Source organism: Haemaphysalis longicornis, unplaced genomic scaffold, assembly GCF_048455015.1.
Source record: "Haemaphysalis longicornis isolate Haplotype H1 unplaced genomic scaffold, Haemaphysalis longicornis Haplotype H1 scaffold_1, whole genome shotgun sequence".
Classification (NCBI taxonomy): Eukaryota; Metazoa; Arthropoda; class Arachnida; order Ixodida; family Ixodidae; genus Haemaphysalis; species Haemaphysalis longicornis.
Window position 1 is genome coordinate 12,345,558 of NW_027526203.1, and position 121,896 is coordinate 12,467,453.

Sequence of the window (121,896 nt, forward strand, 5' to 3'; positions counted from 1 at the left end):
TCGAGTAGCATTCTATCCTTCAATTAGTCCGCATTTTAGGGGCGAAGCTCCTTAGGGCGTGGGTCTGTCCATCATCGACGTATGTATGTAGCCACCTCTAGTTTAGTTCTTGGATTTTTTACTAGATGGCGTGGCTACCTCTAGTTTAGTTCTTGGATTGTTTACTAGATGGCGGTACTTGTATATGCTGAAAAGATGCGCTTGGATTGTTTACTAGATGGCGTGGCTACCTCTAGTTTAGTTCTTGGATTGTTTACCAGATGGCGGGGAGCTTTGTAATAAAATCCGTTCGCTGTTGGCGCGCGCTCGGAGTCGCCCGATGGATAAGGCTGCAGATGTGCGAGCCCGCGAGGCAGAAGCGCTCCATGAAGCTGCGCGACGCCGCCGCCAAGATCCTGCCGTACGAGAGCGGGAGGCCGAAGCGTGTCGTCTGGCTGCGCGACGCCGCCGCCAAGATCCCAGCGTTCGAGAACGAGAGGCCCAAGTGTCACAGCAACGGCGCGAGGACCCTGCCGTACGCGAAGAGGATCTCCAAAACGTCGGAGAACGGGAAGCGGCGAGAAAGCGCGCGTATCGGCAGGCAGACCCCGATGCAGTGAGAGCTCGTGAGGCGTCTGCAAAACGCATCAGGCGAGGTCAGCCCCAAGGTGCCGACGCGCGGTTTAAGCGAGAATTTCTAGACGTTACGTTCGGACACAGATGTAGTGGGCGAACTTTCACTGAAGAGTCACGGTTTTACCGATGATTTCCCCTCAGGAGCTTCACCCACTCATCATCATTCACCCCGTGGATATGCTGTGAATTTTTTTAGGGAGACGTTCCAGGTGAAATTTCCGAGCTTCGTCCCTCTTCGTTCCTCGTTCCAGAGCGCTTTCGCCGCCATCGGTGTTTATACCGCCTAACCTGCTGCTTCTTGCAATTTGTCCAGGGTGTTTTGCTAGGCAGAGGCGATTTGTGAGGATAGGAGAAGGAACGCTTTCTAAAGCAGAGAAATTTCCTGTAGACGAAAAACTTTTCTTGCACTTTTCGGACCTTCTGTGAGGGCGTGATTTTGCTGCCTTTTCTTTGTGTTTTCCTCCCTGGTAGTCTTCGCGTCGTCACTTCCGCTGTGTACCGTGTATGCAGCGCGTCAATTTTCCCTTGTCGCCTCACTTTGTGCACTGCATGATGTCTCCTGGTACGTGCTTTCTTTTTGCATTCTCTTTCTGACTCGGTCAGTTTTGTAGAAGTCCACTCTCGAAGATTTCCTGTATCCTTTGATGCCTCCTCGCTGGAGTGCAGGATGATTTTGGACTTGAGCGAAAAGATGTCCGACCGCTTTTTGCATTAAAGTCGTAGCTCTTTTGAGGTGCCAGAAAGAGAGCAAAAGGATTTTTCCACTGAAGCCATTCTTTCTTCCGAGGCGGCAAATACAACAGCTTCGTTGCTAGCCAATATACGTGTGCTAGTTAAAGCTTCTCGAAAGATCTCATTCTGGTGTATCTCCATTGCTTCTTCTGGAGGGAACTCGAATCCAATGAGGGGATCGTCCACACATATAGAGCCTGGTGGCAGTCGCGCTGTCGGTGGGTCGCAGTTTTCCGGAGTCTGCCGAAGCATGATAGAGCCTGCTTGCTTGGATGTGCTCTTGCCTGTTGGTATTGAAAGAACGGTCGCCGGGCGTGGCGTCGAAGACCGGCATTTCTGCATCTTGAAACGTAGACTAGCTGTGAAGGTGACAACCTTGTCGCGGTACTGTCCGGCGTCTAACGTCTCACTCTCTAGCAAGTCGTCTGGTGTCTCCTCGAAAACCGCGTCATCCACGTTCTCAATCTGTGCATAAAATGCGCCGATTCGGTCGAGCAGTACACTTACTGCCGATGGTTTCGCCTCTCGATGTCCTTTTATATGGCCTTCCGCTTCCGCTAGAAGGCCATCCAGTTGCGCCCGTAGTCTGAGGCGTCGTCGAAGTAGCCGCTCCATTCGGTCGCACGCAGATGGGAACCCTCGCCAAGATCGCAGGCACCGCGTCGTTTCCTCTGCTTTCGCGGCTCCGTGCGTCGATGTGCTTGGCGTCGGCTAGAAGTCCCGGGTTTCGGCACCATGTGTTGGACCTCTGGGTCCTCCAGCTGCTGCGCGATGCTCAAGAAGGGGAGCGACACGTCGTGATACGATGAGGCTTTTATGGAAACTAGAAGAAGTGGAGCGAGCCGACGCAGCCACGAGAGCATGCGGCAGCTCGTGCAGAGCATGATGAAAATGATGATGATCGGCGTCGTCTGCTAGAAGTGGTGAAGACGAGGAAGTCACAACAACTGATAACAATGTATGCTACACGTTGGGGACGAATTATTGAACCCGTCGTACTGTCAAGAACAAGAAAAATAAAATATTTCTTCATAAAATGTATTCGTATGTTCCGAGAATTGCTGCAGAACTGCTATCACTGCATGCAATTTTGTTTTGTCTACATAACAACTAACACTTAAAGAAATATGTAAAAATATAAACAGATATCCTTAACAAACATGAAAGCAAAAGACACAGAAGTAAAGAACTACATTCATCTAAAACTAACAAAAGATTGCATGCAGTGGATATTATAAACGTGAAAAGCACGAAACAACTTGCGGGCGGACGTTTTAATGTCGCTTTGTCATTCAAGAATTTTTTTTCCATTTTTGCTGACATGCGACGGTTAGGGACAAATCTGAACGCCGCTGTCTTTTACGCCATTATAAGGCGTAGGAGCAGCTTGTTAACAGTCGCGTACAGCGGATAATTCCACCAAGATTATTCACAGAAAAAAGGAGTCAAAACGTACACTTGTGGAGAAAAAAGCGAGACGATTATATTTGGATGACGGCAACAAAAGTTTCACTGGTAACAAAGTGCACATTTATACAGAAAACCTAGCAACAAGATACTTAAATCGGAAAGCTGCAGTTAACGCACATATTTAAGCAACAGTGACTGTGCAGTGTACGTATTACATAAAACAAGGCCAACAAAGAATAAAGTTCAGCGAGCACATAAGGTTAACCCCACACATAGAAACGCAGTGAACCCAGGCAAAAATAAAACTATTGCCCTAGAAATTGTAATGTGCTTTTAGAACACTGGCGTCGTGATGTAACAGGACCATATGGGTAAAATGGGTAGAAGCAGAAATGCTTAAAATATTAAACAAAATGTGTATTTGAAAGGTGCTTTAGTGTGAACACAACTGCGTTGTGCCCGATGTAAAATAAGGCTCTACTTGACATTAATAGAATGACAAAAGACAGAAGTTTAAAAGACAAAAGTTTTACGTAAGTCGCAGACGGTACATTTAGTTGCACATAGCCCATAGAGCAACCGTTTGTTGAAAAACGCCGCGTAAACCAGGTTTTCCAGAGCAAGGTGGGCGATTCGTACTTGACGTGCTTGTTAAATTTTAATTTCCAATTTCGTGATAATCCTAGAATATGATGTGGGCGGTTGCAGTGAACGGAAGCAATCTCTGTGGTTTCTAAAACTAATGTGCAATGATTCGTTACCACAATTACACTCTTATGAAGCAGAACTAACATCGTTTCTTTTACTTGCAATGGTTTCTTACTGATTCTCTATTTAAAGGACAAAGCTTACTCGGCGGGGAATTTTAGCGAAGCGGTCAATGACTTCTGATACGCTGACATCAACGTCTCTGTGAGCGTACAGAAGCGCTAGGCCAACCATGCGTTCCTGGGACATCGTGGAGCTCGAAAATGTTCTCTCTGCGGTGGCAGTTGTCACTGGCAGGGTGACTAGAATCTGAAGCAGTTTGTGCACATTCGGATAGAACTGGCAGTCGCAGTGAGAGAGGGCAGTTATTCCTGTGCTGGGGCGGAGGTTTGCTGCTTTGTTCATCCACTTTGCCCACCAAAGTCGCAGTTCTCCCAAAGCAGCCCTTGCGTCCACGTCCTGTGGAAAACTAGCGACGAGGTTTTCCGCTGCTTTCTCGCGATTGTCTTGCAGTGGTGGTATTGCGGATGGCACAATTACACAAAAACACTCTAATGTTGTCCTGTGCTTTTCGAACCGTTGGTGCAACTGTGCTAACACGTAGTCCATGAATGGAATGAATACGGTTCTTCTAAAATATTGCTCTGGATTTTCTAATGCAACGCCACGATCCTGCTGGCGGACGCCGGCTCGTCGGCTGGTGATTTCGACATTCATTTTGTTTGCCACGGCCTGCACTTGTGCAAATATTTTCGAGAAGGAGGCAGTGGCACTGTCTCGGTCATTCTGAACAGTCTCCTGTACCAAGTGTAGGTCGTCCATCGCGGCGCTCATGTCGATGCTGCTCGACTGCAGCCTCTTTGACAGAGGCAGAGTCAATGCAAGCACATTCTTCGCCACATGCAGGCTCACGAGGAATGCTGGTGACAGAAGTGCCAACGCCAAACTATTCGCCTGAGCGGAACTTTCACCACTGCCATTGTCTTGAATTTCCTCTAGTGCTGCGATCACAGCTTCAAAAAGACTGACAAATGAAAGCACTGCATCATGCTTTTCCACCCAGCGCGTTTCGCATAATCCCAGAAGCCGCTGCCTTGTGGACTCTGGGCACATCAAACTTATCATTTTTCTCAGAACGTGCGAACGGTTAGCAGATTTCCGAAAAAAATTCGATGTTTCCTTTAGCGTCCCAAAGCAGTTTCGGATATCTGTAATGGAGCAGGCCGCACACAACACTAGGTTAAGGGAGTGGCTGGCGCAATGTGTGTACAATGCGGTCGGATATTTTTCGCGAACGACGGCTTGCACACCATTGGTTCTACCTGCCATAGAGCTTGCGCCGTCATACCCTTGGCCACGAAGGTGTTGCATGTTAATTCCTAGGTCAATGAGAAATTTGATAATTGTGTCGGCAAGGGCTCTGCCGCTTTGGTCCTGTATTGGCACAAAGCCTAAAAACACTTCTTCGATGTTGTCGGTATCCTTGTTCAGGTACCTTGCGCAAACGGTAAGCTGTTCAATTCCAGCAATGTCTGTAGTTTCATCGGCAAGTACTGCAAAGCAGCCTGAGGCATTTACTTTTGCAACCAATCTTTCTTTGATGACTTCGCCAGAAATTTCTATAATTTGGTTTTGTACCGCTGGGCTTAAATACGAGGCATTACTGGGGCAGCCCTCCAGGTGGTCCTTCAGAGCTGTATCACCACAATCGGCTCGCATTCGCGCTCTGAAGTTTCCTTCGTTTTCCGCGGAGACGGCGCTCAAGTCCAGAGGACCGCTGTCCCTATGGCCACGCAGAGCCAGACCCTGCCGTGCGCAAAAAAGAACTGTCTCAACAACAGGCTGCAATTTTCTTCTGTTTTCTCTTATTTGATTTTGTCTGCCCTGGTCCAGCTGATCAACCACACTAGGTGCGTTTCCTAAGAACGTTTGGATAAAGTTATCAGCCGCCAGTTGACAATCACGGTGATATTTGGTGCTTTCGTGCGCATCAAATATTTCGAGAGCGTGCTTTCATTTCTGGAAAGGCTTAGACACGAGGGCTCCAGTGCGTGCATGTTGGCCCTTGCCAACCTCCGGCCCGCAGACAAGAACGCACACTCGACAAAAAGCATCTTGTTGAAGGTCTGAGTAGCTCAACCATCGATATCTATCGAGCCATGCCGGCTGAAATCTTCGGTTTTGCTTCAAATCTTTCGTAGATTTGAATCTGTATCCTTGAGGTGGAATCCACGGAGATGTCAGAAGCTGATATCTGGTCTGGTCTTCCATTGTTGAGTAATTCGAGTGCAGCCCTATGTCAAATTTGCTTGTTAGGACCGTTTGCGCATCTGAAAGAGTTAAATATTTGATATCACTATACGTGGTTCGATACATGAGCGATCTGTTTCTAAATTGTGCACAATAACTGAACGAATAAGAAAATATGTGCGAATTCTCACCAGATGAGCATGTTGAGCCTGTCGGTACAGACGCATGCTTCTGAGTTTCCAGATGTGGCTTTGGCACCAGTCCTTCGTCTCTTTTGTCAGTAGAGATTTTTTGTCTTGAACCAGTACCTGCGCAAACCACAAGGGAAAAAAATAAACAGCAGCCCTCTCTTGTCGCTATACCCAATGACCCAATATTGCGCCATCTTTGTTTATAAGCTCCTACCGCCATGTATATAAGTAGCATAATGTTCGGTGTGTGAAACTGCACCTTTGGCCTGCGCGAGCAAGGTGTTTCCTGCAATGCTCAGCGTAACGCGCTGGTTCACCGGTTTGTGACTTAGAAGCTGTTTTCGGACTAAGAAGCGGAATCTATATGTGTTTAGGGGAAACAGCGTAAGATGTACCACCTAGGCTAAGGGTGCAGTGGCGACAAACTCAATACGAGTTGTAGAAAAACCAAATTTTTTAGACTGCGCCACGTCATAGCTCCGTCACCCCCGTGGTTATCCGGCCTGTTCAATCGTACGCGTGATCAAAACCAGACGTGAAAATTGCATGTCAGGGAAGGGGACATTTTTTTTAGCGTGAGTAGTGATTTTTTCGATTTTTTATGCAAACCATGGAAGGGAGCGCTCCTCTGTGTTCTTGAAAAGAGAGGAATTTTTTCTTTGAAGGGGGAAGAGGGTTGTCTCATCACGCGACTGAAGGACCTACTGAATAAAAAGACAGCGCAAGGCTTGATCCACAGTGCTTTTCGTCCTGCCGGCATCGTCGGCATTGTACGCCGGCGTGGCGAAAACATTTTAAGAAAGGCAGCGACAACATCGAAATAATGATTTCGAAACCGAACATGATTGAATTTCAAGCAGTTGCATGACTGAAAGAAAAAAAATTCCCCGCATTTCCCCGAGGGGAAGAATGTGAAAGTGCGAATGCACGAGTTGAATTTGCGCGGTTCGGTAATGTTCGCGAAAGAGAGATCACACACACACACACAACTACAAAGAAAGAAAGATGCATTTATTCACAGACACCTATTTGTGTTGTCGTTGTACTTGATTGCTAGAGCGGATCTCAGCTTTGAAATTTCGTGTCAGTACTCCTTTAAGCGGGTGCATTAGCCCTTCTCACGCCCGATTCCTGGCCAATCCCCCACGTGGGTATGTGCCATGTCAGCGGCCAGGCAGCGCGCGCCCATCTCCCCCCATTGCTAAGGAAGACGAGGAGCGCGCGCACCCGCAGCTGTTGCTATGCGGACTACGGCGGCGGACGATTCAGGCTCGCTTAAGAAGTGCATTCGCACTTAAAAATAGGACATATACAGAAAAGGTCTCAGTACTGAAAAGAATGCATGCAAACAAATGTCTCCACGAATGAAAGTCAGGAGAGCTGACTTTTATGAGAAAGAGTTGCTGTTACATGTTGGTTATGCTAACGCTTACTTTCGCAAATAATGCATCTTATTCCCCTCACTTGACTACTGGTTTATCAGTAATAATGTTGCTATTTTGCAAACGTAGCTGCCAATACCTGTCCGCCTACGAAAAGCCGATTCTAGGCTTCAAGATCATGCATTTTACGCACCATACATTGAACACAAGAAAACCCGTAAAAGAAATAGCATAGTTACCTTTGCTGGCTTCAGTGTCTTGGCACGGACGCTTGGACGTAGGAGGAAAAAATGTCGATATCCTCTTCTGTGACATATTGTAACGCCGAATTCCGTGCAGTCGCTTCGCGGCATTGAAGGGCAGACAGGTGAACTCCGAAGACATATTAAGTTAAATATTTACACTAAAGGTTCTTATCTTCCCTGATGATCTGACGACGACGATTGTAGGGGAGGTTTCTTTAAAAGTATATTTAAACGAAAGAAAAAATATTTGCAGACTGAAGTTGAAGTTGAGCAGAGTAAGAAGTAAAATAAGCGTATCAGACAGCTAACTTTGTGTGAAACCCTGAGGATCCGACCCCGAGACGTCGTGTCTCGTTGTTTTGATCGGTCACTTAGGCTCCGCCCACGACGCACGTGCCAATCAGCATCTCGTGGCGATCTGGTTGGTTGCATATTCGCAAATCCGTGCATAAACTGCGGCGGACAACGGCCCCGTAACCCCGAAACGTTGGTAACTCTTTCCCACCACTAGAAAAAAGGAAAAGACGAAAAACAATTAAGTAAAACACAACAAACGAAACCACGTGCAAACACTTGAGGGCACCTGTTAAGTTCGAGCACCTCTTTTCCTAAAATCGCGAGCTGCTCGTTTATTCTGTCATATGTTCTTTTTTTTTTCCCGCCGATTGGCATGCGGTGATGAATGGACAGCGCGGAGAGCAGACGGAAACGCATTACTTCGCGCCTCTGGGTTTGACGTGGGCGGCCACGGGGCGGGTTCAAAGAAGGGACGCGCGCTGCGCATCGTTTAGTTTGTTTGTAATGATGCCGCAGCGCCCGGTGTCGGCGCCTCGGTTTGAGGGAAGTGGTAGGCTTGGCCGCTGCTGTATCGGGCAGGTCGACGAACTGCGGCAAGTATTCGCGGGGAGGGCTATGACGAACTAACGAGGCCGTCTGGGTGGCCCTCGTTTTGTGCGATCCCGAGCACTTTGGACCAACCGCGGGTAGAAGGGTTGTTTTCGCCTGCAGGTGTCCCCGCGAGACGGTTGAATGGGCTTCTCCCGCCAGTCATTCTGGGGATCTAGGCTTGGAAACATTGGGTCGCGCAGGTCATTTAGTCGCGTGTCTCGTGCCGGCTACGTGTGGTCTTCTTTCCGGCCTGAAAACGCGACGTCGTCTGGCTGACAACGAGGGCGGCAATAACGGGACGGCGGGGCGCTTGGAACCAAAATGGGGGGTCCGTCGGGAAACAATTAGTCGCCTATCGGCGGCGGAAAAAGGGATAAGTGCCATGCGCGGTGTGTGGCGGCGTCCGCGGCCACAGAGTGGGGTGGGGGGGCGCTCGACAAAGCGACGTAGAATTGTCGGCTTGAATGTCTGTCGGCGACCCGAAGCGCGCGCGCCGTCTCAAAACTTTAATGACCACCAGGAGGGAAACGGGCCACCAAGGGAGAGCTGGTGCGCTTTCCGGACAGGACTCCTGGAGTTCTGGACAAAATCCTAGGATGGTTTCCGGCGCAGGTGGTTGCCTTGGTCGCCGTGCATGACAGCGTGTCAAAATTTCGGGGGGGGGGGGGGGGGGGGCAGAAGCCCCATAAGCCCCCCCCCCCCTCCCTACGCCCCTGGTGCCCGGAACTCTACGAGCGGACCGAGTGCTGTGTGTGCGCGAGTGCCCGCGGACCTGGCCCACATCATGTGGGGCTGCGACGAACAGTGCGCGCGCGACGGAGGCGACCGCCTCCCGCCGGACATTCGCGAGTTGATCGGCTCCCCGGAGCACGGCAACCAGCTTAGGGCCGTCCAGCGGCTCGAGGCAGCTCTGGCGCTGCAACGGCGAAAGGAAAGCCAGCGCCCCTCGCCTCCCGGCCCCCGCGGGGGTCGAGCGGACGGCGACGGCGCGGGCGATCCGAGTAACCCGCGCGGCCGGCCGGGCACGACGCAGGTAGTTAGACGAGGTGCGGCGAAGCCCTGCGTGGCCTGACCCGCACCTTTCTCGCAGGACGAATCAATAAAGGTCATTTCTCTCTCTCTCTGGCCGCTGGGTCGCTGTCAGTGAGGCTAGATGAGGCAAATGCAGCAAAATGAAGCCCATTACAAGCAAAAAGCTCTCGATACCACTACATCTTTTTGTAAAATTATGGAACACTCCAGAAAAGCGTAAATTTATTGTTTAAAATAGTTTCTAATCATGTTGTGTTGCCGATATGCATGTGCCGCCGCAGTTGACAGAAAGCGGCGATCTTAATGTGGTCTGGCTACACAGGGCGAAAATCGTCTGCACTTCATCGTCTGCTCCAGCTATGGTGCCTAGTATATTCCAGGCACTATACTCCAGCTACGCAGGAAGCTTTTGTCACTACCTCCGCTGAATGGTTACGGTCATTAGGTAGGCATCCGCGGCGGTGGGTGTTTGGGTGGCCGTGAAGTAGCCGAAAGCGGAATATGTACAGTCGCTCATTCCCAGCTGCACAGTCGCCGCCACTTCGTTGTGTGCACGTCGAGTGTGTGCACCGACGTGAACGGTGAACATCACGCCCAGCCACAGCCGGACTCGATTTTCCTCCAGTCACCCGCCGCGGTGGCTCAGTGGCTAAGGCGTTGCGCTGCTGAGCACGAGGTCGCGGGTTCGATTCCCGGCCGCGGCGGCCGCTTTTCTGATGGAGGCGAAAAGCAAAAACGCCCGTGTGTACGAGATTTCGGCGCACGATAAAGATCCCCAGGTGGTCAAAATTAATACGGAGCCCTCCACTGCGGCGCGCCTCATCGCCTGCGTTGCGTCGGCGCGTTACACCCCACAGTCAATCAATCAATATTTCCTCCAGTGCTCCCCGAGGGGAGCGCGGGAGGAGGATAGTCGAGACCCGGCCGTGCGCCCAGCAGACGACGCAGACAAGCGGAGCAGGCGGAAATGGGGGCGAGCGACGAGACCTCCTGATTGGCTAGTTTTGGTACGCTGTTTGTTTGCCGCTGCCGGTGCCGTCGACGCCGGGCGAACTTATCTGTCCTCGGCAGATCGGTGGCAGACGACGTTTTTTCCGCGCCACGCGTCGGGCGGACGCCGCCGTCGTTGTTCGTCGACTTTTCGTCGCATATTCGCTCCATGTATTCAGGCCTTAAAGGGACACTGAAGTGAATTTGTCAAGCTCCCGTTTTAAGTGCAATGCACTTTATAAGCGACCCCAAACCTTCCACCGCCGGTGGCGGCGGCGGCGGCGTCCGCAGTCCTCCTCTCCCTAGCAACGGCGTGGAGCGGAGAGGAGCGTCGGTAGCAACGGCGCGGTGACGTCACTTCACCACGTGACCGCGCTCGCTCCGCCTCCTCGCCGTGGCTGCGCGGGTGCGCGCCGCTCCCCGCACCGCTCCTCGCGCCGTGACGTCATGGTATGACGTCACAGCGCGCCTCCTCTCCCCAGCAGCTGCCGCGCGCCTCTCTCTCCACCGTGACGTCACACTCTCTCCTCTCCCCCTCGCTCGGCTGCAGCTGCCGTGAGCCGCTGTCCCTCTCCCCTTGCGCTCGCCTCCTCTCTCAGCCACCTGGCTCGGCGCGCTCGGTGCGGCGTACCTCCCTATATATGCAGCGATAAACTGCCAGACCTCCGTGGGTCGGCTCGCGCGCGCTCACGGGCGAATGCCAACGGATTTTAACTTTACTCCCCCTCATAGCATCACCCCGTGCATTCGCCCTTAACCATGTTCACCCTCGGGGAAATGCTTGGGAGTTTTTTGCTTGCACTGTGTAGACTGGCTCAAATTAACACACTATTCATCGTTTATCCGGTTGACAAATCGGTAATTATTTTACAAAGCGCGAAAGAAGAAAAACTACTATGCGCGGTTTGCGGCGGCCGCACCAACTAAAGGCTGTGACGTCAGGAGGGGGGGCACCATGATTGGACGATGCTCAAGGTTAGCAATGAAAAGTTTCGGTTTCGGTTTCGTAAAACAACATGCTTGACATCTGATGGCGTTGTTGGATGGGCATTCTCGATTTCTCAATTATCGCCGTACCGCGCTTCTGCCATGTTGTCGGCTGTCAAATGTCTAAGATAAACCTCCCAGGGCGGCTTGGAATCGTAGAAATCACTAGACGAGGCCTACGCAGTGGATGAACGCCCTCCGCGTCACCGCAGACTCTCAAATGCCATGCGCTTTTCCCGCATATTCGGAGCTTGCCTCACTCATGTCTGTTCGTAAAAAGCTAGTTCGCACCAGGCCAAGGGTGTGCTGATTCAGGCCTGGGCCCACTGCACGCAAGCAGTCGGTGCTTGTGGCAACAGCACGCCAACGAGAACTCGCTAGCGCGTCATTGTCAGTATGCGCGCGTTCTGCGATCTCGCTCGTGGAGCAGTGAACGTTACGGCCCAAAAATGGTGAACTCAGTTCAGAAAACATCGGCCGCATACGAAAAAATCAACTTACAAAAAAAATACATCTACCCTCGGGGATTCGAACTTGCGACTTTCAAAACAAATTCCAGCGCCTCAGACCGCTAGGCCACGAGCCTTTTTTTTTTTCTTTAATGCCGGTCTTCGACACAACACAGAAACACAAAACAAACTTATTCACATGAGCAACTCGAGCGACAAGCCACCAACCTATATGAAGGCTGATGTCTCTCTAAAATTCCCTAAGCATAGTCAAGGGTTCTATCCTTGACAGCCACTCAGGAGTGTATGCCTTGTGCTTCTGGACTTCTACGTACTGGGATATAGACTCGCGAAAACATTGCCGCGTAGGGCGGGCGTCCACATCACCGTGGAGCCAGGCCATGCGCGAGCGCCATATGCTATGCAAGGCCACCAACATAACGAGGTCCAAGGGCGCCCCCTCCTCGCTTTCGACCGATAGATAGCGTATGCCGTGGGGGCTCAGCGGGAAATCTTTATGAAGGGTCCTCTGGAGGACATCCCACAAAAATACCGCAGCCCAACAATGCAGAAAAACGTGCTCTATCGTTTCTGGTTGTTTACAAATTGAACACTGAGTTCCCCATGGCACAGATATCCCTCTATCCTGCATCCAGGTTCCAACAGACAAGGTGCCTGTGTGTAATTTGAAGAAAAAGGTTTTCACACCAGAGTGAGCCTCCATTCTTTTGACGCGCTTTAGCACATTTTGGCCTGGCCCAGCACGGTAATTATACCTATACATAGGGACGGGGAAAACAACATCGCAAATGTCCTTATACAGTTTTTTGCGTGTCACAGAGGACAGGTACTCTCCAGAAAAACGTGCGAATAGAAAACGGGCCGTCATAACTATTTCCTTCAAATACCCATACACGCCACCTGGCATGCACCATGTTGATACTATGCATATTCCGGCATAGCACGCGCCAGCCGTACTTGCATGACACTCTGCAAGAACGGGTCACGAACATCTCGCCAAAACAAAAACCGGTTTACCAGCTGTCGCACATAAAGGTGCGCCAGCCCCAAGCCACCATCTCGGACTCTCCGAAACAGGTTTGTTCTGCTGCACCTCTCCCATGTTGAGCCCCAAACGAACACCGCAAATACCCGGTGAAGCCTTTGGACGTTGATTCGCGAACAATGCAGTACCTGCATGATATACCAAATCTTCGCTACAAAGAATAAGTTACATGCCGTGCCCCTTGCAAAAACTGACAACCTTGCCCCCTTCCATTTCTCGGCCTTCTCTTTCAACGCCATTGTCTGGCTACGCCAGTATGGTTCACTATCCCTGTAATATTCCAGTTCAACGCCCAAGTACTTCACTGGAGTGGTGACCCAACTAATATTAGCGAAGGTTGGCGGTGTTGATGACCATTCCCCATGCCAAAATCCTAGGCACTTTGCCCAGTTCACAAAACTACCCGTCACCATGCCAAACTTTTTGACAGTGTCAACTACCAACTGAACACTTTCTTCGTTCATACAAAAAACGGCCACGTCGTCTGCGTAAGCCAAAAGTTTAACTTCCGACTCATGCAGTCGGAAGCCATTGATGGCACCATTTCTGATTATACTCATACACAGGGCTTCGATGTATATGAAAAACAATAGGGGGCTGAGGGGGCAGCCCTGGCGCACCGAACGCTGCACTTCAATTGTGGCTCCCAACTTTTTGTTCACGATCAGCCGCGTAGTGCAATTGCGGTACGCCAGGGCGACGCCCTCTTTAATTACAAACCCAACGTTCACATGGTCCAAAATACAAAACAATATCTCGTGTGACACACAATCAAACGCTTTTTCCAAGTCAATCTGCAGGACTGCCACTCCCGAGTGCAGGGCGTCGCAGCACTCAAGGACACACCTTGCTTTATGGATATTTGTAAAAATATTGCGACCCTTAATTCCGCACGTCTGATGTGGCCCTACTATTTGTTGGACAACACTTTGAAGCCTTTGTGCCAGAACTTTCATAAAGATTTTGTAGTCGACGTTTGTTAATGATATTGGCCGGTACGACTTGACAAATTTAAGTTTCCCCGCTTCATCTGTCTTAGGAATGAGGACTGTGTGGGACGTGGAATATGATGGGGGCAGTGTTTTAAGATCATACGCTCATTAAACATCTTCGTTAGCACAGGTACCATTTCATATTTAAATATCTTATAAAAAGCAGCGCTTAACCCATCCGGCCCCGGCGACTTTCCCGGGTTCAGGCTTTCAATAGCACATTTCACTTCGTCTTCCGAAATAGGTCGTTCAAGCCAGTCCTTCATTTCGTCTTCCAAACGAGGCAGCCCGTCTATGAAATCCCGCTTGAAGCTTTCTGCGTCCACCGCCTTAAGAGCGAACAGTGCTTGGTAATACTCATAAAAAGCATTATCGATTTCGCTTTTTTCACTCGTTACTTTACCCATGTAAGTTATCTCCTTGATCTGATTGCGTCGTGCATGTGCTTTTTCTATTCCGAGCGCACGCTTTGTGGGCGCCTCACCTACTGCCCATTGCTCTGCTCTCGCGCGTACTAGGGCACCGCGATAGCGTTCTTCGTCAATAAGTTCAAGCTTATGCTTTATCTGTGCTATGTCGTCCTTAAACACCCCGGGCATTCTGCCCTCTTCTAACGTTAATTTTTGTAGGATGTTTCTAAGCATTCTTTCCTTTTTGGTTTCTTCATATTTAATACAGCTACACCGTTGTATGGCTTTTATTTTTATCTCTTGCTTACTTAACTCCCACAGCGCCCCGATGTCACCATGTGTTCCATCTAGTTCGGCAGTTTTCTTTCTAACAAACGTCGTAAATGTTTCGTCCTCCAAAAGTTTAATTTCCATAGGTCCCATGTAAAGGGGGACTCTTCTTTCTTGCCCCCAATCGTGCACTTAACCAAACAATGATCGGAAAAGGAAACCGCATGCACATCATAGCTTTGGCATTTCTGTATTAAATCCAGTGAAACGTAAATCATATCCAGCCTCGCGTGGCTGAAACCTTGAAAGTGGGTGAATCGGACGTCTTTTTCCCCGTCTAGACATTGCCCGACATCAACGAGTCCATAATCCGCAACAATTTCGGATAACAAATTAGTACTAGCATTTCTATACGCGTTGTTACTTGCTTTATCCCGGCCAGAAAGTACGCAGTTGAAATCACCTGTTATAATGAGCATTCTGTCTGTATCGACGTGTTGCCTGAGAGTCCCAAAAATTTTTTCCCTCTCTATTACAGCATTTGGAGCGTATACACAGACAATTCGAAAGTTCACATTATCAAGGCTGCAATCACACACAACAAGCCTGCCCGAACGACACGACGTCACACCCTCCACAACCAGACCCGGCAGTTTCTTCAGCAACAATACACATCCCGCGGAGATCCCCACAGCATGACTTACGCATGACTCGACGTGAAACGACGCACCATGGCCTCGGTCTCCTCCTCCCCCTCGACTTTCGTCTCCTGAACAGCTACAACGTCAATGTCCTGCTCTGTTAACAGACGGTAAACCTGACTTTGCTTTCGACGTGTCGACAGCCCCCGGACATTTAATGTTGCTACGCTCAGGGACCCACTCATTACCGTTCACTTATGAAGGCTACGTACAGACCGGGCGCATGGTGCTTACCTGACACGTGAGGACTACGCTACGCGTTCTTAAACGGCGCCAAAGCATCTGGCGGAAGTTGCTGCACCGGCTGCGTCTATGGAGGCCCCCGACCGCGATGGACGTTCGTTCGAGGCTTGGATAACAGCCGTCGCCCCTGGTTCGTTTTCAGTGGCGGCTCCTCGCTGCTGGTTGTGGTTTCGTGGCCGCTCCCTTCACCCGACTTGTCAAGGCTGCGCTTGACTGTGCCTCCTGTACCACCTAGCGTATCCGCGGGCTGGTGCTCGGCGTCCCCCGTTGGCGGCTGCGACGCCGCTGCGGCCGGTTGCTCGGCGTCCCCCGTTGGTGGCTGAGACGCCGGTGCGGCTTCCTCCTGCGTCCTAGGCTCCGAGCTCTGAGAGAAGTCCGTTGTGCTTGTAGTCTCCTCCGCTGTCGACTGGTGTCCCGTGCCTTCCGCGGCCGCTTCCGCCTCGACCACGTCCATGAGGTGCTCGTCAAGTTCCTCGCGTTGCACAGGCCCCGTGACCGCCGCGTAAGTGCGAACGCACTGCGCTTCCGAGTGGCCGAAACGCCGGCACCGGGAGCAGCGTGGCACTTCGCAGTCTCTGCGGACGTGACCCGTTCCCTGGCAGCGAAGGCATTGCATCGGCCGGCCCGGTGCGACGAGGAGGGCCAGCTCCCCAGCCACCCGAATTTGATGGGGCAAATCTTCCAAAGTCACGCCAGATTTTAGCTTCAGCGTCACCACCCTCGTCGTAGACCCTTTGTCAAGGACACCTTGTACTCGCCATCTTTCTTTGGTGATCTCGATGACCTTGCCGAAGGTAGCGAGTGCTGCCCGGACGTCCTCGTCATCAACGCCGTGCAGCAACCATGTGTAGCGTAAGCCTCACTTGGTGGTCTTGCGGGTCGATGACGAGACACCGGCGTCCCTTCACCTCCTGCTCGCCGGCCGCTAGCATTTTCTTTGTGGCCTCGGCACTCTTGAAGGTCACCGCCCACACGTGGTTGATTTGGTACGCCCCCAGCGCAATCACGTCGGGGAGCACACCAACACGGGCGAGCATGTCTCGGAAGTCCTCTACACGAAACGGTCGAGCTTTCACGTCACCGTGAAGAAAAACCGTATTGGAAACAATACGTCCTGTAGGCAACTGAGGCAAAATAACTTGATACTCACTATCTCCCTTAGCATCTACCCTGTTTCCGCGGCCGGCCTGGGCCGCTGTCGCCGCTCCAACGGAGCTCATGATTCCGCGTCCGCACGCTACGGTGGCAAGAGGTGGAATGCTAGGCCACGAGCCGGCGCTGGCCAGTTTGGATATATAAGGTTTATAATGTATGACCAGTTTACACTTTTATTTATTTTAAGCATTTTAAGTACTTTATGTGACTATTTGTTGTATATCACTCCTGCAGTAAGTGTCCCCCAAACTTCCACAATATCTCACGTCTAGCAATCGCATTTCTTTGACGGAAAAGCGTTCGCAGATGTGCGGTCGTGCTGCTGACCGCTGTGCTTGTTTACCCAGCGCGAAAAGTGCTTCCTGCTCCCTAGTTTTGCCCTGTACGGTAAAAGTTTCAGGTGATTTCATTTTCTTAGTACCTATATTGACTTCGCTGACTCTTCTCCCACCTTCAATTGGCCTTAGATGTTCCTACTAGCGTAAAGTCAGCGAAGCGTCGCATGTGCACTTGTGCAGCGCTTGTGTGGAGCGACCCGGACTCTGAGTTTGACACAGTGTACAAACTAACAAAGTAAGGAAAGGCACATTCTTTCATTCACAAAGGTGTTGTGGCTTAGTTTCAATTGAGCGAGCGAATAGCGACGACCCGTCGGCGGCCGGCGGACGAAACGCTGGGCCGACTGACTCGATCGGTAGGTCGGCTGGTCGGCGAACCGTGCAGTAGCGCAGCCATTTTCCAGCTCATCTCCTGCTGACGTCACACGAAAACGCCACAGAAAATGGGCGAGCGTAAAGAGAGGAGGACAGCATTTTCGAATTGATTTTTCTACTAAATAAATTCGCGTAAACGCGGCCAGAGTGGTCGAAACAATGCCTACGGACTCCGAACTACAATTTGCGCTAGTAATCCCGCAATGTTTACAAATCACTTCAGTGTCCCTTTAATACGATGGGTTGCCTCCTCCTGCCCCTCGTAAATTCGGCACTCACCTCGCGCGCGGAAGCCGAGATGGCTTTTAGCCACGCACACTGCACACACCCCATGCGAGGTTGAGTCGTACGCCGCTTGAGAAAGATAATCCAGACCATGGGAAGCACTATCCACCCGCAGAAGCACAACGTCGCATTTCATCGCGAAACAAAGGCGTCCACAACACACACACCATCGCCTCCTATAATGCCAAACGCATCTCGCACTTCCAAACGGGAGTGAGTAGTATGCCTGCAGTGCCCATATGCGGCGAGGTGGGGCTCCAAGCTGAACCGGGGTCACGCAACCGTAACTGACCTCCAGAGCGGTTTGTGCCTTGTTGCCAGGGCAACCGATGTTTGATATTGTCAAAGAAATGGTGCTCGCTCCAGCGCTAGAAAGCTCAGAGCCGCTGCGGAAATGTTTTGCCAACGTTGCCGCTCTCCACCACGCGTCGCCCCAAGCTGAACTGACGTTTTGTGCACGGGTTCTGTATCGGTTTAAAATGTCTTTTAAATGCGAATGCATTTCTTAGTCGGGGGTTGTCGTGCGTTGGCCGGCGTGCGCCTAGCGACAGCTGTGGCGCGCCTAGCAACCGGAGCACGTCGTAGCTCGGGCGGGAGTAGCGGAGGGCAAGGGGAGAGGAGGAGCGCGCTCGGCATGTGAGGGCGCTCGCATCGCGGAGCTCGGGCGGAGTAGCGGAGAGTGAGTGGAGAGGAGGAGCGCGCTCGGGCGTGTGAGGGCGCTCGCATCGCGGAGCTCGGCAGAGAGAGCTCGCGCACGGGGCGGGCGTGTTGCGCGATGCCGGCTCCGACACGTGCCCCACTACCATTCACGGGAGTTGCATTGATCTGGTCTTTACGCGAAACTGTGCCGCGCGTATGCTTCTCAAAGACCCTTTGACCGTGCACTTCAGCGACCACAAGGCGGTGATTGTGGCCGTCAGGTACAACGATAACACAAACAGGTGCTGATGAATGAATAAATGGTTACGTTCACACTCTCGTCTCTCTTCATTAAGTACGCCATTAATAATAATTACTCGCAGCGCACTCATCGGTGCACCCAATGCATTCGCATTTCCGCACGATCCCCTTCGGGGAGGTGGGGGGGATTTTTTTTCACATGCCGCCGGCAGGAATTACCACCGCCACAAAATAAGACCCGGCACCAGCGGGGCCACATCTGATACGGCGCTTTTTGGATAAACAGTGCGCTGTGCATCTAAGGGAGCGAGCGCAGGATCCTCCCCGTGCGGCTGCGAGTTCACCGCCGATAAAAAGTCGCGTGCCGCCGATAGCAAAGTTCTGCAGCAACGTACACCGCGAAAGGGCAAGGCCAGGCCGCCGCACGCATGGGACCAGATTTTTCGTTCGCTTTTCCAGCCTTGAGCGGAGTGCGGGATTCATGGTGTCAACAAAGCTTGCCCGTAGCAAACGGCTGTGTGAGCAGCGCAATAGAGGAAGTACGTCACCGCGGAGGAGCGCAGCATCATGGGAGGGAAGGCTCGCTCGCCGTCAACAGCGGAGAGTAAGTTGAAAGGAGGAGGAAACGCGGCGCGACGATAATGCGCGGTTTTTGATTTACGATTTCTCAGCTAATACTCATCGCTTCAACAAAATTCGTGCGGGAGGAGATTGCTAATACATTGCTTTATTTGGTTACATGTACATCCACGCATCGGCGGAAGGTATTTCAGGACCCCATTAAGCGTAGACACTATCGTGTCTGTGCTGGCTGTAAGATTTTGGTTTTCATCACGATCATATCTGAGCACACTAGCCGTTTTCTGTTGTGACTGCTCACATGACTTCAACCGATTAACCGGTTCGATTAATCAGAAGGTTAATCGATCTATCGCCGATCCCTACTCTATACGTTTATTTAACTTGTTCATCGTTCTATTACTCCACATAGCCGCGGGCATGGACATGGCAGAGCGCAGAACGGTAGCTATGATTTTGCACGAGTGGTTCCCGTCGCATTCGCACTGTCAATAAAAAAAAGCCATTTGGAATAATTATATCGCTAACACACTACGCTATCCTTTCACTCCCCTCTCCTTCCCTTCTCACGCACTGGGTTGTATGCAGGTGAGCTCCCTGCCGAGCTCAAAAATATCAGTGCGCTTCCTTTCCTTTTCCTTTCGAAACCTCAAACCACACAAACAACAAGTGAATCCGCAACTACACGTTCAACTGCGCTCATTGGCGGATCGAGAGGGGGGCGGGGGGGGGGGGGGGTTCCGAATGTAAGTAATGACCCCTTCCTTAATTTTTGAAATATACCCCCAAGACGATGACCCCTCAGGTCGTAGAAAAAGTCTGGTTGACGATTTTTTTTATTTCTTGAATTTTTGCTTTTCCGAAATATCAGTGAATGAAAAAAGACTTCTCCTCCTCGTCATAATCATCATAATTATCATCACTGATGGGAGCTGACCCCCTCAGAAAAAACCTGGATCCGCCCCTGATTGCGCTTCGCGTTACAACTGGGCATTGGCAACCACTGCGTGTCGCCATCGCCAAAATTCCTGTCACTGGCACAAACACAATTTCGGCCTCGGCAAACGGTTGTTTTCATACACGCACGTTTTCGCTGTGCTACTTTCGGCCATACCACCGGCGTGCTTTTTCCACTGGTTATTTCAAAAGCACATCTTCCTTGAATGGGTACCAACGACCTACAACCCCTAGTTCCCGTGTGAGAAAAGCGCCGCGACAAGCCTAACTCAATGGGGAGGTTCCCGTTTGAACCCATTCCTATTTCACCCTTCCCGCTTGTTCCCTCCCATTTGAACCTGGCGCAAAACGACCCTCCCGTTTCGCCCTTTCCCGCTTGGCCCGTTCCCGTTTGAACCGATGCCCATTTCAACCTTCCCGTTTGTTCCTTCCCATTTCAACCCGGGGCGAAAGAACCTTCCCGTTTCGTATGTTACTATTTAGCCCGTTCCAAGAATAACGTACCCAGTTTATGAAACGTTATAAAAACATTTTCATATTTTTTTACATTTGATTACAATTCAAGTCGTACCAATTAACAAATCTTTTAATCTTTTAAATTAACGAAGCCTAACAAACAAATGAACAATTAACAAATAATCAAACAAATCTTTTAAATTAACAAACCAATTAACAAATTCACAACAAATTAACAAACACGTCGCTTATGAAAACGAAAACAGCGAAATACCTAAATGCACTTAATTAACTAAATGTATTTAGGTCGCGAGGGTCCCTGCGTCTGCCCTCGTTTGCACTTGTTTGGTCGACTAACTCTCGTCTCTAGCTTCTTTAGATCCCCCCCCAAAACACCAGGCACTTAAGTTTTATTACATTAAAATGGAGCCATCATGGCCGTGTCCCGAAAGAGTGTAAGGAGGAACTACTAACACACAGAATCAACCAAAGGTTTATACACAAACATATATTTTATTCACACTCTAGAGCTAACTCTAACTCATGCTTCAAGATATTCCTCAAAGGACGAGTAAATAGCTAATAAAAACCAATATTTGAATCCCCCCCCCCCAGAAAAGACAACAAATGTTAAAAGTGAACTAAATAAATCAAAACTATCTGATACTCCGTTACCGAAAATGATAAGATCAAAAAGCGCAGAAAAGCGCCGCGGAGCACAAATAAACGATCGCAAAAACACCCTCACTTTGAAAGAAATCGTATTTGGCGGACTAACACATTTAATCGTTATAATAGCGCAAGTGTACATCAATGTCGAAAAGAAACAGATGAAAACTATAAAAGATAAAAAGATGTATAAAAATAAAGTAACCCTATGTATCTGGATACATTTGCCACATCTGGCTATAAAAAACCGCAGTCATTAGAAGCGGCGAAAATTATAAACTTAGCTTTGCGTTTTATTGATGCTGTTTCTCCCCGTCACTCTAGTGTACTCAACTTGCATAATAGAGCAAACCTTCAGAAACGTAAGCAGCGCAGGGTCGTCTCTAGCCTAATTTTTTTTTACTACAGTAACTTAAAATTCTCGTGGGAATACTACCTCCAAGGGCCTTTCAGACGTTTAGCGAGAAGACATCATAGTAAGAATATTAGGCAGCCAATCAGCTGAATTACTATTCGAAAGTTCTTTGTTTCCTCGTGCAGTTTCTTACTGGAATAAGTTAACTGAACGAACAGTGAACTCGGTATTGTTAGAAGAATTTTCCCCACGTATTGGAAATGTGTGTTCTGGTTGAATCGTCGTGTTTTAAGATTGGAATACATTGCGAATGCATATCGTTGTTGGGAACCCCTTTGTGTACGGACCTCTTTGCGTCTATTACATATTTATGTCTTTTACTTATTTGTGTTGGGCGTTTTTAAACTACGCCAACCAATACTGATGTGTTTTTATCTTCACTCCTGCATGAGCCCGACCATGCCGTAAAGTATCGGTAAATAAATAAAAAAATCTGCCCATTACTCACGTAGGAAAGGCCTTAGTAGCCAATTCTCAGATTTCTGCACATCTTTTTGCCTTTTTTTAAAGTCTCTCCTACGGACATCTTTGATCTATAGATCTCTCGAACCTGAAGACAAAGTACGCTCCAAACAATGAGCATAAGAGCGGCTGATAAATAAATTTCAGCCGCACGTACGAACACCAACTACAGAAAAATCCAATGCGTGCATTACTCAAGATATTGGGTATCTTTCTAGTACACTTTCGCCGCTACAAATTTTGCGTCAAAAGGGCAGTATCGAAAATTTGGTGCATACAAGTTTTTAGTGCATGACCCGTTACTTGTAAGCACATTTTGGGGAACAGTTTCGAAGACGGTAACGCATATTTTCAGAAATTCAAATGGGTTGGAACGATGCGGGTTGTAACGGGAAGGGCGTTTTGGGAACGGGCTGAAACAGGAAGCGCCCAACCGGGAAGGTCGTTTCGGGAACGGGCGCACACGGGACGGGTCAAGCGGGAAGAGCGATTCGGGAATGGGTTCAAACGGGAAGGGGTCAAACGGGAATGGGTTCTTTCGGGCTACACCCACTCGATGTGAGCGTAACATGTGCGGGCGACAGCCACAAGGGTCAAGATATAAAACGAGCGATGCGGCAGCGACAAAAGGGACCCGGCGGATCGTTATTATCCTGTCGCTTGTCGCTGTCGACAACACTAGTAGATCCCCCCCCCCCCTAAGTTATGCTTTTCGCGTCACTCGGCACTTTCGCTCATGCGAGCCAACATGGCGCCCGAGTTAAGAAAGGCTTAACGGGAAAAAATCCTTCACCAGCTCGGATCTCCTTCACAGCATGGGCGCATATGCCGCGCTTAGAGTAATCCATGCAATTTTGGCACCATCTCGCTGTTTCTTTTTTTTTTTCTGAGCGATTACACTGCGTCGCCCAGCCTTCAATCCTGGTTGCGTGGGTGAAGGCCCGCGTCTCCTGGAATATCGCGTTTACGGATACGGGGGCGAACCCGAAGAACAAATCTTGCCGCACTTACCTGACTTGGCACGACGAAAGTCATACCGCAGAAGCTTGAGTACCGGAAGAATCACCGCACGGAGAAAACACTGCCCGAAATCCATCAAGAACTTATGTAAAGTCACGAACGCCGCGAGTGTCAGGCACGTCACGTTTCAGTTGAGGAGTTCGATGCGTAGAACCGAAGCGGGACGCCCGTCCATTCGATGTCCGACGTGACCCGCGGTTCTTGCGCCACTTGTGTCAATGTCCACCAGACTACGCATCTCAATCACGAGTAACAAACGCTGCGCCGATAAGCGACAAGGCGACGACCCCCGGCAGCAAAGATGGCGTGGCCGACTCTGGGCCTCGGGGTCCGAACGGCGAGCGCGCCGAAAGCCGCTGCTGCCAGCGCCACACGGCGGCCGACTTTCCAAACTCACGTAACGAAACTACATGTACAGCGGAGCGGCAAGGAGTACAGTTATCGTCTGCTCGTTCGGTACCGAGCTTGTGATCTTTACACGTAGTTTTTTTTTTTTTTTTTTTTTGAGATGCGACGCTGAGAGCATCTCTTGTCGGCGGCCCTGTCCTTCCTGCGTGCGTCCGTCGTCGTCGGCGTCCGCACTCTCCTCCGCTCACCCCCTCTCCTCTCCGATAGCGAACACTCTCTCGCGAGGGGCATTGGATTTATTCAATTGGCTTGGCTTGGCTTGGCTTGGATTGGATTTGGATTGGACTGGATTAAAGTGGATTGTGTTGGATTGTGTTGCGTCATAGCCGCGGCAGACGCACTGGCGCCGGCGCGTGTCCAGGTGAGAGCGAACACTCTCTCTCAACATCTGCGGGTGTGCGGCCCAGCGCGCTCTCACTCCGCCGGTGGGCAGCGCTGCGTGCAGGGTTGCGCATGTGCTGTACTCTCTCTCTCTCCGCGGTCTCCTCTCCTTCGGGCGCGCTGCGCATATAACCGGTGTGCCGCTCTCCGGAGCATCGGAAGCACTGGTCGGCGACTTTGGCTAGTTTCGGTTTCCGAAATTGTGGCGATCCTAGCGGCACGGTGCTGCGGCGTGGCCCTTCCCTTTCCCTCAGTGTTTCTTTCTTTCCACACCGTCAACGCTTCCGCGCCTCCTCACGCATGCGCAACAGCTCACCGGCGCCAATAATAGACAGATTTAGTTGGGCGTTCCGGGCGTTAGCGTATTGCTGGGCGTAAAGCGGAGCGTACGCTCGTCGCGACGCGCCCATGGATAGTTTTAGTATAGCGTTTTTCGTAGCGTGCGCTAACGCTTGTGGCGCCATCTGTTGAACCCAACGCGAAGTACCCAAATTTAACCTTGCGGCGCCACCTGTTGAACCCAATGCGAAGTACCCAAATTTAACTTTTTTACGTGGCTAACCAAGGCAAACTGTAGCTGGACCGCGTTTCTTTTTTTTTTTTTTTTTCAATGCGTTAACGCTGGTTTCGATTGTCAAAATCTTGCAAGTACGATAAAAAATACCCTCTTACCTTGATTCAGTATTAGGGAAAAATATGATACACCCGTCGCGATTGTTTTGCTCAACCGCGCGACGCCGAAGTTTTGAAGCAACACGCAGTGCTCGGGATACTCACTTTATTCAGCTCTGAAATATGGCAGGACCATGCGACAAATACAACTGAGCATGGCATGCGACGCTAATGCGACACGCAAAATGAAACAGCGGGTAGGCTGGCACGGCGGTTTAGTGATACACTTCACCCGGGTGTAGCAACTCAATAAGATGCACGATGCGTTCCTATTACTCACTTTCTCTTATTCGTGGAGTCCAACTACAAAACCTGACGTTTCACACGGTAGCGCAACGTCCTCGGCTCGCACCCGAGGGCGCGACGACGGCGCAGGCGAAAATTCTTGAATTCCCTAAATGGAGGCCGCCGATCTGCACCAACACTGCGCGCATTCCACCGCCGCGACACGCACACAAACACCGCCGCCCACTTCGGGAGCCATCCAGGTTGTCCTTGGTCGCTCATTTCTGGTCTGCATGCCTGTTGGAACTGAAACGTTGTCGCCTAACGAGAAAAACACGCGACGGTCCGCGTTTTCAGTCGGGGAACCTCCTGCCACGACCGGCTGCCGACATCGCCGAGGCAGCAGCCATTTTGGAAGCAAGGGGCCTCCCAGCAGGTCCGCAACGCCCCGCAAGCGCCCCGCAAGCGCCCTGGAGCATACGCTCCCAGCCGTTGCGTGCGTAGCACCGCATCGCCGGGGCGTTTACGTAGCGTACTGCGCATGCGCAGTCGCGAGCCGCCCCGCCGGGGCGTACGCTCATCCGGAGCGCGCGCCCAACTAAATCTGTCTATATATATTTTTTTCTTTCTCTCGGCGCGCACGGCGGGCCAGTTCGGTACGTGCGTGAGCGAGCCGGCGTGCGAAGGGTTGCGCGGGTTGCCTAAACGTTTCCATGGGCGGAAGGTTTCGCTGTATTATAAAATACATTCGAATGTATTCTAAATATGGGGCAGCGGAGGAAGGAGTGTTACCACTCCTGCGCAGCTCTGTGGTGCAGCAACACAGGGCGGTACAGTTCGACCAAGTTTCTCGCCTTCTCCAAAGATGACAGGTAAGCAAATTAGCTTTGTACAAGTTATAGTGAATTCCTTAAAAGCCGACTGATTGCACTCTTCTGTTTTCAAAATAATTCGCGCATGTAACGTGATGTTAATGAGACATGTCACTCGTCTTGGAGTGGGAACTAATGTGCAAATATATCCCAGCTGTGCAGGTACGCAAAGTTTTAGTAGAAGTAAACGCGTCTTTGGCACGCACACACTTGCTCCCAAGATCAATTTGTGGTGGCATTGCCGTTTTTTGATGATTGCCTTAGTAACTGCTGGAACGCCGATTCAGTATACTTATCAAGGTATTTTTTGTTGTTTCGTGCAGCAGGTATGGGTCTAGGTTTGGGCCCCAAGTCGAGGACGGTTTGCGACTTCATTGGACGTTTCCTCCGGTGACTCTCCTCAATCCATCCAATGTCATCACGACGCACCTGTTCACAAAGAAGGCAAGCTCAACTGTACGCGCTTCTTGCCTTTCATGGCGTACATACTACCACATCGATTGATGGCGTGGAGGTGCTGCGCCATAAGCATGTTTTCCTCCCCCGTCTTGCTCCAAAACGTATATTTGCGGCGAAACTACTGCCAAGATTTGCTTCAGAGCTCCGAAAAATCTCACGTGACTCCGCGGTGTTCAATGCAAGTGGATTTTCACATGAAGCAGTGGAAGGCCAAACCGAAATACATGCGTTGTCTGCAGCCGCCATTGCAAGCGTTTCGCTCATTAAAAAATAAATAAAACCAAGTAGCATTGCCGGCTTTGCTGTTCCATCTAAACTGCGCGCCAGTGCCTTGTCATCTTATCGCGAATGGGTTTCGTGTTCCATAGTTCTGAAGTTAGAATGGTCATGCCGTATCGGACAGGATGAGATAAGAGGCGCTGCCCAGACGCGAGTTAGAGGGTAGCTTGTAACAACCTGGCCGATATCTGCGGCTTAAAATACAGGAAAGCTTCTTTTTTTTTCTGGGTGTCTTCTCCCCCCCCCCCCCCCCGCCTTCCCTCCCACCCCCGGTAAGCAGACTGTTAATTCACCCGCCATTAAAAGAAAAGACGGGTGCGCTCGATTTGTGTTCTGTGTTCTACGACGTGCACATGGTTGGGCATTGTTTTTGTACGTAGATATAATCCAGCAAAGAGTGTCTACAGTGCGGTCATTGTGTTGCAACAGTTTTTTATGGCTGCATTTTGTTGGTGTGAACATGATTTTTCGGAAGTGTATGCAGGTTAATGGGCGGGTCAACGCTTTCTTTCAGAGTTTGCGTTAACTCGCCCGAAAGGCAGGGCTTGAAGCATACGTGTACGTGCTTTCTTTTAACATATAGATTCCCAAATATTGTGTCTCTGAACTGAAACGAATTTTTTTAAAGTCTAAAGAACATTCCTGTCTCGAGGTGAGCCCAAGAAATAAGTATACATTGAGTGGAACTTTCAAGTTCTTTTCTTCTCCCGCCGAGGTGTGCGCGAAAAAAAAATCTGTGTAGGGACTAGAACTTTCGAAGTTCTTCTTTCGTAATCAAGTTTTGTGTACCTAAATGTGTATTCATGGCTGTAACTTTTGCGCAACTTTAGACGGAGACCGATACAAAAAGGGACTCGATGACCTGTACCTGTCACCGTGTAAAGTTGCGCAAAAGTTACAGCCATGAATTCAGAATACCAACTAGCCCGCCTAACCGCGTTATTGTAAATGTGTATGTAGCACGTTTTTTCCCTATTGTACAATATTGTATGCCTAAATTTGCATATGTCATATTTTTGCTTAGTCCAATACTGTGTACATAAAATGTATGTGCAATATATGGGTGTAGTACATGTGTTTTCATGACTTCGTATCAAAGACGTCCTCATATTAATTTTGAATAAATGCATAGCAAAAATAATGTTTGTGTAACACTCCAATTATTATCGCCACAAAGACAACAATTCGACACCAGAAAACGTATTATTACCTACATGTTTTCTTCGTTCAATCATTAAACACGTTACTGCACACATAACAAACGACGGGTGGCGGCCATTTCGAGTCATCGGCGCCGCTCGTCCAACTTTCGCGCCTGGTGCCATTGCCGAGCGGCCCATGAGGCAGCGACTGGCGGCAGACGCGAAAGTTGGACGAGCGTTGGTTTCAGGGGCCGGCGCGCGGCGGCACGGCCTGGTTGCCGCGGGATAAATGACGTCAGCAGCGTCCGCGACGTCAGCAAACGCCCTTTCCCCCCTCGCCACTCGTTGCCATGGCGATTAATGCACCGTTTCTCAGAGGCCACGTACTACTAGGGGAGGATTTGGCGCTGCTCGCGCGAATTACATGGGACCACGGTGGTTGCGAGAGAGGCCGCCCCGTGTCGGAAGCGTCTGCAAATTCAGCCCCAAAGATCACTTGGACCTTCATGCCGCCTCAAGCAAAGGCACAAATCAGCCCTCCAATGCAGTGGTACAAGACAACTCGCTCAGCCCTCCAGACGAAGACATGGCACACGACGAAACTGAAATCATCATACCCATGATCCCAACAGCAAATAGCTTTGCAGAGCTCGCCGAAAGCAATGACTTAAGGCTTAGCTTTCCCACAGCCTCTGCCTACAAGAGAGGAAAGAAAGACCCTAGGTCGCCTAACCACCCGCCCAACGGGCGAGGCAGAATGACCAAGCCGATGCTAGTCTCATCACCGGAAGTCAACCCGCCGAACGAAGTCAGTGGCCTTAAAAGACGAGCGGCAAGTGACGACGGCATATTCACCATCCTGCTGAAACCAACAAATGGAGGCCAGTTCACAGAGAGCAACCGGATGCATATTGCCAAAAGCCTTGTCCTAGCATCAGGGAGAAAGGCCTTAGAAACCAGAGTCAACACGCGACTAAACATTGCCACAGTCACTACCCAGGATCAGGAAACTGCAGACACTCTTCTTGCAACGACAAAGCTATCGAACATTGAAGTGGCTGCCAAGACACCGCCAACCATAGGGAAATCACGGGGGGTGACAACTCGCTTTCCCCCCTCAGAACCGACAGACGAGATCATGAGCGGATTAGACTCAACAACTACAATTGTGAACGTGCCGAGGTTCAACAGAGGAAGGTGTGCACGACTCCATTTCGATGGCGAACGACCAACACACGTTCTACTTTGGGGACTGACTTTCAAGGTAGAGGACGAACATATTGACCCCCTCCAATGCTTCGGCTGTGGGCGCTTCGGCCACATCAGGGCGACCTGTACTTCCCGCTCAAGTTGTCCAACATGCTGGAGCATACACGCAAGAGGGTAAATCACGAGAACAGACCGCCCAAACTGCCCAAACTGTGCCCTGCTACATGACGCATTTGATCGCCGCTGCCCAGCTTTTCCGAAGGCCAAGCAGATAGCCGCACTCATCACCAACACGGGGTGCGGCCAAAAACAGGTGCTCGAAACAGTGAACTCTAAAGAGACCATCCACCCGCCGAGACAACAGCCAAGCATAACACGCGATGATAACATACAACAAAAGCCCCCAACCAAGAGGCGGAGTACCAGGAAAGACTGGGAAATCAAAGACTGGGAAAGGCGTACAGCAAAGTATGCCCCTCTTCTGCACGTCACCCCTTCATTCTTTTTCACGTTTCTGTGGAGCCCGGGAGGGTGTTGGCGTGGGATAATTGTATGGTCTCAGCTTGCGCGCACTGCATGCATGTTCTCTCCTGAAAGCGGTGTTCCAGACAGACTTTTTCTCCTCCGCGATTAGGCAGATTCGTTCGGCGGTATTTTTCGCTAACCTAGGAAACTGGGGAATACCCACTTGACAAAAAGGGCGCGCTGCCCCCAAAGCAGGTTTACATGAATGCGGCAGCAGCGTATCGCATTGGTTCGGCGAATCCGGTGCGGCTTTATTGTAAGCGCGAAGGCGCGACAGTCACCAGCCCTACCACGGGCAGACGGCGGTCGCGACAGTAACTAATACCCGATGGCCATCTTCGACCTCGGTCACAACTAAAGCCCCTGGAAGCATCCACGGCCGCTTTTTGCCTGGGCGGCGGCTGCCCAGAGCTGTGTATATTCAGGGGCCTGAGTCACAACAACGCCGACATGAGAGAATGGTGCAAGGGCAGAAGCGCCTTGGCTTTAGGAAGCTCACACTCAAAGTGCCATGCAACACACAAAAGAGGCCGCATTTGTAAGTCATTTTCTTCCCTTGACCCCTGATTTATCCTTGCGTGATCACTGTATCTTTTAATATTTAAATAATTGCTTCCTAATATTTACACGACGTCACAGTACCTTTATGTCTGCGAGCCAAAAAAATTATATCTCCTTTTATTTCTAATGCAATTTTTGCGTTTGAATTGGTTGTTGAAAGGAGCGCCAGCTATGAACTGGGTAGGTACCTTTGAAAGAGGGAAAACGTAAATTCTACTCACAAATGCTCAACTATCCTATGATGCACAAAGTTTACGAGGGTTACTCAAAGCGTATCCGGACAGCGTTACGTTCATTAAGAGTTGACAATATATTTGTGTTCGCTGCAGCTTCAGTAGTTTGCTTCATCTACATTCACACAACGCAATGTGAGGTAGCCGCTGTCGCATGGTGTGCCCGTTATCGGAACTTTTGTTGCCGCGTTTCATACCGACGCGCGCATTCACTGCTACACCCCATTTTAAAATCACCATAGCAGTGTGCGCAAGTGAAGGGCCTTCGTACTGCTGGCGAAAAAAACAACCTGCCTTTCTAGTAGAATTTTCCTTCAGGTCTTTCTGGCCTTTTCTTTTTTTTTTTTTTTGAAGTTTTTGTGGGCTCAAGAGTATTGTTCTTTCAATGCTCAATCGATTTGGCATGATGAACGAATGTCGTAATTCAAAAAAACGGGCTACAGACCACAGGCCCTCTCAAGAGCACCAGCACACCTCCGCCCCCCGCCCCACGTGCGAGTGCGCGCTGAAGTGATTTCGCCTGCATCCACTACTGGTATACGTCCTAAAATATCGCATGAAGTAAATTTCCAGCATTACTTAAAGGAGTACTGACACCAAATTTTGATACCTAAAAAATGATATAATTGGCTTCAGTAGTTTGTACAGATGCCTCACAGAAATGTTGGCAGCGACCCGAGGCCGGAATCGCATCTAAAATCGATTTTGATTGTCCACGCCGCGAGCTTCCACAAATCGGCAGCACTAGCGCAATCGCTTTCGGCGTGACGAAACATTGGCCTACGTTTCTGGCCGGTTCAGGGTGACGTCATATAGTCGTTTTCAGAACCGGAAACGATATCCTGCGCTGCTGTTGTCGGTGGTATTCGTTTGGGCAGGAGACGTGGGCGTAGCTGTGTGAGCAATGCTTGTAAACGTTGCGTGTTCGACGTCTTTGCTCTTCAGTTCGTTGCCGGCGCATGGTGTTCGGCACTGGTGCCGAAAACGGCGTGGTGCGCGATGTCGACGGGCACCGCGGCTACGCGGCGGTGCGCGTCGCCGAGCTCGCCCAAGTTGTGCTATGGCAAGCTCGCGGTATGCGAAGTACTGCTCGTGGAAGCCTACCCGAGCAAATCGACGACGACGCCAAGATGCATTATTTTCCACGCGACGACATGCAGCGCTAAACGTGGACTTCGTGGAGTTCGTGCACGCCGGCGGCCGCAAGAACTGTCGCCCAAGCCAGCGGGCTCGGGGTTGCACGGGTCACCTTGCGTGTTGGGAACTTAGTATCGTGGCGACTAGAGTCACTTTTAGTGACACTAGTGGCGACTATTTGATCGGTGGTATCTGTACAACTGCGAATGACCATCCCTTACACAACTTTTCACCACACTATCATCCCCTTTTTCGCATACGAAGCTTTATTTTGGCAATAATTTCCGTTTCTGCGATCGGTGACCAAGACATCTGCCGCGGCCTGTTTTGATTCTAGCGCGCAGGTGGCGCCATCTTTCGGCCGCTCGCCGCACCGTGGTGCCGACAGTGCTGGGTCGGAGCGCCGAACCCCCGCTTCCGGTCAGCGTAGGCTTACCATTGCGGCAAATATCTGAACGCCACTTTTAAATTCAGCGCTGATAACAACTCCTAGCACAATTTTCAACACACTAACATCTAGTTTCTCGCACGTAGAGCTTCTTTTTCGTGATCAGATTGATTAGAAGAGTGGCGACAAGCTGTTGCTATCACGGTCTGCGCCGGTTCGAGCCGCAGTGATAATAAAAAAGCCGCCCGCATCTTCCCACGGGGGGAACTCGAGTAAATGCGTCGCATCTACTCGAGTCAAGCAAAGCGTCACGTCAAGCGAAAGCCAAGCAAAGACGCCCTTGACTGAATTCCGAACGCGCGCTCCGCCGCTTATATACATTGAGGGGACAGCGTAAGCCGGTCCCAGTCGACGACGTTGGCGTACTTGTAAAGTGGCGTGGACTCTAGGTGTTTGAGCCAAGCGCGGATGTTGCTTCGCCGGAGAACGGCACACCGGTTATATGCGCCGCGCTAGAAGGAGAGGAAACCGCGGAAGAGAGGGTACAGCACATGCGCCGGCCCCATCGCGTCTGCCGCGGCTATGACGCAACGTGCCGCGGCTATGACGCAACACAATCCAACACAATCCACTTTAATCCATTCCAATCCAAATCCAATCCAGGCCAAGCCAATCCAAGCCAATCCAATCGAATCCAATCCAATGCCCCTCGCGAGAGAGTTCGCTATCGCCTCGACTCGACGCGCATGCGCAGTGAGCGTGCGGACTACGGACGCCAACGCGGGTGACATCGTGAGTTACTGAAATGCTCTGCATTTAAAACGGACGACGGCAAAGACATCGCCGGCCTAATCGCCTGGCCAAATAAGGTTGTTCTGTCTGTCGGGTGGCAGTGACTCATCCGAGTCTGAAGATTCAGACGACATGTCGACTGCGCGGGCGAGTCGCGGACCATGTGCAATCGTAGCAGACGATGCGGCGAACGCATGGAGGAAAGAAAAACGTCCCTGACGTCACGGGTGAGACCGTGACGTAAGGCTTCCCGCTTGCAGGCTGGCCTTCGAACGGCCATTTTCCCGCGCGGCGACCAAATTTGAAATTGGTTGCAATAAACGTGCTATAATTAATTCTGTGTTGGCGGCTGACGGCTTTCGGTTCGATTTTCGTAATTACTAGGCCAATAGGTATTCTTTACAGCATAAAAACTGAAATCGAGAAATTTCGTGTCAGTACTCCTTTAAGTAACCGAAATGACCGAGGAATTATCACTGTAAACAACTTTGCAATTTTTTGCCAATGTATTATGTCGTAGCCAGAAACCATGCTTCAATTTGAACATCACGGTCGCTGTACCACCTTAATTGTACCATTACTGTCCGTTTCATGCTAAAATACGGTAGTCTGTGGCATTTATGTACGCGGGGCCATGCCATTACGCATGTTTTCTTGGTGCTGCGGGCAACAAAATTTCGAGCATCGACCCAAGCCTGAAGGTCATGTGTAGCTTCCCACTGCACCCTGTTTCCTGGTGGACCAAGGAGCGTCCCAACATAACATATATTTCCATTTCCCGAGTCGCTAACGAAAACCGCAAAATTATTGTGCGTCCTCCAATGCTGTTTTATCGTTTACCTTTAAAACCACCAGTGTGTGCTCAGCTCAACAATGGCAGCGCACGTGTCCACTAAACAGTATGTCCTTTCATTAATGTTTGTAACCAGAATGGTAGGACCTCATTATAATTCTTTCCTGAGATCTCACGACAAAATTCCAAATGCAGCAAGGTTTTGCTCAACTTGCATGCCTAACCGCAAGAGTATGGTCAAACAACGCTGTCTTCGCGTTATTATTTGTTCTTGATAAATTTAAAGTTCGTTATTTCATTGAGTAGTGAACTTTGCAATGATTTGCTCTACCTCATCCAGGAGTGGTACTTACACCTAAAGGGGATTGCCGTCTCACAAAAGTTACTCAATAGTACACTACTTCAGGCAGACTGTAGGGCATTTACGCACGAAGCATTGAAAACTTGACAGAGATTAATGCAATTATTTCAGAACACCAAGGCCGAGCTTTTTACAGCAGAGTCGACATTTGGGCGTACCGAAACGTTAACCAGATTGGCGATGTTACAAAGCACCAGCTTCTCATATCTGCCTGACGTCCTTAGAAGCTATGAGGTGGACTGCGCCACAGAATCAAAACAGAAGCCGAAATTTCAACTGACATGGCTTGACAGTACCGATGGCTGAATTATTCCGCTTTGCGTGAGGGCTAATCGTATACCATGTTCGTGTAATTTTCGCCGTTAACAGCGCAGTTCTCGCGCGTGATGTCTGTGTAACGCTTCTTGTATGCATAATTCATAGCCTGTCATTTTTTTTCTTAAGATAAAACCTGCGCTACGTATAACGTAAGTGCATGGACCCGGTGTATTCTGCACAAACTTTGCTTCATTGGCCTTACACTGGAAGATTCTGTACGGGCGCAGAAGGCTTATAAGCAAAACAATTTCGGCATTTAAACATCAACTCAATAAAAAGATCTCATTTTTACGGCCTACGTAATTTTATTGCGGATGTCACAGACACCATACTGCACATGTTGAAATAAAGCAAGTAATCAAGTGAAACTGTGACCATTTAGTGCAATGCCTGCACAATTTGCCCGTGCGTGCAATGTACGTCCTGTATCACGGGCGCAGATTTGCACCACGGGGTCTGCGGATTTTCGCCCAGTTTACAACTTCACCTGGCACAAATACAATCACAATAAACACCAATCTCATAAGAGAACCTTAACTTGGCCTATTTAAAGACAAAATACAACCTAGTTCAATTTAATAGCACTAGTCTTCAGTAACTCGTACAGCTTTGTCAGCTCCATTCCAATCACAGACGTTTTTTCAACCGAAGCAATGCAACAAATGTCATAAATTTTCAAATTGTGCGCTGCAGTGAAGTAATGTGGGGAGGAGTGATGTACATAGGCCAGCACTAAAACGTAGTTATGAGTATGTTAACTGCACGTTAGAATTCAAATGATAAGATCAATGCATAGGCCCCTCTACAATCGCGCAATCATGTTCCTTGGCGGTGACTTAGGTCATTGGGCCAATCGTATATACAAAATCCTGTGATGGCATAGTGAAATCGCTGCCGGGAAGTGGGCGGGGATTCGCCACTGCTTCAAATGTTTAATTGACTGATTGATGGATTGTAGGATTTAACGCGCCGTAGTGGAGGGGCTCCTGATAAATTTTGACCACCTGAGGATCTTTAACGTGCGCCGAAATCTTGTACATACGGGCGTTTTTGATTTTCGCCTCCATCAGAAAAGCGGCCGCCGCGTCCGGGAATCGAACCCGCGTCTCAGAAGCAGAACGCCCAATGTTTAGTTTATTATGTCGATTATTCCTTTGATTAGTTTGAGATAGAACTGGTATCGTTGTTATTGGGACAAGACAGTCTTTTTAATGAACGAGTCTTTTTAATGAACCCAACATGTATTTGATCTGCATAGCCTTTAAGGGCGCTTGCAAACTGCCGCGCTTTTTTTTTCTTTCGGTGGGGGGGGGGGGGGAGGGGGGCGGTCGAGAACAACCTTAGCCCCCCCCGAGCAAAAATCCTGGCTACGCGCCTGCGTTTGGGGAGGAGAACATCGAACATCACAAGACCAACGAGAGCAGTAGGATTTCCCGAAACACCTTAACGGAACAGGCAGGTCCTTGGACTGGCTCACCTCCCCCTGCTCTCATGAGGCCTCCCTCAGGACAAAACGAGAAACACGGGGACACCCACAACAGAGGAAGAACCATAACAACCCCCGCAAACAGAACTGCTCTATAGGATCACTCGAGCCCCAGGAAAACCTCTCCGAGTGGACTCCACCCATCCAAACAACTAGAGGACACTACGAGTGTGACCTCTGCGGCCACACTAAAGGCTTTATTTAAAGTGATCCTCAACACCACCAGCGCTATGATGAAGTACATAGTGGACCTGCCCGAGGCTGAGGACACCGCGCATCTGCTGCACCGCTGCAGACAACACTTATGACCACAAGCATACAGGCAACAACGCAACATGCAGCAGAACCATAGCAAACAAATCCAACATGCACAACCAGCTGCGATACCCTCAAGTCTACAAAGGAATTGCAACGGGATGCGCCAACGTTTACCAGGCCTGAAAACACAGCTGCGACAAATGCCGTATGACATCTTGCTTATACAGGAGCCAAGAATGGAGGCATCTAAGCTACGGATTCCGGGGTACACAGCATACCAGAACAAACCTCAAGACAAGCTCCCTTGGGTGGCTATATTTGTGAGGAATGACGTAGACCACAGCTTCATCGACCTCTCCGGGCACTGCACAGACAATGCAGAATTTGTGGGTGTGCGTGTAGTGAAGGGAAACAACTTCCTGACGCTGGTGTCCTCCTACATACATCCCAGGGGCCACTGGCACCCACAGGTACTTGCCCAGATCTCAGCATCCGAACCCAGAGAAATTATATTTGGGGGCGACTTCAACGCCCACAATCAAACCTGGGAGGACAGCCGAACAACGAAGAGAGGACGGCAACTACAACACATCATCGACCAAGCAGGCCTCCAAAATTGTGGATCAGGTGAGCCAACATTCTTCCGCCCAGGAGTGGAAGGGAGTGTCATCGACCTTACCATCGCATCACCGACCCTCCGCATCAGGGCCACACCCCTACCAGATGGTTGGGGGAGCGACCACATGCCCATCATTATTGGACCGCCCCCCAAACCCCCAACCAAGAGGTGTAAGGTGATCGACTGGAACAAGTACCGCTACCTGTTGACCCAACACCAGGGAACGGAACTCACGTCTGAACACCTCGCTGCAGCTCTGGCATCAGCTACGAAGACAGTCAGTGTACCAGCACACCGACCAAACCCCGACATTCGGTGGTTGGAACTAAGAGCTAAGAGACAACAGGCGCAACGGAAGGTTCGACGGACACACACACAAGGAGACAATGTCAAGTTCCGCCAGCTAGATGGCCTCTTCAAGAGGTACACCCTAAAGCTGACGATACAACAGTGGACCCTGCGATGCGAGTCGTTTGACGCCCCACGTGGTGCGACGTGTGCCTGGCACATGGCCCGAACACTGGCAAACAAACCAGGGCCGCAAAGACCCCTATCGAGTCTGGCCATTGCCTTGGGCATCAGCACAGAGAGCGCAGTAAACATACTGGCAGACGTACTCCTTACCCCACCCTGCCCACCCCCAGTGGATGACCCACCGTACAGAGCATGGAATATGTGGACACCGACCGCAACAAGGACCATGACAAGAGGAAACGGTGACTTTGAGATGTGGGAGCTGGAGCATGCCCTACGAACCCTGCCACACAAAAAGACAGCTCCGGGACCCGATGGAGTTACTGCAGCAGCCCTACGAAACATTGATCCCAAACTACGACCAGCCCTGCTCGAGATGCTGAACAGGGCATGGCGAGACGCAGCGCTGCCGAGTAGCTGGCAGACCGCAAAGGTGGTCCCTCTTCTAAAGCCAGGCAAGCCAGCATCTGAACCAACATCGTACCACCCAATTGCTTTAACATCTTGCATCGGCAAACTGTCGGAAAGGATGGTGCATCGCGGGCTCTCACATCATCTCGAGACAACAGAGGCACTCCCAGACTGTTTTTATGGCTTTTGACGACACCGCTGTACGGCGGACGCCATTGCCGACATTGCCACAACCCTTGAAGAGGGCAAAAAGAAGAGCTGGACGACGGGTGTCGTGCTTTTGGACGTCGCACGTGCCGGCGCAGTGAGACACGACAAGATCCTTGTTGCACTGCGCCAGTGCGGAGTCACGGGACGGATGCTGCGCTACGTCGAGGCATTCCTGACAGGCCGAACTTCCAGCGTTTCCACGTCAGGAGAAACAAGCCACCTGAAGTGCCTCAATTGTGGAGTCCCACAAGGCAGCGTGCTGTCTCCCCTCCTGTTTAGCGTAGCACTTGCCGCCCTCCCACAGGCCATCCAGATATCTAACAACAAACGGCTCAAGACCCAGGTACAACTGGCAGTGTACGCTGACGACATCGCACTAGTGTGGTCAAGCGCCCGCCGAACTCAGCGCCTCACCGTTCAGACGAAACTACAAAAAGCTATGAACAACACCCGTCACTTCCTTGCTACACTTGGCCTAAAACTATCAGCAAGCAAATCGGTTGTATTGTGTGTAGCCCCCGTCAAACACACAAGTTCCAACTGGAACTACACTTGGGAGGCATACCGATCCCAGTGCGAATAAGAGCCACTTACCTGGGCATCACATTGGACGACAAAGCAACATGGAAACCCACTGTCAACAATGTCCTCAAGGCCATGGCGAAACACAGCAACCTTCTCCAGATGCTTGGGGGACAGAGTCATGGTACGTCACAAAGACTTCTGCTCCAGCTTTACAGGGGACTCGTACTGGCACGACCCCTATACGCCCTACCGCTCCTACATCCCGACCAGCGGTCATGGGTGCGCCTCGAACGGGCACAGCGGAGGGCTCTTCGTATCTGTCTCGGAGTGCCGCCGACAGCCTCATCACGGCACACGCTCAATGAGACAGGCGTGAACACGGTTCAAAATGCGGCAACTGAGCGAGCCCTCCGCTACCTCATCCGCATCGCGGAGACACCTGGGGCAATGAACCCGAAGAAGCTTTGGAGTCACGTGAAGGGCAGACAGAACTCACAACTGGGCAAACTGACTGGCCTTTCCCACCAAATTTCTGGAGAACCAGTGACATTACCATCCCCGCCACCACCAGACGAAAGACCGCTTCGAGTGGAAATGGAAGCAGGGCTACGTCGACCAAAATGAGAGCTCCCCACCGTGGCCGTACGTCAGCTTGCCGAAGGGCATCTAGGCGACAATTACAAAGGCTGGCACCGGGTATACACTGATGGCTCGGTAGACCCATTACTGCGGATGGCGGCAGCAGCAGCAGTGACAGGCGGCGAGGAAGAAAGTGTAGCAGAACGCCTTTCGTTCTATTCTTCCTCAACAACTGCTGAGCTGGCGGCACGCAGTCTGGGCCTGGGTCTGCTTGAACGGCGCGCAGCTGACCCAGAGAGGGTCGTCTTTCTATGTGACTCTAAAGCCGCACTGGGCCACCTGCGGAACCCGGATCGGGCACCCGGGCTCGCTAAGAACAAGCATATGCATAGTGGTAAGAGCAGGCCAGCTATGGCGGCAAGGCTGGGACCTCGCACACCAATGGTTGCCCGCACACTGCGGCATATTGGGGAATGAAACCACAGAACAAGGAGATGAAACGGCGGACAGAATAGCAGCAGTGGCCCTAGAAGGCGGAGGCAGCTGTAGTAGGGTGCCTCGATGCGCGCCCGCTCCGCCACCCTAAGCTGTAGCGTAGCGTGGTGCCATCTATTTTAGTATAACGAAAATGTATTGTAGTGTGGTGCCACCTATGTTCTGACACAGAAAATAAAGGAGAGCAGTCGCACTAGGGTCCGGCAGAGAGCGCAGTCCATCGTTCGAGGGTTCCAGGAAAAACTACCGTTCCCCCCCATGCGTTCCCCATTCGGGCACTCACGGGAAGGGTATAAAAAGGGCGCGGGGAGCCACAGCGGTCGGTCGTGAGCAGGAGCGAGAACCGAGACTCGGCTGGACCCTGTCCTTTCTTTGCTTCCGCCCACGCTTCGCGCCGCCAAAAGGCTGACGCCTGAGGCAGCTCCCCCGCTGTCCTCGTTAGCCCGGACGCTCGTCCTCTGCCGCACCTAGTCGCGTACTGCGTTCGAAGATTGAAGCATCTCAGTCTGCTTTTTCTATACGCGACACAGCCAAAACCCCACTGTCCTGTCCCTGGAAGATGCGCGCCTGCTGATCCGCCGTACAATCGCCCTAAAACATCCAGAACAGGAGATAGGGCCCCTCCCGGCCCAAGTCCCGGATGGCATATCCAGGCAAGCCGCCGCCGTCCTGCACCAGCTCAGAACTGGCAGCGCCCGGACACCAGCGGCCCGGGCCAGTGGCAGCAGGGCAAGAGCGGCAACTGCACAAGTTGTGTACGTGTTGGCAGACGCCGAGCACCTGCTGCTGCACTGTGCCGTCTACAAGGAAGAACGAAGTGCTCTACAGGCGATCTACCGCCGTTTGGGCGGCGACTCAGGAACGTTGGAGCCGCTACAGCGCCCAAGGCTGCCGCGACACTCCGCAGACAGGGCCCTGAGGCACTGGCCTCTTTCGTGGTTCAAACGGGCCTGTGCGACAACATATGAACGTTTGCCCGAAAACTGAACGACCGTGAACGACTGTGTACGGCGTGTACTGCCATCGCCTCCTTTGGCTCTCATCCTTTCTCCTTACCATCTTCCCCTCCCTCCCTCAACCCCCACCACAACGGTGACTTGCGGGCCGACAGCCGCGCACCCTATCGTTGTTTCTACATATATATATATCGAAAAATAAAGCAATTCTCTCTCTCCCTCCGGCGGCCTTTCGGTCGACGGTTGCTCTCGGGCGCTTGCGCTTGAAATCCCCTCAGCGTCGCACATCACATCAGTGTTCCCCATGAAACACAAGTTGTCTTGAAGACGTCTTGAAACAGCCTGAAACAGCTACAATCGTCTACCTCTACGTGAAGACATCTTGCAAACGTTTACCGCTAGCAGTTTCGAGAAGTTTATTTGTAAACGTGTAAAAGATGTCTTGCTGAGAACAACACAAGCATATGCTACACCAAGAGGTTTTAAAAACGTCGCTTGAGAGAGGTTTATCCGGAGACATGGTAAAGAAGTGTTACCCGAGCCTATTTGTTTGTTACGCGTCTTGACACTTTGAAAACCACTCATGATAAATTTACTGGAAATGCTTTCCTTGACATTTGTGCTTAAATACGTCTGAACACGCCCCATCTCAAACAAATTTAAGCACACACATGCTCTACACTTCTATAGTAAAAAAATCCCGACATCCATTCAGCAAGAAATCGCCTCCATTTTTTATCTCTACTATGCTTTTTTAAAAACATCCAAGCCAGATTCTTTTTGTGATCCATTTTACCCGCCGTGGATCTTCAAATCTGCCGATTCAATGAAATCACTGCGGCTATTTTTTAGGTTTAGGCCTCGATTGTTGTAAATATTGTGCTGCTAAAACCACATTACCTTTATTTGCACTATCTCTGGTCCTCCTCGCAATTCATGAATTGCACCGTATGCGGTACTGCGAGGGCTGGGCGTGGAGGCTGGGGCATTCAGGTGGCATGGCGAGGCGAATGGGAGTTATTTAAAGGAACGCATTTATTTGAACATTATACAACACGATTGACCACACCGGAGGCGGGCACAAATGAAGCACAAACAAGCAAGCATGTCCCAGACCTCGAATGGGCCTGGAGCTGCGTGGCGTGATGGCACTGAAGGTGACGCTAGTGATCCCCCAATGACTACAGCACATGTGGCTGGCTGCTCGCACCCCGCCCCACCAGTTTGGTTGACCACGTCTCGTGGACAGTAATATCCGCACATTGTCCACAACAGGCACAACACTCATACACGCGGGGGAAACACTGCCGCACGCTTCACTCGTGCACCAAGTCATCTAGGTGGCTAGACAGCCAATAAGCGCATTGTACCGTTTAAGCTGTGGCTGCACTGACTGCAGAGGTGAGTCTACACTGTCCTGCTTCCTTGCACTGGCAGTTTCATGCACACTGAAGCATGGTAAGGGCCTTAGCCTTGGCTTCGAGGTTCGTGAAAGGCGTGCCAGTTGTCCTTGGACAGGAGGTTGCCGACACCCTCTCAAACAGTCTCATGGAGCTGCATGTGGCACACAGTATGCCACAATTGCTACGCAGGAAGTCCTTGCTTGTCTTGTAGCCAAATGCTGAATGGTCGGTGCTGCTGCAAAACTTTCAGGCATGGGCTTTGTCCAGCTGAAGTACATCGATGCCACTCACGAAGTGGTCAGCCAGGTGCGGCACAAGTTGTCCTTAATCTCTTATGGTACCACAGATGGCTCGAGTTGGGCGTTGGCTGCTGCACAGCTCGCGCCTGGTTGGCGCTGTTGACGGGCTTGGAACCTGTAGGTGGCTGGCTCACGAGCGTTATTCACTTTTTCTGTCCATGGACAAAGTTTTCGGCATGCTGGGCTTGCTGTTGGCTGGGCTGAAAGTAGTTGGCAGGTGGTTCACCGACGGTATGACCTCTTTCTGGCTGTTGAAGGAATTCTGTATGTGCTTGACTTCCTTTGTGAGAACTGGCCTGACAGAACTTGGTTTCGCCACCCACCCGTGTCGAGCATACGGCATCCGGGAGGCTCAGAAGGAAGCGGAGGGGCCACAGACGCCGTACTGTTTGAATGGAAGCTCCTGGCCTTTACTCGTTTTGAATTCGCACAGAAGCTGTAGAGTTAGCGGCTGCTTGGCTGCGATGAGCAAGGCACGGATGATGGCTTTGATTGTAGCTCATTACATTGCCCTTTAAAGCCATGGTTCATTAGGGTCCCTGAGTTTTCAGGAACTGCTTGCCTTCACCATCGTACCGGTATGAGCGCCGACTGTAGGGCAACACGCTAGCAGGTAAACACGGAGCTTCATATCAATGATATGGTCAAGATCACCGCTGTGGCAAGCAAAAACAGCTCTGTGTTCGGCCAATGTACCTTTTATAACTGCGTGCTGGCTGGGAGTGGGCTGGCTGCGAAGCGGGACGATGGAATATTGGGATGATGGCGCGCGAACACCGCGTCGGATGCGACGGTGTCATGCGACAGGGGCACTTCGTGAGGGCAATGTTTGGGCTACTAACACTTGCCATGGCGGCTGCTCTGGCAAAACCAACGGATCATGTTGCAGGCAGTCTTTGGCACTGTGTCTGGCAAGGTTAAGTACCGTGGCTGGAGCGTCAAAGGCACCGCGGCGGACGAGGCAGAAGCCTTCGGTTCAACCGGGGGGGCTAGCTTCATGCTGCTGCCGAATGTCGGCTTCCAGTCGCCGAATTATCTCTTCTTTGAAAGTGGCAGTGTCCAGCTGTCGCCGTGCCAATTCTTTCCGTATGAGGTCGATGAATAGGCGCGACATTGTCACTGAGACGAGCCGCTCCCACAGAATGCCCGGCATGATATGCCGCCGAGCCGGATACACGCAGGCGGTCACACACAAAACACAATCTTGCTGGAGCGTCCGCCAGCAAGCAAGCGCGGACGCGCACAAGGAGGCAAGCGAGTGAACGGTGCAAAACGCTTGGGCGAGGAAGACAAAATGGCGCACTGGTCCAACGGCGAAGGCCGGCTTTGTTACAGCGTTGGCGTACTTGCGTGGCTGCGTGGTTGCACAGAGGCTCGGGCATCGACTGCGCAAGATGTGAAGGCTGGAGCATTGAAGAGGCATGGCGAGGCGAATCGGACTGCAATGTTTTGTGCAACTGTGGAGTTGAACCTGGTTGAACCACGCGCACTAACGAGCGCGTCCCAGACCTCGCTTGGGCTAGAGCTGCGCTGCGTCGGCGTAATAGCACTAAAGGTGGCGCTAGTGATTAGCTAGTAATTATGGCCTAGGCTGGCGTTCACATTGCACACATCAAGCAGCATCTTCCGGAGCTGAAAAAATGGACAGCTATGCATCCAACTGGGAACATTTGGGATAGCGAAAGTTATTTTCTACCAAAAAGGCTCGCTAGCGTTCAGCGAAGCAGACGACCCTATTACACCTTTCTGGAAAATAACTCGTTGCTTCCTTGCTCCACACGGTGCCGAAGATAGGCAGAGTTCCCGATAACGCATGGGCAAAGTACCGAAGACTTAAAGAAGCATTTTGACAGGCGCAACTCCAATTGATTCAATCCAAAATTGTAGAACCGAACCGCTGCAAATTTCAAAAAGCGCGCGCTGAGTGCTCACTCAAAAAAAAGATAAAAATCCGTTAAACATTGCAATAAAGGAGTAATTTGTTGCATTTAAAAAAACTTGGCTTATAAAACGTTTTTTGCTTTTTATTAAGCGAAAATATTTTACTTTTTAGTTTATGCATTTGTGGTAGTAGTTTTCAGCACCACCAGGGGTTCCTCTGTCGCTTCAATTCAAACACAACAACCGTTGGTCGCGTTTGTCGTTCCTAAGAGTTGCTCTTGCGTTTGTAAGGTTGTTTGCGCAAAAAAAAAAATGCTTTTGAGAGAGTAAATAGGTAAATGGTGTTTTAAATGCATCTCCAAAATACCTTGCTCAAGCCTTTGTATGCGTGAAGACTGCCACGGTTCCCCAAGCGTCCGGAAGCGACTCTGCACGAACAAAGGTGAGTAGCTACTAGCGTGATAAGTAGTAGCAGAGTTTCTTGCGGTCGTCGTTAATGAGCTATCACTGCACAGTACCGTAGTTTGGCGAATTCTGTGCGCAGCACACGCCGGTGCCCAGCACCACAATTTGTGAAGAAGTACACGCTTGGGCTTGCAAACTATTGGCATTACCTTTCTCGTTAAAGAAAACTGTTGAAATGGTACAAGCAGTACAACGAATGCACAGGCTATCAGCCGAGCTCGCGCTGAGCCTTTATGGACTAGTGATGCCCAAAACTTTCAAAAATTTTGGTGATGTCACAGCACAACGATGGAGTGCAATGTAAATACCCTATTAAGGCAAAATGGGGGGGAGCAACTGTACTTTTTTTTTTATAGTTGGCGCCTTTCATGCTGTAACCCCGTTTTTCTTGTTTTTCGCTCACATTCTCAGATTATATATGACGCACTGGCCGAGAAGAAATAATAGTAAAAGAAAGCGTCTGAGAGCACGTTGACCAGACAGAGTTGTAGTTTCTTCCAGGCTCCACTCATTGTCTTGTCACTGCTACCAAGATGACAAAAAAAAAAAAAAAAAAACAAGAAGTTTGTTGTAAGTCCGCATGTACGCAATGTTTCTTACAGATTCCGGAAAATAGCCAGTAGATAACACATGTGACTACAGAGACTGAATCAGAAATCGTTTGTAAGGTCCCTTTGATGTGATAAAATCCTACATAGGTCAGTGCGTTTAAGAGCACAGTTTAGCGTATGGACATTACAAATACTAGACAGTTGTTGCGCATTATGGTGCGTCCGCAAACTAAAACTCAACAATACAATAATCCTACTCATAACTCCAAAGAAAACAATGGAAATGACGGAAGAATTGTCGTTGTTCTGAACACAAATTGTTGGAGTTAATACACCATCTGTTTCCAAAAACCCGTATGAAATGCATGTCGTGCGATTTTGTAATCTGGACCAAAAATAAAGCTGGAGTGGGGCCAATTTAAGACAATTTGCATTGCCACTGACCGTTACCATATCTCCATGCTGCATTTATTGTTGATGTGATCAGTTGTCTTGAGATATTCATAATGGGCATATTTAGTAAATTTCTGTCTGAGCTAAAAATGAAGCTAATAGACTGCACATTTGCCTTACTGCTTGTTCCATTTTAGTTGTCTCCTGTCACATAAAACAGTATGACAGAAGGAGAATGGCATATTATCTAGCTGCAAACGTGTGTTTATGGAGAAAGTTTGCAATGGTATTGAACTCGTCTGTACCGAAGGCATTTTACTTGTTTAAACATTTCTGTGTGCCCAGGATGCTGCTTTTGGGGCTCCTCTTAGTTGTTTTCCTCCCCTTCCAGCAGCTCTCAGCCGTCCTGTGCCCCAGGTGGGTTCCAAGCAGAGAAACACCACCTGGAGGTGGCTGACAGCCCTGCCTGCTGGCCATGGAGAGTGGCCAGATTTAACAACAGGGAGGCGAGCTGCTGGCCGCACGGCGGAATCTTCGGCTGCTGGACCAGCTGCTGTTGCTGCCGGGCTGTGCCAGGGAGCGGGACAAAGTCCACAAGGTCCTGGGATGCCTCAGGAGTCATCCCCACGCCTCGCCTCCCAGCCCGGTTGATTTGGAACAACATTGAGGAACTGAGGGTTTGTTTGTTTGTTATCTTCTCTTGTGCATGTGCGTGTGCGTCTTTTTTAATACCCCTTTTTAAGCGTCACTGAAGTGATTTGTAAATATTGCAGGAATACTAGTGCGAATTGTAGTCTGGAGTCTGTAGGCCATATTTTCACCACTCGCGGCATTTACGTGAATTTATTCGGTAGAAATAATCAATTCAAAAATGCGGCCTTCCTCCGCATACTTCTTGCTGATTTCCTGACATTTTGTGTGACATCAAAACAAGATGGTTTGGCTGCACTACTGTGCAGCTCGCCGACCCTCCGACAGAGTCAGTCGGTCCAGCGTATAGTCTTCTGGCCGCCAGCGGGTCGTCTTAATTTGTTTGCTCAGTTGAAACTAAGCCATGACCCGTTTGTGCCTGGAAATATCTGCCTTTAGTTTGTTAGTTTGTAGACTGTATTCTGTTTTAACTCACTCCACACATGCGACGCTCCACTGACTGGTACGCTAGTGAAAAAAAATCAAAGGCCAATTCAAGGTGGGAGAAGCTTTATCAAAGTTAATAAATGTACAAAAAAGAAAACTGCACATAAAACAAGGACACAAGGGAAGACAAATAGGCACATAGGGTGCAGACTAGCAAGTGATTTTTTATTTTAGTGAAAAACACATCATGAAGGAAACTGCGGTAACCTAGGGCACACAACAAAGGTAAACAACCAAAACCACAGCCAAAAGACTGAGCGCAACACGGGGGGCAAAGAACCCTACACTAGGCATGTGCAATTGCTTCGCACATAAACAAACAAGGTGAGGGCCGGGGTAGTCCAAGGACACTAAAAATCACCCCCAAGAGTCCCGTTACGATACGCGATCTCGGTGCTTAGTAGGGACACTGACGGTGAACTGACGCAATCTTCGCCTTGATTTTCAGAATCGCGTACGCTTCAAAAATCTCCTTGCTGCACGCACTCCTGTAACGCTTTGTCACTTTGCATGCTTTGAGGCGTGGCGCACAGTCTTTACAGTTGGTGGCCAGGTTGCTGCTGGTAAAAGTGCGGAGGCTGTCGGCGTGTACCCTCAGTTCATTAATGCATCGGCCCATTTGGCCAATGTACGATCACCCACAAGACAAGGGTGTTTCGTAGACGACGCAGCTTGACAGTTGAAAAAGCAAGGCTAAAATGGGGGCTAGTTGATTATACATCTTCTTGAACCGCGCTGTTCTAAAACTTAGACAAGGGAAGAGCACAGAAGGACGGGGCAAAGCGCAAGTCCCATCCTTGTGTGCCCTTCCCTTGTCTAAGTTTTAAAACCGCGCGGTTCAAGAAGAGTTAACAAAGCGCTTCTCGTGTCTTTTCTGGCACCCCGCATGTCTATTTTCTTCAGAGTTTACACGCTTACACAACTTGTGTAGCTTGTTAGGTGCCGAAAAAACAACACGAGCCCCCACCTTTTCCTTAGCTTTCTTGATCCTGTACCCAACATTGTGGACGTAAGATAAAATGGCCATCTTGTCGCCCTTATCCCGTTCGCACCTCGTCTTCTTGGGGCGTGACTCGACAAGAAGCTTCTTGCTAACTGCCAAGATAAGGTCGCAAGGAAACCCTGCTTCCTTCAGTCGCTCCACCTGTGAACAGAAACTCGCCTCAGCTTGGTGTGTGCACGAGCGCTGCAGCGCATTCCCGAGAGCTGACGTGAAGTGAAGCAGTCCTTTTTGGATCGAGGGGAATAGATCCAACACACATGGTCACAGTTCACCTTGGGCTCCATATCCAAAAACTGCATCAATCCCCCGAACGGTGCTTCTATTGTTTACGAAAAGACATTGAGGGTGGAGCGAAAGAGTTCAAAACACTTCAACTTGATGTGTAGTGCCCTCTGGATTGAGCTGCTACAGCACTAGGAAGTCGTCAACGAAGCGGAAAATCTTAATGACGTTAGTGCAGAGCAAGGGAAGCAACTGATGAAGTTGTCGAAACGTGCGAGTAGGAGGTGACTGAATATTGGGGCAAGACATGACCCTATACGTACGCAGTCCTTAGTTACATAGGAACGACTACACACCCCTTGAATTGTCTCAGCTGGTTGGGCCACTGGCACCGTCGCAGAGTCACAACTGCCGGTTGTGCCGAATCTTTCATACGGAGGCCCGAAGGATTTGGCACAACCGGCGGTGTTGACTCTGCGACGGTGGCGATGGTGGCGTCTGCAACGGTGGCAGCGACCCAACCAGCTGAGCCAATTCAAGGGGTGTGCAGTCGTTCCTATGTTCCTAAGGACAGCGTACGTATAGGGTCGTGTCTTGCCCCAATATTCAGTGACCTCCTACTCGCACGTTTCGACAACTTCATCAGTTGCTTCCCTTGCTCTGCACTAACGTCATTAAGATTTTCCGCTTCGTTGACGACTTCCTAGTGCTGTAGCAGCTCAATCCAGAGGGCACTACACATCAAGTTGAAGAAGTGTTTTGAACTCTTTCGCTCCACCCTCAATGTCTTTTCGTAAACAATAGAAGCACCGGTCGGGGGATTGATGCAGTTTTTGGATATGGAGCCCAAGGTGAACTGTGACCATGTGTGTTGGATCTATTCCCCTCGATCCAGAAAGGACTGCTTCACTTCACGTCAGCTCTCGGGAATGCGCTGCAACGCTCGTGCACACACCAAGCTGAGGCGAGTTTCTGTTCACAGGTGGAGCGACTGAAGGAAGCAGGGTTTCCTTGCGACCTTATCTTGGCAGTTGGCGATAAGCTTCTTGTCGAGTCACGCACCAAGAAGACGACGTGTGAACGGGGCAAGGGCGACAAGATGGCCGTTTTACCTTGCGTTCATAATGTTGGGCACAGGATCAAGAAAGCTAGGGAAAAGGTGGGGGTTAGTGTTGTTTTTTCGGCACCTAACAAGCTACACAAGTTGTGTAAGCATGTAAACACCGAAGAAAATAGACATGCGGGGTGCTGGAAAAGACATGTGAAGTGCTTTTTTAACTGTCAAGCATGCGTCGTCTACAAAACCCCCTTGTCCAGTGGATGATCGCAGATTGGCTAAACGGGCCGATGCATTAATGATCGACTGAGGGTACACGCCGACAGCCTCCGCACTTTTACTGGCAGCAACCTGGCCACCCACTGTAAAGAACTGCAAAGGCTGTGCGCCACGCCTCAAAGCACGCGAATTTACAAAGCATTACAGGGGTGCGCGCAGGAGGGAGATTTTTGCAGTACGCGATTCTGAAAAAAAGGCGAAGATTGCGTCAGTTCACCGTCGGTGTCTCTACTAAGCACCGAGATTGCGTTTCATGACTGGACTTTTGGGTGTGATTTGGTTGTTCATCTTAGTCCTGTGCCCTAGGTTATCGCACATGTGTAGATCACAGTTTCCTTCATGATGTGTTTTTCACTCAAATAAAAAATCACTTGCTAGTCTGCGCCCTGTGTGTCTAGTCGTCTTCTCTTGTGTCCTCGTTTTAATCGCAGTTTTCTTTTTCGGAATGTACCAACTAGCCCAAGCTTGCATACTTAGTATAGGTACTAAGAAAATAATGTCAACTGAAACTTACCATACAGGGAAAAATCAGGGTGCATGAAGCGCTTTTTTGTGCTGGGTGAACTAGCACAGCAGTCACCAGCACGATCACACATCTATGAACGCTTTTCTGCTAAAGGAATGCAGTCACTAAAGGTGAGGTATTTGTGAAAATTTGAGGGGTGCTTACTGCAGAAGCGCTATTCAAGAAATAGTCGTCTGGGCTGCTTGGAATGCCGAACCTAGATAAAAATGTGAACTGGGTATACATTATATACATTATACTTATGCCCTTGCCAACACTGGCTTATGGCGGAGTGATCTGGAGCACTAGGTATATTGTTATGCAATTCGCAAGCTCAAATCCCATAGCACTAAGTGGTTTATTTGTTTTTGGGCGGTATTTTCTATATACTAAATTCACAATTTTGGCGCTGTTTCTGTAAACCTAGCAAAACTTAAGGGTGCGCAAATTATGCGAGTAAATACGGTATTTTACAGAACCGAAACAAACTGGTTTGAATTCTAATCTTGGACATTGTCCAATTACGTAGTAACTTGTATGAACGTCACTGCTTTAGTTGCTGTGGCTGCCTAAGACCGCGCATGGCAGTTTTTCCCTTTTCAGGCCTCATAAAATAAATACCGCCTTATCGACAGGATAAACGATGAAAAGTGTGTTTATTTGAGCCATTATACACAGTTCAAACAAAAAAGACAGCAGCTTGACAAATTCACTTCGGTGTCCTACAACCCGCCGTCAATGGCTAAGGCGTTGTTCAGCTGAGCCTGAGGTCGCAGGTTCACTTCTCAATTGTGGTGGCCGCTTTTCTGATAGAGGTCGAAAGCAAAAACGCCCTTGTGCTCGAGATCCCGTGCAGGTGGTCAAAATGTTAATCTGGGGCCCTCCACTATGGCGCACCTCATCGCCTGTGTAGCGTCCGCGCGTAAAACATAATACCCCCTCGTGCCTTTGTCTCCTCTCTATCTGCCTGTCATGCCCTCCCCCACTCCCCACACGAGTGGACATACTGGTGTCCATCCCTAGGTGTGACAATTTACAGCTGCTGGTGCACATTCCTTTCTGCCTTCCTGGAAATTCATTCATTTTGGTAAAGGATAAAAATTACTGCGACCTTAATTCTTATACTTGTTTTCTGGCACCTATACCCATCAATAATACAGTCGAACCCCACTACAACGAACTCCGCTTCAACGAAATTTCCGTTTCGACGAAAAATTTCCAATTCCCCATCAGTTAGCCAGAGAAGTCAGTGCAACACAGTCCTCGCCCCAACGAACCATTTGTCTAGCTTGCTTTCGCATCAACGAAATTTAATAAGTAGCTGTCTGTCTGATACCTTTCACTGCTCACTACTGGTACACATTGTAAGTGACACAGTGCCTTGTGTTCTACCCAGGCATCCTGCTGTCACGGGCAACACGGCTGGAGGCAAGAAGCAAGGACACTCAGCTTCATGGGAACAAGCCAGACTGCTGATGACTGCCTCATGAAGCTATCATCCCTGTTTACAAGTATATAGCGGGTTGACGGTTACCTTTTTTTGTGAGAGCTTTCTCCTGTAATTCCTTCTGCTTTAATGCATATACCTAATGTTGCACTACAAATAAAGCTTGGTTTTCAAAAGATTACAGGTTGATTTTATCATTTTGTACACAGGACACAAAACATGTGAAATGAGACCTAGCTGGCATCAAGCAACTCTATTCTTAAGAGTTTATGCGAATACCCCCTATTTATGTTGTGCTAACATCACCCTCAGTTGTGCTGCCCGCTTGATGCTTTCTCTGTTCACACAGGCCGGTTGTGGATGTTGCTGCCAGCTGTCAACAATTAACACACCCAGTGGTTGCTTCCAGAACACTCGGCAATGACCAGCCCTTCTCCGATTAAGTATCTTTGAAACTGCGTGCCAGTTTAAGCAAAGATATTTATTCGGAGAACAGCGGGCAGTCGAGTCGGTGTTCCAAAAGCAGCTGCTGGGTGCGTCAGTTGTGGGGACAGCTCGTAGCGATATTTCAGGCTAGCCTGTGGTGTACAGAGAAAGAATTTAGTGGGTGCCACGAAGGAACCCCTGAGTAAACGTGGATAACGTAATTCCTGAAACCTCTTGAAAAGGTCTTAAAACTCCTTGAAAAGAAGTTGTATAGACGTCAACAAGAAGGTGCTGAGACATCCTACAAGAAGTCCTGTAGATGTCTTGCAAGCACCCAGATAGACGGCTATAAGCGTCGCGTTAGCACAGCTACAAGACTTCTTCAGGACGGCTTTTATAAACTTCTTCGCCAAGATGTCTCTAAGCAGTTCGAATCGTCTTGTGTAGATGTCTTTTAGATTTACAATAGCCCTTTTTGCGTTTCATGGGGAATTCCCGCGAGGGGAGGTGGGCGTAATTTTTTTTTTTTTTGGGGGGGGGGGGGGGGGGGAGGTGGACAAGAAGCGAAATTCGAACCTGGTGTTGAAGCTACTCATCTGCACACTGTAAAAGAACTAGTTCCGGATTATTTCGGGGAAGTATAAACGAAAGCAAGTGCAAACTCTCAGTAGTTTCGCGTTAGGTTCAATTGCAGGGTCAGTTTTCCCAGAGGAGGGAATTTGCAGAACTGTTTGTGTATTGATATATACGTTTACCGTCTCAGAAAAAAAAATTCTTAGCATTTGCGTAATAAGGTTTTTTGTGCGCGGACGACGTGCACCGCACAAGTGGCTGTAACGTGTAACCGGTGCTGCGACTGCGCGATCCTCGCGCTACGCTAGCTGTCGCTGCTTGCGCTCGGCTACACGAGACACGAGCCTTGTTCTTGTGGCCGGGCTGCAGCATCGGCACGCGGTAGTCGAGCTCGATCATTCCCGTACACACTCGCTGCCTGTTCATCGGGAGTATGTACCGTATTTACACGATTGTAAGTCGACTCGAATGTAGGTCGACCCCCACAAAATTGCATCTCTCAAAAAAAAAAAAAAAAATGCAAGCGCCGCCTAGAAAATCGTATCACAAAGAGAAGCTCTACCGTCAACCCACACGGCGTTTCTACCCTACCATCAATGATCGATGCTCCCACAAGAGCCGTGCGCTCGCGGTATGCGTGGTAGATGTTAAAAAAGAAAAGCTTTTGTAAAAGCACCCGGAAGAGCACACCCGGGAAGAGCACACCCGCGGTGAGATGTCAACCATCGAAGCAAGCGGCAGCGGCCACAGCCACGCGATAACAAAACAAACAACATGGCGACTGATGGAAGCGGCCGCGCGCGATTTACTAACCTCCCACCATCGCGTCGGCATTGCGCGGGCAACTTTCTCACGCCAGCGTCGACGCTTCCGCACGCGCGGCAGCTTCTGCTGCTTTGAAGTTCTACCGTTCTACCTCGGTATGACGCGTGACAAGCGCGGCAGTGGGAGCAGCCTGACGACTTGCCTTAGCCGGCTGGCGCCGCCGATGTTTAGGCTTACCACGGTGGCGGATATTTGATTGGCGCTGTCCCTAACGCCGTTTTGGACCACATTATCAGCTCCTTTCATGCACAAACGTCTTCGTTTGTGCCTTCAGTGATATCTTAAAGAGCGGTTAAAAGCGGTCGCTGGAGCTACGCGCACCTCTTCGCGGCTGGTGGCGCCGCCATGTTGCCGCCGCCGATCGCGTAGCGCGCAGCATGCGGGTGAAATTCGCGGCAGCGTCAGCGCGGCACATTTCCGCGAGCAGAAAACGCCCCATGCGGTTCACACTGTAGACCATAACCACGGGAACGAGGGTGCAAAGCTGTCCCCACCTCGTAGCACCCCCGATTTCTCGTTTCTCTTGCCGCTACTAGCGGTAGACGGTTCGACTTCGATTCTAAGTCGACCCCCCAACATTGGATTGTCAAATTTGAAAAAAAGGGTCGACCTACAATCGTGTAAATACGGTATGACGCGTGGCCTACACATTTCGAAGTAACGTGCGGCCGGTACACGCGTTTGCCATTGCCAAGTTGACGCTGCCCCGCCCGCGCCGCCACCGCCTTTGCAAGGCGTTGAAGACGTCGCGTGACGTCGCTTTATGTCGCTTCACGCAGTAGCGATCGCTCGCTGCGCCCGCGCTCGCTACCAGAGCGATAAACCCAGCTAATCTCTCTCGCCTTGCTTCTAACTCCTCTCCAGCCCGGCATTTTCGCGTATGCGCATGGGGTTGCGCCGGCGGAGTTTTCTGCGTACACGACACGTGAGGAAAGTAAGCACACCAGCTTCTGGGTCACTGACACTCGCAAAGGCGAACGCCGATTCTGGGGGAATCAAGGCGGAAAGTGAAGGCGACTAGCTTACATTTAAGCACTGAATCAAAATTGGTCAGGCATATGTTTGTTTTGACATCTAATTATTTCAGTGTTTCGGCCCCACCTCCCTCCTTCCTCCTTTTGAACCCCCTCTGTACCGCTCCCCTGCTGCCTCTGCTACCAGGCCTGAATCGATACTGCCTTCCCCCCCCCCCTCTCATTGTCATCCTCCTACACTTCCCCTCCTTACTCGCACAACACTGTCCTCCCTCTCTCGTCCTTTCTGTCCCCTCTACTTCTAGCTTCCCTCTATCCGACCCTCTATATACTCCACCACCCCTTCATGTCATGTCTTTCTCCACCTCAAACCTTCCCCTTGTGGGAACCTTCACATCCTCTCTACCCCCTATTCCTTTGCCCTATTCTATTTCCATTCCTTTTCCCCCTCCTCACCTCCCCATCTGCTTCCCCTCTCTTTTCCCTCATATCTACCCGCTCCTTACATCCCCTCCTTTCTTCAATTCTTTCGCCATCACTCATTTGCCTTCCTCTTCCTCCTCCATTCTTCCACCGCCCATCACATATTCTGTTAACTCATCCCGTTTGTCCAACACCATTTCACTATTCCCCTACCCTACCCAACCTCTTCTGCTGCATCTTCTCCCTCCTCTCTTCGTCCCACTCCACCTCACCCTCCACCACACTCCTCTTCCCCCCTCGCCTCTCTTCTCAAATTCTGTCCGAATCAAATGACACAGCTGGGATGGCTGTAGGATACATGGCAAAAGGAGGGGAGTGAGAATATCAAAAGCGGTCAGTAATGCCCTACCATGCATCGTTATGCACAAAGCTCCACAATGAGATTGGAGTTTCTTTTACGCGGCCCTTAAGGCAGATCCAGTCCTTGTGACTAACAAAACCCAGCCCCTGTGAGACTTCCCTGGTTCCACACCACAGGTTCAATGCTGGGTGTCAGCGTCTGCACGTGTACCAGAAATGGATTTGGGTGGCTTGCCTCCACCTGGACATGGCGTCGTCTGCTAAAGTGTATCCAAAGTGTGCTCGATTACTTAACATGTGAGCTGTGCAGGGGGGGGTGACCAGGAGGCACGAGATCTGGCTTAGCCAGCACCATCGTTGATAGGTCTTGATGAGGTCCCTGCTTGTGGCAACAGCGTTCAACCTTGGGATCAAGCAAGAACTTTTCTGTAACCTAGCCATCAAGCTGGGGCAGAATTTTCGGCAAGCTTCACTCGACAACTCAGGGGTACACTTGTTACGGAGGTGTTCTGCGTGCCCCAAACAGTGATGATGTGGCCGTAGACAGCTGCAGTGTGGCACAGAGCCATTGATGTGATGAGCTGCTCAGCTATCTGGTTGGTCCGATGGAGACCCCTAATGGCTACTGTGTTGTTAGTGAATGCGTGGATGCCTCGGCAGGTACTTGTGGCTGGCCAGCTGGACAATGGTGCACAGCTCAAGCTCTGGAGTGGTGAGCAGAGTGGTCACCTGAAAGGTCCTGGCACAGTGACCACCTTCTCATCAGTTAACCGCCACCAGGGATCGCATCCATAAATCGGGTCGCCACAAGGCATTAAGAAGAACGTGAACTGTGAGGTCTTCGCCATCTGGAACAGTTGCAATGGTCCGGAAACGGGTTCGACACAGGCGATGGTTGTGGTGCAAACCTCGACCAGGTGCTGGCTGATGCTCATTCTTTCTTTCAGGGCCGGTTATGCGTGAAAATATCAGGCGCCTCGATGGAGGCAGTCCTTCATGCCCTCGACTGGATGATGCCCTCAAGTGCTGGGAGACCAGCATGTGCGTCACCAGTGATATTCCGGAGGGCTTCCCAAAATGGGATGAGGATCATCCCGTTTGAACCTAAGTGATTGTCGATACCCTGAATGTGCATGTTACGCATCGTGCTCAGCTGCCTTCCAATGAAATGGCACACAAGCTGTGGAGAGGCCTTGCGCATGTTTTGTAAAGTCGTCACTCTCAACAACAGAAGACTTCCGTCTGTGGCATACGCACAATTTTACTTTGGGGAGTGAGAGGGATGCAAGGAAGAAAATAGTAAAAACAAAAATGCAGCCACACAACAAAAACCTAATAAAGGGATCATTTTAAAATCAAATCCAAGAACTTCTGAATGCTTGTGCCTACTTCACAAGACCTTCCAACTGTTTTGTTCATTTTGTGTTAGGGACTGTGCAACATGGCTGATCACTTGTGGTGCGAGAAGCCGCATAAGCTTGGTGTGTAGCTTGCAACAGAAACACAATTATTGGCCATTGTTATTTATTTGTGGGCACAGTTAGTAGCCTCATCTAGCCGCCACCCTCAGAGCTCAAAAATTTCTGAAAGGACACCCCTCCCCCCTCCCCCTCGTGACTGGAAAGACACCGCTGTTTCCCCATGTATGGTTGTTCACCCGCTACGCGCATTTTTCACTCACTCACTATTACAGAACTCGCTAAAAAAACCGGTGGTTATCTGATAGTATACATGACCTGGTTTGTTTACACTCCCAAGCGGATGGCTTTTTCTTGCTTTTTGTGTGCCTCCCTTTTCAACAAAACCTCAACCCAGATCTTGTGCTTTCTCTACTTCAAAAAAAAAAAAAGGGGGCATTTGTCATAACCAAGCCTTCAGCCATTTGTCTTGTGCAGCTAAGTTTCTGCTCAATTGTGCCCAAGGCTTCTTTCACAGAACAAAGGCAACAAACATGCATGCCGCCTAGCAATGAGACCTTTGTGCCCCAATCATATCAGGACGGCAACCGTGCCACATTCACAAGCCAACATTTTCTACCCTTTATGTGACCTCACACAGAAGTCTACGAAGCTCATCCTTGTGCAGCATTCGGAAGCTAAGGCATACTCTACTGAACAGCCAACCACTACATCAAGTGCCACACACGAAACAAATTCCATAAGCTGTCGTAATTTTTATGCACATGTACTTTTGCAACAAATCGAAAAAAGCTGGCTTAAACTGCCGTTGCCAGGCAACATGAGGTTTTTGGGAGCTAAAAACTGGGCTGAACAAGGTTAATCTACACCCTGCTTATGACACACTCTGGGCTGTATTCCGAGTCCCCCCCCCCACTACATTTGCTCCCTCCGCTCAGCTGAGGGGAGGATTCCGCAATGCTCTTGCATGGAGAAATCGATTTCAAGGATCTCCTCCACTCACACAGATGCGCTTTTTAAAACACATAGGACGAGGTGTGGACGGGACAAGCCCTTCTGAAGAGCTCTCCTCCACTGGAGGCTCGAGCGAAGGAAGGATTCAGAATACCAGGGTTTGTGTGGTGGAGAGCTATAGAGACCATGAGGGGACCTTAAAGGGGCCAGTTTGGTTCATTCAAAAGATTGCCTCGTTAGAATCATGCTGACACCACTTTCAACATAAACTTCGCTCAAATAAGCTGCATAATTAGGAAAAAAGGGAATGGCCATGAGACCCACTAGCTCATTTCCCGCAACAGAACCAATGGTGTCATACCAGCAAGCTCTACGATTGGCGGAGGCCGTAAAAAGCAAACACAAATTAGGAACAACTTATAAGCTTGCCGAACGAGCTATTTGCGCTTAAAATTAGGGCACATTCTTTTTATATCAGTAAGAATGGTGGAACAAACAGTGAAAGTTACGAAAACACACTTAAACATAGAAGTACCGATGCGTATGCTGCTGTTCGTACTGCACGCACTATGCTTGGTTTAGCTGCACAGCACTGCGGGGCTTTGGGGTTGTATCAGACAATACTGGCCCATTGACACGCAAGCAACGGTGGCTTACGTCAACATATTTGTCGAGCAAGCACCATGTTTCACGAAACGATTATTTTCTCCACGAACAAAAACAAGCCAGGTTTAAATACAGTCCCAAACAAAACCAAAGTCAGAAAACGGCTTGCTACGGTGTGGTGGCGCCATCTAGGTTGACTAACAGTAAGCAAGTCTCCGCTCCACACCAAGTTTAGCTGATAGACCTCTTCTTATGATGTCATTGGAAACGTCACTCAAACTCACGTTATGGCGCGAGAATCAAAATTTTAACTTAAATTGATTAATTTCGCAGTGAATAAAGCATCGTTTGCTTTCGGACAAGCACTGGGGGCACCATAGAACACGAAATCTTTCAACTAAAACAACCTTGTATTTTGTCATGGCCCGTTAAAGGATAAGTTCAAGCATTGTACACGAGAGCGTTGTTGGTACAGCAGCCCCAAGAGAAGCGCGGCATCCGTGGCCGAGAATTAAAGGGGCCCTAAACAGGGTTCCAAAGGCCGCAACGACGACAATCCCCTGCGCAATCTTTCACTGCACTATCACCCCCTTTCACGTATTTACAAACTGATTTTCAGCAATAGTCCCGCTCTGGCAAGCGGTGACAAGTTTTAGCTGCTGCGGTGTATGCCGTATCGTGCATACACCGCACAGGGGGCTGCTTGTCGACCGTGCAGGCAGATGCTTGCCGCGGTCACGCGTGTAGCGGGAATTTGTGCCCGCAGAGATGCTCCGTGTTTTTCAGCGTTATTCATACCTTGTAAGCGGCGCTATATCTACAAACTCAACTAAGCTCGTGTAACGGATGGCAACGATCTACATTCGTCTGTGCCACCGGTGCAGGACGAATATGCCGTGGGGCCGGTGCATACGCCGTGCCGCCGGTGCAGGAGCGAGGCGCGCAACCGCGTTTCTCCCAGCTACAGCATTTAATGGGGCCCACCAATAGCGCAGCCGTACTGTTGAGAGCTTCGTGCGTCACAGGGTGCGTCACAGGGTGCGTCACAAGCAGTCTGTCGCAAGTCAGAGCACGGCAGTGTGGCAGCAAGGAAGAGCAGTAGGTGAGCAAGGAAGAAAGAAAGCATCTTTGTTGCGTGTTTGTGCGGCCCCTGCTTTACGCAGAGGTGTAATATTTGGTATACACTGTCGTGAAGGGGTACTCTAGCGGTTGCGCGATTGAAATGGCGACCTTCAGAAGCCTATTTAGGGCCCATTTAAGCCTGCAACCTTGTGCAGAGCAGTAGAATGCCCCAGCCACAACTGCAGTAGGCACAGCAGAATGTTCGAGTTGCCAGGGGGTTGCCTTCTTGCTCCTGCTTTTCCCTGTTGCAGGGAAAAAGAAGCACAAGTGAAACGAAGCCAGACGGTCTGCCGAAGCAAAGCAGTGCTCATCATTTATTGACCCAGCGTGCTTTGGCAACTGTTGGTGCATGGATGTTTTATTTACAAGGAGTGGCCCAGTTTTGCAGGGTGACCCCAGCCAGCCCGGTGTGTCACTTGTCTATAAGGGTGCCCCGGACCAGCTTCTTCTTGGCGTCTTGGTCCCCTAGGGCAGCCTGCAAAACACAGGGTGACAGTGAGTCGCCAAAAGAGGAGCAGCAAAGGGGGCATCGCCTCTAAGGCAGACATCGCCATTCCAAAGGACAACTTCCCTGACCTTCACATTCAACATACCTGCCAGTCAATGGATTGCAGTGGGTATTGTGGCCAAGTTGGTCCTGGCAGTAACACAAGAAAATAACTCCCCCCAAAGCTCACTCCCACTGGAGGGGAGGTGCAGATGGGGCCTATTGCTGCCCCCCTCCCCTCCCCCAAATTTTCAAGGTCTATCCCAATGCCAAAAATGGGCAGGCCTTTTGTGTTTCAACAGGGTAGCTCTACGTGTAACATGAAGGTCCCAGCAGCTGACAAATACTTTGATCAGAGAGCTACAGACTATGGTTACCCTCTCACACATCTGTAATTCTGACACTGAGAGCAAGGTAGCCACAAAGATTGAAAAAGGAATAAGAGGCACCAGCTATCCATAGATGGGGAAAGGGGTGTGAATTGATCTGAGGATTTATTCAAAGCTACCTAGCGTGCCAAATAGCATGTACTATACACCCTGCAGAGATACAAAGTCAGCAGTCTGCTACACTGACACGCTGTGTTGAAAACCAGGAAGCAAGCAAGGGTAAGAGGACGCCGCTTTATTGACGACGTTCGAGCGGCTAGCGTTATTCGCTTGATGAAGAAGATGTCTCGAGCCTGGCTGCTCGTGCGGTGGCTGCTCGTCTTCGCTTCGGTGTCGTCGTCTTCTAACCAACCAGATTACATTTTGTAACACGCTGTTCTGCTTGTTCCACATAGGTGCTAAGGCTCTCAAGGCAGTTAGATCGTCTCTATAAACCCTTGTTCTTGCTGTAAAACTTTCAAAATAGATGTTATAAGTGAATGCAGCAAAAAAAAAAAAAAAAAAGTCACAAAGGGAGAAATGTCGTGGGAAAGTATTCACAGGTATGACCGATTCACCACCTTCAGTAGATCTTGCTGCTTCGAAAAAAATGTTGGTTTCACTGAGGCTTAAAATTTTGAGGATAGACTTCTTCAGTTGACACAACAACCACTTTCCCACTCAAGCTGCACCACGGAGCAGGCAGGCCACAGAACGCACCATCCCAAGAACTTCATCAAGTAACTGCAGGCACGCATGCACCTCCAGAGCAAACACCCAAGCCAGCAAATAGGCCAGCTACTGGAAGGCACTGTGTATGCAAAGTGCCGGCATCCTCGATGGCACGGTGTATGGGGCAGATTTTTGGGGCACCTGCTGCTTGACTGAAGCAGCTGGCAGGTAATTTCAGGGCCACAATAAACAACAACAACAACCACAACAAAAAAGAAGAATCAGCCACGTCATGTCGCATGCACTCCCTTCTTCCCCATAACTTGGCCATGGAAAAGGAAAAAAAAAAGAATTCCCTGGGGCACTTAAGTCCGCCTACACGGCTTGAGTGAAAAAGCATGGAGGCTCTTCTTGGCAATACATATCCAAGACTTGTGAATGCGTGATGCGACGTCAGTTGGGTGACAATTCCTGTGAAGCAGCAGCCCCAGCTCTTGGTGTTCTGCTCTCTTTTCCGCACTCTTCCTCACCTCTGCCTCAGCCTTGCAGGAGCACTTGTGCTGTCAACCGTGCTCTAGCCCATGCAGAAACTGGCGGCCCACCCGACGCAGGAGCTCCTCTTATCACGAGTATTCCGGCTCTCCTGGCCCGTCAAGCGCACAAGCTCCTGCCACAGCTTTTTTTTCTTTTCTGGTTAGAGGCAAGTGGAACTTCATGGCCATCCACTGCTCACAAAGTCAGTTTTTCTCTCCATGAGGCAGAATTTTTTCGCATTAGTAAGGCACCCTTTCGTCCACGCATCACTGTTGGCCGTATGAGTCGAGAAATGCCCACAACCACCATTTCATTTGACACACCTCTGCAGATAGCGAGCTGTCATGCCGCGAGTTGTTTCTTCCAGAACGCCGTGCCACTAAGCAACCGCCTTCAGCAATACAAGCAAACAAGGTGGCATTAAGAACAGCTGGCATTTTGATCCTGCTTCACCAGTGGCATTGGGACAACCCTTTTTATTGTGGCATGCGTTCTTCCAAACACCAGGAGACGACAAGCACTCTCCCAAAAGAGGTATGCAAAAGTCAAAACTGCAAATGCTTCGTGAATAGTGTTCACTATTCAATTCAATTTGCAGTGCATTTTTAGTATTCAAGTTTTTGAAAATTTGAAATTTACGATAATACACAATAAAGTCTGGCCCTGCCGCACGACATGCCCCTTTGGGTTGGCTCTTTTGTGCGACCTGAAGCTGTGCAAAAAGGCACAGCGCATGTAAGCCTTACACGAAACAATTTAGCTCAAGCGGAAAAAAAAAAATCCTGTCAATACACAGTGTGGACCGCTTATAACGTATGTTGCGGGAGCTGCTGAAATCCGTACCGTAAGCGATATTGCACTAAACAAAACGTGCGTGAATCCAACCACATTGCAACCTATCTTTCAGACATTCTTTTGTTTATCATAACCCAAACGAATGCCACTTAAAACAGACACAGTCTTTATATTATCTTTGTTCCACACCAGATGCTGGTGCACGTTCTTACAAACCTGCGAGCCAGACCTTAACTTACTTTGTGTATGTGTTGTGAGGCAGCACGGCTATGTTTCTTAGCGTATAGAATAAAGGATGCCACAATAAGAGAAAAAGCTGTTTTATGTTGAGATGTGATAAGAATTAACGCAAACCGGGATTTTTTTTTTAAATCCGTACCTTGCGTTCACGATGCAGCAGGCGGTTGCTTATCAGCACAACATGCAGGTAGTGAAAATGTAGGGCATCGCAGCTTGCTACCACCAGAGGTACAAAGAGGGAAAGGGCAGTTGCTTATCTGCACAATGTTATAATAGAAACAACTAACTGCACTGGTGTAGAGCTAGCTATTGTCAGCGGTGCGCCAAGAGTAAGGACAGTTTATCACGCGAGTGCAAATGAAACACTCGAACTAAAGGGTGCCCGCACCCCCCCCCCCCTCTCTCTCTATCTCTCTCTCTGAATTGGAACCCTCAATTTGATATGGCATTCTTATGGAAACTTAATCCAGGGTTCGTACGGGAATCAAAACCAAAAATTCAAGGGTTTTCAACGACTTTCAAGGACCAGAAAACCCATTTTCAAGGTCCTCATCTTATGTTTTATCTGGGATTATTTATAACTTTTTCTACAAAATGCGAAATTTTGATATTGCCGAGTACCTAAGAACATTAATGCACATTTAGATAGGCGCTATGGGTTCATGAATGCTCCCCCAGCTTTATTTTTTATTTCATAGTTTGTATTTAGGTTTTTCTTTTTTCTTGGTGTTTTGCTGAGGCTGTTTGATTTCAAAACTTAGTTAACGTTGCCTGCATCTCCTGCTTTGTCAGCAAGAGTATCAGCTGAAATTAACTCAGCAAGTGTTGCTGCAAGGCAGGATGAACTATGTACACGTCCACCATTTGCATGTAAAAGCAAACGCAGATGAAGCGTATGAGGCAGAGCAAACATGCAATGAAAGGCCGTCCACAGACTAGATGGAACATGCAAGATAGAGAACAGAAGCCGGCTTTCACGGGATTGTATCGTGACATGAATTCTATTAAGGGGTGCTGCTCCCAATGTTGCCTCGTAATAATGAGAATCCACAACTCGTAAATTTCACGCAATACACTGAAACTTGATTGTTACAATGTTTCTTTACATTTTTAACACCTAAAATTCACAACGTTCACTTTAAAAGATAGGGCCATTGGTTATCTCCAGAAAAATCAAGGGTTTGGAAGGACCCTTTAAAAATTCCAGGACTTTCCAGGCCTTGAAATTGACACTTCTAAATTCAAGGGTTTTCAAGGTTTTCAAGGACCTGTGCGAACCTTGTTAATCGGAATTGCCTTCCCAGAATAGTACAATAGAGTTTTAGCAGAAAAGCCATGAAACATGTGCGACAGAGCTTCAAGAACACTATAACTGTACATGAAGAGCAGGCGAGTCTTCTTGGCAGCATAAGCAGTTCTTCTTGGGCACGCCGCCTCAAGACACCCACGAAATAAGCAAGCTCATCATTGCCTTGCCTGAAATTTCCAAAACTATTCACAAGAAAACTGCCACATTTTCTTCTTCTTAACCTTAATGAAGTAGCTTGTAGCTTCCAGGGGGGAATTGGCGAGGGCTTTTAAGCGGCGGCTATTTAGTTAGGTATGAAATGGTAAATATAGGTGTAAATATCCGGAATACATTCTGTGTACACCTTTGCTGGGCGTTAACTTATTTAATTGCAACCTCTTTTGCAGGGTAAAGTTGCCGAGTATTTCTTGTCACTACCGTTTTATCTTAGTTTCAGTTTGTAGATTTGACTCATTAAAAAAAAAAAAAAAAACTCATCATTTGTTCAACTGCTCAAGTCTGACAAAGGGCAACCAGTGCCAAAAAATTAACCATTGAATAAAAGTGGTGTGCAGTGCAACAGGTCCAACTGAAACTGAATGTGTGAATGTGAGATGGTTTAAACGGCAACCGGTGTACAGGACCTGATTGTGTTATGTGTAGGGGTGTGCGAGTACTCGAATATTCGAATACGAATTGAATAGTACCTCTGCGAATAATTCAATTCGCAAATAGAATATCCACTATTCGATTTTTCGAATAGTCGAGCGGAGTTTCCGAACGTTCCCTGGCTTTGCGAAAGCGGAGATGTCGGCGCACACTAACGCACTGCTGCTACACCGTCTACTCGGCAAGTTTCATCCTAATCGCGCTTTCGACGAGTGCGCCTTGCAGAGGCCGCTGCACAGAGTAATCTGCGACTGCGTCAATAAGATCTTTTTTTCGAGCCGTCGCCGTCGACTCTGGCCGGCATTTTGAATCGTGCGACCGGATGTTTACATGTTAGGGCAGCTTCCGATAAAGAGCGCCGCCGTTTTGACAGCGCTTCCGTTACTTTAAAATGAAAAGCGGTTCTGGCTGTTTTTAATGCAGTTGGTGTATGGTTACTACATGTTTACTTGTTTTTTAGACCACACTGAATAGCGCAGGCTTGTCCACGGCGACTGTAGCGCGAGCTTTCCTTCCGTTACATATTATTCACGCTTCAAGCTGGTTATGTGCTTCTGAAGAAGTGCCTTATCGTGGTCCATGATTACTTTCACGTCCTACTGTTCATGCCTGCAAAGTCCTTGCTTCTGAGTTACGAGGCTCTGAATAGTCGTTGCCTGTGATTGCAGTACAGCAACTCCAGTACAAGTCGTTCCCCCCCCCCCGCAAAAGCGCATCGTGCCCGCTCCAGATTCCTGGAGTACCAAGCAATGATGATTTCAGGTTTAATGGCGCAAGGCCGACAAAGGCAAAGAGCGCCATGACGATCGTGAATGAGATAAGAAAGATTTGTAACAAAGGCACTAGATTAAAAATTTTCTAAGAAAAATGGTGTATAGGGCCATGTTAAAACATAATGAGGATACTAAGAGAAAGGGTGCTTATATAGGGCGACATTAAAACACAGTGAATGCAAGCACATAAGGTCCCGCCATTGTTTTGCAACACGTCATGAGCACAGGTGAGGTTATGGGCAGTAAGATATGTATTTTAAAAAATCTACGTCTGCAAGGTAGCTAAAAACTTTTTTGTAAGAGAACATGGGATGGTCTGCAAGAAATAATGAAGGGTGCAAGGGAATATTATATGTGTAAACTTCATTAAAGTGACGTTTCCTTTCAATGTTGCACATCTTGCATTCAATAAGCACATGAAGGACAGATAGCTGCCCTCCACATCGATGACACCGTGGCTTGTTTGTGTCAGTCAACAGGTATGAATGTGTGATGTGTGTGTGGCTGATTCTAAGTCTGCATAAGGCCACTTCTATTGATCTAGCATGTTTCTCAGAAGGAGGTTTTTCAATTTTAGGTTTAATGACATGCAATTTGTTGCTTATTTCTTTATCCCACTGTTGTTGCCAGTGCTCTCGCAGCTTCCTCCTCACATAAGGTTTGAGGTCTTGATATGAAACCAGCTTAATATCTATGCTTTCCCGAAGGGCAGCAGCTGCAGCACTTTGGTCAGCGGCTTCATTTCCAGCAATGCCACACTGGCCCAGAACCCAGCACACTGCGACAGCAAGCTTGAGACTATAAGCCGAGTACAGAGCTCTTAGAACAGCATTAAAAGTTGGGTTTTTACTAGCCTTCAGAGATGAAAGCTTTGTAACAACACTCAGTGAGTCTGTGTATATAACTGAGCTCTTAATTTTGTTTTGGAGAATGTGGTTCAAAGCTAGCAGGATACCATATGCCTCTGCAGTAAATATACTAGTGTTCCTGTTCATTGTTTTGGACAAAGTGAATATGGGGCCAATTGCAGCACAAGACACCGCTGCAGAAGTCTTCGAGGCATCTGTGTAGAATTCAGCTGCCTTGTAGTTGTCCCTGAGTGACAGAAAGTGCTGAGTAATAACAAAGTTTGGCACATTTTTCTTTTGCAGTTCTCTGAAAGACATGTCGCACTGAATTGGGCAAATGTCCCACGGAGCAACCAACTCATGAATGGAGGTGGAGTAAACTTCAGCAAGAGGAACTTGTAGGTCCTTTGAGAGGCATGACACTGCCAAAGGGAAGGGTGGTGCTATGGATGATCATTTTCAAAAAGTTTATTATTAGTGTTGTTTGTCATAATTGCGTTCAAAGGGTGTTCCTTCTTAGAAATAATCTTTGCAGCATACATCAGAGCTGCGTAAGTGCGCTGGTACTCCAAGGACCACTGATTAGATTCAACGTGAAGGGATGGAATGGGGCTTGTTCGATATGCACCTGTTGCCAAGCGAAGCCCCAAGTTGTATACTGGGTCCAACATTTTCAGTGCTGTTGTGGTTGCAGACTGGTATACAATACATCCATAGTCAATCCTTGACCTTACTAGGCTATTTAGAAGTGAAAGCAGACACTTTGTGTCCGTTCCCCATGACTGATGCGATAGTACCTTTAAAATGTTCGTTTTCAGGCATTTCGTTTTTAGTAATTTAATATGCGGTATAAATGTGAGTTTGTGGTCAAGTAAAATACCCAGGAACTTGTGTTCATTTTTTACTGGTATGGGCTGACCTTGTAATGTAATACAAGGAGGGGGATGGACACCACGCCGCCTGGAAAATACCACAACAGCACTTTTATCAGCATTAAACATTGATTGATTGATTGATTGTAGGGTTTTAACGCGCCGACGCAACGCAGGCAATGAGGCGCGCCGTAATGGAGGGCTCCGGATTAATTTTGACCACCTGGGGATCTTTAACGTGCACCGAAATCTCGTACACACGGGCGTTTTTGCTTTTCGCCTCCATCATAAAAGTGGCCGCCGTGGCCGAGAATTGAACCCGCGACCTCGTGCTCAGCAGTGCAACGCCTAGCATGAAACATAAACCCGTTCTTGTCAGCCCATGTAACCAGTCTGTTGACACTTAATTGGATTGGGCGTTCACATATCGATAAATTACAGGACTTAAAACTAACTTGAATGTCATCAACATAAGTGGAGTATGAGACAGTTCGTGGGAGAACATTTTTAGTGAATTCATTTTAACAAGAAAAAGTGAGCGGCTCAGCACTCCCCCCTGGGGTACACCATTTTCTTGAACAAAGGTTCTAGACAGCACGTTACCCACACGAACACGAAATGTGCGATCAGAGAGATAGTCCTTAATAACATTGAGCATATTATCGGCAAGGCCAAATGACTGCAAATCTAGCTATATACCGTATCGCCATGTTCTATCATACGCCTTCTCCATGTCAAAGAACACAGAGAAGCAGTGTTGCTTATGGTTGAAGGCGTCTTTCACATATGATTCAAATGCAACCAGGCTATCTGTAGTTGACCTTCCAGACCTGAAGCCTGTCTGATTTTTGTCTAACAGATTATTAAACTCGAGAAAGTACAATAGTCGCCGATTTGTCATTTTTTCGAGAAGCTTACATAAACAACTCGTCAAGGCGATGGGTCTGTAACTCGCAGCAAGACAGGATTCTTTTCCTTCTTTTAGAAGCGGTACAACGATAGCCTCTTTCCATGTTCTTGGAAAGCGACCTGTTTGCCATATTTTGTTAAAGAGAGAGAGTATTGCATGCAGGGTTTCACTGTGTAGGTGTCTGATCATGTCATAGCTGATTCGGCCAGCTCCAGGGGCTGACTTACCACATGTCGAGAGTGCACTCATCAATTCAAGCATGGTAAATGGAGCATTATATCCCTCATTCGAGCGTAGGTTCACAAGAAGGGGCTGACGCTCTGCTGCCTTCTTATGCTGTAAAAATGTTTGTGTATAATGTGAGGAACTGAATACATGTTAAAAGTGTTTCCCAAGAGCATCTGCTTGATCCTTTACAGAGTTACCCACACTACTTACTAGGGGAATAGGATGACTCTTGTATCCTTTTAGCTTCTTTATTCTAGTCCAGACTTTCCTAGAATCTGTATAAGAATTTATAGGTGATATAAACCTGTCCAACTTTCGTTTTTTGCCATACGTCGCGTACGCTTCCCTTTAGCTTTTGCCTGCTTAAACTTGAGAAGGTTGTCGGCCGTGGGATAGCGGCGTAAAAGTGCCCACACCTTGTTCTGTTCAGACCGTGCACGCGCGCAGTCCTCATTTCACCATTGTCCGAGTTTCGAGAGAGTTTTAAAAGTAGCCTCTGGAATGCTTTTCTGAGCAGAGTCAAGAATGTGGGCTGTAATCAGTGAACTTGCTGCTTCAACATCTAAATGGCATACTGTTGTAGGGGGTAGCCTGGAAAGTTCTTTGTATGTTTTCCAGTCAGCTGCTTGTAATTTAAATGTTCGAAGTGGTTCTGTGCCTTGAGAGTCATTGTTTACAGCTGTTAGTTTTGCAGGAAAATGATCACTGCCATACGAGTTGTTAAATACACTCCATTCAAGCATAGGCAGTAAGATTGCAGAGCCAATTGCAAGGTCTATTGCTGAGTATGTGTGGTGTGTGGAGTTGTAATATGTGGGGCATTTCTTATTAAGGATGCAACATCCGGATGTCGTGACAAACCTTTCAATGAGTCGCCCTCGAGCATCGGCTCGCACAGATCCCCAGATGGGGTTGTGAGCATTAAAATCACCGGTTATGATGTAAGGTTCAGGTAGTTCAATGATTAGGTTTTCAAATTCGACATTGGAAAGGCGATAGTCGGGTGAAATGTAGAGAGAGCAAACTGTCACTAGTTTGCCAAAAACTATAGCTCTGACAGCTACAGCTTCGAGTGACGTCTGTAGCTGGAGGTACTGACAAGCCACAGATATTTTGAGTACTACTGCCACACCACCAGACGGCTGGATGCAATTTTGTCTGTCCTTACGGTAAACAATGTACTGTGTTAGGAAGTTTGTTTGTGATGGGCACAGGTGTGTTTCTTGGAGACACAGTATTTGTGGTTTATGATTGGTGAGGATGTCACAAATATCGTCTAGATTTCTAAACAACCCCCTACAATTCCAGTACATAACATTTTCAGCAGCCATGAAAATCAGCAAAAGAGAAAAAAGGATCATGTTCTGGATCATGTTTCTTCCCCTCTTTTTAGCAGGCCGGGTTTCGGGGCCCTTCTGAGCAGGTTCACTTGGGTTGTGGGGTCATTTCCAGGGGCAACGACTTTACTGGCCTTTGGTTTGGTTGGTTTGCCACGACCTGTGGCACCGCGGCGCTCCTGTGATGCCTCAGGAGCAGACGTACTTGGAGAGACATCCATGGCCTCAACCGCGGTTTTTGAAGTTGAAAGATTGTCAGAACCAGACTTTGTGCTAGAGGCCGTAGCCGCAGCACTGGGCACAGCTGGAACAGCAGTAGCCACAGGAGCAGTCCTCTGCTGTTGCACAGGTGCCGGAGACGAGGCCAGGTCAACATCGCTGACCTGGACAGGAATCGTGCTGGCGACCTTTCGCCCAGCACTAGGTCGGAGTGCAGCAGCAGAAGCCACGGTAGCGACTTTCTGCTGCTGAGTGGGGGGCTGCGACGGGACCAGGTCAGCCTCGCTGTACTGGGTGCCCGCATCTACCAGACGACGCCCCACCCCCCGGCGAGCTGCGTCTGCATAACTTTTGCCCGATAGCAAGGCATGCTTCAGGCGTGCTTGTGGGAACGTTAGGTTCTGAGTGACTTTCATTTGGATTATTTCTTTTTCTTTTTTGAATGATGGACATGCACGTGAGAAGGCAGAGTGTGGTCCACTGCAGTTTGGGCATTTCACCTGTTGCTTGTTACAATCGTCACTAGTGTGGTCAGTGCTTGCGCAGTGAGCACAGATGGATCGGCCACGGCACGACAGAGTTCCATGGCCATACTTCTGGCACTTGAAACACCTTCGCGGATTAGGTATGTATGGACGCACTGGACAAGAAATAAATGCAGCATGGACCGATTCGGGAAGTGTTGGACGGCTGAAAGTCAAAACAATGTGCTTAGTTCGGATTTCCTAACCTGCGTGACGTATAGTTATCCTCCGCACAGCTGTTATGCTTTGGTCTTTGAGCCCTTTGAGGAGATCGTCTTCATTCTCATGAAGTAGTTCTCGTTCAGAGATGACGCCTTGGGTTGTGTTTAGGCTACGATGTGGCGTGACCGTCACTTTTAGTTGAGCCAGGGTGTCCTGTTTCAGGAAGTTTTCAATTTCGTTTTTTCTTTGTACTTCTACCAGCAGGTCACCTGAAGCAAGTTTTTTTGCATGGTAGTCTTTCCCAACGATGTTCTCGAGGCATTTTGCAATGAGGAACACCGATTTTTTTGCTAGGGGTGCATTTTCTTCTTCGGAGTGTACCACAAGGTATTTGTTAAAGGTTTCGACAGGTGGAGCTGCTCTGATGCTAAGTACTTCGGTGCGGCCCCTTTTCAGGGACCAATCAGTTTTTCTTGGGATGGAAAAAGGAGCCATAAATACATGGTGATTCGGTAGCAAGGCCGGCCGCCCACCACCGAGCCCAACAAGGGAACGTGACTTAACACCCTAGCCGTACCTTGCCACTATAATCCTATGCTCGGGATCGAGGGTGACGTCTTTGCACAGGATTAACCCTCGCCGCCTGGAAAAACTTAGAAATAAGGAAGAAATGAGATGACAGGACAGTGTTAGGAAAGGAAATAGGAAAGAGAAAGAGCTGAGAGGAGGACAGGAAAAGGCGACTGGCTGATTCCCCCCGGGCGGGTCAGACTGGGGGCACCGTCTGCGAGAAGCGGGGGCCGAAGTGGCGTGTTGCCGCTGCTGGGCGGCCGTAAAGGTCCAAAACAACCCCAACTTTGGCTCAGCCACCAGGTTCCCCTTTTCCCCGGACATGGCAAAGCCACGCACAGCCGGGACGTGGGTGGGTCCAACCCACATGTGCTTGGGTCCGTGGTGTTGCAAGACACCAAGTGCCTACGGCAGTAGCACCCCTGCGGAGCTCGGGACCGTGGTGGCGCTACTCACCAAAACACCTTGAGTACACAAGGTGCCCCCTGCGGGGGGATTCCTGGAGTACCGCCAATGCGACTTGAAAAGTGCGTTCTCCAGGTTGAAAAAGAATATCATGTCTCCCGAACATGCGAAGTAGCTTCTGCTTTTGCACAAAAACCTATAAAAAATCGAGGCCTGTAAAAACAAAATTGATATTCAATATTCGATTCGATATTCGGCTTTTTTTCCCGATTCGATTCGATATTCGATTCGAAAGTTACTATTCGGCATTCACACACCCCTAGTTATGTGTGATATGAAATGAGATGTAAAAATTTGATCTCCGCCAAACACTTAAAAACACGCCTAAGAGAAAACAATGGGATCGTCAGCTAATAAGTGAGATGGGCACAGAGGAGCATCGTATCTGCACAGTTATGGGAGGTGTTCATGTTGTGTTGTGCCTGGTGTCTTGTATTTAAAGATGGATTGATTGGAGGGTTTAACGCGCCGACGCAACGCAGGCGATGAGGCGCGCCATAGTGGAGGGCTCCAGACTAATTTTGACCACCTGGGGATCTTTAACGTGCGCCGAAATCTCGTACACACGGGCCTTTCTGCTTTTCGCCTCCATCAGAAAAGCTGCCACCACGGCCGGCAATCGAACCCAAGACCTCGTGCTCAGCAGCGCAACGCCTTAGCCATTGAGCCACTATTAGATTTAAAGGCCAACTGCACTCAAATTTCACCTAGGCCAGATTTACTTTGAATGCTCAGTACGCACCACCAAACCAACTGGGACATGACTGGTAGCCCCGTTCCATAAGTTGTCAAGGTTTGAAATAGCTCCGTCGCATACAACGCTGCACCTGCCAGAGCATCGCACCAACAGCCATGGAGCGGAAATGGTACGCCAGCCGGCCGGGTGTTTCTTCCTCCAGATAGCCAGCAAAATCGGTCAAGTGCTGGGTTCGCTTCTCTGAGGGCTGTCGCCCGCGCAAAGCTGTTGCGTGCAGGTTTGCTCTGGCTGGCTGGCCACTCTGGCCGCTCTCGCAACAGCTGCAAAGTAGCTTCAGCTTGGCCATAATGGCCTCGCTCTTTCCAATTTCAGTTACAAAATCGCCGATTTTTGCTGGCCGTTTGCGTCGTGCACACGTGTATTTCAGCTGCCATATTTTGTATCTTGTAGTCTTTTTAGGCAGACTTTATGGAAATAAGGTTTTTAAGACACCGAAATTATGAGTGCAGTTGGCCTTTAACCAGGGCGTGAGCTATGGATAAGTGCTACCAGGGTGTCTAGCAAATTGTCTAATTCAATTTCCCTGACATTTCCATGTATTCCATGACCATTTTAGTCAAAATTCCCTGACCTATATACCAGGCGTCATTCTGTGGAAATGGTCAGTGAAGCATATAAAAAGCGCAGAGAAAAGACATTCTATCGTAGCGAAAAACACATTTGTTGCAAGTGCTCTACTTCTCAAAATGCACTTTGAATAACTTCAGTTTGCTCGTTCAGCTTGAGGTTTGCTTGCCTTCAGTTACGGCTTCAGAGAGTTTATTTCATCTTGTGGGATAGAAGCTTCAATTTGCGCTTCAGCCAGTACCTTTTGCTTTTTTTTCTTGATTGTCCTAGCTCGACATGCAACGTGAACCGCATGGTGCATTTTGAAGCTATTCGGGTATGTCGGCACTGCGCGTGCGATTTTTTGACGCCCGCGTCGACGATTCGCGCGCACGGCAGCTTCTGCCTTGCTCAGAAAATGACGCGCGTCGCGCGCGGCTGTGGGAGGAGCCTGATGACATGCGCCAATGGGGAGCCGCGCGCCTCATGGCGGCAGTTTCGAAGCGCTCGAGACAGTCGGCTGGCTCGGCAGGTATTGCATGGGCGCTTTCCCTAGCGGCGTCAGTGATGTTTTATAGTACCGTTTGCGCCCACATTATAAGCTCCTTTACCGCACAAGCAACTTCGTGCATGCCTTGTGCGGCATTTTAGAGATCGCTTAGAAGCGGTCGCTTGAACTTCGCGATTGAACTTCGCCGCCATGTTGCCGCCGCCAGCAGCACCGCGCGCAGCGTGCGGGTGGTTCCGCGGCAGCGGCAGCGCGCCTGTGACGTGCGCAACGCGTTTTTGCGAGCAGAAATTATGCATGCGGTTCATGCTAAGCCTTGTCATGTTCCTTTTTGATTATGTAATTCTGGCTCCTGATGCCACAAGAAAGTTCTTTCAAGATTACCTCCCGAAAAGCGCTGCCTTTTAAAATTCGCTGGAAAAAAAAAAGCGCGTTGTGTGAGTGATTTGGGCACCCCACACATCGTGCCTCTGCGCAAGTGCACCCAGCAACCTAAACCAGCTGCGAGCTGCGTGAACCGCACGGCGAGTTTCTGCGTGCGATTCATGCGCGGTATTTTCACAGCCGCGTCGACGATTTCGTGGCTGCGGTGGCTCCTATCCTGCACAAGCAAGTGCGTTTGTGCCTTGAGTAGCATTTTAAAGAGCGGCAAAAGCGGCCGTTGGAGCTACCTAGCGTCACTAAATAAGCTACCGCACTAATCCGCGGCCGGTGCTGCCGCCATGTTGCCGTCGCCATGTTGCCGTCGCCATGTTGCCATCGCCTGCCGCTCGGCACGCACCGTGCGGGTGCGTGCCGAGCGGCAGGCGACGGCCTCGAAGAACCAGAAAACGTTTCATGCGGTTCACGCTTTCGTCGCGCGCGAACATGTTGCATTCGGTAACTCCTTGGGGGCCTCGAACACTGGTTTCCCCTATTCTAAAACAGTGTGGTCAGGCCCCGAAGTGGTTTTCCCTGACTGGTAGTACTTGATTGAAAAATTCCCTGACAATTTCCTGACTTTTCCCGGTGGCTCAAAATTCCCTGACTTTTCCCGGTTTTCCCGGTTGCTAGACACCCTGGCTACACAGGGGTCCTGAAGATGCAGTGAGCAGGTGCGAGTGTGTGGCGTGTGTGTGGCTTATCCATAGCCTAGCTAAGGCAACTTTCACAAATCTCTTGTGCAAATCAGTTGTTTATCATCCTAAACGTGGTTTATTAAATTCATGTAGCTTGCTCTCTGTCTGCTCAGTCCATTGTCGTTGCCTTTATTCGCATAGTTGTTTCATGATTTGTGGCTTCAGGTCAGTCTGGGGTGGTGGTGTTATGTCACCGATGTTCTTATAAGCAGCAGTGGTGGCTTTTCCATCCACCCCCTCGTTCTTGGTGATCCCAGAATGGCCAGGAACCCAGCACACAGTAAATTCCAGATTTGAGACACAAGCTGACATAATGGCATTAAAAAGTATAGACAAAATTGCTTCCACAAGGTTTTTTGGGTGATAATCTATGTACAACACTCAAGGAATCTGTGTAGAGAATAGACTTGCAAATATGATTTCGGACAATGTGATTCACAACACCAAAAAAAGTCCTCCATGCCTGTAGCGAAGATAGGTACTGAATTTGTATGGCAAGTTCGTTACGAACCTACCAGCAGAAATAAAACCAATCTAATCAAAGATAGCACCAAATGGAAATGGATAGCTGAGGCAGAGGAAACAATTAAAAGAAGTAAGGGATTGCTTACAGAGAATTCGGTATTGACCTACTATAATCCACCACAGGATCTTGGTATAGTTTGCAACACATCGGCTATGGTGTAGGGGCTACACATACACAATGCCACAAGGAAGGCTCTGCAGAAAATTCAACTGGTTTCGCATCTAAGATTTTCAGCAAGTCTCCCCAGGCATCTCTGCAAAAAATCCAAATGCTATCGCATCTAAGATTCTCAGCAAGTCTCACCAGGCTCAGGGTTCGTACAGAATATTTGACTGAAAATTCAAGGACTTTTCAAGGATTTCAAGGATGAAAATGGGCAAAATTCAAGGAGTGTTAGCAAAATTTTATTTGCTTACAAGACTTATGAAAGCAGTGCAGTTTTCGCATGGATTTCTTTTTCCACAGAAGCTGTTTGCCTTGACTAAGTAGGTGAGGTTGTTTTTCGCTTCAGCTTCTTCCGAAAAACGGTCCGCGGATTCCAGCAGGCACTTGAGAGTTTTTTAAAGCTTTGACTTCCTCCCTTGCATCTTATCGAGCTCTTGCTCGAGCTCTTTTCTCTTTGAAGTTGCCTGCCGTGACAGTGCTTGTTTCTTTTGTTTGTCTAGGTATGCAGCATACCTATGCCGGGCTTGGCGCACTGGCGCCTTCAACTCTTCTGGAATTGGAACGTTCAGCAGGCCGCCATGGTTTTTCACAGCCTCGCAGATAACTCGTTGAGAAATATACGACAGCTCTGCCAAATTCTCGACCGCAACCTGCTTGTTGATGCTGAAGCCTCTTTCCACTGAGGCCTGCCCATGGCTCAGGAGGAGAAGTTTCATCACAGGCAAAAACGCCCGTGTGTACGAGATTTCGCCGCACGTTAAAGATCCCCATGTGGTCAAAATTAATCCGGAGCCCTCCACTACTGTGCGCCTCATCGCCTGCGTTGCGTCGGCACGTTAAACCCTACAATCAATCAGTTTCATCACAGCCCATAACTCCCGTGCTCCGTATTATTTATGGACTGAAACTTGCACTTTCTGCCTGGCATCCTGTCAAAGTAAAGTCGGACCGAGTACCGACCGACCGTTGATACAACTTGCGTTGGATTGGATTGGATTTCTGGCTCGCATTTGTTGCCAGACGATGCAGGCGCTGCCGGTTTTGAAACCGAAACTTGCTGCTATTGCTCTTCTGTCAAGGCTACTTGTTTTCGCGGTCATTCCTCAGTAAACGCGTTTTTGAAATCAGTACAACTTACGGAAATACGTCGTTCATTTGCTTTATTGAAACGAAGTCCACTAAATTTTCAAGGATTACAAGGAGCTCACTTATATTTAAGGAGTTTCAAGGGCCTTTGAATTAATGTTATCAAATTCAAGGATATTCAAGGATTTGAAGGGTCTGTGCGAACCCTGCATATGCGCACATGGGAAGAGAGGCACTCGCAGTTCGGTTTCGGTTGCACAAGTTTGGCAAGTATTTGTTTGGTCGAACATTTAGCGCATACTCTGATCACCAGCCCTTGCTGGACTGCTTGTTCCCCCTCTAAGCCAGTTCCCGCCATGGCAGCAGCGCAAGTTCAGCACGGTGCTTTGTTCCTCACAACCTGCAACCACTAGTGGGTCCATCGCGAGGCCAGAGATGTGTCAAATATGATGCATTGTCGCAGTTTCCTTGCTGCTTCCGAACCAGTCATTGGAATGGGAGGGTGTGTACTTTTTTTTTTCTGTGCTCGACAAACTTCCGCTGTCTATGACAGAAATTGACAGTGGAAATTGGAGGGGCCACGGTGCTATAGCAGGTTCTTATTTATACACAGAACCGGCCGGCCGGTCTTGTTATACCACAGATGAAGCACTAGCATTTTATTTTGTTCAGCGTAGTGAACTCCCTGTTGACCAGGATTGAAAACCTGTGGAAACCGGGTAATAGCGCCTGTCCCTCTCTGTGCAAATGCTTTGTCAATGCTGCATGAAAGCCATCAGGGAATTGGTCGCTTGAGAATTCTGTCAAGAAGCCACGTGTGATGGTGGCCGAGGTTAATTCAAGTCATAGGGCAAGCACTGAAAGAGTGTGCAACATTTCATCTGTCTCAAAACCGCATCACCTAGCATTCCCTTCTTGTCCCGGGGCTGGCCAATGCAAAGGTACGACAGAATGCACTAGGGCACTTGGGATTTGCGTATGGGGATCAGCAGTGGTTTCTTTTGCTTGAGAACGCACACTCACAGTAGGTAGTAGTGTTTGCGATGAACACGGAGAACAGTGAAATGACATAGGGAAAACATCGTGGTGTGTTTGCTGCTGCCTATGGATTGCCAGAAGTGGTGATTACGAACTACAGTTTGGAATTCACTTTAGCTCGGTTTGCAATGTTTTACGAGAAGAAATGGCATTCAGCATGTGAAGTCAACTTCCTATCATCCAGCCTCAAACAGCAGCGCTGAATGATGCGTACAGACCATAAAAAAGGGTCTCTTCAAGAAGATCCTGGATGAACACCAGTCCGGGGAAACAACGCCTCTTTAGAAGCATGACAACCAATTTCTGTTCGGGTATCAGAACACCCAAACTACCACTACTGATGAAGCACCAGCCCAACATTTTTTGCCGTGGAAGCTGAGAACACAGCTCACTCCTCTGCGTCCAGACATTGGGAAAAGAATAAAAAAAAATAGGAACAGGTTCAAGGCAACAGTGAACCAAGCTCCAAAAGTCTGCAGCCTGGCAACGCCAAGTGGGTCGAGGGAACAGTACGCAGGCATATGAGCATCACCACATACATACTTCTTTGGGTCGGAGAAGAGCAATACATTCATGCCGATGACTTACAACCATATAGGTGGTATTCGTTGAAAAGTTTAGCGGTCAATATCTTCGTTTGGCAACACTGGAAACAGCCAGACATGGCCGATGCGCCACGGACATGGCGCGGCTTGGGTAACTGCGCCCGCACGGCGAAGAAAAAAAATAAATAAATAACACCACCGTGTGTCATCTGCTCTGTTTCAATCTGATTCTCAATGGTGGCATCAACAAAGATGTTATTAATCGCACTCACATTGGACTCGAGGCACTACTTTGCGTTCGGTGAGGTAGAGTTTGTAACGTGCAACACAGTCATGTGCTGGCACCTACAAGTACCGCCATCCCACAGAGCCTGACGTAACGAGTGACGGCGCACTCAGACGGTTGCCTGCATGCGCGCCTCGCCAGTGAATGCAAGCAATACCTTCCAGGATGTTATGATTCACCAGAAGGCCCTGGACACTGACGTTTCAGAGAGATGGAATTTCTTAGGGCTCCAGACAAAGCAAGGACTGCAGCCCATGAGACCCGAGGGAAGCCAGTGCCTGTCCGTGGGTCCAAATAAGTCCGGCTGACTTAGAGTCAGCCCCCAGCAAACAAACCCTCCGTTGTACAGCCCTGCATGGTGAACCCAATCGTGGTCCCTGGCTCCATGTCCGGATACCAGGACTACAGGACCGCTGTCAACCAAACCGAAGCCATGAACCAGAAACCGAGAAACTCCAGGATTTTCGACCAGTGCTTAGTCACAGCACTTGAAAAAGGCTACCCCCAGAACACAACAAAACTGCAGCACTGATTAAGTGATCAATCTTCTACTTGGGAAGGAATGCTGCATCATTGGTGTCGAGGTTCTCTGCGCTGGGACGTGCCCAGTTCCATCATCTGCTCTTTTCTCTGCTGTGGCTGTCATCACAAAAAGAAGCCACGCCTAACCTCCATTGTTCTTTCGACCAACACCAGCAAAGATGGTTTGTGTGCCTCGTCTTCCTGCTACATTCCTCTAGTCAAGGACACAACATGATTTTTTGATAGGAATCCTGAGATAATTCAGTTTGATGTTAGGGTCCAGGCAGATCCTGCACCTTTGTGCAAATAAAATGCCAGTATTTTGGAGGGGATTACCGTAAAAACCCGCGTATAATACGAGGTTTTTTTCGTATTATACGTAGATCTCAAAGTTTTCAGTTGAAAATTTGCACTTTCGGTTTCGGTTTCAGCGGAGAGTGCGCCATCTTGCGGTGGTGTTAGCTGGCTGCTGCTTCTCTCAGCCGGCACCATTTTGATTGTTTTGACCCTGCGAAGGATCGGCATGTTCACCGCAAGTCTATCACGATGTCGGGTGCACGAAGGCAGTATTCAGCTGCAATTAAAAGAAAAGTTATTTTATGTGCCAGAATTGCGCCGCAGGACGGCAGTTCGGCGTCACTAAAGGCAGCATTCGCTGGTGGAGAAAGCAACTGGTGCTTGACTGGATAAAGTGTGTGTGGTGTCGGCGGCCTGGAGCACTGTTGGGGGTTCCCGTCAGTGCTCGTGTTGGACGCCTGTCGCTGCCACCTGGCCGATTCCGTGAAGAAGTTGTTGCGCGAACCCCGCACCGAACTCATTGTCATTCCAGGAGGAATGACATCCCAGCTGCAACCGCTAGACGTTTGCATTAACAAGCCTTTCAAAGACTGCATCAGGTCCTGCTACCAAGAGTGGATGAGGTCAGGAGACTCGTAAGTGACAGCTACCGGATGGCTGACGCGGGCTCCTCCAGCGGAGCTTTGTGGCTGGATCGCGGATGCGTGGGCCAGCATCCCAGAGGAGCTCGTCAGTCGCTCTTTTAAGAAATGCGGTATCTCGAACGCCCTTGATGGCACTGAGGACCACTTTCTGTGGGAAGACATTTTCGACAAGGCGACTTCAGGAGACAGCGGCAGCAAACCTGACGATGACTGAACGGACGTCGGGAGACAGTGCCAGCGAAAACTGACAATGACTGAACAGTAACTGCAGTGCAAATAAATGTTTTCTGTGCTCTTTACCTTGCATTATATGCGGATGAAAACTTTTTTTCTGATTTTGCTGTCCCCAAATTACACCTCGTATTATACGCGGGTCTGTATTATACGCGGGTTTTTACGGTAAGTTTAAAACAACAAGCTGGACTCGACTTTCATTCACAAATCGACAGGTTACATGATTTAAAAGACATTCCAATGCTGACATTTCAATGCTGTTGAGGTACACAGAATAAAAAATTCACCATGGCAATGCCTTTTCAAGTGCATTCATCCGAACAATAAATACTGTGCACCTTCAAACTCCACCTTGAGAAACATCATTTTCTTGCAAATGCACCTTCGACAGTGCTAAAAAAGCTTTAGCACAAAATGTACGCTCGGACATCTGTCCGAGCATACATTTCGTGTTAAATGTATTCGTACATTTCGTACATTTCGTGTTAAAAGCTTCGGAGTGTGTGCACTACATTTCCGGACCAACCAAAAGATTTCAGGTTGCTGGAGTGCCATAGCGACAAGCAGAGTCATAAGCCCCTCCAGGTAAAGAAAATACTTGGCTTAGTTACTTGGCCAGGGGAAAGTGATGGTACGCAGTGGGAGAAGATTAAAAAAAAAAAAAACTTTGTGACTCTGGCATCTGCAGTGAGGGGAAAGCAGCTCACCTGTTCGAGCTTGCGCTTGTTCATGCCCTTGCGCTCGAGTTGCTTCTCGATGATGCGGGCGTTGTTGGCGTACGAGTCTGCCACTTCTCTCTGCACAGGAGGGGAGAACAACACGGACATTACCATACTGGGCTGCCAGCATGCGAGGGTTGGGCCACCAACAGGAACTACTGCTTCTCGTTCATTCGGGCAGCAATCCAAACGCCCGCTGGTGAAATGGTTCTTATGGCACAGGACTGCTTCATGCGGGCCTAACTACTTCAGGCCACAAAGGCAACAGAGGAGAACACACCACACATACACTTGCACACTTCCAAATGCGCACTGTGCTGGGTTACTTGCATGGCTATAAGTACAAGGCAGGGGCGATGTGTTGTGGGGACCCATGTATGCACATGTTTTGGCGAGCTGGGAGCCGCCATTTCGGGCAGCCGGAGCATCACGCGAGTCGTGACCTCCTCGTGGCCCCATGCAACGTATAGAACCACCTCGCCGTGAACATGCACGCGAAGGCGTAGGGGAAGGAGGACCAGCTTGTTTTCTTCCTTCGTGCCACCCTCTCCCCAAATTGGGAGAGACCTCCTTTCTGCCCGAGTTGACCTGCCGGGAAGTCAACTGGCAAGTTGGTCAGAATCGGTCGGTTCGGGAATGCCTACTCCCAATGCCCCGATGAATGAGAACCCAGTTGGCTCCATGGGACTCTGCGGAGAGATTCGGTCCTGATCAATCACAAGGGAAGCCATCCCCCCCTTCTGCAACTGCAATGACAGATATTGAGGTCTTAGTCCCCCCCGGCTTGAGTGAGTAAAACGAGCCACTGTCTCCCCGCTAGCGACAGTCATGTTGTCTGGTTTATGCCCTGTATGTCAGGCAATAAAGCCTTACTTGGGTAGCCAGAGTCTGTCTACCACATGCGAGTACTCGAACCCATGCGTGAGTCTTCGGATTCCACTGGGGCAAGTGTACGGCGGGTAACACTTTCTCTAGCGAAGCTAGCCGGGGTCATCTGTTATCCTGTACAGGGTGCACAAGTACAGGTTACCTGCCCAGTGTTGTAAACAAAGAACACTATGAAACGCCCTCCCCTCCCATTTGTGATGTGCTACACATTGTCGTTGTTTCTCAACTTCACGGTAGCCTGAGTAATTGCAACCCAACTGCAAGGTACTTCTTTTTTTTTTTTATGAAGTCATTACAGGCTAAATGATGCGGAGGTTACCTTCCTTTTGTTTCTCTCTGTCGGGTGCAACATCGTGGTGGTGGCTATATGCAGGGGCTGATCATACGCATGAAAGTAAGGTATCCCTCACTCCCTGCTTCTGCTCCCGAGAAAAGGGAAAGTTTCTTTTCTAGTTTCCTTCCCACCATGTATTGTGCTGCAGGTGTGAAAGCAAAATACAGAAGGAAAAAGGAGCGCAGGGCATGGACGCCCTTGCTTGCTTTCCCTCTTCCTCTCAACTGCTACTCCTTTCTTATACCATGTGGGAATTGCGGAGCTCCGCCATCTTGCCTATCCCTCTCGGCCCGCCGCGGAGGCGAGAGGGGTGGTACCTCTCTCTTCGCGGTCGCGCACTTCCCCCTCCGGGAGGATACCGGTGAGAGCGAGGGGGCGCGGCCGACCCCCTCATGTGACAGGTTTGCCCGGAAGCTCCGGCGGCCTGGTCCGCGATGGGCGACAAGGAGAGGGCCTCTTTGGACACGAACCATCGTCGGGAGCGGCCGTAAGTACGGCTCGCTCCTTTTTGGCCTTCCTTTGTCCGCCCTCGCGCCTGTCTCTCTCTCCCGCCCTGGCTAAGGTGGTCGGCGGTGTAGAACGACGCACCCGACGTCTCCTTTATTGCATTGCAATAAACGTCGGAGTGGGCGAATTCTGTGTCCTGTGTTCCTTGCTGTTCGCTGCCGATACGCCAAGTTGGTGATCCGTGGCGGTGTTCAGTGGAGCTAGCCTTGCGGCCGGATCTCGAGGATCGAGCTAGGCCGCCGTCAGAACCTTGGTCCCCACAACCACCAGAGTTGGAGGGGATAAGAGCACTTTTGGAGCAAGAGGGTGAGGCGATACGTGGTTTCCCCAATACACACCCAGCCCCCCCAGTGGCCTGCCTGGAGTTCGACAGCCAGAGCTCTGGGGCTGTTTCATTTTGACAGCTGCACTGAACAGTGTGTGCCCTGTTGCTGCCAGTTGGAGTGCACTGCAGAAGTAAGGATTATTGCACCTCGCAGAGCAGCTTCCTCCGAGGGGAACCCTGTACAGCCCCATGCTACTGTGGTGAAGGAAACTCCCCCTTAACTTAGGGATAACGCACACATACAGTGCTGCAGGTGGCACTGGCACCTGTGTCTTCAAGATAGCCCAGTTTGCGGCGGTGATGGCCAGAGCTCGCCATGTGTGTGTTTATTTGAACACTCTCACTCTCTCCCATTCGCACTGCTCTTTACACACGGCAGCTGGCAATGAGTATAAAGAATAAACTAGCTCCTTTTTTCACACCCTCGCCTGTTTGTTTTCGTTGATGCAGGGGTGACTGCAATGTACACAGCGATATACTTGTTTTTCTATCTGCTGCAATGATGACTTTGAGTTAAAATAACACCACGGATAATATATTTACCATTACTCCAGCATGGAGTGTCCGTAATTCTGTGGTATTTGCCCTTTCGATACAAAATATATTTGTTTGCAGGACATGAAAAATTCCCCTGCGCTCAAAACATTGTCTTGATACTGCGTCGTTTCTCGAATTTTCTTCTTATGAGCAGGCAGTTGCCGCAGGTTTTGCAGTGTTTTAGAATTCATTGCTGATAAGCTAACGAAAGCAATACAACGTATTCATGGCATCTTTCTAGCATCAGGTTTTATTTTTTTTTAATCTTAAATTACAAATTTTCTTACCTGAGCCCTAAGAAGGCGAATTATTCTAGGTACATTTGTGAAAAACACCAATTTTCAAAAAAAAAAAAAAAAAAAGTGGGGCTTTAACAACGTGCCAAAGCTACACCTGGGCTATGAGGCGCGCTGTGGTGGAGGGCTCCAGATTAATTCAGACCACCTGGGGCCTAATGTTTTCCCCTCCGTCTGAAAAGCAGCCACCGTGGCCAGGAATCAAACCCCCATCCTTGGTCTCAGCAGGAAAACGCCTTAGCCACTGAGCCACCACGGGGGTTCACTGTGCGACCTTCATAGGTTTGTTACTGAGATGTGGGTGAGGGTGCACGTCACCTAAATTGGCATCCACAAATCACAGTGGCACAGGAGTACAACAGTTGCATTTGCCGGCTGACTGGGAACTGCACAAAGGACATTCTTTTCACCCGGTTCCACAGGCCGCTGTGCACAATCTCTTATTCGGTTCCCCTACGCATGCCACTGGCTACAAAGTCACGGCCCTGTTAGGGGCTAATACTGCAAGCAGTCGGATTCAGAAACATAGGATAGTCAGACATCAGTGAGGGGTCATGGACAATGCAATGAGTGTTCTGATGTGGTCCCTAAAAGTTCTGATACATCAGACTAAAATTAGTTCCTAAAAACATGTACATATATACCTGAGAGGTTTTACGTGCTGCAGCTACACATGGACTATGAGGCATGCCGTAGCGGAGGGCTGTGGATTAATTCAGACCGCCCAAGGACCTCTAAAGCATGCTGAAATCTTGACACACGAGCATTTTCATAGTTCAAGTCCAACAGAAAAATGGCCGCTGCAGCACAGCGCCTTAGCCACTGAGCCACCACAGTGGGTGAAAACGAGTTTTGGGCTCGACCACTGTGGATGTCAACCTGCAGTGGTTTTAACACTGAAAGATGATGTAACCATCCAATGGCATGGCAAATGTATGCAGTGACAAATACGCTCGCTCACAGGATATCGCCAGAATGGCCTTTTCTTCTTTTGCAATGCTGTGATTTTTCGTTGCTGAAGGCGACAGTTACCCCCTCGATCCTTGACAGTTGTCTATTACTGCCTCCTTATGCCAAATCACCACAATACTCAATGTCTGAGCTTCACTGACCTTTGCAACATATATTTCTGCCACAGGCAAGGGAGCGTGTGCAAATATCACCGTAAAAGCCTGCACTTTGTAAAATTAAAACTATTTTACAACCTTCCCCTGAAATCAACTATATATTCTGCCACTGGAACAGCAGTTACGCCCAGTGCTGGTTCAGCTAGAAGTTGTGTTCCTAATTAAAATTTGATGAGAGGAGAGAAAATATTTCTAATCCATGGGCCCTGCCAGTTTTCAGCTACGTCTAAATTGCCAAAAATCTTTCCCGCCTCACAAATATTTGTTCCGTTTACGAGGTTGTAGGTTCGGTTGCTATTATTTGTTTTTTTTTTGTTTTGTTTTTCCTTCTTTTCCCAAAAGATATATGCAGACTGGCTGATTCATACAATTTTTTTTTTCAGTAAATCATCAAAGCACCGCGCAAGAAAAGTAAGCTGGTAGATAAATAAATAAATAAACATTAATAATAATGAGGGTGACAATGCATCAGAACCAGGAAGTGTCTGCAAATGGAAGAGGAACAGCATATTCATGAAAAGGGGTTCAGACCACATTCAACCCAAAGAAATTCTGCAAAATCCAGCCTCACTGATGTTACAGTCTAACCTCGATATAACGAACCTCGATATAACGAAGTTCGCGATGCAATGAACTTTTTATATTTCAGTTTTTTGTTGCTATTAAGGTGCATGTGTTTTTACCCTCGATTTAACGAAGTGGTTTTAAGGCACAGTTTCGATGCAACGAAGTTACTGCGAGCACAGAAATCAAATTTCGGCAGATCCCACTACATCATTTGTAAATAACGCTCGAAATAATTCACGCCCAACTCATTGCGACCGGTCCCGTGCAAGTGCGGACACACGATGCACGACTGGCCTCCCCACTGCTTCCAATCCTATTTGGTTTTGCAGGTGCCATGTTTGGCATTGCTTCACTACCGACGAGTGTTACACGAGATTCCAAAAGCTGCAGTGAGACTTCGTTACCTTTTAATAAACAACGGGGGAAAAATTTGTAGTTCACCACAGTTCCTTGAAGTACAGTTGATAACCAGTAACGATCAGCCTTTCAACAAGAGCTCGCAGAAACTTACCAGATATTTCGACCAGGTTGCTCCTGGAACACAACTTTTTTTTTTTTTTTTTTTCGAGAATTAACAATTGCAAGGCTTCTCTTGCACCGCGACAGCACTTGGCAGGGTAAGCGTCGGCACTGCTTCAGGCGTAACTTTTGGTGAAGTTGCAGACATCACGCAATAATAATAAGCACTGCACTCGTACTGCAGAGCTAGAGCAGCGCACTAAGCGACCCAGCGGTAATCAGGTAGTCGACGGCCGGTACCGATTTACCACCCGAGTGCGCACACTCGGGCGGTAAATCGGTACCGAACAAAGCTTCAGCGCTGACAAACTGAGTTCCGCCATTTTGTGGGCACCCCCGCGTCCCATTCCCATCAGCCCGCAATAGCACGTGACCGGTCCCAGTGTTGCTTGACGCATTAGAGGACTGCCTCTGAGTTTCGTTTTTGTATTTGGTGAATCAGAATGCGCCCGCCCCGGGGTAGTCGCTCTAGCATGGTGCGCGTTTCGCGGCATCTTTTACCTCGAACCATCAGTCAAGATTTCCAAATAACTTCACTGTACAACACTCGCTGGTCGGTTTGTTAATAGTTTCGTCTAAAATAATTTTTAAAATCAATATCTTCATGATGACATCATTTGTGTCAGTGAAAGGTAAAAATCTCGATGCAACAAAGTTCGCGATAAAATGAAGTTTTTTCCGGAAAGTACTGCTTCGTTATATCGAGGTTCGACTGTATAAGGACGCTGCTTTCACCAGCTCACGCGCATCCCATATGTACTTTGATGCTAGCACAGTCAACACGTAGGTCTGAATATGTATCACTCCCACAACAGGTAAGCGTGCCCACCTTTCCACCCGACAACTGAACCTTCCCCTTGAATGCAAACAGCACAGTGGCACCTAGCCCCATCTGATAAACCGCTCGCTCATTGAACATGTCTTCACTTGGGCGCCAGAGGCTACAACGACATTCGGCCACGGACAAGTCAGCAGAAACGCATAGTGCCCCTGTACAAATGCAGGGTGGGGTGAGAGACGATGCTGAACACTCTCCTTGCCCTGACAAGGTGAGCACAAGGATGGGTGGTGTTTACTGAGTAGACGCATTGAAGAGACTGGCCTGTTGCACTCCACAGTCACCCTCTAGATGCATCGCTCTCAGTCCTTGTTTAAGGGATGGAAATAGTGGTGGAGAGAGTCAGAGATGAACACTGCTCACTTAGAATCAAAGCGTGTTCTTGTCACAGAGTGGAGAAACATGTTTTGCACTGTGTGCACTATCAGATACATGCTGCTGCTTCTTGGAGTGGCATGTTTGCCTTCCCAGCGCCATATAGCGAAGCCGGTTTGTTCTCACATTGTACTGTCCCTTTTAACCCTAGAAAAGACACCACTGCTTTTGCACACGCAATTTTAGTGGTGACCCCAAACTCTGGCCTGAAACGAACTCTTCACAGGCTACCACGAGAACAGGAAAGAATTTTGCCAGGAATGAAGTCAAGAACACTAGGCACCATTTTCCAGCCCCATCCCAGTGCAATAAAACCAGAACCAACATTCAAAAGCTGCCTTGTCCAAAGTAGGAACACTGCAGTGGGGCATTGCAAGAGGCACTACTTCCAACACTAAAAAATTAACATTCCCCATTTGCACTGTTCGTGTTGTCCATATCAAAGAGTGCCTCACAAGGTGGCAAGAGGGTGTAGGAAAAGAAAGAAAAAAAAACCATGCATGTAAACTGGCATTGTCTCTGCGAGTCGCAGCACATGAGCGTTCAGTTACTCCTCTCCTCCACTTAAGACTCACCGCTTCAATTTCTTCCTCCTCTTCGTCGATGGTTGAGACTGTGACCGAGCTGAACTTGCCCATGTTCTTGGTGTGCTTGGTAACCATGATCTGCAAGACAAGTGCCACAAGGGTTCTCTTACACTACATCCAAATGACAAGGAAAGCCACACATACCAGCTCCTACGCATGTGGAAAATGCATTGCTGCAATGCCTCAAGACACAACCCATCACCACTGACTGGAGATCAGCCACCTTTGGCAACCATGCAGTACACAAAAAGAAAGACACCACTGTGTGATGCCCCCCTACATGTCTGGCTGTTTATATACCACATGAAAGTGCTTATGCATGCAAGGTTACCGCAATGTTAAGACAGGGCAGCCGGCACCCTTGCAATGCCTGTGCAAAGTTACCCACATAACAGCAAAGTGGAATTTCCTGCTAGGCTAGTTGGTGGGTGGTACCCGTGGTTTGAAGTGCAACGGAAAACATGGGCAGTGAACACAAAGTAAACAGCACAGGTGTGAACTTCCAACTAATTTTACTGCACTTGACATAAGCCGAGTATTCCCGATGACATTGTGGAAATTTGATCACTGGGAATATTAAGCTCGTGTCAGGAGCAATAAAATTAGTTGGTAGTTAGCACCTGTGCTGTCTACCTTGTGTTCGGTGCCCGTGTTTTCCGTTGCACTTAAAACCATGGGGACAATAGCAAAGCTTGTGCCTCGTTGCACACGAGTAAGATGGGGTGCACAATGCGTGAAAGCGTTATATGGGAGGAGCACAGTTCCTGTGGTCTGATTTACAAACACTCGCCGTCGGCAGTGTCACTAGCTGCCCCAGGGAAAAAGGCAGTACAATGAAGAACGCTGTGGGCAAGAGTAGTGTGAACGTGAGATGCATATGTGAGGTTGCTGTCATTGCATGGCAGCAGGCGTCAAACGAGAATGCGACCACGCGTCACTTCAACACTGGCTGCCAGCGTTGCCACTGAATGCAGCTCGCAGTACTCATTGAAGTGCTCCTACAAGAACACTGCGGACCCAGTAAGCACCGGCACTTAAGCACAGCGATCATGCAGCAAACAAAGCTGTTCCAACACATCAGCCACGTTTGATTGCTGAAGTGCTTCGATTCCAGCACCAAGACAGCAGGCATGCCACACCTCATGCTTCATTTTATAATGAATTACCAGGCAACAGGAGGGGATCGATGAATCGCAATACAGTTGAACCGCGATATAACAAACCTCGATTTAACTAAATTCGCGATATAACAAATTTTTTCAAGTTTGTTATAGTTTTGCAAGATGTTATGTCATTCCATTTCGGGCAATTTTTTAATTATCTGCTTATGATATACTTGAATAATTCTTGTTCCTTTGTGCTCTCGAAGGACCAGGGAGTGCAACTATACCACAGCAGTAATTTTATCACTGTTTCTGCAATTGCTCTGAACTTATGAAATGTCAGGTCATCAATTATCAATGTTTTCGTAAAATGAAATGCATAAAAAATTGTACTAGTACAAAGAAATTTTATATTTTTTTGGTTTTATTGCACTGTTCAGTTCTTAAGCTTTCAAATGCAGCAAGAATGATGCAAATCTGACGAGTACATCACAAGATATTGTACCCGACAGTTGACCTCGTGGGAAAAAAAACGGTTTTGAGAAAACAAGGCACAAAGTTAGGAAATGCAGGGGAAAATGGCCATTTAGCCAACTTCAAATGGTGACAGCTTTGTAAATACCTATGGTACAGCTATAATATTTTGCAGGTTCATTCTTTGGGACCTGTAGACTGCAAATAAAATTAATACAGAAAATTGATTTTTTGGGAAATTGTTGGTCTTCAAGACCAGTGTACCCCCTTAATGAAGTCACGGCAAGAAAGGAACAACAAAATTCCGGTCGAAGCACGTTTTATTTTCCCTCTCAGAGCCTACATTGAAAACATTCAGTACTCGCATTAACTCTTAATAGGCTGAAATGAAAGAAAAGCGACGAAATTTGCGGTTGACAGCAATTAAAAGCCATGAAAGAAGCTGCCAAAACTGCTAGCGGTCATAGACGGTTTAATAGTGCTGCTGACATTTTGACGTCTCAATCGTTGCTTACTCCAGCGCCCTCTATGCTTAGGCTGCCGAAGCCTACTTCAAGCTTTTTTTCTACACGTCCTTGCTAACGGTGCTGCTGCTCTAGGTTGTGCTCGCTGATAACCACATTATTATTTTGTTCGTGCATCATCAGGTGAGTCTTGTAAGCAGCATGAGCTCTCCAAGGGAAAGAAAAGTGTTGCGAACAAGAGCCTGAGGAAGTGAGGGTGAAACCGACGGCCACCGAAGTGATGGATGCCATCGACGTTCTGCGGAGGCACGCAGACGCACGCGAATGTTTAAAAGAGCAAGCCTTGTTAGCGCTGTCAGCATACGAGCGTCACGTAAAACCCACCCTGGTCAAGAAATGCCAAGCACTGCTAACACTTCTTCACTACGGCTTGAACATCGAATGCTAGTGCCAATAAATTGATCTCTTTGAATGTGGTCATCTTCGTTTCACCTCTGTTCATTAGACAGCTGCGATGCGGAGAAATCGGTTTCTTTAGGGCTCAATGGGCATAAAAGTAAATGTAATCGAATTTGGGCGGAAGATATTTAATGTAAGCTTTCCGCTTTAGCGGGAGCACGTAAGCGCTGCTCCACACAGTGAAGCGGTCCGCATGTACTCCGCTCAACCCACAATCATGGCTTTATCTCGAGTGTCGTGGTTGCATCACATGCAGAGCCTTTATACATAAAAAAAGTATTTCGAAAGTTTCATAGCACCCTGCCGCTGTTGGCCTGCCGCACTGCTCAACGCCGCGCCTAAGCCTACCACCGAACAGACGAAAAGAGGCGTAACTTCGAACCAGCACTTCGCCGGAGTGAAGTTCATGGGGCATGGACGCGGGTTCGATTGACTAACGGCGACGTTTAGTAGTGACCGAAATGAAAAAAAAGAAAAAGTGTAAACCTAGTCTGCTATCATATTTAATGAGACGTCGTGGAAAAAGAACTGGTTTTACGATGACACAAGAACTACCGTTGGCTATCCGAATTCCATATCCTAAGTGTTTGAAACTCTTCACACAATTTTCGCAGCCAGTTTTAGTACAAATTTCGCTTTATGTGGAGAGGTAACTACACAGCAGTTGTTTCTGTGCGATGGGCAAGGTTTTGAAACCTCAATAACTGGTTAAATGAACTGTAAAATCGAACCCTCGATTTTACGAAATTCTCGATTTAACGAAATTTACGCCCACAAGTACAACTTCGTTATATCGAGGTTTAACTGTATTAAAGGGATCCTGCAACACTTACAACTGACTATTTGGAATGCATGTTAGGATAAAGTCTATTGTCTCAGGAATCTCCTCCCGCAAGAATTATTAAAATCCGTTCAGTATCACCGTAGATACGAGCAACGAACAATTGCGCATAATCGCTCCCTCTCAACTCAGCGTGGACTACGCGGCCAAGGCTGCCCGCTCTCTCCCGGAGAGGGGGGAGCCTCATGACGTTCTCTTTGGGAGCCTTCGATATGTCATGGGCCGGGGCAGGTTTTCTCTTTATCTCGGCAACGTGGAGTCGCTCGTTTCCGGTGCGGAAGGAGCGGTGCGGCAATTCAGGCATAGTTGCCTTCATGTGGGTTATCGGACTGTTGTGTTTTCGGATACCTGCTTTCGCTACCGTGCGTTTCGTCGTGCAATGGACCCAGCTCTGCGAGCACGGCTCGAAGCGGCGAGTGCAGACATGGGTTTCGACCCGTATGCAGACACTCCTCGCCACAAAATCAGGAAAAGAGCCGGCGGCGGTCCCCCGGAGCCACACCACCAGGCCGACGACGACATGCGGTGGTGCGACGGAACGACGGAACACCATTTGCGCCCATCCTTTTCACTGCTCATTGCAAGCGCACTCGCGGCACACCCACGGGAACGTTCGCAGCCACAGTGCGCGCCGCCGACGGAACTCCTTTTGCTCAAAACAGGGCAACTCATACGCTCGCAAGCGCTCGCGCAGACTCGCTGTACGCTGAACACCAAGCAGGTTGCTGGAGGTTGCGGCCTAGATGAGTTTAGTGCACAGCGCAACCGACGGCAGCGGATTGCACTGGAAACATGAAGGGAAAAGATCTTTTTTTGCCATTTTGATCATTTTAACTGTGACGTCAACAGCACGGCCCGAGTGACGTCCCTTAGGCCATGCCAGAGCTGCATAATGAGGAAAATAGAAAGGAGCGCGGTTGGTTTTTCCGCGTCTTTCACTGTGATTCGCGCGGTCACCACTTCACGTACACGTGCAATATTTGGCTCAGGTATTCCTGGGGGTGTAATCTAAATGTCGCGCAGGTTTACTTGCACTGCTCAAAGAGTGTTGCAGGGTCCCTTTAAGGTACACGTGTATAGCCAATTTGGCCAGCAAGTTCACCTTACCCAATGCGAAGAACTGTGCTGCACATTTCTTCTGTTTTGGCAACGACAAGACCAAACTTTTAGATAAAACTGTGCCACCTCTGTCAACCCAGAGGGTCTAAAATACTGGCACTTTTATTCCAGCCATGGGATGCAAAAGGTGCCCCAGAAGGGAACTCCTCACTTCATGCCCCCCTCACTCTCCCAGCCCTTCTGCCTTAGTCCTTCGCATAGGTGGAGGGCAGGCCTGCTGATGCCAAGGTCAAGGAGAAAATAGGGGCACTGTGTGGGCCTTGTCCACCTGCCCAATGGTTCTACACCCCCTGGCCCCATTTACACCACCAACGCTTTCCCCTGCATACTTCATGAGCAACAATGAGCCTTCAGGGGGGCAAACAATGATAAAACTAATAGGTAGACAGGCAGCAGGTGGCATTCCCAGCCACCTAGGTGGCCCATCCCATCAAAATGTGGCTGGAGAAGGCAGAAAGCGTTGATGTGAAAATTTTTTCAAACTTTTCCCACAACATCAATGCTGAAAGCATAAAAAAGCACGCGAGTCAATTATCTTTCTGCTGTGGGGCAAAGGCATGGCAGCTGCTCCCCAATTTTCCCCTGGCCCCTCAACCAGACGGCTTCATGCCTGTTACGTGCACATGCGCTTATGAATTGTTTTCAGCAAAACATTCGATGCCAGACATCGCTGGCAGTAGCTCAAGTTTTGCTGCAAAGTATGAGTACCCAGTTTCTTTTTTGGTGCAGCATGACTGCTTACACTGGCTTCCCTGCACAACACCGCTGCTGTGCAGAAAAGCCAAAAAGGTCCACAATTTTTGGAGAAGACAAGTGTGCCACTAACGCTCAAGTGCCACAGACGGGTAATTTTGTTGAGCACATGCTAGGGGTGCACGAGTTCAAATTTTCAGGTTTTCAATTCAAACAGCATAGCCATTTATAAAATTATTCTATTGAACTTCCCAATTCCTAGTGTTTGTATTTACGACTGATCCAACACAATGGATATCAGGAACACTGGCAATATTGCAACACGTTCAACTAGGCCCTTGGGTGACATCCCAATGCAAAAGCCCACACAACGCACACTTTAAACAAGCTAGTCTTTTTACTTCCACCCCTTAAGGACACACTCTTGGGGCATGCTGAAAGCACGCCCAGTTTCTCTGCACCTGTCAGTCCTGGTACATGGTGGCAAGCTTTCATTTCTGCAGGTCTCGCAAGCATGCAAAAAATCCAGAGGAAATGGGACAAGTGCAGACGATGCCACCCGAGCAGGCGGAACTGAGCCACAACATTTGTTTGCCACCTTAACATACCAATCTTATGAGAAAGCATACACAGAAATAAAGTGCACTAGCAACTTGGTTATCACCCCTTCAATTTTGTCACCGTGGCTGTCGACACTTTGCAGCCACCACTACACTAAAACCTCGATGTAACAAACATCAACCCAACGTAATCCTCCAAATATAATTGTAAAGAAAGGGATGGGCGAAGAGAAGACCGAGACCGCAGGCCGCCGTTCCGAGATTCTACTTCTTCTTTCTCCCTTTATTCCTCTTCCTCTTCTTCTACAATAATGAAGCTACAAGGTATGAGAAAGTTTAATTCCTCATGGAGATCATGCATGTTTCATCTCGATATAACGAAGTCATGGTGTATTTTCATTACAACGAAGTCTCTGGACTTCAACTGCCCTGGAAGGGCAACGTCACTGTGACAGTAATGACCAAAAGGAAATAACTGCCAGTGCAAGCAATTTGGGTATCCTGCACGGATGGGCCCCCCGGGGCGTACGGCACTTCCTCAGCCAAGAGCAAGAGATCAGAAGCTCCGGGCCCCTCCCCCCTCACCCTCACCCTTTTTTTTTGGAGGGTGACACTGCATCCACTCTTCCCCCCCTTGCCTCTTTGTTGCGGCCTAAACCGGCCTCCCTCTTTCCTGTGTCAGCTATAACGTAGGCGCACGCATCAGCATACATGCCCAGCAAGTGAGCCTGAAGCCAGGTCATGCTGAGCAACCTCTACCTGTGCATGAGAACTTGTAATCCCTTCAAGGCAGTTATTCACTTACTGCGATTGGTGCCCAAGGACACACGCAGGTGCTTTTCAGTGTGCAACTTATACTCCTTGTTCCGCTGAATTCCATACAAGAGCTCTGGTATTCCAAGTTCCACACTGCCGGCCACTGCCCACACACCCTCACTATGCATGTCCCAGGCCACACGGTGTCTGCCGCCAAGCAGAGCTGGGGGACGGCGGCAGAGCCCAGCCCGCTCCCCACCAAGCCCCCTTGTTCCCCATCCCTATGCTCCCCTGTAAGCACCCGCGGCCCCCTGCAATGGTGGCCCACACACGCTGCAGCATGCTCATCACAGGAAGGCCTTCTTGACACTCGGGGATGTGCCAAGCCCCTGTGCTCTCCTGTGCAGTGTCTGTTCACTCCACCGCTCCCTTAGGCGAGTTTGACAAACCTAGCCGCTTAGACGTGCCCCCAGTAGCGCCATCTACTGGCTGGCTTCGGAACACTCCTTAAATTCTCATAAGCAATCGCTAATATGCCTTCCCTGTTTGGCCTCTGTGAGCTGGGGTAGCGTCGTGTGTTGCCACGCGAACAGCCCAAGTGCTTCCAATTTTTTTTGCAAGGACCAACCATTTCTTTACTTTCTTTCTTTACTCTTAGGTCAATTGCATGCATTCTTTTTGAAAATAGGAGTAGTTTGGTATCTTTTAGGAGGGTTTAGCCTACCAGCATGTCTATTACGTTTGTGTTTTAGGCAGCCGGAGAAATTAGGGCCATGGATTTCCACACCAACAGCCAGGGTGTGAGCCCCAGTGATTCATTTCGTAAGACCCAACATTTTTTTTTCTGCAACATGTCCTCTTAGGCTAATTGTACTCATTATTGTTGTCAAAAATAAGGATACTTCGGTATCTCTCAGGCCAGTTTAGTCTACCAACATGTTTATTATATTGTTGTCTGGTTCTTCCAGTACGGTGCAAAAAAAAGGCTAACAAGGGGTGTGGGGGGGCCTTCACTGCTTGCAGCTGCCTGCCTGTTCCCACCACAGGCCCTTGGCTTCGTCACGCGGCTTCGTCACTTGCTCATTGGCTCATGTTACTTTGGTGTTTCAAATGGGCACTCAAAATGGTTCCTTGCCACTGGTGCAATCAAAGTTTATTTAGCTGCAAAATTAGTTCGAAGCGATGCATCAAAAAACTGCTTTGATTATTGCATTCACCAGGGTTCATATAGTATTGGAAAATATAAACAGTACACTTTTAAGACCAACACTGTTTTTTCTACTGTTTGACCAAAAATGGCCAATTATCTCTAATTATCTTGGAAACTAATTGGTCAGCTGAAAAAAATAATGGCGTATTTGAAATCAGTGGGAAAAAAGCAGAAAGACTGGCAAGTTTCACAAAGTTTACTTGAAAATTAAAACAAGTTGTCTTAAGACCAATGTCCCCCCTTAAATAGGCATGTTTGACAGGGGCAAACCTTGCACCTGAATGAACTGGCAAATGTGGCTTCAATGTGCTGATGGTGGGTGATACCAAATTAGGTAACGTGTGCTTGATGCGGATGTGTGCACCTTCCTTGCTAAGGTCTAAATGCCTCAGCTTTTCCTCCACAGAAGAAAGGTGCATGCAGCACCAACTTGTGCACCCTGTGTTGCGCAAGCTCTGATGCCGTTCAGTGCTATGCGCCCACTTGAACCTGAAGGAGGAGGAGTGGGGGCTACCTTCTTGGGCTCCACTGCTGCCTGGAGAAGCACGCCAGCCTTAAGGGGGCCCTCTCCTGCCCGGTACACGGCACCCTTGACCACAAAGGTCACGTTGCCTGTCGTGTCGTGCTGGTAGAAAAGCAGCAGGTCACACCTGCACACCGAAGGGCATGACAGGTCAGTCCGCCAGACAGCCGGTCCAGCATTCTTGGAGTAGACGACATGCCACTGGAAGCCTTAAAAAGATACCCCTGCAGGCAATGTTCAGTTTCAAGGCAGTTTGCATTATTATGAGACGGTTTCTATCACTGACGCTGTACATTTGGTTTGGAAATTAATGCAAATGTGTTACGCAAACGCACTCAATGTCTAAATGCCATTTTATCTTCTCGTGTAGTGCCAGTTCATGTCCCTAAATTAGATGCAGGGCAGGGGCTGTAAAAACCGGAAATACAGTGAAAGCTTGATTATACATCCCTTGGTTATGCAACAACCCACTGACAGATTGCTATGCTCCCAGCAAACTCCCTATAGAAACAACACATTAAGTACCCCTGGTTATATGATGCAAGAGTACACAATGGCTCTCGATACAATGGTTCTTGAACCAAGAAATGCCCATGGCAGTTGAGAAAGTGGCGAACTTCACACCTCTCATGCTATTTTTTCCTTGCTCTCTCCGGTTATGTTTTTTTTCTCCAACACACTATCTCCTCACTGCTCGATCTGCCTTACTGCCTCTCCTTCCTCGTTTCTTTGTTGATTCGGTCTCTGCTATTGGTGCCTTTTACATTACTCATCGCGTCATCCCGTCGTTTTTTTTTTTTTTTTTTTTCTGCAATCCTTTCCTTCACCGCTTTATCCCATCATTCAGTTCAATTCCACTGCCAGCCAGCTCACCTCATTAACAGCCCACCCGCTGTTTTTTTTCCCTGGGCTTACCGTGCACCCGACTTTCCTAGCAAAAAAAACGAAAAAACTTGCACCTCTCATTGTAACACGCACGGAACTTTGTGAGCAAGAAAAACGAATGCGAGCGAAACGGGCGATTTATTTCCCGAAGTAATCTCACTCATCTCACTCCTCGTCGCTGTCCGCTGACCACAACATCTCGTCCTCGGTGCCGTCAAGCGCGTTCGCGATGCCACACTTCTGAATGAACGTTCAACCATGGTCGATGGGATCGTGGTCCACGCCTCGCACGCCCATCCCGCGAGCTTCTCCAGAGGCGCACGCTTCAGCTGACGACTCGTTTTGAACGCGAGAGAGCCGCTGCTGCCATTGCTGTTATCAAGCGGGCAAGTGGAACGATTTGACGATTTGTGTGAACGCCGATAGAAAAGCCTAGGCGCCTACGCTATGGTGGCTAGAAGGGGGAGGTGGTGTCAGCGCGCTTGCGCCACCAACGGGAAAGCGATTGTTCGTTTCATGCACGGCCGCAGTGGCCGAGGTGGCGCTCCGGTCAGCACTTCGATGCCTGTTGAAAGCGAAGTGCGGGCAACGAGCGGGGTTGGCGCATGACCAGACCAGTGGCACTTCGTTTGAAATGTGCTTTACACTCTGTCGTTTGTTTATTAGTTCGCACACGTGTTTCTTTGTGTCTTGTAGGCGGAGTTTAACTAATTTTCTGTTAGTACTGAAAGCGGTAATCCAGAGCTCATTGTATAGCTCAATAAGCTCTGGAGTAAAATGGAAAGCGTCGTTGACGCCCTGCTCTGCGTAAAAAATTCTCATTACCGACCTAAAATTACGAGTGATGCGATCCCTACTATTTATCCCAATGTCTATGAGTATTTATCAGAGAAACCACCCCATATAAGCGTCGTCGCCTCTTTGCACAACGACGCTACCGACGCCCATGGAGACGAAAGCGCTCGCAATAACTCCCCAACCATGACTGATATCGCGAAATGTGAACCGCAAAGCACCTATTACTGGGGCTGACGATGTTCATTTACAGTCTGTACCATGGATCACCAGAACCTTGCATTCGAAAAAGTCGTTTTCGAGAGAGAAATACATTAACTTTTATTGAGCCCATTTCAGGTGACGCTCGCAGGCGTCAGGCAGGGTGGAACCCTATTCACGAGTCCCATACCTTCACTGCAATCGAGCAGTGTTGAAGTGAAAGTTAAATCTTTCAAGTCACACTTGTCAATACCTCAGAGGTCACTAACAGTGCAATGGTGCAAGAGCTGCTTAATTGTGGAAGCCACCTGATACCATGCAAATTGGATTTGGCGAAAAGGGTGAGTTAATTTGCTGATAACCCCAAATGCCAGGAAAAGACCTGTGCATGGTGTGAAGACCTGTGGTGAGAAAAAACCTGTCATGCTAATTAAAATTAAGAGCGCTGTATTGTCAGAGCGAATTAGTTTCTTTTCCTACTCAGGAGGAAATGCTGCTTTATGCAAGTATACCGACGTACTTTTTCACTCTTCGTACGTCTTTGTGTAAATGTCAAAAACTGATCACCGTAGTTGAAGATGTAGCAATTAAATTTTTTGCCATCGAGATTGAACACTGCAGTACTCAAATGCAAACTTTTCCCATTGTATTTACAGTTCAGCATTGATATTTGTGCATTTTTTAAAAATGAAGTGCCTTTACTGTTATTTCTCCTAGTACTGTTATTTCTCCTAATCCATTTTTTATTTGCTTTCAGTAAAATGTTTGCAGTCTGAATATGTACAGGAAAGAGATTCTGTACATCAAAACTGAACAATTTGTTCCTTCTACTAGTTGAAGTGAAAGGCTGCAGTCACAAATGCAGACCCTTTGAATTTCTGTTTCCGTGTAGTCGTTGGTATACAATCGGCTTTAAAAAAAATGGTAGTTTTCATGCTTTATGTTGTTTATGCAAACGGGTATGGTCTCTTCATTGTATTTTGTCTAAAATAACGTCGAGTACAGAATGGGAAGCGTGGAGTACAACATAGAAGTCGGGAGTGCAAGATGCGTGACGTTCAGTATTGCATAGGTTACGCGTATCGGAACAAAACGCGTCAAAGTGTTCAGTGAGAGCTGCGAGGTATGTGCCACTCCAAGCCACTAGCAAAATTACACTTACGCGTGCGGCGAACTTCTGCTGGTTTGCGCTTCCGCCGCGCGCGGAGTCGTAGAACGGGCGGCCAGGCGGCCATCGAACTACGGAAAGCAGCGCCACCGCGCGTCAGGCATGAACCGGCGCATCGCTTTTGACCGGCCCTTGGCGTCACCTCCCCCTTTCTAGCCACCATACCTATGCTTCCTGTGTCCGAAAAATTGTTGCTCAAAGCTTTGGCGCCATCTTGAGATGGTGATGGCGATGGGTGGGGTGAAATTTCCGCTGATTTGGCAGTTTCGGTTCGTATCCGATTCTAACGCGCATGTGATTTTTTATGCGATTCTAACGCGCATCGCTTTTGACCGGCCCTTGGCGTCACCTCCCCCTTTCTAGCCACCATACCTATGCTTCCTGTGTCCGAAAAATTGTTGCTCAAAGCTTTGGCGCCATCTTGAGATGGTGATGGCGATGGGTGGGGTGAAATTTCCGCTGATTTGGCAGTTTCGGTTCGTATCCGATTCTAACGCGCATGCGATTTTTTATGCGATTCTAACGCGCATCGCTTTTGACCGGCCCTCCCCCTTTCTAGCCACCATACCTATGCTTCCTGTGTCCGAAAAATTGTTGCTCAAAGCTTTGGCGCCATCTTGAGATGGTGATGGCGATGGGTGGGGTGAAATTTCCGCTGATTTGGCAGTTTCGGTTCGTATCCGATTCTAACGCGCATGCGATTTTTCAACCTATTTTTCCAGAAAAAAGTGCGCGTTAGAATCAGGTAAGTACGGTATCTTTGAAAATCCCCAGACAGCACCCACCTGCACTTGCTTTTGTTGTTGCTGTTGTTAGTTCGCCATTAGCAATGAGAGCTACGAAGTTTTCGTTTTTTTTTTTTTCCTTGCTATGCACAATTCTTGAAAACGAATACCCCCAGCGCTTAGTGACAAGATCAACATAACCTAAGAGGCGGGCAAAAATGTGAAGCTACCGCCCACTCTTGCACCTGCAGTCCCTGCTTCTGTTTTCGCCAGTAACGAACGCATGTTTCCTTGCTCCAGTATACGACTTGCCACAGCCACAACATTCACATCCTTTGCACATTCTTGCCATACTCGGCCCTGTCGGCCCTCTCAAGTTTGTTCACACGCAAGTGATGATACACAGCTGGCAGGCTAATGCACAACAGCCCCAGAGTACACAAAATGTCTTTTGTTTCTTTGGGAATTGGGATTTAGGCTAGGCACTCGCACATTACGCGTGGATGCAAGTTACGTGGCAAGTACAGTCTACGCCCGTTACACCAGACCGTCTTATTCCGGAAAAACCGTCCGCTGTAGCCGAAGTATTAGTATCCGAAGAGGGTGGGGGGGGTGGGGTGATATGAGCCCTAAAGTGGGTACTTTGACCGATATTGCATATACATAGTACATACACTTTGTTCTTTCTACACGCCTGCAGCACCCCTGCACAGTGTTCGCGCAAGGGCAAAGAATTGCGTAAACACTGTTTCTAAAGCTTAGCACCGGCACTTGGAAAAGGCCTAGCGCATGCGGTCAAGCGTGTAAAGATGCATGATAAGCTGAGCAAATAAAGCAAGAGTATAACTAGGCGCAATTATTAACCGACTATAAAACAGCAGCCGTGGCCATCAGAATTAGCTAGGCTTTTTTAAATCCCTTCACGACGAGGCAGGTTTTCCCGAAACCGTTCGTCAAACAAATCGGATCGCTGCCTGACGTTCCCCACGGCAGCTTCCACATTTTTAACAATTTTAGTCAGGTCATTGAAACAGCTGTTATGAAATAATCTGATGACGGAAAGCTGTGAAATCAAAAGTTTGACCAGTTGGACTTGCGCACGGTTACTGGCAGATTGCACACAATGGATGGGAACCAACCCCCCCCCTACTTGAGGCATTTCTTTCCTTTTTCACCGAACGGAACGGGAAGATGCATGGTGTGGGAATAATGAAGACCAAACTCCACTCCCAAGTTTTTTACTACATAAAAAAAAAAAACTGACGAGGGCAGACTCGCCTCCGGATGCACTGCTTTGCGTATTCAATAGCGCTGTTTTCAATCTCACATGAGTCGCGTTTATCAGCAGTGGCCTTGTTCTTGACGGTAGAGCGGACCGTCTGCTTAGACAGGCCTGTAGTTCTGGCGATGTCGGCCTGCTTTCCCCCGTGTTCGACAGCGTTAATTACGCTTAATTTATCAGACAGTGAAATCAGCTACCCTGCTGCTCATGCCGCTGGTCGCACAAAAAAAAAGCCACTGGCACTGGCTTGACTTGGCTGCGCCAACGACCCAGCTGCAAGCAATGTAGCCAGACATATATCGGGTGCCGGCCCTGCGAAAGTCCACTATAAATATTCAGTCGAAACAACTTTTGCCTAAAGTTTAGTCTGTTGTAGCCGACAGTCTGCTCTAGCGGAGTCCGTTATGAGTGGAGTAGAATCCATTTAAAATGCATAGGGACCAGACAAACCAACAGAAATGGTCTGTTGTAACCGAAAATCTGTTGTTGCCGGATCCGCTGTAACGAGCGTAGACTGTACAATAGTTTAAATAAGTTCTTAGCAAAGATGTCGCGAAAGACGTACTAAGGTAGTATTTACCGTATTTACTCGCGTAATGAACCCTCCCTTCACTCGCCTTCCTGAGAATTTACTTTATTGTCACCTTGAATAAAAAATGCAGCGGGAATATGTTTTTATCTCAGCATGGTTGCTGATCCCTTAAACCATCACAGTAACTTGATATCACGCTACAGTACGCGCAGAAATGCTAAAAACGCATTCCAACAAAAAGAAATCTCAACAGTAGCAAGAGATGTGAGCGCAAATGGCGTGGCTCACAATTTAAAAATTGCGCGCTTGCAGAGCGCCACCTTCTGAATGCAAAACGAACCTTCTTGCGCCGTAAAAACGTTCCTGCGTGCGAACAAAGCACAAAACGTACTCCGCACTCCTTTCCTGCTCTTTGTTTCTATGGTTGGTTTTAGCGGCGTGCGAACGAAGCACTAAACGTACTCCGCACTCCACTGCTCTTGAGGTTCCGCGACTTTGCCATCACGCTCGTGGTTTTGTTGTTGACTTTTTTTTGTGCTCCTAGTGAGCGCCGTATGATGGGCCAGTACATGAGCTTTACAGCCGGAGTTAAACTTAAGCTGGTGGAGCGTGTGTTGACGCACATAGAAACCACGCGGCTGGGCGGCACTTCGTGTACGCTACGGGCAAAAACGAAGTTTTTGGGCGGGGAGCAGGGATTGCCGTGTGTTTCGTGGGTCCAAAGAAGAGAAGTTTCCTGGTGTCGGAAAAGAAGTTTTGGAGTGCCTTGACAGCATGCAAGACGGTGCGCTGTGGGCCGACAACAAATGTGAGGCGGCAAGCGACTTTACTAAGGAGGATAGCTCCATGGCAAGTGCGAATAAAAAAGAAATTTTATTACATGATTACCTACGTGTTTTCACGAGAATGGCAAGGCTCTGACAGTGCTTCTCTCAGCAACTTTATTGTATGAAATTTCAACCTTTCTAACTGTTGCAATTTTTTCCCGCATAACTCCCCCCAAATTTATGCCGAATTTTCTGGAAAAAAAAGTGGGTTCATTACGCGAGTAAATACGGTACTAAGACTTCGCTCATACATTTTTGCGCTGCACTGAGAAAGTCGTTTATATGAGGTTCCACTGTACCATGCCGGGCAAAGGCAAGAGCGAATAAGTTTCTTGTTTTGAGCTCAATGTCCGTTACAAACGTGCAAATGCCAAACACTGCAACGAGCTGAAGTACGCTGTTTCCATCACACCTGTTTCTTTGCAATTAATGTATTTTCAAACAGCGCAGCATTTGGGACAGACTGCTCTGTGCACACACTTAATTGACCCAGTTTCATTCATACAGCTGCCACAGTTTGATGAAACCCGCAGACGGAAATGGGAGCCGCTACAATGATGCAGGCAAATCCCCTGTTACTTGAGCCATGCTTCAGAAATAGAACTGTTAAATTGTGGGCTGTAAAGTGAGTGGTGGTTGTTCCCGAGGGCACTCCCTTGTAAACAGTGAGTCCCCTCCCCCCTCTCTCTTTTTTGCCGAATATCCAGAGAAATGCATCAAAATATAAAAAATTAAAATAAAATAAATCCACAATACTTCCTGTTACTCGAAAACATATACTGTGGAGGCACTTGAAAGTAGAAACAAAAATGAAACAGGTTGAGCCCTTCTAAACTTAGCTACTACGAGCGAAAGGTCTATTTGGTTTGGTTTTGCAATGACTATGCACGCAGTATTTCGTGAAAGTTAGGTCACAACTGCCACACTTGCACTCCGATGGCTTTGACCCCTCCATGGCAAGACTGAGCGGCCAAACGACAGAGAAGCAGCCGTGAAAACCTCGCCTAGTCACGCAGTACATACTGCAGCGGCGAAGCCCCGAGTGGGCACAGCTGCATTGCCTCTCTGCAGCGGATCCCGTGGCATAATGCCGCACCTGCGCTTTGGCAACTCAAGGTCATTGCGACGTGATGAACGACCTCGCAAGGCATGGCTTTCACTCAATGCACTCTGCAGAGATTGCAGATGTGTGCAAACGCGAGTCCATGACAGCTTGCTCAGGCTTGCATAAATCAGCTGCTACCAAGCTGGGCTCATTTGAACATGGCGTGTGGAAGTACTTTCTGAGCACGGGTGATTTTTATAGAACTGTAGTGGTAGTAGTGTATGTGTTTTACTGGCGCAAGGGCATCTAAGGCCAAAGAGCGATGAAAGGGTGTTGCAGGGTCTTTCCGTGTTACGGCTGTTGGCAAAATATTGACAGAATGAATGTGAAGTGCACAAAAACGGATAATATACAGGTGTGAAACATGAAGATGGTTGTAATGAGAGATTATAAGGATGATGATGAAGCACAGTGCCCAGAGCCTCAGAACATGCCGGGTACTGGCCCAAACACGAGAACGCCCAGAAGCACCCCTTTCCACCACCTCCTGTTCTTAAAAATACAGTGGCTCAAAGGCATTGACTTGTGATCACGGGTTCATTAGCCAAAAACAGTGAAGGATGCAAAGGTAATGTGTATGTGTAAAGCTCGGGGAACTGTTGGCTTTTGGCATTGTTGCAAGCACCAACCATTTAACTAAAACATGAAGGACCGAAAGCTGTTGCCCACACCTGTCAAAATGTGGAGGTAATTTTCCCAAGACTGCATTCACTACTTACTACAATGCTTTTTGATTCACATGTGGAGTCTTCGATCTGTTACCAGATACAAAGTTTGCCTAAATATACACGCTGCCATTAGAAACAGGGAGACCAGATAGTCTGCTCTTCTATCCAGATGCCTCCCTCCTTGGGACTGTTCAGTGGAGGCACGGAGCAAGAACAAAATAGGAGGGGAAATGAGGCTTCCCAACGCGGCCAGATAATGTCACAAGCGCTCGTCATACGTTACGCTAGCGGCATCTGCCGCGGGTGAAGAAACTGCGGGGCTGCCGCTTTCGGCATTGCACAGCACAGCCACGGAAAGAAGTGCAGCCGCTATCGTTTCGTCCATCAGGTGCCGCTTCCCTCTCCTTCATCGTCGCAGCGACGAGGCTGTCGGGTCACCCGCCCGCACTTATCGCGACGGGCCGTTTCGCCTCTTATATATTCTTGCTCCGTGAGTGGAGGCAGGGGACACCAGTTGAGTGCATCAAAAGGGGGCATGCTGGTCTTAAACCAAAAAACTATTTTTACAGTTATGATGATAACAATTGGAGGACATATATGGTTTGCCATTCTGATTGTAGCTATAAAATGTGTTTGGGTGTAAAACGACTAAATCCAATTTTATTCGGATTTTTATATTTGACTTTTTGGCAGCTTTTGTAAAAAAACCGCTCGAGTGATGCAACTGAACAAGGTACCAGTGAACTGTGCACAAATCAAAGAGTGCAATAAGACTGACAGTATCATTCCATCTGGTCTGGAGAAGAAGTGCTTGGAAGGCAAAACCGGTTTTTTTTTATTCCTACCTTCCAAGCCCAAACTTCAAACGGTTGTAACTTTTGCTCCAGACCAGATAGAAAGATACTGTTAGCCTTATTGCACTCCTTGATTTGTGCACAGTTCATTGGTACCTTGTTCAGCTGCATCACTTAAGCGTTTTTTTTTTACAAAAGCTGTCAAAAAATGAAATATATGAATACGAATAAATTTGAATGTTAGTTGTTTTGCACCCAAACAAATTTTATAGCTACAATCAGAATGAAAAACTATGTATGCCGTCCAATGTTTATCATAATAACTGTAAAAATAAAGTTTTTGATCAAAGACCCGTGTGCCCTGAACCCATGAAAGGGGCCGCGAACCCAAAATACAGGGTTTCTTCATTAAAAAGACTACTTTTTCCAGATAATGATACCAATTTTATCGAAAACTTCAAAAAAATAATCTAGGTACCAAGGAAAACAATTAAAGCAGTGGCAACTCCCCCACCACTTTCTGCTGATTTCTCTATGACACCATAATAGAATCTTTTTTGTGCAATGGGCAGCCACGCATGTAAGCCACCATCAAGAAACCTCACCGGGCAATTGTAGTAGGAACTCTAGTTTGGCTTAATCGTACCACTCGATCGCATAACGCATGATCACACATTGCTCAATCATATAACTTGCAGTTAATAACTATGTTTCAGTGCTGGTCCAAATTTACTGCCCATGTTACATCACTGTAGCATAAAATTTGAGTTGTGCAATCGTTCTTGCATTTCTTGGTTAAAAAATAACTTTCGTGGCTTTAATGAAGCCGAGTGAGCTGCCAAAGGCTAGTTCTTTCAAAGCTGTATTTTTCTTTTCATGGCCCCTTTAACAGTGTGCCATCACAGCTCGACATTTCTATCACTTACAATGCAATGCTTTGCAAAAGCAGCACTCACTGGGACTAGTTGCCATAAATCCATATCAGATTTCAAGTCACGATAAATATTCTGCTCATCATACCCCTCAGCATCCCACTGCTGCACCTGAATATTTTTCTTCAGGAATGTGGTGAGGCCCCCCATATGCATGCACAGTGGCTCCGCTATAAGTGGAACTCCAGAGGACCACCAGGTCTTCCCTTCAACGAGAGTTCGAACATGCGCATGTGCACGCATGCACACATACACGCCCCTATGCACCAAGACGCACGTAGGAGAGACAGCGTGAACTGAGTGGAGAGAGGTCGCATCGCCACTCAACTTACGCTGGGATACATGCAATCCCGTTCGTTTCGGTGTGCCTCAGCTCAAAGGAGCCGAAACACACAGCAAACGTAACAACGCACTGTGCCAACAGTAAGAGCAATCGAATGGCTGCAAGTTGAATAACAGAACTCCCCTTGGGCGCTTACTTTCTGCACTTCATTCGGTGTTGCCTCTCGACTCCCTCTGCCCTGCAAAAATGAGGAAAAAATGTGAGAACGTTTCTTTTTGTTATACCACCACACAGTAATTGTCAGAGTCAACTAGCCACAACGTGCAATCAAACGGCAGAAGAAATATAAAGAGAGATCCTTTTACGGTATCAGAAACCTGCAGAGAGAAAGGTGGAGTTTGTTCTGACCAAAATGTAAGTTGAGCAGTGCGCACTGGTGCCTTGGGGTGCAGCTACCTGTACCCTACCCATACACCTCCACGACAAAACCATGAAAGGCTGAAATGAAATGTACTTCCACCTAACATTTGTGAGGTGTTTTTAGGCTTAATCAAAACTACAAGGCCACAGCATGAAAACCTGCCTTTGTGTTTAGGCACCGAGCCCGTACACTGTCGGTAAAATACAGCCCAGCACTCCATAGTGGCCCTTCCTTATAGTCACTGCTTGTAAGTGCCCGCAAGAGGTAAAGCAGGCCCAAACAATGTTGATCCAATAGCTTCACCCACTATGCTTGCATTTTGGCTAAAGTATTCTCTTCCTACACACCATTTTTATTCCTCATTTGCACTCTGCCATACAAAAAGAAAAGAAAAGATTGTAGGAGAAAAAAAAAAAGGTGGTGCAGTCTTTATTAAGCACCTACCACATCAGCCACATGAAAACAAATAGAAAATCATCACCATTTTGTTTATTTAAGAAGAGAGGTTCAAGGGTTATCTTTTAAATATCAGAAATGGCTATTTATCATGGGAAATGCCAGCTGCTAGCACTAGGGTATGTATTTACAAGCCACGAAACAATGTGCAAGCTATATTTTATTCAACTTTAATGTAGAGCACTGACAACTAATTCTCACAATTTCGCTTGTGAAACATTATTACTCACTTTAAATAAAGGTGTGCACAAAATGAAAAATACTGAAGTTGAACTTGGTGTATTCTCAGTACCCCATACCTCGCCATTCCTCAAGATAAGTTTGCTTGACCTCTTCAGCCTCTGGCCCTCGAATCTCCCACTTTGTGGCGGGTGCTTCGTAGTCATGATAATCATAAGCAGCCTATTTTAGTGCCCACTGCGGGACGAAGGCCTCTCCCACATACTTCAACTGCCCCTACCCTGCACCATCTAAGTTCATCCTTAGCCCCAAATCTTCTCCATTCATCCCTCCATTGAGTTAACAGTCTTCCCTGCTTCTGGTCCTGTTTTTCAGAAGCCACTCTGATACCCTGGTGGCCCACAATTTTCCACTTCTCCTAAGATAGATGAATGGTGCAACAAATGGCTCATGGTTCTAAACGTTCACAAAACATCCATCATGTCATTCCACAGGCGTCACTCCTATTCCACGTACAAATATTTCTTAAGTGGCTCCGCTATATCTTCTGTCTCGTCCACTAAATATCTAGGTCTTCTTATTTCTCATGACCTTACATAGTCATTCCACATAAATCGCATTACCAGTGACGCGAATCGCGCGCTGGGCTTCCTCCGACGTAACATAAACCTGGCTCCGTCCACCGTTAAATTATTGGCCTACGAAACACTTGTTCGCCCTAAGCTGGAATTCGCGTGTGCAGTCTGGGACTTACCGCGAGCTAACTCATGTACCATCCTTGAATCCGTTCAGAACCGTGCGGCCAGATTCATCTTTTCCTATTATTCATACCACACAAGCGTAACACATCTCAAACGTAAAGGTGAATTGCCAAGTCTCAAAACACGACGTACAGTAGCCCGATTTTGCCTCTTCCACAAATTCTACAACTCGTTATCATGCGAAAGCCTCTGCATAAAAACTGCTCACCACCAATCGAATCGCCTCAACCAGTCAAAAGCAGTATACCCACCTCACGCACGCACGACTGCCTATCTAAATTCATTTCCTGTTTTGACAGCCATCAAATGGAACGGCCTTCCCGAAAGTGGCGTCACCCAAACAAACCCGGCTCAGTTCAAAGCTGCCGTAGAAAAACTTTTGCACTGATTATTTTTTTCACGTGTGGGGTTATCTACTTCGTGGGGTTATCTTTAGTGGGGTTATCTACTTCGTTAGTTGGCATTGTATGCTTTTTATCAATAGAGCGTGCTTGAAACCCTCTGTATTCGTGATATGCTTGTTCGGTTGTATTTTTTCTCTTGTTTGTTGATCGGTTGTTGTGTATTTTCGTGCTTCACCACCCCTCATGTAAAACCCCACCCATTGGGGTCTTTGATGTATCTGTTAATAAATAAATAAATAAATAAATTACATGCCCAAACCACTTTCTCTTAATAACTGAAAATAGGATGTTCTAAAGCACTCTTTTCCTATTCCCCAAATGTTACTTGTATCATCATTCTTTCCACCGTTAGTTGGGCACACCTTCAAATCCTTCCACGGTACTTAGTAAGTCCCTGAAGTATTTTCCGTAAGCCCTCATTGGGAGTACGCACTGGCGGCATGCCAATCTTTTCAGTGACAAAGACAACCTCCTGGTGATCACTCGACATTTCTTGCCAAACGCACCCCACCGCACACCAATTCTATGCCCAATTTACTCATGGTTGGGATCAGCACCCACATTTTGCCCCAGGTAGCTGTATTCACTGACCTTTCAGTTTGTATTTCAATACCCAAGCTAAACGGCAGGCTTTCTACTTCGCTTACTTTCAATGTATTCGCATTTATCTAAATTCAACCCTTTGACTGAGCTTTGTGGGTAGCATTCCTCAAGCATCCTTTGCAGGCCCTCTCCTAATAATTAGGAGAGGACCTGCAGTGGGTAGTGCAGAGCATTTCACAGAACTTTCCTCCTCCATGAATGCCAACAGTGTTGAGTCAACGCAGCACTATGCCATCCGCAAATATAGAGAGGCTCAAATAATCTCCATTTACTCTTAGCTGCATCAAGTCTCCCAAACACCCCTCTAGACAAGCTTTAAATAATTTTGGAGAGATGATGTCCCTTTGTCTGAAACCCTTCCCAATGGTGAACTTCTCACTCTTTTTATGAAGGATTATTGCACCAGCACATGATTTCTCATATTCGCACCCATTTTCTAACACCTTCCTGCCCATGCCTATTCAAATTGATAGTATACTATAGACGTTTTCAAAGTTCAAATTTCAACGCTTTCCCATTCGAATTTGGTGCTTTCTGAGTGCACTTTCAGAGCTGGCGCCGTCTATTGAGTAGTAAAGACACTTAAATACTCTTCAATGTTTTTTTTTTTTCCTGCGTGCCGCAATTTTTTAAAGCCATGCCGATGTCATGCTAAGGGTACTCGAATGATATCGAAACGCTGTTGACATCACGCACTACGGCACCGCAAAAATGCTGCATTTTTAGTGATTTGAACGATTCTAAATGCAACTTTTTGGATGACATTAGCAGCAATGACTACACGGGCAACTTTTCATCATTGGATTTCAGCACCGAAAGCGACAGCAGGGTCCGTCAATGCTTTTCTGGTCGTGAAACTTCCCCGTCAAGCTATGGGAGAGCTTCGTACGCTGCTCGGGGAGGCCGCGCTGCGGCGCTGGCGTTGATCGGAGGGCAGCCAGCAAAGCGGTCGGAGGGGAGTGCGGCGCTTAGCAGACGCTACTTGCGGTGTTAGCAGGGCTCGTGGGGACTTCTAAAAAATCAAGCACAGATAGCAGTTGGCAGTTTTGAGCGTGCGTTCTGCCGCATACGGCTTCCCTGCAAGGGCTGCAATCCTGACAGCTTCGTTTTATAGCCACAATTGAAGGCACAACTACCAACATTCCGTTTCTATCCAGAAAAGTGCCGCCAAACACGTACGCAAGTTCTGCCGCGCACGGCTGAACGCGCGCTGCAGCGGCAGCGGCCCGATGCCCTCCGTAGGTAACCTCGAGAACAGACCGCTGTACAGGGTAGAGACACCCTTTGAACGATCCCGTGCCGCCCCTATTGGGTCGAAGTGCTCAACGCGCTGTTCTTTTCGTTTCCCACAAGACGCAGCAACGCGATACAGATACGATGGTTCAAACTTCACCAGTAAACCGCGTTGTGGAGATAATTACGGTGCGGTTTTGTTACAATGACTTGCTGCGGCGGCGAGCGAGCGAACCAACATGGCGGCGCAACGCATACGTGTCTCCACTCTGTACGGCGGACGCGCGTCAATGTAGGTACTCTAGCCCTCCGATCTGCGGCGGCGCCTCTCGCGGGAGCCTCTGTCCTCAAACAAAACTTGGCCGGGAGTTTCATGACCAGAAAAGCATTGACGGACTCCGGCGACAGTGAGCCAAACGGGTCCAGCAGCTGATACCCCTGTTCAACAAGAGCCCCAGAAAATGCAAAAGTATCAAAACTGCGAATTGTGCTACGAACAAAAAAGAGTGGAGCCGAAAACAAATATTTTCTGCGATGCATGTGTGGCCAACCTACCTATGTTTCGAGGAACTGCTTTGCACAGTGGCATGAAACATGAAACCCACTGGTGCCAACATTTGTTTTTTGTAGGTGAAGAAATTGTACAATTAGGCGTTTGATATTTGCAGCAGTTTTGCACGGGTAGTATATGTACAAAATGCATATATCTCAAATTTTTTGCGTATTTGTTTTTTCTGTGGAGCAACACCGGCGGTTTTGCTTATTTTTTTGTTTGCCCCAAAGCTTTCCTGTACAGCTTTTTGATTTTTGTTTTTCACATAAAAAATGTTTGAAACAATCCCCACTGCAAAGGAAATTTACTCTTCTACAATTCAATACTATACACTTATACATGGCATATTTTTTGCGACTGGAAAAAATTGTTTGCAAGACTACCCAAAATCATTGCTTTTCCCAAGGCATTAAAGTGCTAAGGGGCTCATCTGTATCTCCTTAGCTCCCCTGGTCTCACAATGCTTCTATTATTGCAATGGGTAGTGCAGAGCATTTCACAGAACTTTCCTTCTCCATCAATGTCCCAAACACGAAACCCCTGAGTCCCAGTGTTGAATCAACGCAGCACTACGTTCACTGTCCCATGCCTGGGCAGAAAAGAATTCACCACAACAATGAAAATCAGCCATGCCAGGATCAAAGCACAGGACCATTCACACCACACCAATGCCAGGAAATGCCAAGCACTGGAAATGTGTAGCCCTGAAACACCGCCACCGTGATGGGAGTGCTCGAGGGTGGTCACCTCTTGATGTGCACAACTTCGTCGGGGCTGTAGGACAGCTTGTGGGCGTGCTTGGCACCATCGATCACTCGGGCTCCATCCCAGGGACGCAGAGGCAGCTTCTCAATGGCGCAGTCTGCGGTCAGTGCAGAGAGGATGCGTCAAACAAGAGACCTCCAAACACAGGTGGCACACTGTGTTTTTTTTTTAAAGTGCCCCTGAACCCATCAATTCAACCTGCACAACCTAAAGATTGAGCAAGTTCATTTGCCAAGCGCCCCCTAAAATGAGCAAGTTACAAACGCATCACTGCACTTGATTGTCTAAAGGAGCCATGAAGAGAAAACACGTTTGGTTCATTCAAAAGATTGTCTCGTTAGAATCATACTGACACCACTTTTAACGTAAACTTCGCTCAAATAAGCTACATAATTAGGAAAAACGGGAATGGTCATGCGACCCACCAGCTCATTTCCCGCAACAGAACCTATGTCGTCACATGAGCTAAGCTCTGCGATTGGCGGAGGCTGGCAGAAGCAGACGCAAATTAGGTAGAACTTACAAACTAGACGAATGAGCGATTTGCGCTTAAATTTAGGGCACATTCTTTACAAAGCAATAAGAATGATGGGACAAACAGTGAAAGTTACGAAAGCACATGTAAACATAGAAGTACTGATGCGTTCTGCTGTTCGTACTGCGCACAGCATGCTTGGTTTCGCTGCACAGCACTACGGGGCTTGGGGTTGTCTCAGACGACACTGGCCGATCGACGCAAGCAACGGTGTCTTACGTCACCCCATTTGTCGAGCGAGCACTGTTTCAGGGAACGAATATTTTCTCCCAGAACAAAAACAAGCCAGGTTTAAATGCGGGCAAAAACAAACCAAACGCTTGCCACGGTATGGTGGCGCCATCTAGGTTACGGAACGTAAAGAAACGCGGGAACAAACCAACACCGCTGTACAGGGTGGAGACAACCTTTGAACGGTCCCGTGCCGCCGCAATTGGGCCAACGGGCTCAACGCGTTATTCTTTTAGTTTCCCACGAGACCTAGCAACGCGAAACAGACAATATGATTCAAACTTCTTCAGTAAACTGCGTTGCGGCGATAATTTTAGCGCGGTTTTGACACAATGACTTGCTTCGGCGGCGAGCGAGCAACCGAAAATGGCGGCGCCAGCGTATACGTGTCTCTACCCTGTACGGCGGATGCGTGAATGAAGGTATTCTAGGCTGCAGAGCGGTCGGTTTCAGTGATGTCACTTGGGACCACGAAAACGCACGATTTAGCGGGAAAATCAAAATTTTAACCTAAATTGTTTAATTTCTCAGTGAATAAAGCACCGTTTGTATCCGGACAAGCGCTGGGGGCACTATAAAACACGAAATCTTTCGAATAAAACCAACTTGCATTTTCTCTTCATGGCTCCTTTAAACACCACAGGCACCATGCCTTGACAAAGGACTAGCTTCCGTCAGAGCCATGGGAAGTCTCATGTTAAAATGCCAGGCTCCAACAAAGATAGTTTCTGAAATTTCACACAAAATGAGGCCAATTTTTTCACTTGCAGTTTGGATATCGTTCATATACCCAGGCTGTGAGGAGCCCCATAGGAGAGGGCCACTGTTGGGACTGGGAATCCCACCACAGTCACCAAGGTTGTGACTCGCATCCAGGTTTGTCACAGATGTTGGGAATCAGCCATACCGACGCTGTCTCCGCTGTTGGGACTGGACCTGCTCAACGCAGCCACCACTGTTGCGACTGGCCATCCAAGCGCAGCCACCGGCGTAGCGGCATTGCCTTGGTCTGTCCGCTATCGACGCGGCGCAGAGCAGAGCGACGAAGTTCTCGAGCCGACGAAAAGTTGAAGCAATATTTATATACAGTATGTACAAGGGTAAGCAAACGTTACATGACTTGCACAAAGGCAACAGCACCCCTCCACTCGGTGCCTCCGAAAAGTGCCGCCGAAGAATGCCTCCAAAAAATGCCGATGATAAGTGCCTCTGAGCGAATTTTTATACCCCCGGTAGTCCGTTGGAGCCCCAAGAAGTTTGAATCGCTCCAATCAGGACTCTCGCAGGCCAAAGTTTGAAATCCGACGAATGGAAGCGAAGCGCTTGCATCAGCCGAGCCGCCTTGATTGGGAAAGGGAGGGCGACGCGCACGCCGTCTCCTCGAACCCGCCTCCAGGCGAGTGGCGGCATGTAGGTTGCCGGTGTTCACCCGATGCAAGATTCGGCCGAGTGCCGCGACGCAAAAGGAGAGGTGCCTCTGCGGCGATGCATGTTTCAGCTGGTTTCAGCCTGTCCGCCGCGGGCTGTTTGGTCTGGTTTGGACGAGGCATGAATCAGCCCTGCTGACAGCGCATCGCCCGAATTTGGGCCGGGCGGTCTGGCACAACAGTACCCCGCCGCCAGACAATGCACCAGAAAGACGAGCTGCATCCACGTGGCTCGGATGCCGGGCATGCTCGTTCGCCAGGCTCATCCAGGTCCACCTCCAGCGCTCCAGAAAAAGGGCGGCTCCACCACGCTCCTCTCCACGAACAGGTACCACCTGCCAGGTCCGGATCACAGGTACATCGCCGTGCTGCCCAGGTGTCTCGACCAGCTTTGCCTGGCTCTTCCAGTCTCATGTCTCAGCACCGGTCGCTCATCGTTGCGCAGCTTGCAAGGAACCGGCTGACAACAGGCAACACCCAGCGCAAGCAAGCACCCTCTGTCCTCCGTCAGAACACCAGACTCCAAAAAACATGATAAACTCTCCTAGCTAAGGGTCTATACAAAATTTGGACCCTCTACACCAAGAGGCCCATGCGGGACGCAAGACTCTTAAAATAAAAACTCAAACTATGCGACGAAGATAACACACGATGTGAAATGATCATAACTAAGATTGATTATTTGAAATCACGTGGTGCAGAAATAATCAACTGAGGCAGCAAATGAGGGCAATAATTTTGCTCCCATCTACCTGCTAAGCTAAAAGCTGTTCATGAAGAGACAAAACGAAAGACACGGGGAGGACGAAGGCAGGACTACTTAGAATGCACGGCATAGTGAGTCTGCGTTAGCGTTCCAACTTTCCTTTCTTAAAGCAAACAAGATTGTGCTGCTGGAGTATCATACTCCACCTAAGCAAACGACCGCTTTTAGACGATTGAAAAGTCGGTTCCCATTAGAACTGGCGCTTCGCTCAAGGCTCGCTTCAGTGTTTGAAGTGCATCCTCCTCCTTTCTGTCCCATTCCACCTTAACTGGCTCAGTCTTTCTGAGAGCGCCAGTTAAACGGCTAGCAAGTGTGGGGTAATCTTTCACATAAGTTTAGCCATATCCAGTCAAACCCAAATAAGCCCTGATCTCGGACTTAGTGGTTGGTCAGCGATAGTTCACGACTGCGACTACTTCGATTTCCGACGGTCTTCACCGGGCGCGCTACCACCACCACCTACCTGCCTTAGTTACGTCACTTCGGCGCAACCTATGTGACACTTGACTGTTTGACTGATCGGCCTGCTTCTTTCGAGTCTGCTCAGCATGACTCGTAAGTGCTCTACATGCTCCTACCATGTGCTAGAAAAGCTGGCGACATCGTCGAGGTAAAGGATTGCGTACTCCGACAGGCCACGAAACACCGGATCCATTTATTTCAGAAGCAATACAGCGCGTTTTTGAGACCGAAGCTCAACATGACGGGGCTGACAGTTCAAACGTGGGAACGAACTCAGCGTTAGAACTAGCTCATCGCCTCCGGCTCGTCCCCTCATTCGAAACATGTTCTTTCCCCGGTCTTATACAAGCCTCACAGGGCTGATGCCTGAAATCTCGTGCTGAGCTGACTTCAAGGCCAACACAGTGGCAGGCACACATGCCTCCCAATCGCGGTTTCGCTCAGAGCAGAGAGTTCTCAACTTCCGCTTTCGCACTAAGTGCCTTTGCTCCACTGGCTTGGAATGCGGGTGAAAGTGTCCCACCTTTGCTTGAAGCAAGCCATCGAGAACTGGGGACAACATCTAGTTTGCCTCGCAACGCTAGGCCACCTGGGCTTCCCCGTCGATGGCGATGACGTAACCCGCTTCGGCCGTTGGCGGCGCATCTAAACTACTGCGAGAGCTTTCGGTTCGCTCGCCGCTCAGGCTTCATTGCTTGCGCGTCTTTCGTGTCCAGCTCACAGGCTTTGCCACAACATCGCCCAAGTTAGAGCTCGCACCCAAAGGAACTCCTTCTGTTTCCGGGGGCTCTTGCGGCTTCGTCTGGCTAGCCTCGCTGTCCACACTCTCCCACGAAACCTAATTATGTCGCACAGTCTGCGCGCCCCGTTTGGAAGCCGTCTCCAAGGCCTCCCCTGATTTTGAGCATTCTGCCGAGATTGCTAAAACCGAGGCCGACACATGATCGCGATCAGTGGACTCGTACGGCCCCCTGTTGGACGTCTCAGCAAGTGCGTTATCTCGTTTAGGTACGCCTTTGCACTCCAAGACGGCAGTACTGTCTCTGTTGGTGTCATTCACTACGAGTTCACTGGATTTTTCTCTCGGTAGCGCTTCGACCTTGAACTCGTTTTCGCACAACAGCTGATTGGACACTGCAGCCAACACACTCTTTGTGTCGCCCGGCTGCATACGCTGCGTTTCTCCACCGAAGGGTTCCATGCAACCCGCTTCAGCTGCTGGCGGTTCCACTAACCTACCGCATGATTTTTCAGTTGGCTCGTAGTTCGGGCTACACTGTTCGGCGTCCTTTCGCGTCTCGCTAGCTGGTGAAGAGTCAAGTTTCTGTGACAGCTTCCCCGCTTGCGAACTTGCGAGTGTCATGCATTGGCCACTACTCGCGGACGGAGTGCGCGTCTCGAAATCTTTCTTTTCGCACGGCTCCTCCGCCTCTGCGCCGTTCTCGCTTTCCTGGCTCGTTTCTCTGTCCAAAAATACGAGTGCGGTCGCTTCGCATTTGCCCCGGGACACTCCGTCTTCCGGCCCTGACCTCTCAACAATGAGCGGCGGCCTTCTGTGCCCTTTTGAGAGGACCATTTTGTCAGCCTGAATGCATAATATCACTGATCAAGAGGTTACATTCATTATGCCTACGAAGGAAAGTTCTATTGGGTTTCTTGATCATGTTCTGAATTTACGAGAGCCCATGTATGTTGAGTTAACGATGTTTACCCTAAGAAGGTTCACTGGCTGAGAGAATGTCAAGAGACAAGATAGCTGCATTGCATCAGAATTTAATGCTCAAGACAATATATGAGTAACTGCTATGACACATAGATGTTCTCGAAGCAATGAACATGTGCTCACTGCAACAGGAGCACCAGTGCCGCAGAAAGACAGGAAGAGCAAGCAGTGCAGACCTGTTACCAGCAAGGATGACGACAGTCATAACCTTCTGCATGTTCTTTTGCACTACAGCAATTTTTTTTCCAGATCATCCAAAAGCCTCCACCACGCATATTCATAAAATAAGAACCTCAAGTCAGGAAGCAGACCACCCGAGATTAACGGAATGTGCTGAGAATGCCACCTATGCATTGCGGCACCTCAGATGTGACAGACTACCCTTCTCAAACGCGACTCCGATGGGCAATACAGCGGCACCCCAGTGCCTGTGATGCTTGCACTGTACATGTTACTTGGGTAAAACAACAACTCGCTGTGAAAGGCACTTTTGGAAGTGTTGGTTATCGTCAGGCAAGAAAGGCAATGCATGCATCAGCCCCCATCTGTGTCCCTGTGCGAAACCTAAAATATGCTCGAGTGTTGACAGAACCCACTGCTGAGGTAGCTGGTGCATGGTTGCAGGTTAGATGTTTCGACTCAGAGGGGCAAGAACCAAAGTAAGGGCACAAGGCGCAATCAGACAGTGTGCATTATGGATCCTAACTTTGTGCCCGTTAGTGGCCAAGGGGCCATCGTACACAAGTAGTAGCAGCCCACGAACTTCGACATCACTATCTACTGTGGTAGTGCACTGCACGGGCCCAGGCCGCCTCAAAAGCCCGAGCCCAGTCCGGCCCGCAGGCAGGGCTCGGGCCAGATAGCACACATTTTCTCGGGCCCGCGCCGGGCTCGGGCTTCAACTAAAATTTTTTTCGGGCCATGGCGGCCTGAGCCGGCCCAAACAGTGTCTGAGGCCCGGCGGTCCCATGCCGGAAATACTAAATTGTTGACAACAAAACGTTTTCACATTGATCGTTCAGATTAAGTGAAAAAAAAAAAAAAAAAAAAAAAAACGAAGTGCAAAGTCACTATGGCGACGTTAAAGGATATGATAAAAAAACAATTTCACCTAGAAAGCCTTAAAATCAATAAAAAAAAACGACTGGGTCCCACCATCATACTAGGAGAGAGCGGCCCAGAAAACGACGGCACTCCAGCCACAGGGTACGATTGTCTTTTCCCTCTGCTTTTCAAACTTAAACAAACAGAACAAAATTAGACCTGGACTTTGCACTGTGTGCAAAGTTTGAAGAACCAATTTTCGAAGCAGAGGTCATGATTTTTTCGGGTAAGATTTTTTTTTTTTTAAAGAATGATTAAAGGCAAGAAAGAAAATATGCGCAGATAACATAATGCTGCCAACATAAGTAGAGGGAAAGACAAAAATGAAATGGCGAAACTGTACGCGCCGTCTGCTCAAATTTCAGCAAGGAATGGAAAATAAAAGGCACAATATCTGTTCAAGAGTTGCAATAATAATAAAAATTATTTACTTTTCTCCGAATCATTCAAAGTATATGCTTGATTTTGAAGACTGTGGCAAATGAACTGGGAAATGAAGTGCCGCGACTCTCGGAAATCCAGCTTCTACGTTAGGATATTTAAGTTGTACAAGGCTCAGTCCAAGTTAAGAGAAAATTTAAACCCAAAGTAGTCGTATTCACTTTGTGCTTACGCTTTTTAGGTAAACAGGAAACTTCAAATTCGTGTTTATAGTATGTCGGACTGGGGAGGACATTTAACAACAGTCTGGCGGGCTCAGGATTATTCTATTGAATTCTGTCAGGCTCAGGCTCATATTTTACAAGTTTGTTTGGCTCGGGGTGGGCTCGGGCTGAGATTTAAAAAATTTTTTTGGGCTCGGGCCGGGCCGTGTCTCTATTGAGCCGGTTCAGGCTGGGCCTAGAAATTGCGGCCCATGCTGTGCTCTATGCTGTGGCCCTTCCCGAATTCACTTGTGCCCCTTTTGTTTGCTTTAGAATGACGCTGTGACCGCTACTTCAGCAGTAGTCTTCAATATACTGAAGCCAGAATCTCGGAAAAAATAAAAGCAGGGTTAACTGAGCTGCAGACACACCCATTCTCAAACTTCTTAGAGGCTCGCCGCATAGCAGTGCCCTTCTTGCAGAGAAGAGTTTCGATTCCCCCCGTCAGGGGGTCTACAGCAGTGCCATTCTATTCTGCTCATCCACCATGATATCGCACAAGCAGTGGAGTCACACTCCCACCCCTCATCCCCTGCCGACGTTGATGAGAAGTGGGATGGCTGCCACTGAACTGTGGTGACTCTAATCAAATGATGGTCTACTTCTTGTATTGTCATTAGATCAAAGGTGAATGCGCACCAGTGTTTGTGTGAGGTGAACTTAGCATGTATGTGGAAGTGCAATGAAATAAAAATTTCGCTGCTAGACAGAGACATGCAGGTCCTTCCCTCTGTCGAAGGTGCTTCCCGTTCAAGCTGGCATAATTGTAATTACGTACCAGCTAGGCCACACTCAAACAACTTTGCCACTGCCCCTCTCTACTTTCTCTGGTACAACACCGTGCAACAAACAAAGAAACACGAACCACTTAGTACTTTCCTTAGTGACTACTTCCTTGAGAGCTCTCAGCTCCGAACATATGGCTGCACAATTTGAAGCACACCACCAAACAAAACGAATGCCCGTAGTTTGCCCACATGAAGCTTCCCATACGGAAAAACCTTGGTCAGTGGATTCAGTGTGCGAGCGGCGCAGCGCAATTGGACGTTGAAAATGTCGGGCCCAATGGCTGGGCTGTCACTTTTCTGCGCCCGCAACCGCTGATTTTTCATCTGCACGGCCTAATTCACGTTACTTAAAGGAGCGAATACACTGAAAGACGCAATTTTAACGACATCGGAATTTTAGATCGGTTGGCAGAGCGCTTTGTGGCGGTAGCATACTAGCAAACGCTGGACTGAAGACTTATTGCCCTTGCATGCCCCAACAAAGAGTTTAAACGATGTTCACTCGCTTTTTTTACTTCCATTCGCCGCCCTCACTGGAGCAGTAGTAGATGCTTGTGCTGTATTTCTGGCGGGGAAGCGCCTGATAAACTTTGTAACACTACACGGTCGCACCGGGTAATTACTCATCTATCCGTCGTTTGCTGTCATGCTCGGAAAACATCAAGGCGAGCTGCTTAAGTGACGTAAATTCTGATGGCGTAATTTAATCTTCACACTTGGTTTGAAAAGCTGGTCGGCGGTTTGTTAAGGTTTACGAACTGAGGGAAATACCGTCGACTGTATATGATCGTTACGATTGTATTTATTCCAAACTAGCAGATCAATAGGCGATGTCCTGTTTCCCTTGGTATGACCGGTTCTACTATAATCTATAAAGACAAGATTGCAACAGTGGGACGTACCGAGAATCATGGCCATGCTGCCGCAGATGCAGTAATAAACATTGAGCGGCTTTTCTTCATTATATTCCTCTTGATCCTTTGTGTCGGAACAAACAATACTTCTGGACACAACTTTCGGCATTGTGAATGACTAAAACATAACGTAAATAGGAAACAAAAACAATGAAAGGTTGTGTTGCTCCACGGCTATCGCGCGAAGAAGCACAGGGCCGCCATCACAGGATCACAGGCGCAGAAATATAACTTTTTAGTAACATATTTAGCCATCATAAACAACAATCTACAATAAACTTTTTTTGCGTTTTTGTAATAAGGTGAACTTATTTTTACACTTCTTAGAGTGTTAACTTTGTATGCGGTTCTTTTATGCAGTGTGTTCGATAATGTCGTAATCATGGAGGAAGATGGTCGTAATGGTATTTCGGGTATTTTACATCTACAAAGCATGTTTATGACGTCACGGTGGCTAGGTGACGTTATATTAAAAGACAATAAACTAATAGCGTCCTCGATAAACATGCACCGGTGTTGCCCCCAAAACCGGCGCGGTGCACAGTGCCCCACGACGGTGCGTACCGGCACCATGACCGGCACGGAGCGTTGATCGAGGACAAACGGGGCGGTTCTACCCAGGCGCCATCTCTTAATCTAAGAAATCAACTCATAAAAACGTTCACAAGTAGCAATACAGCACTGTAATGAGACACAGCGCTATTAGAAAGTGGTATTTATTGAAGGCCAATGATTATATGTACGCACAACTTAAATCCGTCACACATGCGGAACAACGTACCGCCACCGCTTCCACTAAACAGCTACATACAAGCTGCTTCTCATCTTCGTTTGAGCCATAATGCGAGTGCCTGTTTTGTTCCGCCCTTCCGTTACAACAAAACAAGTAGGTCTTCATCGCCTAGGCACTCCGGTGACAGTTCACGATAATTCGATCGAACGAAACGAATGTCAATCCCCAACTGTCTGGCAATGCATGCAGCCGTCTTTTAAGTGCATGAAGTTCGCGTCCTCATTTACAATCTCTGGCCGTTGTTACCGCCCGATAGGAGCCTGTCGCATCGTTGCCCGATGAATTCACAAGCACGCCATCCTTGTTAGCAACAATACACAGCTCCTCCCGCCTTGACACGAGTGCGGCGATCCGCCGTCGCTGCAGCATGGCTGCAGCAGACGGCGGAGGAAGCCCCTTCGCCGGCGTCGTCCACGATGCATCTCGGGATTGCGCCCCGGCGCACCGTCGACTCTCTTGGTGCGCGGCGGTGCAACTAAAAATTGCCCCGCGACCATGCCCGCGACGGTGCGCCCCGGTTTATCGAGGACGGACGGTGCACACCGGTGCGGTTTATCGAGGATGAAAAGGCGCACCGGTGTGCCCCGGTGTGCACCGGTGCGGTTAATCGAGGATGCTATAAGGACGATGCTATATGTACTACGTAGTGAAGTCCCACCAAAAATTGCTATACTGATGATGATGATGATATTGCGGATACGCACTACCCTTATAGCGCCATCTATGAGGAGCTGTCAGAAACACTCCCGAGCTTGCTTGGTGGCGGGCTGACGCGACCTCCATACGAACGGCAACGTACCTTTTCAGTCACGGCAAAGTTTGCGGTGCAGTCATGGGCGCGAAATAGATTATGGCTGCCCACAGGGACGTTTAAGACGCGTTTGAGCTTTTAATCGAGGCAGGAACAGAAATTACGCGGGCAGCCGGTGCACAACATACGGTTAATAGGCCTCCTGCGCTGGAGTTTTGGCGACATGCAGCGCCCCTAGCGGCCAACGCCTCTGGGTAGTACAAAAGCAGACGACCCCCGCCGCCCTGAAAGCTGGTTGTGGCGCTTTGTGGCGAGTTTAAATGACTGCATATTATATGAAATAGCCCTTAAAGTAGTTGCAGAGGCTAAACAAAATAATATCTGCTAAAAGAAGCCGATTTGTCGGCTTTCTTTTAGCGAGCTTTCGCGATGGTCGCGGCGTGGGACAGTATCGCCAGGTCGGGTGGTTTAACTGTTTCACGACAGTTACAGTTTTTTCTTCTTGCGTGCGGTCGACAAAGGAAAGTTCACGAGTAGCATAAACAAGGAACGCTGCTCATCCTATATCCTGAGGTAACTGCAAAAGGTTGCTTCAGCGGGAGCATGCAAGCGAACGCAAGAATTGCGCAGCCGACTCAGCTGACACTGCTGGCCTGGCACCGCCTTTGAAACGAGTGGAAATTTTGTTTCGTATTTTCTCAAACTAAATGATTCTTGCGTAACGTTTTACGCCGCACGATTTACGAACGGGAGGGTACATGTATACTAGCGAGTAGGTGGGGCAATAGCGCCAAATAAACAAATTAAGCGCTATTAAAGGACGCAAAACATGCACCAAATCACACGCCCGCTGCCTGCAGAGATGTGTACTTCTATAACACCACATAACACAGCATAACATAACACAGCCGCATACACGGCGCGGGGCCCCGAATATATTCATACGATCATCACTGACTGTGTTGGTTTCCTAGTGCAGGGGTCGTCGAATCTAAACGCCGACACCCCAGTTTTGACTTCAAATGGAGTTAGACAGCGAGGTAAGAACAGAGAATTGGCGTCCTCCAGTTGAATTGCACCCCCATCTTCACACTTCGCCAGATTATTGTCAAATATTATTAGAAATTCGCTGAATTTTTTCTCTTTGCATTCAAAGCCCCCCTCCTCCTCCCCCCTCCCCCCCCCCCCCCCCTTCCGATTTGCCGTCCAGCCCTCCGCCGTGTCGGCTGCATGGAACTCGGCCGTTGCTGACGCTCATTCTAGGCTATTAAGTGCGAACTGGGAATGTATACTGCAAGAGCGTAATTAAGTAAAGCGAGAGCAAACAAGGAAAGCGAGCGGCCTCTTAGTACTTTGTTTTACGGCCACTATATATATAATTTCGGAATCGCAAAACAGATTTCACGCTTCTGACGGTCGGGGCAATTTGTCACTGAGACACGCAACAAAACGGCAAGCTAACGCTGCACCGTGTATTCGTAACGGCGACGCAAACGAGCACTGTTTGATGAAAGTGCACGCATAGTGCATGTGCAGGTACGCAAAAGAGCGGCGCACCGCAGCAGGCGAGCCTGCGGTCCGCCGGACTCGCTGGCTTTTTAAAGCGCGATCATCACCGATTGCGTCACTCTTCTTGGCTGTTTTTGAGAAGTCTCTCTCACCTAGAGTATTAGTTTAAACTAGAAATTTCACTTAAAATTTTACTTCGTACGACCATCGATCGGTGAACCTGCGAGTAGCAGACGCCGTCACGGTCCCGGCACTTTCGTCGGCGCTGTAAACGTGTTAAGCGCTGCAAAGCTTCTCCCCCTATAATGCCAAGTTGATCGCTGAAATAGATCGGACGCGTCGGGGATGAACTGGTGACC

At 48.7% G+C, this 121,896-nt stretch overlaps 1 protein-coding gene and 1 long non-coding RNA gene across 3 annotated transcripts; one reads left to right on the forward strand and one right to left on the reverse strand.

Moving 5' to 3' along the window:
* Nucleotides 1–41,794: 41,794 nt before the first annotated feature.
* Nucleotides 41,795–50,859, forward strand: LOC144175173 (uncharacterized). Of its 2 annotated transcripts, none has more exons than XR_013323626.1 (3): nucleotides 41,795–43,965; nucleotides 45,324–45,609; nucleotides 50,532–50,859. It is a non-coding gene; the product is annotated as an uncharacterized LOC144175173 (long non-coding RNA). The 2 variants fall into 2 exon arrangements; XR_013323627.1 differs by having other exon boundaries at nucleotides 45,327–45,609.
* A 7,683-nt stretch (nucleotides 50,860–58,542) lies between these two features.
* Nucleotides 58,543–118,702, reverse strand: LOC144175182 (STING ER exit protein). The gene is made up of 7 exons (XM_077704288.1): nucleotides 118,473–118,702; nucleotides 109,873–109,987; nucleotides 104,711–104,752; nucleotides 94,309–94,444; nucleotides 86,104–86,193; nucleotides 79,204–79,293; nucleotides 58,543–58,738 (listed from the first exon to the last, which is right to left on the reverse strand). Exons 1-7 carry the CDS (start codon nucleotides 118,591–118,593, stop codon nucleotides 58,676–58,678), a joined length of 657 nt encoding a protein of 218 aa, XP_077560414.1. The 5' UTR covers nucleotides 118,594–118,702; the 3' UTR covers nucleotides 58,543–58,675.
* Nucleotides 118,703–121,896: the final 3,194 nt, after the last annotated feature.

What these genes read in the sequence shown, in the direction of transcription:
- LOC144175182 (XM_077704288.1), bottom strand. Translation starts at nt 118,593, where the DNA reads ATGCCGAAAGTTGTGTCCAGAAGTATTGTTTGTTCCGACACAAAGGAT. An exon ending in CAGCATGGCCATGATTCTCG is followed by an intron (nt 109,988 to 118,472) that starts GTACGTCCCACT and finishes CACTGACCGCAG; the next exon opens with ACTGCGCCATTGAGAAGCTG. An exon ending in CAGCAGTGGAGCCCAAGAAG is followed by an intron (nt 86,194 to 94,308) that starts GTAGCCCCCACT and finishes CTTGTCTTGCAG; the next exon opens with ATCATGGTTACCAAGCACAC.